Here is a 144179-nt window from a genome sequence, read left to right as displayed (position 1 = left end):
TGTGACTGGCCCTTTAAATGGAAGGTTGCCCTGCTTCCCTGGATTTTGGAGAAGCCTATTTGCCAGCCTCCTTCCTCATGACTATGGCCCCTGGAAGATTGTGCCCCTGAGAGTATATTGACTTTTGTTGGGTGTGTGTGGCCCTTTGGGAAACGTCTGGGGACATATTGTGACTCTGGTGAACAATGCCCCCTTTAAGACTATGTCCCCAGACCTGTGAAATGACTTGTCCCTGGCTTTCTCCCACTTGGTTCAGTTTCATTGTGTGCCATTAAGAGTTAAATTTTGTTCAGCTTCAAGAAACCTATTCTACATACAAGTCTGCTGGGATTAGCTCTAATTAGGTTTAGTGATCAACTTTCCCATTGTCTAATCAGACTTCTAGTAGTGATAAGGTGGACTGCATTGTTTTATTGTGTGTAATGTTATCTGCTGAAGTAAATGTTGTGGCCTGTCAAAGGGAGTGTCTCTCTATCTAATATCAAATGTGTGATGGGGGATTTTGTGCCTCCCCCTGAGAGTGTCCTGTTTGCATGTAACCTCAATAAAAAGGAGGCTGTGTGCTCCAGCACATCAGACCTATTTTTGACCCTCTAACTTGAAGCTTTGACTCATGTTTGTAGGGGACAGCTTCAGCTAATATCACTACAGGGATTGCTGACTATGGTGCTGATGATTCTTTGGTGAGCGCTAGGAGCATCCTTTTCTACGGTCCAACTTCCAGCCAGCTTGGAGGCAACCGTAACACAACCCTCAACTACCTTATTTTTCAAATCTATCAGAGGAGATAAATCCTCAGACCCACAATTGCAACAATCAGATGAGGAGAGAGAGGGGGATGAAGGATCTAGAGGGACAACGGAAGACCTAAGGCCAATTACAAGAGCAGATCTAGATCACTTAGTTTCCAAACAGGACATTAATGCAAACTTTGAAAAAATGCTTGAAAAAATGGAGACTTTACAAAACTCTGTGACCAATAGCATAAAAGACCTTAAACAAGAGATTGTAGATCTGGGCACAAGAGTGAATTCTCTGGAGGAGAGTGGAGATACAATGGTTGAAGATCTAAATGAAGTAAAAGAAAAAGTCACCTCCCAACAATCAGAATTGGAGGATGTCTATGATAAACTAGAAGACTTGGGGAATCGTAGTCGCAGATCCAATCTACGACTGAAAGGAGTCCCAGAGTCAGTGGGCCCAGGCGAGTTAAATTCATATCTGCTTAACCTTTTTCTGGGTATTACTGGCACAAAGGGAGAAGACAGGTTTCAAATGGAAAGGGCACACAGGGCCCTGAGGCCTAAACCTAAAGGGGAAGACCCTCCCAGAGATGTGATCATTAAGATGCTACGCTTTCAAGAGAAGGAGGAGATTCTTGCTGCAGCGAGGAAGAACCCCACATTTAAGTACCAAGGGTCTATTATACAGTTTTATCAGGATCTCTGCCTGAGGACTTTGCAAAGAAGAAGCTCATTACGACCATTCACTTCCATGCTGAGGAAGAATCAAATTCCTTACCGATGGGGCTTCCCTTTCGCTCTCCACATAACGTGGGAAAACAAGACATTTTCTATAAAAGGCCCTCAGGAGATTCCAGAAACTTGCCGTAGGATGAAGATGGATCTCCCACCTATGCTACAACAAGATGATACCACAGCTCAAACCAATATGGAGGGTAGATACTGTCAGAAACAATGGTCCAAGATACCCGAAAAGAAGCGCAAGACATGAACATGATCAAGACATTAGAAGATATCCTTGAATAAGGGAAAAATGTTCCCTTTTTGTGAAAGCACTACGGACAAAATTAAAAGTTTAGTGCTGAACTCTTTTGACCTGTAGCAACTTAAACCAGGGGTCAGATAAGTATATAAATGTTATGCAAATGTTATACCATCTAGTATTGTGCTTTCTCACAAAGTTTTCTTGTTATAAAGCATTTTTAGGCTTAACATATCTTCCTAACTAGAAATGTTGACAACTATGATGCCTTTTGTTTTCTTCTCTCTCTCTTTTTCTTTTTTCTCATTTTTTTTCTTATCTACTATGTCTCACTTGAGTTCAAGATAAAAGATATGCCATAATATTCGAATGACGTGACTAACTGCACTTTGATATTCCATGAGTTGGAACATAGCAGGTTTTTCTAAAGTTTATGTTTTTATGTTACACTTTGCTTGTTATTTAAATTTTGTTTTTTTAAACCAGATGTTTACTACCAGTAATAGAGGTGAGGGGCTGAGAGGGGCACGGAGATCTAGAGAGAGTCAGGTACCATGGATACATGTTGATAGGAGGGTTCTATGGGGAATATTCAGGCTTCCTGAGATGGAATGGGAAAGAACGTGGAGAAGGGGGGATAGTGGAGATCAAAGATGACACATAATATAAAACTAATTTCCCATAACGTTAGGGGATTAAATTCAGACACTAAAAGGAGGACGGCTATGACACAGTATCTGAAATTGAACGCTAACATTATATTTCTCCAAGAAACGCACTTTATATCCCAGACAATCCCAAAGTACTGGACACAACAGTTTCCCCATAACTATCACTCAACGACAGATACAAAAAAAAGAGGGGTGACAATACTAATACACAAATCTCTAGATTTTATATTGGATAATGTACTGAGTGATAAGGAAGGTAGGTTTGTGATAGTTAGAGGTACAATACAAAATACCAAAGTCACCCTCTGTAATGTATACGCACCCAATGAGACGCAGAATTCCTTCTTTGACATCATTTCACAGCACCTTACTCAATGGTCACAAGATAGGGTAATTCTAGCGGGGGATTTTAATGTTACCATGTCCTCATTTTCGGGGGAAGGGACCAGGGGTCAATCAAGCAAACAACATCGCCATAATGCGATAGTTAGGTCAATCAGGGAATCCCTAGGAGCACACAATCTTATAGATTCATGGGAAGCGGTTGGTAACTCCAAACATGACTATACTTACTTTTCACCGGCACACAACTCATACTCAACCCTAGATTATATTTTTGTGAGTCAAATACTGACAACTAATTTAGTTACATCTTACACACAAACATGCGTTTGGTCAGATCACTCATTAGTAGTACTAGAAATAGCGGGCATACTAAATTTCTTAAGACCAAGATCTTGGACATATAACCCAACATTACTTAGGAAACCAGAAATATACGATAGGATAACAAAAGCAATGAAAGAATACTGGCAATTAAACGAGGGGACAACAGATAACCCGTTGATACCTTGGGCAGCACACAAACCAGTTTTGAGAGGTCTGCTTATTAAAGAAAAGGCCATGGTGTTAAAACAAGCTACACAAAGAACGAACACACTTCAGAGGGAGGTTGAGACACTAGAGCAGGAACATAAACGTACTATGTCACAGAGGGTCTATAGGTCCCTCCAATCCAAACGTGTGGAACTATCCACTATTTTGAATGAAAACTCTGTTCGTGCGGCTTTGAGGCTGAAAGCACATTACTATGTATATGCGAATAAGCCGGATAAATATTTGGCATACAAATTGAGAGAGAGAACAAAACTGTTCGCAATCCCCTCCATTCACAGACAGGGGGGGGGGCTTTGACCTCAAACCCACAGGAAATAACTGAGACTTTTGCTCAGTTTTATGAGCATCTTTATGATGGGAAAAAGGTGGCCCCGGGAGACCTTACTAGACAGACGGGGGAACTATTAGGTCAAATCGACTTACCAATAATACAGGACTCAGACCTTACAGCATTAAACGCAGACATTTCACCCAAGGAAATATTAACAGTTATTAAAGACTTAAAGTCGGGGAAGGCACCGGGCCCCGACGGACTGACAGGGGAATATTATAAGTTATTTACGAAAGAATTGATGCCCCACTTATTAATTTTCTGCAACAGTATTCTGGCGGGAAGGGAATTACCTCAGGATATGTTACAAGCTAAAATAGTGGTGATACCTAAAGGAGGGAAAAACCCAAAGCACTGTCAAAATTATAGGCCAATTTCACTGATCAACACGGATCTTAAAATTTTTACAAAAATAATAGCCAACAGACTTAAATTGATACTGCCATCACTGATCCACAAAGATCAGGTAGGATTTATTATGGATAGGGAGGCCCCAGACAATGTAAGGAGAATCTTGACTTTGGTAGATTATTTAACACACACCAAGACACCATCACTACTTCTATCACTCGATGCAGAAAAAGCGTTCGATAGGGTAGACTGGACCTATATGTTTAAAGTATTAGACAAAATGGGCTTTAAGGGAGCTTTTATAAAGGCGCTGACAGCTATATATTCAAGACCGACGGCGGTGGTGGGAGCGGCGGGATACCTGTCGAGGCCCATAGATATTTTAGGTGGAACCCGTCAGGGGTGCCCGCTCTCGCCGCTGCTATTTGCCATTAGCATCGAGCCACTGGCAGCACTACTCAGACAATCGAAGGATGTGTCGGGAGTGCAAATAGCTAATGAAGAATATAAATTGACACTCTTTGCGGACGATGTGCTCTTGACACTGACCAGACCTCTGATCTCTTTACCTAACCTATACGACATTCTAGAGAAATTTTCGGGGATCTCGGGCTTTAAGGTCAATTTGGACAAAAGCGAGGCCCTATCGATCTGTCTCCCACCCTATACTAAAAAGACGATTGAACTAAATTTTGATCTTACGTGGGCTAAATCTCATATCACTTACTTGGGAATTAAGATTACCAACACTTTTTCAGAACTATATAGATTAAATTATTTACCCATCTATAAAGCCATTAGGAAGGACTTAAACAACTGGAAGAGAGGTAGATTCTCATGGTATGGACGCCTATCAGCTATTAAAATGAACGTTCTTCCTAGGATCCTATATCTTTTTAGAGCCCTGCCGATAGGGGTTCCCCTGACAGACTTAAAAACCCTGCAATCCGACCTGCTACGATTTTTGAGGGGGGATAGGAGGGCGAGAATAGCATCGCAGACTTTACAACAACACAGACAGATGGGGGGGATCGGTGTTCCAAATATGGTAGACTACTACCAAGCATCCAGGCTAGCACAAACAGTTATAATGGAGAAAAATTTTCAGGGAGTGATCTGGCCAAAAATAGAGGCAGATATTGCAGGTAGAGAGAATCCGGCGGATATCTTGTGGGATCCCTCAGGAAATACAAAACGGTCCTCATTTATATCACATGTAACACAAGATACTTTACACAACTGGCGTACGGTTACAAAAAAAAAGGGGCTACTCACTCCCTACTCACTATTACTACCTGTGAAGTTCTTGTTGCCTTCGGAACTTAGAAAACTAGTAGGGAAATGGGATAACAAGGGTTTGTATAGAGTGGCAGACTTTCTAGATAAAGCGGCGATACTTACCTTTAATCAGGTTAGAGACAAAATCTATCCATACACATTAAATTGGTTTCTTTACCTACAGATCTCATCAGCTCTCTCTAAATATTTAACCAGCAGAATAAGTCAACCCTTGACCCTACTAGAAAGGTTATGCACCACACAAACCAGAGGGAAACATGGGATCTCTCAGATATACTTAGCATTGCAGGGGAAGACGACCACACATAAGTCTCCTCTCATGGAGCGATGGGAGAAGGATACAGGAGAAGTAAGAGAAAAGGCTATATGGGAACAGACTTTTTCAGAAATAGGGAAGAGCATACTAAGTGCTGATATGAAGGAGAACTGTTTGAAGGTGGCCTTTAGATGGTACCTTACGCCGGAAAGGACAGCTCATGCCTCCTCCTTGAATAACGCAACATGTTATAGAGGATGTGGGGAGAGAGGGACGTATAGGCACATGTGGTGGGACTGCCCAAAAGTACAGCCGGTGTGGCAGGCACTTTCGAGGTTACTTAGTGACACACTGGATGAAGAGATTGATCTAACAATAACTCAGGCACTTCTACATGACAGGGTTAGGCCGTTCAACTCAGCAATCAACACTTTCGTTAGGATACTGTGCACCTGTGTACGTATATGTATAGCCAGACACTGGAAGATAGGAGCACCAGGGTGGGCAGAAGTCCGAGATAAAATAAACAACACTTACATAATGTTAGAATTGGCAGCATGGGCTCAAGGAAATACTGTTCAGTTTCAGAAAATATGGTTTTATTGGATTTTGAAGGGTCACACGAGACCACACGCTAACCAGGGGAGAGACGAGAGACAGAGAGATCAGGACAGTGAGACAGTGGGGAGGAGGGTAGAGACATCCATTAGGACCTGACTTAAATTGCCCAGACACACGTAATATATTCAGTAAGGATACGATATTAGACTCTATTATAAACTGGTAAAACATAGAGAAAGTTTGGAAACATCTGGTGGGGGGGGGGGAAGGGGAGTTAAATCTGTAAGTTTATAATGTATGTAAATGTAATTGCAAGTCGCTATACAGGATGAGACAACTGATATGTGTTCATTCCTCACCTCATTGGCCTACTGTAATAGGCATGTAGGAACGAGATATGTGTATATTGTAAACCTACCTCTACACAATGTTTATGACTTGTATTTTACTTTGTTTTTCTTGAAAATCAATAAAAAATATTTCAATTAAATATTAAAAAAATAAAAAAAAAAAATAGTATTAACCCCTAATCTGCCCTCCCTAACATCGTCGACACCTAACTTCAATTATTAACCCCTAATCTGACGACCGGAGCTCACCGCTACTATAATAAATGGATTAACCCCTAAAGCTAAGTCTAACCCTAACTCTAACACCCCCCTAAGTTAAATATAATTTAAATCTAACGAAATAAATTAACTCTTATTAAATAAATTATTCCTATTTAAAGCTAAATACTTACCTGTAAAATACATCCTAATATAGCTACAATATAAATTATAATTATATTATAGCTATTTTAGGATTTATATTTATTTTACAGGCAACTTGGTAATTATTTTAACCAGGTACAATAGCTATTTAATAGTTACCTAGTTAAAATAATAACAAATTTACCTGTAAAATAAATCCTAACCTAAGATATAATTAAACCTAACACTACCCTATCAATAAATTAATTAAATAAACTACCTACAATTACCTACAATTAACCTAACACTGCACTATCAATAAATTAATTAAACACAATTGCTACAAATAAAAAAATATTTACAAACATAAGAAAAATATTACAACAATTTTAAACTAATTACACCTACTCTAAGCCCCCTAATAAAATAACAAAGCCCCCCAAAATAAAAAATTCCCTACCCTATTCTAAATTAAAAAAGGTAAAAGCTCTTTTACCTTACCAGCCCTGAACAGGGCCCTTTGCGGGGCATGCCCCAAGAATTTCAGCTCTTTTGCCTGTAAAAAAAAACATACAATACCCCCCCAACATTACAACCCACCACCCACATACCCCTAATCTAACCCAAACCCCCCTTAAATAAACCTAACACTAAGCCCCTGAAGATCTTCCTACCTTGTCTTCACCATCCAGGTTCACCGATCCGTCCTGAAGAGCTCCTCCGATGTCCTGATCCAAGCCCAAGCGGGGGGCTGAAGAGGTCCATGATCCGGTCAAAGTCTTCATCCAAGCGGGGCAGAAGAGGATCTTCCATCCGATTGAAGTCTTCATCTAAGCAGCATCCATCCGGAGCGAAGCGGCAGGATCCTGAAGACCTCCAGCGCGGAACATCCATCCGGCCCAACGACTGAACGACGAATGACTGTTCCTTTAAGGGACGTCATCCAAGATGGCGTCCCTCGAATTCTGATTGGCTGATAGGATTCTATCAGCCAATCGGAATTAAGGTAGGAATTTTCTGATTGGCTGATGGAATCAGCCAATCAGAATCAAGTTCAATACGATTGGCTGATCCGATCAGCCAATCGGATTGAGCTCGCATTCTATTGGCTGATCGGAACAGCCAATAGAATGCGAGCTCAATCTGATTGGCTGATTGGATCAGCCAATCGGATTGAACTTGATTCTGATTGGCTGATTCCATCAGCCAATCAGAAAATTCCTACCTTAATTCCGATTGGCTGATAGAATCCTATCAGCCAATCGGAATTCGAGGGACGCCATCTTGGATGACGTCCCTTAAAGGAACAGTCATTCGTCGTTCAGTCGTCGGGCCGGATGGATGTTCCGCGCTGGAGGTCTTCAGGATCCTGCCGCTTCGCTCCGGATGGATGCTGCTTGGATGAAGACTTCAATCGGATGGAAGATCCTCTTCTGCCCCGCTTGGATGAAGACTTTGACCGGATCATGGACCTCTTCAGCCCCCCGCTTGGGCTTGGATCAGGACATCGGAGGAGCTCTTCAGGACGGATCGGTGAACCTGGATGGTGAAGACAAGGTAGGAAGATCTTCAGGGGCTTAGTGTTAGGTTTATTTAAGGGGGGTTTGGGTTAGATTAGGGGTATGTGGGTGGTGGGTTGTAATGTTGGGGGGGGTATTGTATGTTTTTTTTTACAGGCAAAAGAGCTGAAATTCTTGGGGCATGCCCCGCAAAGGGCCCTGTTCAGGGCTGGTAAGGTAAAAGAGCTTTTACCTTTTTTAATTTAGAATAGGGTAGGGAATTTTTTATTTTGGGGGGCTTTGTTATTTTATTAGGGGGCTTAGAGTAGGTGTAATTAGTTTAAAATTGTTGTAATATTTTTCTTTTGTTTGTAAATATTTTTTTATTTTTTGTAACTTAGTTCTTTTTTATTTTTTGTACTTTAGCTAGTTTATGTAATTGTATTTATTTGTAGCAATTGTGTTTAATTAATTTATTGATAGTGTAGTGTTAGGTTAATTGTAGGTAATTGTAGGTAGTTTATTTAATTAATTTATTGATAGGGTAGTGTTAGGTTTAATTATATCTTAGTTAGGATTTATTTTACAGGTAAATTTGTTATTATTTTAACTAGGTAACTATTAAATAGCTATTGTACCTGGTTAAAATAATTACCAAGTTGCCTGTAAAATAAATATAAATCCTAAAATAGCTATAATATAATTATAATTTATATTGTAGCTATATTAGGGTTTATTTTACAGGTAAGTATTTAGCTTTAAATAGGAATAATTTATTTAATAAGAGTTAATTTATTTCGTTAGATTTAAATTATATTTAACTTAGGGGGGTGTTAGTGTTAGGGTTAGACTTAGCTTTAGGGGTTAATCCATTTATTATAGTAGCGGTGAGCTCCGGTCGTCAGATTAGGGGTTAATAATTGAAGTTAGGTGTCAGCGATGTTAGGGAGGGCAGATTAGGGGTTAATACTATTTATGATAGGGTTAGTGAGGCGGATTAGGGGTTAATACATTTATTATAGTGGCGCTCAGGTCCGCTCGGCAGATTAGGGGTTAATAAGTGTAGGCAGGTGTTGGCGACGTTGTGGGGGGCAGATTAGGGGTTAATAAATATAATATAGGGGTCGGCGATGTTAGGGCAGCAGATTAGGGGTACATAGGGATAACGTAGGTTGCGGCGGTTTACGGAGCGGCAGATTAGGGGTTAAAAATAATATGCAGGGGTCAGCGATAGCGGGGGCGGCAGATTAGGGGTTAATAAGTGTAAGGTTAGGGGTGTTTAGACTCGGGGTACATGTTAGAGTGTTAGGTGCAGACGTAGGAAGTGTTTCCCCATAGGAAACAATGGGGCTGCGTTAGGAGCTGAACGCTGCTTTTTTGCAGGTGTTAGGTTTTTTTTCAGCTCAAACTGCCCCATTGTTTCCTATGGGGATATCGTGCACGAGCACGTTTTTGAGGCTGGCCGCGTCCGTAAGCAACTCTGGTATCGAGAGTTGCATTTGCGGTAAAAATGCTCTACGCTCCTTTTTTGGAGCCTAACGCAGCATTTGTTTGAACTCTCGATACCAGAGTTAAATTTATGGTGCGGCCAGAAAAAAGCCCGCAGAGCGTTAACAGCCCTTCTACCGCCGAACTCCAAATCTAGGCCTATAAGATTTAAATAATATGTTTCATAATGCAAAATTAAAAAGAAATGCAATATACAAGTAGAAAAAAGGTTTGGATTTTGGAATATTTACATCTTTTAAATGGGACAGTTTGGAGAGAGGATGGGACCAAATGTAAACAAAAATATCTTATGTCACTAAGGCAATATTTGCATGTCATAATACAACTTATACATTCAATTTAAAGACAGTTGTATTCAATTTTTAATAGCTTTGTATACATAGTACACCCAGAAAGATAGTACAGTACTGTAATCAGAAAGGTAATATTTGTTGTTTTAAATAAATATAGACTATGATTTGCATTGTAAAACACAAAAACCAAACTCAAGACACAGATTGTGACTTACAGGTGGTGAAAATTGTATTGTTTTATAAAAAAAAAACATTTTTAAGTAATTACAAGTGTGGATTTCAGAATAAGTTTGGATTTGGGGATTTGTACCTGTACTTTATTTATTTGTCCCACTTTCCTGTAACTTGCGTCTGAAATTTTTGGCTTTTCCAAGTTCTTAGCATTTGAAGTGCGCACACTACACTCTTCACGGGCCTAAACCTGCTAAATATCTGCCCCTAATTGGACTCAGCAGAGAATATAGAATTAGGAACAGAATGAGAGGGGCTAACTTTGATTACTCTGGTAACAAGTCTGGATTTTTTGTGTGGGTGGGTATAGTTAAGTTAATGAAAAAGCACTACAGCACTCAAGTTATTAAAGGGATAGTAAAGTCCAAATTAAACTTTCATGATTCAGATAGGGCATGCAATTTAAACAACTTTCTAATTTACTTTTACCATCAAATTTGTTTTTTTTTTCTTATGTTATTCTTAATTGAAAGCTAAACCTAGGTAGGCTCATATGCTAATTTCTAAGCCCTTTAAAGCCACCTTTGCATTTAACAGTTTTTCACAGCTAGAGGGCGTTATGTGTTTCATATAGATAACATTGTGCTCATGCACGTCAAGTTATTTTAGAGTCAGCAATAATTGCCTGGAATGCAAGTCTGTCAAAAGATCTGAGATAAGGGGGCAGTTTGCAGAGGCTTAAATACAAGGTAATCACAGAGGTAAAATGTGTATTAATATAACTGTGTTGGTTATGCAAAACTGGTGTATGGTAAATAAAGGGATTATCTATCTTTTTAAACAAAAACATTTTTGGTGTTTATGCATTAAACATGATCACATTAGATACAGAAAAAAAAATGATTTCATGGCGATTTATATCCCTTTATGTCAGGAGTCCTAAAATCACTGGATCTTTAAACAGACCTGCAAAACATTTAGTATTTTTTTTTTATTGAAATAGCACCTATTGGTATGTATGTATGTATAGTTTTATTAGCCTTTGTGTAAAACACACTAGTGTTAACTTGCAATTATTGAATAATTTTGTAGTATAACATCATGTCTCTTTAACAGAGTAATATTTAATTTTAGAAAATGTTTAGGCTATTTTGAAAATATTTTTAAAACAAGTTATTTACTAACAAGTATAAAACTGCCTAGGACCCTCATTGTAGCGGCATGCCTGAGACCCTCATAAAAAATGAAGAAATTGAAGCATCCCTTAATGTAAAGGGACCTGTCGCCAAACAGTAACAGGTATAAAAAAGCTTCAGTACATGTCAAGCAATCTCTGTGCAGCATGTAAGAGGGTCAATAGTTCAATGGAATATATTCAAGCCAGTACCTTACAGAACTCAGCAGGCTGGCTATGCACAGGTTTTAATGATGTACTTTCTAAATTCTGTTTGATATTAATTATAAGTATCATGAGTTATTCACTGTTCTTTTTTGGACTGAGGAACAGTGCCGTCTTAATTTAATATGGTGACAGTTTTTAGAATTTTGACCCTAATAATTTAAACTCACCCCTCTTTACCTCATAACAAGATGCCTTTCAAGGCTACCTACTGTAGCCTTTTCTTTATTATTTTGCTCTAGGCCAGGGGCAGTCAGACTATGGCACTGGATCCAAAGAAGGCCCACAACCTTTGATGTATTTATTTATTTTTAAATAAACATTTTTATTGAATATAAAAGAAAAGGTACAGGGTACAATTCAAACTGGAAGATATTATTATAATTATTATTATCGGTTATTTGTAGAGCACCAACAGATTCTGCAGCGCTATAAACAAATGGGGAGTACAACAAAACAATTATAGGGATCAAATGGGTAGAGGGCCCTGCCAAGAGTTGCACTATTGTAGTCAGCTCTTAAGAAGATGATCTACAAACAGCTGGACTCTTAGGCTTACATGTTAAGGGGGTTCAGGGGATAGCAATGGAGTAGTGGAACTGGTATAAAGTAAGGTTAGTGTAGGTTGTATGCGTCCATGAACAGTAGAGTCTTTTGGGAGCACTTGAAGCTTTCAAAACTAGGGGAGAGTCTTGTTGAGCAAGGCAGAGAGTTCCACAAGATGGGAGCCAGTCTGGAGAAGTCCTGTAAACGGGAGTGCAATGAGGTAACCAGAGAGGTGGAGAGTAGGAGGTCATGAGTAGAGCGAAGGGGATGGGAGGGAGAGTATCTGAAGACAAGGTCTGAGATATAGGGGGAGCAGTGCGGTTGAGGGCTTTTGTATGTCAGAGTGAGAATTTTGTGTTTGATCCTAGAGGCAAGAGGAAGCCAATGAAGGGATTGGCAGAGAGAAGCAGCAGATGAAGAGCAACGTGTAAGGAAGATGAGTCTGGCAGGGGCATTCATTATGGATTGTAAAGGAGCTAGGCGGCAGGTGGGGAGACCAGAGAGGACAGAGTTGCAGTAATCGAGGCGGGAAAGAATGAGAGAGTGGATTAAAATCTTAGTTGTGTCTTGTGTAAGGAAGTGTCTAATTTTAGAGATGTTTTTAAGGTAGAAGCGGCTGGCTTTAGCCAAGGACTGAATGTGAGGAGTGAAAGAAATATCTGAGTCAAATGTGACCCCGAGACATCGGGCATACGGGGTAGGGGTAATGATGGAGTTGTCGACAGTTATAGAGAGATTGGGGGTGGAGATTTTGGAAGAAGGGGGAAAATGAGGAGCTCAGTTTTGGAGAGATTTAGCTTGAGGTAGTGAGAGGACATCCAGAAAGAGATGTGAGAAAGACAGTTAGTGACACGGGTTAGCAAGGAAGGAGATAGGTCTGGTGCAGAGAAGTAGATTTGTGTGTCGTCAGCATACAAATAATATTGGAAGCCATTGGACTTTATTAGGGAACCTAGTGATGACGTGTAGATTGAGAAGAAAAGGGGACTGAGGACAGAGCCTTGCGGTACTCCGACAGAAAGTGGTGACGGGGCAGCGGAGGCCCCAGGGAAGGCTACACTAAAGGTACGGTTTGTCAGATAGGAAGAGAGCCACGAAAGGGCTGTGTCACAGATGCCGAAGGATTGGAGGGTTTGGAGCAAAAGAGGGTGGTCAACAGTGTCAAAGGCTGCAGACAGATCAAGGAGGATAAGCAGAGAGAAGTGGCCTTTTGATTTTGCTGTAAGTAGGTTGTTGGTAACCTTAACAATTGCTGTCTCTGTGGAGTGATGGGGACGAAATCCAGATTGCAGTGGGTCAAGAAGGGAGTTTAACGTAAGGAAATGGGATAGGCGTGTATATACTAGTTTTTCGAGAAGCTTTGAGACAAGAGGGAGGAGGGAAATAGGGCGGTAGTTGGATGGGGAGGTAGGATCAAGGGAAGGTTTTTTGAGGATAGGTGTGACCAGTGCATGTTTCAGCGATGAGGAGAAAATATACCGGTGCTGAGGAAGAGGTTGAAACTGTGTGCTAGTATAGGGTTAAGGGTAGCAGAGAGGGAGGGGAGTAGCTGTAAGGGGATAGGGTCAAGGGGACAGGTAGTGATGTGAGAGCGCAGTATAAGTGCCAAAACTTCTTCCTCAGTAACAGGGGAGAATGAGCTAAGTTTAAGGTTATGTGGGTTGTGGTTGATTGAGAGCATTTGAGGGGGGGAGAGAATGGAATTATGTTGAGAGCTGATTTCATTTCTGATGGAGTCGATTTTGTACTTGAAGTGACAGAGAAGTTGTATTAGGAGGTGGCGGAGGGCGGAGGAGAGTATTGAAAGTGGAGAACAGACGTTTTGGGTTTGAAGAAAGATTAGAGATAAGAGTAGAGAAGTAGTGTTTTAGACAAAAGAGAGGAAAGAACCTCCCAAAAGGCTACACATATAGCACTCTATGCCTGGACTTGTTAGTAGAGAAGTTGGGAAAGTTAAAACATAACTTTTAATACAATATTTTAAAATAAAGGATCAATTAAAATCAAACCAAAGAATTGTGGGTCCCTTTCCCCTAGTGTTAGTGTTAAGCCTTTGATATGTAAATAATAATAATGGGAAAGTGCACAGGAAGGCTATCTAACTCCAAGACCGCTAGCTGGAAATTCCACTGAGACCAGAGTTACTGGTGGAGAGCTATCTGTTATATCTATAAACAATATTGTTTAAAGTTATTGGTATAATACAGTTCAGAGCTCATAGTATTGTCTCAAGTGATCTTATCTTATTGTGTAACATCAATGTAAGATATCAGTAGAGTTTATACACTCTGAATGTTGGTATATTTATATAAACAGAAAGCCTTTCATTTATATTGTCTTGGTAATAAACATCAATTTGAGCCACTTTGAAGTCACTTATATCTGGCAATATGAATTCTAGTTTATGCTTGTGTTGTAAAACCCAACTGCATTGGGCTGTGAATACTTAAGTATAGTTGTCTAAACTTAATTATTTTAAGTTGTAGGTATAACACAGATCAAAGCTCATAGTGTTATGTTAGGTAATACTCTTGTGTTGTATAACACAAGTTTGAGATATCAGGGGTGTTCAAGCAGTCGTAATGTTGGGTTGTTTAAGCAAGCATAAACCTTTTATTTATATTACTTTAGTGCATAACATCAATTCAAGCCACTTGGAAATGTTTGGTTTGTGGCAGTGTTAGTTGTGATTTGTGCTTATACTGTAAAACCCAGCTGTGTTAGATTGCAATGTTAAATATTAGGGTATTAGGTGTCACGACTTTGTAGTGCTGTAATCAGCATAATGTTACAGTTAGAATCCTCATGACTCTGGCAGACTATGATTCTCCAGGTGATGAGAGTGCTAGTTTTCACTCTTTGTAGTTTGAAGGGGGTTATAGAGCTCAGGGGTGCTCTATTAATATTTAAACTTTAACCAGAATTGTTGGCCTGCACAGGCGGGCATATAGTATACATATTTATCTAACAGAGACCTTACTAACTTAACCCATCTAGCTGGTGTAACTATCGCAGCGTTCAAACTGCTGATCTCCACAGCGGTAACGCTCACGAATACAGCTGCAATACTGAGACCGCATTAAGCGGCAACTATAATACTTATGTTCACGCTCTCTACTATCTAGAAACATTATTGAGCTAACCACCAGTAGAGCTTTACTTTAATTATTAACAGCATTGTAGTGATTACACTCTATGACATTAACATTAGAGTTAACAGTTAGCATGATATGTTTGGGGTTCAAACTATTTCTTAATATCTTCCTATGATAATTATACACACCGGACATATACCGGTACTATAACAGACCATCCAAGAAAATCACAAAAGATTAAAAACAAACCGGCAAATATTTGTTGCCAAATTAGCTCATTATATATTGAGCAGCTTGCTGGCTGGAACTTAGTAACCGTTAAAAAGACCGGTAAAATATGATAATTCAACCTAGAAATATTATTGAGCCATCTACTGGTATCTCTTTACTTTAAGTATTGCTAGCATTTAGCGGTTATATATATTTGTGTGAATTCATATTAGAATTAACAACCAGCAACATTTGCTTGGGGTTTCAATTGATCCTCTATATTTTCCTATGTAGACAATATATACCGTACATACACTGGCACTATAACAGACCTTCTTGGAAAACTATTATATTCAAAAGCGAACTAGCAAACATTTGTTGCCAAACTAGTTCATTACTCAACAAGCAGCTTGCTAACTGGAACCTATGAACCGGATAATATACCGGTAAAATAAGTAAAGGAAGATTTTAGCAATCTCAAACCCTAACTATATATTCTCTACTTTGGCATTAAAGAGACGTTAATATCTAGTAATAGCTCTATCATTTAAATAGCACTATTATTGTGCCTATATTAATATAATTCAAACTACAAAAAGTGAAAACTAGCACTCTCGTCACCTGGATAATCATAGTCTGCCAGAGTCATGAGGATTCTAACTGTAACATTATGCTGATTACAGCACTACAAAGTCGTGACACCTAATACCCTAATATAATTCAAACTACAAAAAGTGAAAACTAGCACTCTCGTCACCTGGATAATCATAGTCTGCCAGAGTCATGAGGATTCTAACTGTAACATTATGCTGATTACAGCACTACAAAGTCGTGACACCTAATACCCTAATATTTAACATTGCAATCTAACACAGCTGGGTTTTACAGTATAAGCACAAATCACAACTAACACTGCCACAAACCAAACATTTCCAAGTGGCTTGAATTGATGTTATGCACCAAAGTAATATAAATAAAAGGTTTATGCTTGCTTAAACAACCCAACATTACGACTGCTTGAACACCCCTGATATCTCAAACTTGTGTTATACAACACGAGAGTATTGAGGATGAACACGAGAGTATTACCTAACATAACACTATGAGCTTTGATCTGTGTTATACCTACAACTAAAAATAATTAAGTTTAGACAACTATACTTAAGTATTCACAGCCCAATGCAATTGGGTTTTACAACACAAGCATAAACTAGAATTCATATTGCCAGATATAAGTGACTTCAAAGTGGCTCAAATTGATGTTTATTACCAAGACAATATAAATGAAAGGCTTTCTGTTTATATAAATATACCAACATTCAGAGTGTATAAACTCTACTGATATCTTACATTGATGTTACACAATAAGATAAGATCACTTGAGACAATACTATGAGCTCTGAACTGTATTATACCAATAACTTTAAACAATATTGTTTATAGATATAACAGATAGCTCTCCACCAGTAACTCTGGTCTCAGTGGAATTTCCAGCTAGCGGTCTTGGAGTTAGATAGCCTTCCTGTGCACTTTCCCATTATTATTATTTACATATCAAAGGCTTAACACTAACACTAGGGGAAAGGGGCACACAATTCTTTGGTTTGTTTTTAATTGATCCTTTATTTTAAAATATTGTATTAAAAGTTATGTTTTAACTTTCCCAACTTCTCTACTAACAAGTCCAGGCATAGAGTGCTATATGTGTAGCCTTTTGGGAGGTTCTTTCCTCTCTTTTGTCTAATATATTAAATACTGCACAGCACCACTTTTCTGCCAAAATTATTACTGTAGACACGATTTATATATCGTGCCAGCTAACTCTAATATAGAAAAGACTGCCATTGTGGTGCCACGGTATTCGTAGTGTAGTATATAGAGAAGTAGTGTTGCTTATGGAGATTAAGGGCAGAATAGTAGGAGTTCAAGATGAATTTGTAATGAAGAAAATCAGCTGAACTCCGAGATTTTCTCCAGTGTCACTCAGCAGTACAGGAACACCTGCTTAGGTACCGCGTCAGAGGAGTATGCCAGGGCTGAGGATGAGTGTGTGATTTCTGAGCTATGATAAGAGGGGCGAGAATGTCAAGGATGGATATAAGGGTGGAATTATAGTGGCAGATAGATTGTTCAGGGCAGGAAAAGGAGGAGAAGGATGAGAGGAGAGGTTTGAGGGAATTAGCAAGCTGTTGCTGATCTAATGACATAATGCTTCTGTGTGAGGAGCAGAAGGAGGGAGGAGCAGAAGGAGGGAGGGATGATATGTTGCAAGTAAAGAAATTGTGGTTAGAAAGAGGAAAGTGGGAGTTTGTGAAGTTTGAGAGAGTGCATCGATAGCTAAAGATCAGGTCAAGAGAGTGACCATCTTTGTGAGTGGGAGAATCAGTCCATTGTGACAGACCGAAAGAGGAAGTGAGTTGCAGAAGTTGTTTTGCAGATGAGGCAGTGGGATTGTCAAGAGGGATGTCGAAGTCGCCAAGAATGAAGGCAGGGGTGTCTGAGGAAAGGACATAAGGTAGCCAGGCAGTCAAGTGATCTAGAAATTGAGTTGAGGAGCCAGGGGGAAGGTATATGACTGAAACACGTACAGAGAGAGGGGAGAGAATAAGCGAATCATGTGGGTTTCGAATGAGGGAAATGTGAGGGAAGCAATGGGATGTATTTGTTGAAAGGTGCTACGAGAGGAAAGTAAAATATCTACACCACCTCCTTGTCTATTACCAGACCTAGGAGTGTGGCTGAAGTGGAGACCACCATGTGACAGAGCAGCAGTGGATGCTGTCTAGGGGAGAGAGACAGGTTTCTGTTAGGGCCAGAAGGTTGAGGGAGCGGGAGATAAAGAGGTCATGTATAGAAGTTGATGGGTATGTATGTATGTGTATGTATGTATATGTATATGTATATATATATATATATATATATATATATATATATATGTATATATGTGTATATGTGTGTATGTATATATATTATATATATTATGTTATATGGGTAATTTGAATCTCACATATTAAGCATATTGAGGGTAACTTTAAATCTAGTATCAAATGTTTATAAAGCAGCATTCCACAAGTTTCTTTCTGTATAAGTTGTAACATATGTTTCTAATATAAGTTCCTCTCTAAAAATGGATATGGGCATATTCTGTTATGTGCTATAACAACATTCTTATTTCCTGTGGGCCCCTTATGCAGATGTGAAGTTAACTACGTTTTTTATATATTTCCTGTGACCTCATGTATGACGTATACATCACTATAAATTCTTTGTGTGTTCTTCAAATAAACGGGACTTTTGTGAAAACACTCAGTTGCATGTGTGTGTGATTTCAGTGGTCACCCCAGGGCCCTGAAGAAAACGTGTGCCGCACCCTTATCAGCCAGAGCAGAGCTAAGGAACAAAAGAAGTGACCCTACAAAACTGGCATCAGAAGTGGAATGAAACAGGGAACTCTCGGAAGGTGAGTTGAACAAAGAGTCTTTTTATTCTGACCTTTTTTCTCTTACCACGAGACCCCTTAAGTTTCATTTTACATAGGAATAGTTGGGGAATATATATATGTGAATCTTTGGTAGATTCTAAAAGAGGAATAGTAGATTTTTTTGGTAAAAATCAGGTTAAATATATATATGAATCTTTGGTAGATTCTAATCAAATCTTTGATTAAAAATAAAAAAAATAAAAAGGGAATAAGATTTCTTTGGTAGAAATCAGGTTATATAAAGTCTGGCTGAAGGGTTAAAACACACGTTTTCTTACTGCTTGCTTTTGAAATATTGCTGTATGGCTAACATTGTTTTAAAGTTATAAGATAAATACTGCATTGTTTATATGAATTCTTATGCTGCTTGTTTTTAAATATGCTGTATGGCAAAATACTGTTTATTGTATAAAGTGTTAAGGAAGTAAAATACTGCTTATTGTTTAAAGTATTAAGAAAGTAAACTGTTGTTAATATGTATTGCTGTTTCTGAATGTTAGTTAAAATGCTACATTTTTTTCTGGTGAAGGGTGACCTTTGACCTAGAGATAATTAATGCCAGAAACTACTGAAAGAATCAGCATAGTGATATTTTTTTTTCTTTCTCTTGTTGTAAACTTAAGCATTAAGCACAATAACTGGTAACGGAGTACAACCATTCTAGTTAATGTGGTTTATGCAAAAAGATTCAATAATTAATTGCTCTTAAAGGTAAAGGTATTGTACTTTTTTTTTTTTATTATTTTTTATTATTTTTTTTTTTTTTTTGTATTGTATTATATTTTGTTGTAAATGTTTTAAAAGATAAGTTAGGAGTTGAGAATGGGCAAATCCCAGTCTAAACAATTTCCATCACCTAGACCAGGTGAAAATTGTAAAGATTATGTGGGAAGGGTGTCGCCCGATGGGTTTATGTATATTATTCCTTGGGTTCAGAATATGGCAGATTGGACAGAAGCTATGAGAAGCTCTGATCCATTCCCCAGAGAGGGGGATAATGATACATTTCATATGAAAATGGTAAAAGGGTTGTGTCTAGGTGATGAAGAGGCATTTCCATGGTATAATGGTGATCCAAGATGGAATATGGATTATATGAAAAAGGGTGGGGAAAATTGGCTGACTGTTGCTCCATACTGGCGATATATTGATATAGATGGGAATAAAAAGAAGGGTAAAAGTGAGAAGCAAAGACAGAAAGCATATTCACCCCCCCTGCCCCATATAATGCCCCTCACCTACCTTTGCCATCATATAACAGACTATATCCTAGCCTCCCATCCCCTAGTGACATAGATCTAGAGACTATTGCTGTTGCCTCTGCTCAGGTACCCCAGGAATGGACCTTGCCAGGACCTTCTGTAACTCCCCGATACCAGGTCACTAAACCCCCAATTATGCCCAAACCCCCGATTAAGGTTGAACCAGTAACACCTTCCTACCCCCCTACAATAACCCCACAATATAAAAGAGGGAATGAAGAAGTAGAGGAGGAGGAGGCAGCTGTACCAGAAGCTAGTATGCCATTTCTTACTGTGGGAGACCAATTAATTATTAAACCTTTGTCCCCGGGTGAATTAAGGGGAATTACCAAGGGAGCCCCAAATCCCCGTCAACATCCATCAGCTTGTATTATGTATTTAAAAAGAATGTTACAAGGACAAAACATGACACAGACAGATATAAGAATTATTATTGATGCACTTCTAGACTATGACCCTGAATCAGGTTGGGAGTGGGGTAATGTAAAGAGTATTAGTAAATTGAGTCGAGATCCAACAATTAACTATGCCCTAAACACACGTGAAGGACTTGATGAAATGTGGACAGAATTAAGTATAGAAATGCATAGAATATGGAAGGATAAACAAAGTATGTCAATTGCACTAGCGTGCAAACAGAATACAAAGGAAACAGTAGTAGAATTTGTTAAGCGTTTTTATAAATGCTGGAAGGAAGAGGCTGGAATGGAATCAGGAGATGAAATGGGCTCTCTGAAGGTCCAGACTTGCATTAGTAATATGCAACCTCAGCTTTCTTTGTTGGTGAAACAACTTGTCTCTGATTGGCCAGAGTTGACTCCAGCAGAATTCTTGAAAAGAATTCATGAAAAAGAAGGGGCAGGTTGTTTTGACATCAGGAAATTAGAGGGAAAAAACGCTGCTTTTTATCAAAAGCAGAGTTTACAACATTGTGATCCATTCCAGGCCAGGGAAAGGGATAATACAGGGAGTAATAGAATGTATGTGAGAGGTAGAGGGAGAGCTAGAGGAAGAGCTAGAGGGAATTATACTTCAAACAGAACACATTGTTTTAACTGTGGGGAACAGGGACATTGGAAAAATGAATGCCCAAAACCCCCTAATAATTCTGGCCCCCCTTACAATCCCCGACAGTATAACAGACAGCCTTACATAGCCCCTGCACCCATGGAGGCACCCAAACACAACATACAATGGCCATAGGGGTGCCTAGAAGGTAGCACTCCAATTTTTCCAGTGGTGTCAACAAGTTATCATGAGCAACCGTACTTAGTCCTAGAAGTAGAGGGAGAACCCCTACCATTTCTAGTAGACACAGGAGCTACATGCTCTGCCTTATGCTCAGATATGTATGATGGCATTACTGGAAAATCCGAACCTTCTCTAGGGATTAATGGAGTGCTGACTCAGACTCGCATCACACCGCCGCTTGAAGTTAGGGTACCCTGTACTGGCCAACAACTTTTGCACCCATTTCGTATTATAACTGGGTGTCCCCTTAACCTTTTGGGTCGTGATCTTATGGGTCCCCTTGGTTTGAAAGTAGCTGTCACTAGACAGGGTGGGTTAGACGTGAGTCTAGGGTCCACTAACCTGTGTTTTTTTAATGACATATTGACAGATGTCCCATCCTCTGTATGGGCATCTTCAAAACTTGACGTTGGTTTAGTTCAGTGTACCCCATATAAAGCCAGATTAAAACCTAATACTACTCCAGTGTTTATTAAACAATATCCATTGTCTAGAGAAAAGAAAGAAGGGATAAGACCCATGATAGAGGAATTCCTTAAACAAGGAATCCTCCGTCCAGTAGTTTCTCCCTATAATACCCCCATAAATCCGATCCCAAAGAAAGACAATGAATATAGGTTAGTACAAGACCTAAGGGCAATTAATGAAATAGTAATCCCAATTTCCCCAATTGTCCCAGATGTTACAACCTTACTCACAGCCATTCCACATGATGCCTGTATATTTACAGTCATTGATTTAGCTAACGCATTTTTTTCAGTCCGATTGGACCCTGAGACACAGCTACTTATGGCTTTTTATTATGATGGGCGTCAGCTTACCTGGACACGCCTCCCTCAAGGCTATGTGGCCTCACCTGCGGTCTACTCGCTGGTGCTCCAACGTACCTTGCGGTCATGGACTCCCAGCCACGGTTCCGTCCTCCTTCAGTACGTCAATGACCTACTGTTGTGTAGTCCTAACCAGGAGGCTAATACAGTAGATACAATAAGTCTGTTAAAACACCTTGCTGCTGAAGGTCATAAAATAGCAAAACATAAGCTACAAGTAGGAGTGACAAAAGTGGATTACCTTGGTTTTGTGCTTTCCCAAGGCCACCGGTCCATTAGTCCCAAACGAATCCAAGCGATTCAACAGATCCCAAAGCCAGTTACTAGAAAGGACATGCTAACCTTTCTAGGTATGATTAATTATTGCAGACAATGGATTCCTGAGTGCTCCCATCATGATTCCATTCTAAGGCAAGCCACAAAAGGGGATAGCCCTGAACATATACAATGGACCACAGACATGACTAAATCCTACATAGCTCTGAAGACTAGCATTATTAGTGCCCCTGCTTTAGGACTACTTGATTATTGTAAACCATTTCACTTGTATGCGAGGGACAATTGTAAAACCATGGCTGCTGTCTGTGCCCAAGAGCATGGTGGAGGCAATATGCGTCCTGTAGCTTTCTTTTCCAAAGTAGTTCCAATACCGGTACAAGGGATGCCGGCGTGTCTCCGAGCATTGGCAGCTTGCGCCATGGCTGTAGAGATGGTTGAAACAATCACATTAGGCCATCCAATAGTACTACACACTAGTCACCAAGTTTTACATCTTGTAAAAAATGTCACTACCCAACACATGACTTCTCAAAGACTTTCTGGTTATGAATGTATATTACTGAATAATACAAATCTGACTATTAAATATAGTAGTGTATCCTCAGGGCCAACTCAAATACTTAGTGCCTTACTTACAGGATCACCAGACTTTCCAACAGATCATGATTGTATAGAGGTAATACACCACATTACCACACCAAGACCTGACTTGATGGATAAACCTTTTGACCATGCTGATAATGTGTTTGTTGATGGTTCTTGTTCCCGACCTAGTGATGGTATTTATAAGACAGGCTATGCCGTTGTGCAACTACCAGACATTGTTCTAGATGCAGGCCCCATTCCTTATCCTTCTGCACAAGCTGCAGAATTAATAGCACTTACAAAAGCATGTAAATTGTTTGAAAATAAATCTGTTAACATTTACACTGACTCTCGCTATGCTTTTGGGGTTGTGCACGATTTTGGTATGATATGGAAACAACGTGGTTTTGTTTCAGCAGATGGCAAGACCATATCTCATACAGACCTGATTAATGAACTTTTAGAGGCCATACAACTCCCAAAGGACATAGCGATCATACATTGCCGTGCACATACATACAAGTCTGACCCTATTTCCTTGGGTAATGCACTTGCAGATAAAATTGCTAAAGAGGCTGCTTATGTTTCTCATACACCCAAATCCACCATCCGTATGTATGCTGTTTTAGCCCCACCTTCATGTCCTACAGACCATATGCTTCTTGAACTCCAGGGACATGCCACTCCTAGTGACATATCTTTCTGGACTACTAATGGGTTAGCTTTAGATGAGAATGGTTTGTTTTCTAAAGAGGGGAAGGTGGGCATACCGGAAAGCAGTGCACCACTCTTTATAGCACAAGCCCATGGTGTTGGACACCTAGGTATAAAACCAACAACTAACTTGTTGAAGCAATCTTTCTACATTAGAGGTATAGGTGATCATTGCAAGGCATATATTAATAGATGTGTATATTGCTTACAGACCAATGCAACCATTCCCAATAAAGCCCAGCATGACCACTTACCCCCACCTACAGCCCCATTCACACATCTACAAATTGATTTTACACATATTCCAAAAACTGGCACTAAACAATTATATCTGCTTGTAATAGTTGACCAATTTTCTAAGTGGCCAGAAGCTTTTGTTACCCAGAGGGAAGATGCAAAAACAGTCGCTAAAATTTTAGCCACTGAAATAATTCCCAGATTTGGTTGTCCGCTTCAGATTAATTCTGATAACGGTCCAGCGTTCATTAGTAAAATCACACATGAGTTAGTAGAATGGTTACAGATTAATTGGAACTTTCACATTCCCTACCATCCTCAAAGCTCAGGGATTGTAGAAAGAATGAATCGCAATATCAAGGAAAAACTTTTAAAGGCAACAGCAGGTACATGGGTTAAATGGCAAAACTATTTACCTGCGATTTTAGCAGAAATCAGAATGACCCCAAATAGGACAACCAGGTTGTCTCCATTTGAGGTCCTAATGGGTAGACCATTCCCAACTCCATGGGTAAAAGGCCCACTTATCATTAAAAATGGTGATTTAGATTGTATTAAGGAACAATATGTAAAACAATTGATTGATAAATTGAATGGCATCTATGGTGATGTGTCTTCCCGTTTACCTCTTCCCTCACAGGAACCAACCCATCCTTTCAAGCCTGGAGATCTGGTCTGCATTCGCCAGCTGAATAAAGCAAAGAAAGGAGGTTTCCCGTTCAGCAAGCCAGTCACTGTGATCGCTGTAACCAGGACTGCCGTACTGACTGACGACAAGGACATCTGGATACACGCTTCACGAGTGAAACTCTGTCCAAAGAGAGGAGAAGCGGGTGACAAGCTATCGGTCACCCCTCACAAAGGAGAAGTGGGTGATAAGGTATCGATCACTCCTCACAAAGACCAGGATGACCATCTCAATCATGGATCCAAGACATTTCTGCAAGATCTTCCTTTTCCTAATGGGGATATTGATATTTGTGTATATCCCAATAGTATTAATAACGGCATGTTATTACTCACTTGAAGATGTTGAACACTTTACACCTATTTGTTTACTATTATTAACATTGTTTAACTGTTACATGTCTTGTACTTTAGGAAAGAAAATATCAGGTATGATACAAGATGCAGAAAAAGTTCAACTGCAAAATTTAATTAGAGGTAGACCCAGATAGTTTATATTGTAGGAACATTACAGATTATGTGATCACGATGTGATCAAAGAGGGGAATGATGGGTATGTATGTATGTGTATGTATGTATATGTATATGTATATATATATATATATATGTATATATGTGTATATGTGTGTATGTATATATATTATATATATTATGTTATATGGGTAATTTGAATCTCACATATTAAGCATATTGAGGGTAACTTTAAATCTAGTATCAAATGTTTATAAAGCAGCATTCCACAAGTTTCTTTCTGTATAAGTTGTAACATATGTTTCTAATATAAGTTCCTCTCTAAAAATGGATATGGGCATATTCTGTTATGTGCTATAACAACATTCTTATTTCCTGTGGGCCCCTTATGCAGATGTGAAGTTAACTACGTTTTTTATATATTTCCTGTGACCTCATGTATGACGTATACATCACTATAAATTCTTTGTGTGTTCTTCAAATAAACGGGACTTTTGTGAAAACACTCAGTTGCATGTGTGTGTGATTTCAGTGGTCACCCCAGGGCCCTGAAGAAAACGTGTGCCGCACCCTTATCAGCCAGAGCAGAGCTAAGGAACAAAAGAAGTGACCCTACAGAAGTGAGCTTGTTGCAAACAGAGCAAGAGTTCCAGAGTGAAAGGGGTAGTGGCTTTTGATGCAAGATGAATGTGAGTAAGATTTGCACGGCTAGGCAGTGGTTGGGAACCAGGATTAGGGGAGATGTCACCAGCAGTAAGTAAAAGCAAGAGGGAGAGTGACATGAGATGAGATTTGCAGTAGTGAGACTTCTTTTTAGACGAGGTGCAGGGGGGAGAGAGAGTGTTTAGGAATAGTTAAAGTTCATGAGTACAAAAGTAAGGTGAGTTTAAGAAAGATGGGCTAATGAACCGTGCAGGTGGAGAGGGAGGAGTAATTGAATAATGTAGTTTGTTAAAGAGACAAGAGGTAGCAAAAATGATTATGAATATATTGAGCATTTTTACAAAAGTGGGAACCAGTTAAACACATAAGACACAGAATTACAATATCAATTGCATAAGAAAACAAAAAGGTATATGAAACATAATTTTACAAAAGTACTTGCCTTGTGTCTTGCCCCTTGTCCAATCCTTGCCCAATTCTTGTATAATTCTATTGTTAATGCCTCACTTATAAAATGTTCACTTAATTCTTGTATAATTCTATTGCTAATGCCTCACTCATAAAATGTTCACTTAATTCTTGTATTATTCTATTGTTAATGCCTCACTTAAAAAATGTTCACTTAATTCTTGTATAATTTTATTGCTAATGCCTCACTTATAAAATGTTCACTTAATTCTTGTATAATTGTATTGTTAATGCCTCACTTATAAAATGTTCACTTAATTCTTGTATTATTCTATTGTTAATGCCTCACTTATAAAATGTTCACTTAATTCTTGTATTATTCTATTGTTAATGCCTCACTTATAAAATGTTCACTTAATTCTTGTATAATTTTATTGTTAATGCCTCACTTATAAAATGTTCACTTAATTCTTGTATTATTCTATTGTTAATGCCTCACTTATAAAATGTTCACTTTGAAAATGTGAACATATGTTGTTATAGCAATGCACAACCCAAACTAGTGTGAAACATATGCAGGCAGGGCTCTCAGCTGAGTCCACTAAATTTAGTTGATTGCTAATCAAAGACAATTGGAAAGGCCAATTGGAAAGTTAGATTCTGGTCTGGTCAGGGTGAGATGTTAAGTAAACAGACAATAAAATTTGGAGGGGGTTAAAACTGTGGCATAAGACAGCTATAAATTTTAGAGTAATAGCAAGTATTGATAAGAATTGATACAACAATGTAGCACTTAAAGGTACATCTGAAATGTTATATATTAGGTAAAAGGTCAAACAATAAATCTGCAATTAGTACGTTATATCAGAGTTCAATATGATAAAGTCCCATATCTTTACAAAAATATACATATAAAAAATAAAAACAGTGTTGTATACTCATCAGCCAACTCAAAAGCACCTACCTCTTCTTAGTGGATATATTAAACAGACATATGAAATAAGAAATGTCTGGGGCTATTAGCAAGGGATATTGATAAGAATAGCAAACAATGGATGTCTCCCGAAGTTTTAACGTTTCTCCTAACCTCTATAGAATGACAACTTGATTAAAATGTTTTGCAATTACAAGTAGTCAAACATCCATTCAAATAACCTCCTCTTAATTCACATTAGATAGTTGGAAGTATTGCAAAAAAATATTTTAGGTATTAGCTGAGTTCAATTATTTATTCTCGTTTAAGGGGGTATCAATTAAAATCAGTATTCATCTGATATATCATTATTCCATTGAAATGGTAAAAAAACACAATATGAAACAAAATATTGTGTGAGAGGTGCGCCAAAAAATCACCCCCGATGAGGCAGAATTCACATTAACACAAAACAAATTAAGCAGAAAAAAACACATAACTAACCGGATACTCATATTAGCATTAAAGCAAAGAAAATGAGAAAGTGGAAAGTCCACAGATAGTCCTGTAACAACAAAACGATATGTGACCGGCAGGCAGCTCTCTCAACAACGATGAATCAGATGATATCAAGTCCGATAAGATAAAAAGAAGAGGCGCCCTTTGGTGCAATAACTCAAAAACAATGCAATGTTGTGTAGCATATAACTCAAAAACAATGCAATTGCTACACGACATTGCATTGTTTTTGAGTTATTGCACCAAAGGGCGCCTCTTCTTTTTATCTTATAGGACTTGATATCATTCTATTGAAATGAAATGACACATAAAACTAACATAAAGCTAATCCTTGTGTATGCATACTTTATACATACATTAACATGATTGTATATGCATATTGTATATAGTTTACACTCTCGTTAATATTACAGGAATGTTGAAACCATTCTGCAAATAATCTTAACCCACATAATGACTTAAGAAAAAGCAAGATAAAGGGCTCTAGAGGACAAATCAACCTTTTACTTATCTAATAAATAAACTTTTATTAAACCAAGTTCAACAAAAGTTCCTAAACATATCTATAGGAGTCACCATCAGGTAAATCAGTTGGTGTGCTATACTTGGATTTTGCAAAAGCTTTTGATACAGTGCCACATGAGAAAATATTGTAAAAAATGAAGGGACTGGGAATAGATGAAAATGTTAACTCATGAATAAACAACTGGGAGCAATGAGATAGGGAGCAACAAGTAGTAATAAATGGATCATACTAAGATAAAACAAAAGTAATTAGTGGGGTCCCCCAAGGATCGATATTGGGCCCTGTTCTTTTTAATATGTTTATAAATGACTTGTATGATGGAATAAATAGCAACTTATCTATTTTTGCAGTTGATACAAATTTATGTAAGGTTATTAGGTCAGTGCAGGATGTAGTTGTTTTGCAAGGAGATTTACAAAAACTGGACAAAAAACGGGCTGGTAAATAGCAAATGAGATTTAATACTGTTAAATTTAAGGTTCTACATTTTGGAAGGAGAAATATGCAGGTTACCTATTATTTAAACAGAACTAGAATAAGAAAAACAAATGAGGAAAAGGATTTTAGGTGTACTAATAGACAACAAGCTAAGAAGGGAGTGTGCAATGCAAAGCAGTGGTTTCTAAGGCTACTAATAAACTAGCATATATTAAAAGCTGCATTGAAACAAAGAAGGAAATCAAAATTCTGTTGCTATATTAATCTCGGGTAATGCCTCGCCTTGAGTATGAAGTGCAGTTCTCGGGACCAATTTGTAAAAAAGGACATTGCAGATTTAGAAAAAGTTTAGAGAAATTTTCCCTAGAAAAAGGCACTTGAGAGGTGATATGATTAATTTGAAAAATGTTTATATTGCTTGAGATGAAATTGTGGCCTCTTGTCACAAACAATTTCTTTAGAAAAAACAGAGGTTCCACCAACTCTATATATAGGCCTTGAATATATTTTTACACTGTAAGAGCAATCAAATTGTGGAACTCATTGCCTAACTAAACCCCCCTTTTCATTGTTACACATATGTTCATGTATTCTTTCTCTAAGAGTTATTGTTGTTTCCCCTAGATAGTGGCTTTTTCAAGAACACTCAAACATATAACCCCCTTTATTTTGGCAGCTTATCACATCTTTGATATAAAACGCTTCACCTATTTATTGTGACTTGTATCATTTTAATTAAGTATTATATTTGCAAGCCCTACAGCTGAAGCATGGGAAGAAAATAGATGCAGTTTATTTCTTAATATATCTGCTTCCTTTGCATGACTTTTTGGTTTTCTAAACTCACTAGGTGCTAAAAATAGACTTAGGGGCCTATTTAACAAAGTGTCAACCGAAAATTTGCCGGAATTCCGCATCGTAATTGTTGCGAGATTGATCTGACCTAATTATCAAAGCCTCAAGACCGGCAAATGTTGAAATTTGTGACATAACATACGATCCCGCGATCTCAATCCGACGCAGATCGATGCTTACGTCATTACAGATGTTCTAAATATACATTCGGCTCTATTTGACACTTTTTCCACTTTATCAAATAGTTAACAGGTATGCTCGCAGCTATTGCAACGCATCGTACCTGGTTTTCAATCTGCCACCCTTGAGGCCATAGAAATCAATGGGAGTCTAATAGCACCGAAAGCTTATGTTCGATGCTGCAGGAGAATGAAGCATATCCCAATGATTTATATGGTAGAGAAAAAAGTTATGTTTACACCTAACACCCTAACATAAACCTCAAGTCTAAACCCCCCTAATCTACTGCCCCTGACATCGCCGCAACCTAAATAAAACGTATTAACCCCTATTCCACTGCTCCCCGACACCACGGCCACTAAATAAACATATTAACCCCTAAACCTCTGGCCTTCCACATCACCACTACTAACTTAACCTATTAACCCTTAAACCGTCAGCCCCCCACATCGCCAAAAAATAAATTAGGCTATTAACCCCTAAACCTAACAACCCCTTAACTTTAAATTAAAGAAAAATCTACTTACCTGTACCTGTAGAATTAAAATAAACTAATTTTAAACTATTAGTTAACCTACCCTAACTAATATACTAAAAATGTAATTAAAATACCAATTAAATAAACCAAATTACATATTAAAAAACCTAACCCTACTAAAATTATTTAAATATACAATTAGACCTTATTAAAAGTACTAAATTTCAAAAAACAAACATACACTAAGTTACAAAAAAAAATACGAAAATACGAAAAATAACAAACCAAATTATCAAAAATAATTTTTTTACACCTAATCTAATAGCCCTATAAAAATAAAAAAGCCCCCCAAAATAAAAAAAACCCTAGCCTACAATAAACTACCAATGGCCCTTAAAAGAGCTCTTTTACCTGTAAGAACAGCTCTTTTACCTGTAAAAAAAAATACAAACACCCCCCCAACAGTAAAACCCACCACCCAACCAACCCCCCCAAATAAAACCCTAACTCTAAAAAAACCTAAGCTACCCATTGCCCTGGGCATTTGTATGGGCATTGCCCTTAAAAGGGCATTTAGTGCTTTTACATTGCCCAAACCCTAATCTAAAAATAAAACCCCCCAAAAACCCTTAAAAAACCTAACACTAACCCCCGACAATCCACTTTACAGTTCTTGAAGTCCCGCTTGAAGGAACCATCCAGCCGGCGAAGTCATCATCCATACAGCAAGAAGTCTTCATCCAGACGGCCTCTTCTATCTTCATCCACCCAGCAAAGTCATCATCCATGCGGAAAGAAGTCTTCATCCAGGCGGCCTCTTCTATCTTCATCCAGCTGGCACAGAGCGGGTCCATCCTGAAGTTATCCGACGCAGAGCTCCTCTTCTTATGGTAGCCGCTGTAAACTGAAGCTTCAATGCAAGGGACGCGATTCAAGATGGCGTCCCTTGAAATCCTATTGACTGATTTGAGTGTTAAATTCAAATCAGCCAATAGGAGGCAAGCTTCTGAAATCCTATTGGCTGTTCAAATCAGCCAATAGAATTTCAGTAGCTCTCATCCTGTTGGCTGATTTGAACAAATATTTCTCTGAGTGAACTCTTGAGTGCTATAAGTGTATTCATTAAGAGGGTCTTTAACTCTCTATATCCATTGTCTAAGTTATAATACATAGCACCGTTACTCTAAACATTATAATCCAACCTTTTTAAGATTTATTGAAGAGGTAAAGAGTTAGAAAAAGTAAACAAGTAGTGCCATTAGTTTTCCTAGTACATAATATTTCTTTTTATGCTCTGAGAGAATTTCTGTCTCTCTCTCTAGCTTTTCTAATTCCGTCAGAGGTCTTATTCACATCATATCCTGTCTCATGAAACCTCTGTTACAATATTATGAATTGTTCCTCATTTTAGCAAATTTTTTGTCAAACAACCTAAAAGAATATTGTCTTTCTATTCTTGTAGGTATGCAATTATTGGCATCCACTTCTTTGAAAGTTTTAATGCTGTCAATATATTTTTAATATCTAAATCTAACAATGTTATTTTACTAATACTGTAATTATATGTAGAAAATATCCAGATATTGTTCTTATTCATATTGTTACAGAATTCTTCTAGTAGATTTTTTTATATCACCCCACTCCATAAAGATGTCATCTATGTATCTTTTATAGAGCACAAGATTTGTGCTCAAATTGTGCCCTTGCAGTGAATCTTCCTCCTATTTACCAATAAATATGCAGTTAGCATAGCTTGGCAAAAATATCATCTTTATAGCTGTGCCTTTTGTTTGGTGATAAAATTAGCATTAAAGAAAAGATTATTAAAATGAAAAATGAAACATGCTTTACCGCAGTCAGGAAATGTTTGACTGCTCCAATACAATATTCATGTTTGATGTTTGTATATAGGATTTTGGCATCAACTATAATAATATAATAAATATAAAAACTAATAATAATAATAATAATAATAATAATAATAATACCCCCCCCCCCCTTTATTCCTTCTATATTTTGAATTATATCATTAGTATCATTCAAATACAATGGTATATTTTTTAAATATTTTTGTCAAACTCTTTCTACGTTTTAGGAGAATTTAGATGTCACAGTATTAATACTAGATATAATTAGTCTGCCTCATGGATCAAGTAGATTTTTTTTTTTTTGTTTAGAAAAATAAATCCTTTCTAAGTCAAAATTCCTTTCTGTCCCATATCTTGCCTGTTCCACAGTCCAATCCATATATCTTATTGGATAGGGGATAACACTCACCCCTTCTGCATTAAAACACTCCAGAATTAACAGTCCAGAAGCCACAGGGTGCAAGAGTCTACTAAATACCAGTTCCCTAAAACTGCAACATAGTGTATTACAGTTTAACCCCTTAAGCCTTTATGCCCAACCTTCTACCTCATGTTGCGGTCCTTGCAATCAGCTTTGAAAGCTAAGACTGCAGCCAGAGGCAGTGCTGATCATTCTCCCTTTACCATATGAAGGCAGATTGCCAAGGCAAACAGTGACACCCTCTTGGTGGAGTAGTTGAGGCCTTTAAAATTTTAAGAAATAAATGTAATATCATGAGGCACCACTGTTATTGGACGGAAAATGTAATAACTGGCATCCACTTCTTTGAAAGTGGCATAAAAGAAGTAGCATTCTGGGCTTCCAGGCCTCAACATCCCCCTTCCTCTTCCCCTTAAAAAGAGGGAAGAGGTATAAAAAGGGATGAGACAATGTAGATGCAAGCAAGGAAAACCAGTAATAAGATGGCAATTCAATATAACAAAATCATGTGTTGACCATGATAAGTGAATAGTGTAAAATAGCCAAAAGATAATTAAAGGCAAACATAAAGTTAACTGTGACAAAAAAAAAAAACAATTCAAGCATATAAAACAAAAGAAGATAATTTTTTTTTCTCTAAAACCAAAAGAAAAAATAACTTGTGAAACACAGTAGAAAGAATGGGTTAAGAGGCTTGTCTCTGGGCAGCACCTTGAATGGTAGTAATACTGGTTGCTGCTTGTTAAATGCAGATATTCTGCCATTTATCAGCAGTTTGTGGAGCCAGCTATTTTCTTTCTTAGCTTTTTTGCAATCTACAGATTGTGTTGGGTCTCTGGATACTGGATTAAACTGATTCCTACACTGGTTAACTAATGTGGAGCTATTGAGGCTCTTAACAAAATTCCTGCACTGCAACAGGCAGACAGGGTAAAAGCAGCTTTACTAGAAACATAGAAACTTAGATTTTGAAGGCAGACGGCAGATAAGAGCCATAGGCAAAGCAAATCTTCCCGATATTTACTAAAAGTATAAAATTATCTAGTTCATAGGATAGCCTTATGCTTGTCCCAGACATTCTTAAAGTTCCCCACAGTGTTTGTCTTTACCACCTATTGTGGAAGTTTATTCCATGATTCAATCACCCTTTCTGTAAAGAAGTGTTTCCTCAAATTGCTCCTGAATATACTACCTTTCAGCTTGAGACCATGACATCTTGTTTTTGAAATTTTCTTTACTAAGCCCTTTAATATACTTGAAAAGTTGCTATCATATCACTTATTTCCATTCTCTCCTCTAAGCTATTCATACTTAGGTCATTTAGCCTCTCCTGGGACATTTTATTTTTTAGACCATGTAACATTTTGGTAGCCCTCCTTTGCACAGATTCAAGTTTGTTAATATCCTTCTGGAGATATGGCCTCCAGAGCTGCACGCAATACTCAAGAGGAGGCCTATCTGTAAAGTGGCATAATAACCTTACTATTCCTGCTGCAAATACCTCTACCAATACACCCAAGCATTCTGCTGGCCTTACTCGCTGCAAAACTACATTGTTTAATTATTAAGTCCTGTTCCTCATTTGTAACAATCAGTAAAGTGTCATTGAGTCTTTAACTTAACTTTTGGATTTTTCTTCCCTAAATGCATAATTTTTCACTTTGCAGTGTTAAACTTTAGATGCCAGTCATTTGTCCAATCATCCAATTGTTGTATATCACTTCTCATTTTGCCCCCCCCCCCCCTGGAACATCTACTCTATTACAAATGTTTGTATCATCTGCAAACAGACATACTTTCCCCTCTAGCCCTTTGATGATATTTCTGATATGTTAAACAAAACAGCCCCCAGAACTGACCCCTGAAGAACACTACTAGTAACAGCCCACTCTGCTGAATGTACTCCATTTACTAAGACACTCTGTTTTCTTTTCTGAAGCCAATATTCTACCCAGATCACAATTTCTCAGTCTTGACCAAGGAGATACAGTTTGTGAATTAGTTTATTGTGTGGGACGGTGTCAAATGCTTTGCTGAAATTTAGATGTGCTACATCAACTTCTCCACCCTTTTCTAATACTTTTGTTACATAATCAAAGAGGTAAATTAGATTAGTCTGACATGATTTCGCTGAAGTAAAACCATGCTGATTTTGGACCTCTAAATTGTTTGTTTTTATGTAAGTCATAATTCTTTTTTTTTAAGAGACTTTCCATTAATTTCCTTACTACTGAAGTAAACTGACTGGCCTGTAGTTACCCATTTCTTCCCTACTGCCCTTTTTTATGAAGAGGTGCTACATTCGCGATTCTCCAATAATCTGGAACAACTCCTGTCAATAGTGACTGATTAAAAAGATAAGTTAAGTGGGGCAATTATCACTTCCTTTAAAATCCTTGGATAAATATTATCAGGACCCACTGACTTTTTTACATTTATTTGTGACAATGCCAACAAAACCTCCTCCTCTATAAAAAGATTAGAGCTAAGCTTATTTCCATTTTTTTGTAGCATCCCTTCTCTTCACAATCTTTTATGAAAAAAGAACAGAAGTAATCAATTTGCTTATCCTCTTCTACTATTTTACCGACAACTGTTTTCAATTTTACTATTCCAACCTTAGTTTTCTTCTTTCACTGATACATCTAAAGAAGGTTTTGTCCCCATATTTATGCTATAGTCTCTTCCGCATGAGCTTGGACCTTCCTAATTAACTGCTTAGTCTGATACTAAAATTGATCCTTCAAACTTTTTGAGCACCTGCTTCTACAATTTCTTATGCATTCTTAAGAGGTACTATGTAAGCACTATGCACCTATCTACTTTGAGTCTATGGTGGCAAGATGCCAACCAGAACCTCCAGCTCTTAACCAGCAGCTGAGATGAGTAGCTTTTGAAGATGTGCATCATCCTACTGTTAGATGCACAGAGATAACTATTGCTGTCCGCTCCCTGGACACTCACAGTTTGAGCAGCTGGTTATGACATTGAGTAGCAAGACACTTAAACAGTTATTGGAGGCACTGGAACCCGGAAGGATGAGTGGCAGCTGGTTTGAAGATCAGAGTGAAAAATTTGCAATGGGGTATAGGGTGTATCTCCACACACCCCCTAGCCACCCTTCTATGCCAAGCTTTAAGAAAGAGAGGTATATTATTGAAGTTAAATGCCAGCGCAAGGAGGATGTCATGCTAATAATGGAAATGTCTGTGCTGCTTTCTTCAGCAGTACCTAAAGAGCCCTAGAGATTTCTCCTTGATGGACAGTCCTGAAGACGGTTATGTACTGGCCTTAAAACCCTCCCCAAGTGTCTTTCTCAGAGACCCGATTAGGAAATTCCCCTAACTAAAAAAATGGTGCTCTACCATGAGAACAACAGGTACAGAGTGGGGGACACAGCAATCATTTTGGAAATGGTTGCCATATTAGGAGTATAGAAATGCATAGGAATAGTTTCATTAGAGTGGAGACAGATCTGTTGGCAATTGGTTGTTTGGACTTTCTCTTAATAAACAGCAAGTACAGGCATACATGAGTAGGTTAAACAGGTAAAACCTACAAAACTTATCCAGGACTTTCATTTACTTAATAATAAAGAAGTCCTGGTACCTCTTTTTGATTATAGATTTGTGGGAATAAAGCTTCTTTATGCTTACAATGATGACCAGTTTACTTGATGTTTGCTGTTTGGATCTCTTATTCATGTGACAAATGTTTACAATACTTAATCTTATCTGAGCTATATTAAGGGCAGATGTTTCTTGCTAGTGTCAAACCATGTCATCAAAAACAAGCAAATAGATTGAGATAGACTATAATAGATTGTGTGTCCACCAGTAATCATGGTGGTGATAGAGATTTGCTTGTGGCTAAACAAGAGGTTTACTGGATCTTCAGATTGAGGCCCAGGATTCCACAGGGGCTAAACTCTTATTGTTTTCCATTGTCATTATTTAAGGAGCAATAAATAAGGACAAATCTGGTCCACAAAATCTAACAAGTAAAGAACAAACCCAATACAACTAATTGTATGTAAGTGGCCATCAAGGTACTCTCTCTGTAAAAGGAGTACTATCTCTTTAAGAACTTCTAAAAATTCTAAAAAAAGTAAAGATATAGGATGGCTTATAAGGAACTTCCCTTTATAACCCCACCTCACTAAATCACCAGTGCATAGTTATTCTAATTGCATGTATCTTGCTTGCTACAATAATCTGAGCTTTTGCTGCATCTCCCTGTCCCACCGGTGCTGCAGGACAGGGAACTTATTACAACTCTATAGCTTCCATTCAGCAAACTCCCAGAGACATTCCCTACCTCCACATTTGTATCTGTTTAACCATAGCTGCTGCTGGCGTGTACACAGGAGACATTTCCATTCATTTGAGTCTGGGATTCACCACCTGTGAAAAATCTGTTCAGCGTCTCCACCTCTCACACCTCTCAGCCACAGCCTCTCAGAGTGTCTTGAGGGAATACCTTCAAAACCATCCACTCTGCTCTATTTCTTTTCAGAGGAATTCAGCATCTCTTCTTCTGGCACTGCTGCCAGTCCTTCTTAGACAACAAATACAGGATACAAGGTATGCATCTTTACACTTAACCTTCTGCTTGTCTAACAAGAGACTACATAGTAGTTACTGATTTATTACTTTGTAACCACTAATTATATTCAATGTTCTCTGAAACTTTCTGCTATATAGTAGCTATCAAGATTTAATTGAGGAAATCTCTTTTCTAACTAATCCTTAAAGGGACAGTATTATTTTTCCTATAATAACAAACTCTTAAAGGGACAGTCTTGCTTCCTTCAACTATAATAAAACCTTAAAGTGACAGTGTTGTTTTCTTCACATGTGACAAAACCTCAAATGAACAGTGTTGTTTTCAAACCCTTAAAGGGATAGTGTTGTTTTCTTCAAATGTGGTAAAGGGACAAGTTCTCTTTCTATTAATCCTTAAAGTAATAGCTTTGCTCCTTATATAACTCAACCTATAAAGGGACTGTGTGCTTCTCAACAAAGTCATTTCACCTTTAAAGGGACAGTTTTGCACCCTAACTAATTATTTTAATCTTAAAGGGAAACATTCTACATTTCTGCAGTTGTGATCAAATCCTAAATAAATGCGTTGCTGACACTCTGCATAAGATAATAAAGATCAATCTATCTCCAATATCAAAAAATAAAGAAGATATAGGAGCAGATATTGCCTTACTAGATTAACCAATTGATGTTTAAAGTTTGGTGTAGATAAAATAAAGATAAGGATATGTAGATTGTTGTTGGGAACAATAAAATTAAATTATATAAATTAAATAAGTCAGTAACTCTAAAGAAACAAAACCAATAAAATAGATACCCAAACTATAAGTAATGATCATTTGAATACGACTCTGTATGTTTAGGTTTTACTATTTGCATATCCTCAGTACCACCATTATATAAATATATAGATATATTGATTTTCCAACATACAATGATAATGAGGTATAGATTAATAATAATATGGTGAAACAGTTGGACTGTTGCAGAGAAGCACAAAAAAATAGTATCAAAAAGTTGTTATATAAAGAGTTGTTATGCGAATATTATAAGTTGGGCATGCATTAATGATAGTGGGGTTAAAAGATCCTGACCACTTTAAAAACTGATTGATGCTAGTGATGTCATGTTGTTTTTAGCCAATGGAACCATTGTTAACACGTTAAAGAGACTTGGGTGTCAGCATGTAATCAAGCTAAGGTTACGGCACACTGAGCACCATTTTTTGTACAGCAGGTTTTTACGAGAACATAATGCTCCAATAAAAGTTTTGTATTTTAAATATCATTTCCTGGATTGTCAAACTTTTCTTTGTTGAAAGATTATTACAGCATACCCCATATTTCTAGCAATATTAATGCTGACATACTATTTGCTACCATATGTCTGTGCTCAAATTTAACTGGACCTATATTGCAGGTTAGAGGACATTGTTTGTTGATATCAGACATATTAAGCCCTTAATATACATCTGAGCTTTCCATATGCTTTTATACTTCGGGATATACTTGTGTCATTTCGTCATACTCCATATTGTATGTTGTTTGCAGTTTATCTCATTTTTTTACCTTCATTCCACAGTTTGAGTGACTCATTGCATTTGCTTCTCACATTTTATAAATATGCACTGGTTAGTTCTCTGGGCTACCGATTTATCTCTTACATATACATACACTTATTTGTCAACGAAGCGTATTTTTTAGTATATCTTTACTCTAACAACAGGGACTCTTTTTATTTGCCTAGTGTCATTTGAGCCTAGAGCAGTAACTATATAAATTATAATAGAACTAATGTAAATATTGAAGTATGCTCCACATCAATAATTTCATGGTATTGCTAGATTGTGTCCCTTTTTCTTTACCAATTGCAATGGGTCTCATTACCTGATAGTGACTTATGCTGTGAAGTTCAGCCTAAACACTCATGATATAGTATGAGCTTAATAGGTACACAATGTTATTGAATATAATTATGTTACTGAAACAGTTTTATTCCGTTTTGAGACATTCATTATAGCACTTTCTGTTATACTGTTATATATTCTTTATGCCCCTATGTGGTAGATGATTTTGAGTTTCTGTGTTATAAACATAATATAATCATGGGTCCATAAGTGGCCCTGTTTTTCACTTCCTTTTACTATTTGTGTATTCAGAACTTCCTTTATTGTGAAATTAGCCCAAGAGTGGCTATTTTCTTGCCTCAAAGGGATATCCTTTTCCATTAAAATTGAAGTGTGCAGGGAATTTCTACAATACCTATAAAAGTGTAAAATATAGGTTTAACATCCATATATTTTAGGGAACTACAGGCATAATGTTACTTAGTGTAAAATGTTTGATGTGCATGAAATATTTACAGAAACGGTATGTTTATTACTTAAGCATAAATGTGAAGGGTTATTTGTAGTGTATTCATCTGTGTATCTATGATTGTACGTTTTTGTAGTTTTCTTTTTCTAGTTTGCCTGTGTTAAAATGCAAACCTCTATAAAAATATAATAATAAAAAAAGATTAAGCTGGTAGGAAAGAAGGTAAATACTAAGTACTGGCAAGGCTAGCTGATCTTCACATTTTTTTTAAAAACTAAAGAGCAAAATTCAGAAAGGGAGCAGCTGCCATCTTGAATGTAGTACAAGCGGCTAAGTACAGAAGTATATGGACTTGAGACACATTATTGATAGGGTTTATTTATAAAGGCAAATAGAGATTGGCCTTGGGATATATGATGGTAGGACACAGTAGAACCAGAGGAGGGTGTAAGCTTTTCTTTGGGGATGGAGGTTCACAGTCAACCCTTGCCCAAAACCCACCAGGGAGGTTGGCATTAAACATACAGAGATAAATAAAATAACATTTAGGCAATCTGTTTCAGGTTCATCAGCTCCCATCAGATGTCAATTAATACACAATTATGACCACAACATATTGCCACCCTTGGATGGGTTATAACTAGGGATGGGCGAATGTTTCGCAACATTCGAAAAACGGCACGAATTTTAACACATTCGTTCGTTCGAATCGAATTTCGAATGTTTACATAACATTCTAACATTCGATTTTCGAAAGTTCGGTTTTGAATTTTACGATTACATTCGAAAATATTCGAATTCGAAAAATTCGAATTTAGATTGTAATAGTATTTCTAATGCTTTTTCTTTAAATGTAATATTCGAATTATGCAATATTCGAATTCGAAAAATTCGAATTTAGATTGTAATAGTATTTCTAATGCTTTTTCTTTAAATGTAATATTCGAATTATGCAATATTCGAATTCGAAAAATTCGAATTTAGATTGTAATAGTATTTCTAATGCTTTATCTTTAAATGTAATATTCGAATTATGCAATATTCGAATTCAAAAAATTCGAATTTAGATTGTAATAGTATTTCTAATGCATTTTCTTTAAATGTAATATTCGAATTATGCAATACGTGTATTCGAATTCGAAGAGTTCGAATTTAGATTGTAAAAGTATTTCTAATGCTTTTTCTTTAAATGTAATATTCGAATTATGCAATATTCAAATTCGAAAAATTTGAATTTAGATTGTAATAGTATCTCTAATGCTTTTTCTTTAAATGTAATATTCGAATTATGCAATACGTGTATTCAAATTCGAAAAATTCGAATTTAGATTGTAATAGTATTTCTAATGCTTTTTCTTTAAATGTAATATTCAAATTATGCAATACGTGTATTCGAATTCGAAAAATTCGAATTTAGATTGTAATAGTATTTCTAATGCTTTTAAATGTAATATTCGAATTATGCAATATTCAAATTAGAAAAATTCGAATTTATATTCGAATTCGAAAAATTCAAATTTATATTCGAATTCGAATTTCGAATGTAGACATTCGATATAATTATAAACATTCGAATTCGAAAGTGACATTCGAAAACTGTAAATAACATTCGATTTTCGAATTTTTAAGAATATTCGTTCTTATCGACATTCGAATTTAGAATTCGAATTTCGGTAATAACATTCGTTCTACATTCGAAATTCGAAAATTTGCACATTCGCCCATCCCTAGTTATAACTGTGATATTCCACTGTATAATTATATTTAAAAAGAGGGATTGTTCAGGAAGCTTAGCCTAATCCCCATAGCCTGTTTTTGTAAATGATGACAGAAAGCAGCTATGTGCCTCATTGTTTTTTTTGATATTATCATAAAATTATGCTTTTTTCGGATGAAGTAACTTAATATATGAATATGTATGTGTATGTATTAATCATTTTTGAACCTGAATATATAATATGAGGTCCAGATAGTAAATACAATATCAGACCAATACACTGAAATATGTATTTTTCAAAAGCAGAAAACAAAATAAAATATCTTAAATTACTCAGACTAAGGCTACAGAATGGCATGTACATATAATAGTCTATAGAGATAAATGGTGAAGAAACATTTGGTGAAAAATGTAACTAACAGGGCAAACACCATTTGTAAATGTAATTCCACATCATCAAACAAATCAATACATTTCTATTAACAAACACCCGCTATAGGTAGGCCTTAGGCCTACACATACTTTAATAAATCTTGTTAAAATGTTTTTTGTGTGATTTTACTATGATAAAGTGTTCTGTTTTAATGATTAGTATGATAATGATTAAGTCTATTAGCATTTAATATCTTAACATGTTAGGTAAATTCATGATTTTGTTTGGTTAATTTTCCATGGAATTTCAATGCATTAGAAGTACAACCATTTTAATTAAATAAAACACTAGAATGATGAATATAGAATAACAGCAACATAATTTTGTTATAATCAGATAGGTAAAAGGGTGAAAAATCTCTATGAAACACTATACAAACTAAAATACATAGATTTATTTTTAATGCTTGCACTTCACTGTCCACCAATGATGCAATGGGAGTTCACAAGCAATCCTTAAAGGAAAACCCAAAACTTTTCTTTCATGATTCAGATAGAAAATAACAATTTAAACAACATTCCATTGTACTTCTATTATGTAAAATGGAATGTTGTATAGCTATACTTTGATGAAGAAATAGCAATGCACATGGGTGAGCCAATCCCAAGAGGCATCTATGTACAGCAACCAATCAGCAGCTCCTGAGTCTATCTAGATATGCTTTTCAATCAAGGATATCAAGAGAATGAAGCAAATTGGATAAAAGAAGTACATTGGAAAGTTGTTTAAAATTGCATGCTCTTTCTAAATCATTAAAGAAAATATATGGGTTTCATGTCCCTTTATAGTCCAGTTGTACAATGTTTTACACTTCCTGTTAGTTGTAGAATCAAAATGCAAATGTTTAACATAACATGCTTGTGCAATGGTATGCTGTCGGCATTTAGCGATGTCGGGCAGAAATGATTTGCTACAGCGAATTATGTCTGCCCGACATATGATAAATTGATAACTATAAGTTATCTAGTCAGACAGCGTGTAGAGGACAAGTGTAAAGTAGATAGCTGCAATTCAAAAGCATTTATTGTAGAAATATGGTATCACACAGGGGTATTATTATTAGAGATGAGTCTCTTGTGCTTTTCATAAGATTTTTCTCTTTACCTGTTTTTAATACAGTAACAAGTAAATTTTTAATAAATTAGGCAATAATTGTGTTTAGTAACAGGTGTCAAATTTGCAGAGGCCACTAAGACAATTATGAAGTATGTTGTTTATGGATGGGAAGAGACCACACAGAATATCTGCATGTACCATGCTGTTTTTATTCAAATGAGAGTTTTCAGGGATTTATTACAAAAAATATGACCATACATCAACATGTTTTTTTGCAGTATTGGAGAAATGTAGATAGATAGATAGATAGATAGATAGATAGATAGATAGATAGGATAAGATACTGTAGATAGATAGATAGATAGATCGATAGATATGTTCATTATTTGATTGCATTCTTGTGCCAGAACCAGATTCCTAGCCTTTGGTGATGAATACGTGTGGGATTCTCCATCACATGGTCCATGCCTCTTTAGTTCATTCAGAAGAAAAAATCCAGCCACGCAATATGCAAGGCAGTATGGGTATAGAGGGCTAATACCCTGAGAAAACTGTGGGATGTACACATCGCCCAAGGACCAATTTAATTACAGACAATGTGAGCCCCTGCTGATGATATGGTTAGAATAGGGTCAAAACTATAATACCTTAAGGTATCTAGAGAGCTATTTTACAGGAGAGTAGAGAGATCCTATCAAGACTGACTCCACAAATGTTTTTTACTCAAAGCACAAATATGTAAGCAAACCTAATTAAGCCACTACTGCAAATTGTTAAGCAAATTTCTAATTTACAACTATTATCAATTGTTCTTTGTTTTCTTGGTACCTCTTGTTGAACAGCAGGGATGTAAGCTTAGGAACTGGCTCATTTCTGTTGCACTATATGGCAGCAGTTTTGCGAGTTATCCATTTGCCAGAGCACTAGGTGGCAGCACTATTTCCTACCATGTAGTGCTCCAGATGCCTTCCTAAGTATCTCATCAACAAAGAATATCATGGAAATAAATCAAATTTGATAATAGAAGTAAATTAGAAACTTTTTTAAAAATTGTATGATCTAGAGCTTTTTGCTCTAACCTGACATGAAAATATGAATATTTTACATTCCAATGTCCTTCACAGAGAAGAATATGTTTTGTTTATTCATAAATACATTTCTATATATACCTGATGTTTTTTGGTAAAATATATAACTATACCTACAGTATATATATATATATATATATATATATATATATATATATATATATATATATATGATTAGATATGGGTATAGATATTTACATATATATATATAGGAATATCTATTTAAAAATACATATAGCATATTCCTCTATGTGAAGAACATTGGAATGTAAAATATTTACTGTAAGTAGACAGTTGAACACTTTATTAAATATGAATATTGCATAAATATGCTTTTACGTTTTTTTCATCTACTTGGCTGCATGTATACATATGTATTTATGTGTTTATGTGTATATATGTCTGTAAATACATATATACACATATAAATACATATGTACACACATATAAACATATATATACACACACACACATTTGGAGAACTTTTTTTTCTAATACCTGAGACCTCATATCTTAGAGCCCTTATTACATTTTTATGCATTTTGTTTTAATGATTTTTATTAAATGGTTATTATGATTGTAACTGTACTTTAAAATGCATTTGTGATGTGTTTTGTCCAACTTTTTTGTCTTGTGTCTCAGTTAACCAGAGCCCTGAGGTTGCGTTATAATGACGAGCGTTAAATTCAGTTGCGCTCGGGGGGCGGAGCTAGCCATCTAGCTGAGCAGACGTGCTTTGCTAGAGCTCTCTGCTGAATTAGTATAATATAAAAGTTTATATAGTATTATAATCGCCCTAAACGTTTATAAAGTGACTACTGAGAAGTGACTTGGTCCCACAAATAATATCTACACTGAAGTAGTGGGTAACTATATACGCCGGACTTTTAAAGGCAGAAAACCATCCAGGCCTGAGAATCTACGCTGCCTAAGACGCATGTGGAAATTTATCCTCCGGAGGGTCGGGGCTCCGCTCCGGAGGTAATCTACAAACACCTGCTGCTTAAGATATAGGTAAGAAGCGGCTCCCTTGCATTACCCGGCTTACAGGCTTAGACGGTGAGCACATCCATCCGTGCGACTTCTGTGGAGAGACCGGAGCGCTCTTTCCTGAGCTCCGCATAGCAGCCGGGGATCTGAAACCTGTGGCGGATTTGTCACCGGAGGACCTGAGTGTGAGAGAGAGGGAGGACAGAGAGGCGGAAAAAAACAGGTACACTAAGAAGCAGAAACCGGACCCACTGCAACCACTGGCGGTGATCATCTTTGGAGCGGCTTGCCTGTTGTCAAACAAAAAGGGCGCGAATTTCCGCCATCTTTGCCTCCACAACGGCCCTTCAGCAACGGGACAGGAGATACTCAGCACTGCTGCAGACAGCATATGGGGCAACAGCGGAGCTTGCACAACCTGGTAAGACTTTGTTATCTATGATGTAACCTATCCCTACACCTCCTAATATCGTGACACAGATACCAGTGAGTTCCACCGCTGCAATTCTCCATCTACCCCCTTCTATCATCCCACCTTGTGTCAGGCATAAAACTACAAGTACTGCACGCTAAGACTGCTCCCTATAACCCTTAGGACTGATTCTTGAGCCCTGCACTTGTCGATATTGAGTGAGAACATCTGAGCAATTGTGATTTACAGGGTTACTTGTGAAATACAAAGAACTTTCTCCCTTTGCCAGCATTCATACTGAGTAGCTCAAAAAGGAATTAGCTTGGAGTCTAGTCCCACATCATAACTAATAATCCACAGAGCTCCCTGTTCTAAATTCCAGAAAAGTGTGGTCTATTTGTGATATAGGTTACTGCATCACTGTATACCCCAGTAAAGGGCCTCCAACACCTAAATTAAAGACGGATGTTACTTTAATGTTCTGTTACAGAACCAGCCTTCACTGATACCTCTCACCAGGTTTGGACACCCTCCCCCCTTTCCCGCTGCCCTCAGTGACAGCGGGTCATACCCTACTTCCCTCTCCTGCTTCGCCCAAAAGGGGGCACTCCCCTGGGAGGGTGCCATACATGGACATTGAACTTGCTGTGTTGCCGCTAGCACTCTGGCCACATTAAGGCTACTATACCTTTAAGTCAAAGATATCCTAGTAGAAGCCTGAGAATACATACCCTATACAAAGCAGCATATGTGGCAAAGGGCTGCATCCAAGTTATATATTCCTCCTAATCTCATGAAGTGAGAGGTCAAAGAATACCTTGTAAAGCCCAGAGGCACTCTCCTATTTTACAAATGCTCTGCTAATTGCACTGCTTCAGGGGAGGGGGCGCTCTTAAGGCTCTGGATCTTAACACATATACACATTGCTTTAGTCCATCTTGCAACGCCAATTTTCAACTTCTTTCTCCTCTGACCTTGGGCTGAGTCTCTGTTCACAGGTTGTGCCGCCTTCAGTTCTGAGAATGGCACAAGCCAACAAAAGAAAATCCAAGCCATCAGTTGGCCCTAAAAGGACTGTGGTGGATCATTTCAACCCTATGCTTCTATCTACAAATGAAGACTCACAAGACAGCTCCAACACATCAACGCCAGGATCAGACATGACCTCTACCTCAGAAAGAGTGGACACACTTGAGAGGAAGCAGGAAGACATGGTAGTTGAACAGGCTAATGTACTAGCATATGCTCAGAGTCTGGCGGAACAGCTTATCATGTTAGAAAATAAAGTAGCGGATGCTGAAGACCGATCCCGTCGGAATAATCTACGTCTTAGGGGGATTCCTGAGAGTGTAGCCTCCAGTGACTTAGTTACCCACCTGTCTGAGCTCTTTAACTTTCTGGCGCCGCCGGTGAATCCCAATGAGGGACTTATTGATAGGGCACATAGGGCCCTTCGTCCTCGAAGCCTAGCAACTGATAAACCAAGGGATGTCATTGTGCGACTGCATTTCTATACATATAAGGAGCGGCTTGTTAGAGCCTCCATGTCCAAGCCTACTCTACCAGAACAGTTCAAGGACATCATCATCTTTGCTGACCTTTCTCACCATACCCTTCAGCAGCGAAAGTCTTTTGGAGTCTTCACTAAGTTTCTTAGAGCGCACAGTATAAAATACAGATGGGGTCATCCGACACGACTTTTTGTTCTAAAAGATAATCAGCAATATATTGTCACCACACTTGAACAAAGTCAGAATCTTCTACAGAGATGGAGTTCTGCATCTTCATCTTCACCTGATACTCCACCCCAAAGCTCTTTGAATCCCTTGGTCCCACAATGGGGTCCACTTCCTCAAAGACTTCCTAAAGACTCAGCTACAACCAGTCAGATCCAAGAGGAGGGTGATGACTGAATATGAGACGCAGGAGAGGTGAAATAGCTACATTCTTCCACTTTTCTTTTGTTTTTTTTTTCTCTCTCCACCTCTACATATAAACTGCAAGTGACTTTTCTATTGATAAATATTCTTTTTTCTTCTTGGTGGTTTTGACATACGCAAAGACTTTAATCTTAAGTGTATACGTGTCCATACCTTACCCTACCCACCTATCCCTATCTCCTCTCTTACTCCCCCTTCTCTCTTTTCCCCTCCCCCTCTCTCTGCTCTTTTTCCAGCTTTTCTCTTCTCCCTCTCTTTTTCCCTCATCCCCCCTCAAACGGGGATATCCTCTTTCACCCAAACTAGGAACTAATGATGTACTTGAGCTTTCAGGAATGTATTTGTATCTGTTAGGTACTGCTGTCGGTGTGCTGTATTCTGCCTAGATGGTGGGATGGCCACCTACTGACAGTATACTACTGAATCCACCAATTAATGGTCACGATGCTCTCATGTGCACTATTATTTTAAATCTACCACTTGTTTTCCAGTTAAATTATATCTTAGATGATGTATACTGTAATGCATATGCCACTTGTGTTTCATAGTGCCTTATTCGGTGATATACATCCCCACTTATTCAGAGATGGGCTTATGCGCTGCTTATGACTCACAGCGCAGAGAGGTGTTATGTTCCACAACTGGCATACTTGATCTCTCTGATTTGACTGTTAATGTTTCAATGATGTTCCACAGCCATTGAGTTTTGCGGATTATATGTTACTTTTATTGCATATGTTACTGTTTTTATTGCATATGTTACTGTTATATTTATGTACTGCTAGTGCTTGCCTAACCGGTGGGGTGGACATATTATGGTAACTAACTGACTGATCTACCACTGGTTTTGTTATCTTCTTCCATAATATTATTCCCTATATGTTATTTGTTTATGTCTGAACCCCACCTCGAGTGATATGCATGATAATGCTTATGCCATTCTGTGATGCATCCTTCCTCTATCATTACTATGCTACTAAGCCTACCTCTTTTTGGATGGGCCAATGAGATATCTGTGATTTACAGTGTTATGGGGGTGTGGTGCTACACAGCTGGCTTACTCACTCTATCCGTTTAGATTACTATTATTATGTTGATGTTTTCTAATTACTGTTTTTGCCTTCGTACTCCTGGCCCATAAATGGCTCTACCTTTTCCCCCCTCCTTTGCTCCCTTTTCCACTTTGGCCCTCTCTCCTCTCTCTCCCCTCTACCCTTTTGCTCACTCTTTCCTTGATCCAGAGTCTATGTGCTTCCCCCTCCCCCCTACTCTCACTTCATATTATCTTTTCCCTACTCTCTTTTGTATAATCTAATAACCAAGTTACTGGCTAGTACTGGCTACCTCCCCCCCACTTAAAGTACTCTGGATACGTGTTCCAGAGGCTACACACGCGGTTTACCTTGTTTATATACCGCACCCTTTGTGCTCGAATTTGTTTGTTTTGCTTGTTTTGTATATTTTATCTCAGATTTTGTCCGCACCAGCGGTCCTTTTCTCTCTCACATTTTGAGACTGTGCTAAGTGTATTTATCTACCTTAACTACCCCTCCCTTTTTTTTTTTTTTTTTTGTTTTGTCTCCCCCTCCCTTTTCGCCCTTCACCCTATTTCTCCTCCCCTCAATTACCCTCCTTCCCTAGCGTACCCCACCTCCTTCTTGTTAGCCCGTCTGGCCCCTACCTACGCAAGGAAGAAACGTAACTGCAAGTATTTCATTATGTTGTGTCACTCACAATGTGAGAGGGCTCAACTCCCGACTAAGCGCAGCATCTGCCTTAGGTCTTTAGCCAAGTCTGGTGCCCACCTGGTTTTTCTCCAAGAGACCCATTGGGTTAAAGGTGCAAAGACACCCATTCAGTCTAAATTGTACCCGATAGTCGAGACTGCTAGCTTCTCCCAGAAATCAAGAGGAACGGCTATCCTTATACACAAAGATGTCTCATATGAGAGTGTTTTTGTTGAAGCTGACCCTCAGGGTCGATATTTGATTCTTGTTTGTAAGTTGGATGGCGCTATGTATACATTGGCCTCCTATTATGGACCCAATAAACAACATATCCGGTCATTGCGTAAATTCCTCCAGAGACTGGAGGCTTTGCGCCAGGGCCTCTTGCTTCTCGCTGGTGATTTTAATATTATCTGGGACCCCAATTTGGATAGGCGATCAGATACCATTTGCAAATCCCCTAAGCCACTAGCTGAATTGTCGCACAAATTCCGGAATTTGATCTACCGCTTTAACCTGTTTGACATATGGCGCGCCCTTAACTCGACTGCTCGTGATTACACTTACTTTTCTTCGGTACATCGCTCTTATTCGCGTTTAGATTTTTTCTTTTGTGACCCGAGTCTGCTAGATGGGGTAATTCGTGCTTGGATCCCCCCTTGCTCATGGTCTGACCATGATCCTGTGTATATTACTTTGCGATCTTCTATAGAACTCCAACGATCCTCTACATGGCGCTTACATCCTCATCTGTTCTCAGCTCCTGGAACAGAAGCTTCTATTGCTAGGGACATTGCAGACTTTCTAACTTTAAACGACACCAATGAGGTAGATGACTTTACTTTGTGGGCAACATTGAAGGCGTATATTCGAGGGTCGTTCATAAAAATAGCAGCAGCTGATAAAAAGCGCAAAGGGGAAACCCTAGCGCAACTCACTATGAGCCTCCGTAAGATCTCTGAGGAACATAAAGTGAACCCCACAACCACACTGTCCAAACAATTAATGGACCTTAAGGCACGGATAGTTCATCTGGAGACCGAGAGGTCAGCCGTGAGACTTTTACGGCTTAAAGAAATATACTACCACAAAGGTAATAAAGCAGACAGACTGTTGGCTAATCGGCTACGTCAAAAAACTGCAGCGGCACGCATCCCCCTGTTGAAGGTGGATGGTCGGTGCATTTTGAAACCTACAGATATTGGTAATGCCTTTGCGGACTATTATGCCTCTCTCTATAATTTAAAACAGGACGGCTCAACTCTCCCCCCAACTTTTGAAATTGTTGAGGCATTTCTAACTCCGTTAAATCTCCCTGTGGTTCCTCAAGGTCGTATTGGCTCATTGCAGAGTCCCATCTCGCTAATGGAAATTAAAAAAGCTATTAAATCCCTCAAAGCTTTCAAATCCCCGGGGCCGGACGGTTTTTCTGACTTATTTTATAAATAGTTTCAAGTTCAGCTACTTCCCATTCTAGGGCGTCTTTTTACACTGGCAAGTGAGCAGGGGACCTTCCCGGCCGAATTCTTGCAGGCCACTATCATCACTATCCCGAAACAAGGGAAAGATTTAACGCTTTGTGGAAGCTATAGACCAATTTCGTTGCTGAACCTTGACGTTAAGCTGTATGCTAAAATTCTAGCCTTGCGCATTAACTCCTTATTACCTATGCTGGTCAACTCAGATCAGGTAGGCTTTGTCTTACATCGACAAGGCCCGGATAATACAAGACGACTCCTGAATGTCTACTTTGAAGCTCATGGCTCACGTCTGCCCTGTGTCACCCTGTCGCTGGACGCCGAGAAGGCCTTCGACAGGGTGAACTGGGAATATATGTTCACTGTGCTACGACGATTTGGCCTTCCGGAGTCCTTCATCGTAGCAATCGCGGCGTTATATTCTACCCCGTCAGCAGTGGTCAAGGGCCTGGGGTTCTGCTCCAGGCCTTTTACGATCACGAACGGCACGAGACAGGGGTGTACAATGTCCCCGCTCATCTTTGCCCTTATGATGGAGCCCTTGGCCGAGGCTATCCGGTCTTGCCCTCTGATTAAAGGGGTCTGCATACATCGCACAGAGCAGAAGACTGCTCTATTCGCAGACGACCTAACAGTACTTGTATCGGACCCTCTTACCTCTCTCCCCCATCTATTCTCGCTGCTAGACAAATTTGCCTTAGTTAGCTACTATAAATTAAATGTTCTTAAAACAGAGGCTTACGCAATCAATATCTCGGAAGAGACTCTCGATACGCTAAAACGTACCTATAAATTTTCATGGTCCACGTCCCATATTAAACATCTCGGAGTCTATCTCTCCCATAGTGTTTCGGAGATGATTGACTTGAATTTTACTCCTCTGCTATCAAATATCGAAAAGTCTACCGACACATGGAATGTTCCATCGCTCTCATGGCTGGGTCGGATAGCAGCTTTCAAAATGAGCCTCTTACCGAAGCTTACCTATTTGTTTCGTTCGCTCCCTATTCCGATCCCTAGGTCTAAAATTTATAAATTCCAGCAACTGTGCAATAAATTTATATGGCGCAATAAAGTCCCGAGACTAGCTACCAACATCCTGCAACAGCCCTTACTAGCTGGCGGTGCGGCTGCCCCCAATATCTTGAAATATCACGAAGCAGCCAGACTCTCCCATGTAACTCAATGGAACTCGACACTGGTGAGCCGGTGGTCAGAGGTTGAACAAGCGTCTCTTCCGGCTGGGTATACCTTGAGAGATCTTCTGTGGATCCCCAAGCACTCTAGACCGCCTGCCCTTCTGGCTAACCCTATTATGAAGTCGAATTTGAGATTCTGGGATAAGGTTTGTAGCCTTCCGTCCATAGCGCCTCACCCCTCACCGTCACACTCCTTAAGAGGATTACTATTGTCACTACCAGACTCTCATCCTAACTTATGGCTTGCTTTGGGTTTGACCAAGATAGCAGACCTCTATGCAGGAGACAAATTACTCAGTTATCAAAGTTTCCTTCGGAAATTTAGCCCACCCCCTCTTTTACACTTTGAATTTTGGAGACTACGTAGCCTCATCATATCATGGGGCTTTGATACAAGCTCTTTGAGACCCAAAACTACCTGGGAGGTGAGATGGGACTCTCTGGCCCCTCCTACCAAACTCCTATCCATTTCGTATCTTGTACTCATGAAACCCCCAGTTTTCTACAAATCTCCCCCGATTCGGCACTGGGAATCTTCCCTGGCGGTCTCACACGAACCACAGCACTGGCGGACTGCAGTCCAACTCACTAAGAAAGCTATACACTGCACAACTCTGTATGAGTTGTTTCTCAAGGTCATGCTCCAATGGCATATGACTCCCATTCGCTTGTTTAAGATTTCGCCAGTCAACTCGCCTAAATGCTGGAGGGGTTGCGAGGACATAGGAACCCCTCAACATATCTGGTGGTCTTGCCCACAGATTCAGCCGCTCTGGCAGAGAGCAATCCGGTATTGCTCTTCGGGGGGTATTCCTATACCTCTGTCCTCAAGTTCATGTCTGTTTCACATCTTGCCCGGTAAGTTGACCTTACCTCAAAAACTGTTCTGTATCTATCTGTTCCTGGCCGTTAAACTGGCTGTGGCCCGTATGTGGCTACAACGTGCTGCACCCTCTTGGGAGCAAGTGACCGACATTTTGGACTTTGTTAAGAGAATGGAGTCCTACGTCTCTCACATCCATGGATCAGTGGACCTACAGATCAAAACTTGGGCATATTGCCCAAAGTAATTCTTCCTGCAAATAATATGGGGTGATTGTGGTTCTTTGGTGTTGGACCGTCCTAGCGCTACATGAACACTTCTACCCCCCCTCATCCCCCCCCCCCCTTACTGAACCCTCCCTAAAATTCCACTCCTATACCTCTTCCCGGTCTGTGTGTGTGTTTGTTTTTTTTTTTGTTTGTTTTTTTTTTTTCTCTCCCTTTTTCCCTTCCCCCGCCTATTAGATAGCTTGGCACAGCCTGCATTTGTTTTGACTAATATACCTGATCTGTAATGTTTTATGGTTAAGTTATGATATTGGTATGCACAACTATGATAAAACCTCTACACTCTCTGGAGAATGCTGATTTATCTGGATAGATTGCTATGTGTTTATCCTTTTGCAACAACGGTGTTTCAGCGCTCTTACCTGGAGAGGTGAGGGTACGATTGGAGATCCACAAGCAACTGGCATTGACTCTAACACTCAGCATTCTCTCTTGCGTTCCTTATTATCTGTGATTGCTTTACATATTGTAATTTTCTGTTAATATTGTAATATGTACTATGGATATGTGTGTACATGCTTTTGATGTTCTCATGTTCATTCATCTTTCAAAAACAATAAAAATTATTTAAAAAAAAAAAAAATTCAGTTGCGCTCAAGTAAATGTATTAACTTTCAACTCATAATACTGAGTACTTCCTATGGGTGCAAAGAGCTGCAATAAACCCCTTTTTCGCTTGTACGCAAGTTAGCGCGCCACTCATAATCTAGCCGATTGTATGTAATTGAATGATGTATTTTAGTGTTGGCCAACTTTTTTTACTTATGGCGGATGTGGGTCAATATTTTAGAAGCCATAAGAACTGCACAAATTATAACATACTGACATAAAAATACATTAGCTCTTGCCTGCAGTCAATACTCAATTAGTGTTTGGGTAATAACACTTAATTTACAACTTCGGCAGATTATATTACTTATATATTATATTATATTCAAATCTGTACTTTCCTGCTGCAGTCTTGCATGTCTTACTGAATATATGTGTACTACACTTGAAAATAGAACATATGTGCTAACAGTTCTCTGAAGTAGTTGGCAGGGCCTTCTGGAATGTATTTTCAGTAACGGTTTGGGTAATGTCAGTCAGTAAACAATGCTGAGAAAATGATAATACAGCTTTAAGTGAAAAAAAAATGCATTTTGGTATGAAGAGGAGAGAACAGGGGGGAGAGAGTGAGATAAAGGAGATGGGAAAAACAAGGGAGAAAGAGAGAGAACGCAGGGCAGAGAGAGAAAAGAAGGGGCTAGCAGCGCTGATTTAAACAGCAATATTTGATCCAATTTCATAGTGGGTCACAAAAAATGAGGCCGCAGGCTTAATGTGGCCGACGAGCAGCCAGGGAGGTCTCACTGATGTACAGTATATGATTGGTTATTTGTCTGCCTTCTACAAAATAAACAGTTTATATTGTTGAATATTACTTATATATTCACCCTATATATATATATATATTTTTAAGTGATTATCACGCATCTATAATAGAATAGCTGCAAGATTCTTCAAATGACATTGTTTTACAGTTGTATCACATTAATTACTTTTTACATGTAATATAACAGGTCTCCATTCCCGCATGCAGGAGATGCAACCAAAGTGAGTCTTTTCAGTTAATAATAAGATTAGACCTTTTTTTTTGCTTTCAAATAAGCTATTTTGAATTTTAGAAACAAACAAAAGATAACTTAAAGGGACATAATACTCATATGCTAAATCACTTGAAACTGATGCAGTATAACTGTAATAAGCTGACAGGAAAATATCACCTGAACATCTCTATGTAAAAAAGGAAGATATTTTACCTCACAATCTCCTCAGCTCACCATAGTAAGTTATGTGTAAAAAGTTATACTCAGCTGCTCCCAGCTGCAGGTAAAAAAATTAAAAAAATTAAGAAATGAACAGCAGCCAATCAGCATCAGCAGTGCTGAGGTCATGAACTCTTACTGTGATCTCATGAGATTTGACTTAACTCTCATGAGATTTCATAGTAAGCTTCCTTTACCTGATTGGTGAAAAAATATATGAGAGTGCACGAAGCTCATCCTTTCAGTTGTCCCGGGACAGACACACTAATATGCTGCTTAGAAATCCTTTACAATGGGAGGTGGCTACTGAGGAACTTTTGAGGTAAAATATCTTTCTTTTTTACATAGAGATGTTCAGGTGATATTTTCTAATCAGCTTTTTACAGCTATGCTGCATCACTTTCAAGTGTTTAAACATTTGGGTATTATGGCCCTTTAATAAGCCCATATAAATACAGTATATTAATATTTAATGAAAAAAGAATAAAAGAACATAAATAAATAAACAACCAAACTCAGGACTGTACATAAAGCAGTCAGGCATCTTGATAATCTAGGAGTGCAAGCATGTAAACCCAAATCTAGAGAGAGAAGACTGAATGATGAATTGATCATTAGAGTGGTTGCTTTTGTTTTCTAAAACGAAATATATATATACACACTGGTATAGAAATTATGTATAAATAAGATATTATAGCTAAGGGATTATTTTTCAGACCAATATGTGCGGTTCTACATTTTGTTTGCAATTACTGAAAAAGGGGCAGGTACACCTTTAAGACACAAAATTTGCTTATTTTAGACCATTTTACCATATATGTATGTGTTTTTTTTACATTCAGCACTATACAATCAATTTTAATATATAACAAAATATATTTTATATACAAAAAAAAACATACAAATTTCCAGCATCATTTTGTATTATACATTTGGCAGAACACCTTCATTTATCAAAATTCTATCTTAATATTGAGTGGAGATGGAAGAATTAAATTGATTTGTTAGAACAGAAGATATGTTCAAGAATAAGACAACTGAAAATTTCCCTCAGTGCAAATTCACATATATGTATACTGATAGGGTTGGGAAAATATATAGTTTCCCAAGAATAAATATTTATTTATTTAAAGAGAATTTCTGTCTATTCTCCAATTCTGAAGATGATATTATGGTTGTCCTCAGTAGAATGTATTGTACAGAAGAAAACAGCCAGCTAACACAGTCCAGGACAGAGCTATAGATACAAAGAGAAACATTGTGAGATGTCATTGCAAATATCCATTATTTTTCAATAGCATATAACATTTCAATATTATTACTATTCTGAACAGACTATTAAATAAGATATCAAATAACTGATTATATCATACTGGTGATTATGAATTCAAAGCATTGATGTTTATCAAACCTTACCACTATATGTGTTGTATAAAAACAAAGTATTATAATGTAGGCATCTAAATGTGATATATTTCATTCACTAACTATAACATAAATCTTATGAAGTGCAGTATATATGTTCCTATAATGTAGCATAAGTAATTAATATGTTGTATATCATGCCATATAACATATATAACCAAATGTTCTGATCACTATGGCCACAATCTTTCTGATAGTAGCTCTCGATATTTGTAGCATTCTTTTTGAGTGATTACAATCCTAAATGGATTAGGCCAATAAAAGGCCTAATCCGTAAACGTGTTGCTATTGAATCGAAACTGGGTATTTAAACAAAACAGGTCAATGACCATTTGTCACCCCTAAAGATTACATTAACCAATTAACGACCAGCGCCATACCCTTTACGACGCTGGTCGTTATGCCCTTAAGGACCAGCGACGTACCTTGTATGTCGCTGCAGTCCTGGGCTTCTCTCTGCCGCAATCTTGCTTAAAAATAGAGAGATCACGCCCTCTCTGCATCAGACAGCGGTGGTGCCGATTGTTTGTGGGTGGATAAGGAGGGAGGTTGGTGGGCAGGCCATCGCTGGAGGGGGCAGGAGGAAGGCGGGAGCGGGTGGGACCACTACGCCACGCAACAGGCGAGGAAAAAAAGATCCGGCTGTGAGGAGGAAGAAGGGAGGAGGGGCAATGAGGGGGATCCTATGTGAGATCCATTGAGGGAAAGGGATCTGGGAGGGGGAGAGGGTAGGGTATTCAGGGGGAGCAGCTACACTACAGAAAACATGGGTATTTACATTTTTAAAACATTTTCTGCCTAATTTGCAGCAGACAGCTGGCAGTACCTAATATGGTGGCAAATAGGTAGAGGGGGGAGGGTTAGAGAGCTGTTTGGGGGGGGGATCAGGGAGGTTGGGCGGTAAGGGGGATATCACCCTGCAGAAAATATATTTAAAAAAACAACACCTTTTATTTTTATACTGTCAGACTTTCTGCCAGTACTTAAGAAGGGGATGACCTTTGGGGGTGGGGGAGGGAAGAGAGCTATTTGAGAGGGGTCAGGGGGTGGGATGTGTCAGATGAGAGGCTGATCTCTACACTAAAGCTAAAATTAACCCTACAAGCTACCTAATTAACCCCTTCACTGCTGGGCATAACACAATTGTTGTGCGCAGCGGCATTTAGCGGCCTTCTAATTACCATAAAGCATTGCCAAAGCCATATATGTCTGCTATTTCTGAACAAAGGGGATACCAGAGAAGCATTTACAACCATTTGTGCCATGATTGCACAAGCTGTTTGTAATTTTTTTTAGTGAGAAACCTAAAATTGTAAAAAAAGGGAAAAAAATATTTTATTTGATCACATTTGGTGGGGAAATGGTGGCATGAAATATACTAAAATGGGCCTAGATCAATAATTTGGATTGTCTACTAAAAAAAATATATATAGTTTTGATAGGTAAATATAAAAAAGGCTCTATTTCTGTTTAAATGTAATGATGGCAAAAATGAAAAAAATGCTCTGGTCTTTTGGGGTTGTTTTTGTCTAAAATGCCCGTCCTTAAGGGGTCAAATAACTTTAGATGTATCAATTTGTGCATATTAATTTGCATATGTAAAATTAACCTTTTCTATTCCAAAATAATTCCAATAAGTGTTAAACAATATGAATGCCATTTGTATATGGGCATAATATGAATGCCATTTGTATATGGGCATAATATTCAGTGATTGTTTGACATGTTGACATATTGCCCCTAGATCAGGGGTGCCTAATAGGTAGATCGGGATCTACCAGTAGATCCTGAAGGTGCTGCTGGTAGATGTTGGCCGATGTGATCAAAATAATGTGGTCAAATTACGCGATCTCAATACTGGGGCGTGAGTAGAGTATGGTTGCTAGGGATACTGCTTTATCTATCACAGTGTGTGAAGGGGCAGGTCATTGATGGTCAGACACGAAAAGTGCTACAGGATTGGATCTTGAGGGACATCAATTTCAACCAATCAATGTAGATGATTTTTGAACAACACAATTGGCCTATCAAAAGCATGGTTGAGTGAGTGCTCTCCCAATTGATATGGCGGTGTGTATGTATATGTGTGTATATATATATATATATATATAGTTAGGAGGGTAAGTGTCAATAGATATAAAAAGTAAAAGCAGAGGCTGCTGTGCTATGCTAAAGGAACAAGTCTGAGTGACGTCTGTCAAATGAAAGTGTTGACCTGGTAAAAAATTGTCTGCATGGCGCGCTATTGAAATTTATTTGTGTAAGCCTCACTGGATCAAATCAGGCCAAGCCCACGGCGCAAAGTAAAGGGGGTCAGTGGCAGTAATTTGAATGCAGTGTTTTGCAACATGGCACAAGGGGTTACTCCTTTTAACCAGAATTAAAGTCAGTGCTACTTTTGTTGTTGGGATTAATCTGTTGTATCTTTATACTTTTGCACATCTATGTGTTGCTAAATCATGCAACCTTAAAGGGCTGTGAAACACACATTTTTTTTTTTTATGATTCAGATATAGAGCATGCAATTTTAAACAGCTTTCTAATTTATTCCTATTATATTTTGTTCTTTATTCTCTTGTTATCTTTATTTAAAAAAACAGGAAAGTAAGCTTAGGAGCCAGCCCATTTTTAGTGGGTAGATCTCGTTGAGCTGGTCATTTGAAAAGTAGATCCCAACACAAAAAAGTGTGGGCACCCCTGCCCTAGACCATAGCTTGAGAGTCATAAACATAACTTTGCACTAGATATATGAGTTTAAACATAGAAAAAAATTAATATATTTTAAGGACTTTTTAATATTTATTTTATCAAAACTAGATGGAGAGAAAATGTTCTAGATATTGTAAATCACAATTATTCAAAACATGATTTCTGGGACTTATGATTTTTAAAAAAAAAAAACCCATATAAAAGATCTCAATTGCCAACAAACAAAATTGAACGACAAATGTTCAAATCCTGACTATGACAATGCAATTTGCAATAGAAATCCCATTTGAAATCAGTAAAATTACAGTAATGTACCCTAACAGAAATGTGAGTATACAATAAAAAAAAAAACATTTAATACCATTCTAGGTTTTGCAATCAAGATTTTTGCTTTTCTTATGTCTCCTGAAGCTGTACGAGATATGATGTATTAAATATTATCAATAAGTACATTTTGGTATCACACACTGCCAATAGACTGCAATATTGATGAATATAGCGTCTGTGGCCATTTCAAAATATATTGCATATGCACAACAGAATAGAACTATTCTAAATTGTCTTGAAATACTTTAAAATATGAATAAGCCAGTTTTGCCCTTTATCAAGGAACTTTAGTTGTCACATTTAATAAAGTGAAAAATGGTCCTAAAAACCTGTCAAAAAGTTTGTTCAGTATAAAGCCTTTTATTGGCAAGCTGATAACAGTTTTTTGGGTCCGATAAACACTCAAAAACATCTGATTGTGATGAGCTCAAACTCAAAAAGTGCATATAATTGTCTGAGAGCCCGCAGGTAAATATTGTCTACGTAATTGTGATGAACCCTTATATTAGATACGCTCTATTAGCCTAATGATCTACAATTCTCTGCTCTGGCACAATGATCTAAGACATCTTGTCAGTACTGTGAGATTCCATAAAATATTTTTAGAAAGGCAAATTTCAACCTGAGAGCTGTTTATCTCTCTATGAAGAATTCTGCATGTGAAGGAGACACCTACAGTGCAATTTGATGTTAAAAAAAAGATTTTGCGAGATTTCTTTCCATGCTAGCAAACTTTTGATTATCAGGCCCTAAATGAGTAACTATACTTTATGTTAGTAGCTGTGGGTTATTTCAGTTACTGTATGGTATATTTGCAAATAAGGAGTAAATAACAGATAACATAAATACCTGATAAATTAATTTCTTTCATATTGACAAGAGTCCATGAGCTGGTGACATATGGGATATACATTCCTACCAGGAGGGGGAACATTTCCCAAACCTCAAAATGCCTATAAATACACTTACCACCACACCCAAAACTCAGTTTTAACGAATAGCCAAGTAGTGAGGTGATAACAAAAAAGGAGCATACAAAAAGATTAACTGGAATATAATTGTGCTTTTATACAAAAAATCAAAACCACCATAAAAAAGAGTGGGCCTCATGGACTCTTGCCAATATGAAAGAAATTGATTTATCAGATAAGTTCTTACATAAATTATGTTTTCTTTCATGTAATTGGCAAGAGTCCATGAGCTAGTGACGTATGGGATAGAAATACCTAAGATGTGGAAGACCACAGAAGAGTCACTAGAGAGGGAGGGATAAAATAAAAACAGCTATTTCCGCTGAGAAATTAAATCCAAACAAAAATAAGTTTTTCTTATGAATCTCAAGAAAAAAACTTAAATCATATGCAGAAGAATCAAACTGAGACAGCTGCCTGAAGAACTTTCCTACCAAAGACTGCATCAGAAGAAGCAAATACATCAAAATGGTAAAACTTAGTAAATGTATGCAAAGAAGACCAAGTTGCTGCTTTGCAAATCTGGTCCACCGAAGCTTCATTCTTAAAAGCCCAAGAAGTGGCAACTGATCTAGTAGAAGGAGCTATGATCCTCTGAGGCGGTGATTGCCCCGCCTCCAAATAAGCTTTGTGAATCAAAAGCTTTAACCAAGATGCCAGAGAAATGGCAGAGGCTTTCTGACCTTTCCTGGAACCAGAAAAAACAACAAATAGACTAGAAGTCTTTCTGAAATCCTTAGTAGCTTTGACATAGTATTTCAAAGCTCTTACAAAATCCAAAGAATGTAAAGATCTTTCAAGAGCATTCTTAGGATTAGGACACAAAGAAGGAATAACAATTTCCCTACTAATGTTGTTGAAATTCACAACTTTAGGCAAAAATTTAAGTGAAGTCCGCAAAACAGCTTTATCCTGATGGAAAATCAGAAAGGGAGACTCACAAGAGAGAGCAGACAATTCGGAAACTCTTCTAGCTGAAGGGATAGCCAAAAGGAACAACACTTTCCAAGAAAGTAGTTTAATATCCAAAGAATGCATAGGCTCAAAAGGAGGAGCCTGCAAAGCCTTCAAAACCAAATTAAGACTCCAAGGAGAAGAGATTGATTTAATAACAGGATTGACACAAACCAAAGCCTGAACAAAACAGGAAGCTTAGCAATCTTTATTTGAAATAAAACAGAAAGAGCAGAGATTTGTCCCTTCAAAGTACTTGCAGACAAACGTTTAACTGTAACATCCTAGGAATTGAAACTGTAACATCCTAGGAATTCTAAAATAATGCCAAGAGAATTTAATAAATCTTCCTTGAAACAGACTTAAAAGCCTGTAGCATAGTATTAATTAGTGATGTCGCAAACCTAAAAATTTCGGTTTGCGAACAGCGGACTCGAACTTCCGCAACTGTTCGCGAACCGGCGAACCGGGCGAACCGCCATTGACTTCAATAGGCAGGTGAATTTTAAAACCAACAGGGACTCTTTCTGGCCACAATAGTGATGGAAAAGTTGTTTCAAGGGGACTAACACCTGGTCTGTGGCATGCCGGAGGGGGATCCATGGCAAAACTCCCATGGAAAATTACATAGTTGATGCAGAGTCTGGTTTTAAGCCATAAAGGGCATAAATCACCTAACATTCCTAAATTGTTTGGAATAACGTGCTTTAAAACATCAGGTATGATGTTGTATCGATCATGTAGTGTAAGGGTTACGCCCGCTTCACAGTGACAGACCAAACTCCCCGTTTAAAGGGACAGTCTACACCAGAATTTTTATTGTTTTAAAAGATAGATAATCCCTTTATTACCCATTTCCCAGGTTTGCATAACTAACACATTTATAATAATATACTTTTAACCTCTGTGATTATCTTGTATCTAAGCCTCTACAAACTGCCCCTTTTTTTAGTTCTTTTGATAGACTTGCAACCTAGCCAATCAGTGCCTGCTCCCAGATAACCCATGGTAAGTTTCCCAGAGGCAGTTGCGGCGCCAGGGGATGTGTATATGGCATGGATTTTTGGAACCGGGCGGGAGATGGAAAAAGATGCTTGGTCGGTCCTCCTACTTCAAATTTGGGGCACTGCGCATGCAATCTACTGTGCCACCAGATATGAGTGGTGTGTTAAGTAGTACTATTCCTATCACTTTAATTAATCCCTGTTACGTGCCTTTTTTTTATTTGTTTCCTGAAGCCACAGTGCAGCACCAGAGGCCAGAAAAATTTGGCATGTACACATGCCTGAAAATTAGGTATTGTTGCAGCCGCTGCTGTAGCAGCGGCCAGAAAAATTGATGTTTGTTTCCCTGGCAGAAAGTGCCCTAAAACATTGCGGCTTGAACACTAGTTGGTGGCGGATAAGTCACGCAAGTCATCCGGCATTCGAAGATAAAATACAGCAGCTTGTGGACCATTTATAGCCCAAGGCAGATTATCTCATTAGGCCTTTTTTACTCGAATGTATCGCCCAATGTCAGTCCCTTCAGGATCCATCCCTCATTCATCTTAATAAAGGTGAGGTAATCTAGACTTTTTTGACCTAGCCGACTTCTCTTCTCAGTGACAATACCTCCTGCAGCACTAAAGGTCCTTTCTGACAGGACACTTGAAGCGGGGCAGGCCAGAAGTTCTATAGCAAATTGTGATAGCTCAGGCCACAGGTCAAGCCTGCACACCCAGTAGTCAAGGGGTTCATCGCTCCTCAGAGTGTCGAGATCTGCAGTTAAGGCGAGATAGTCTGCTACCTGTCGGTCGAGTCGTTCTCTGAGGGTGGACCCCGAAGGGCTGTGGCGATGCATAGGAGTTAAAAAGCTTTGCATATCCTCCATCAACAACACGTCTGTTAAGCGTCCTGTTCTTGCCAGCGTGGTCGTGGGAGTCGGAGGATTACTTTCACCTCTTCCCCTGTTAGATGATTCCCATTGTGCTGTGACATCACCCTTATACGCTGTGTAAAGCATACTTTTTAATTTATTTTGGAACTGCTGCATCCTTTCCGACATCCGGGAATTTGGTAACATTTCAGGCACTTTCTGCTTATACCGTGGGTCTAGTAGCGTGGACACCCAGTACAGGTCATTTTCCTTCAGTTTTTTTATACAAGGGTCACTCAACAGGCACGACAGCATGAAAGACCCCATTTGCACAAGTTTGGATGCCGAGCTACTCATGTCCCATTCCTCGTCCTCAGTGATCTCACTGAAGATATGTTCTTCCCCCCAGCCACGTACAACACCACGGGTACCAGATAGGTGACAACGAGCACCCTGGGATGCCTGTTGTGGTTGGTCTTCCTCCTCCTCCTCCTCAAAGCCACATTCCTCCTCTGACTCCTCTTCTTCACAATCCTCTTCCAGCGTTGCCGCTGGTCCAACAAGCGATGCTGATAAGGCTGTTTCTGGTGGTGATGGTGACCACAACTCTTCCTCTTCACACTCATCTATGGCCTGATCCAGCACTCTTCGCAGGGCACGCTCCAGGAAGAAAACAAATGGTATGATGTCACTGATGGTGCCTTCGGTGCGACTGACTAGGTTTGTCACCTCCTCAAAGGACGCATGAGCCTACAGGCATTGCGCATGAGTGTCCAGTAACTTGGCAAAAAAATCCCCAGCTCTGCAGAGGCTGTCCTAGCACCCCGGTCATACAAATACTCATTAACGGCTTTTTCTTGTTGGAGCAGGCGGTCGAACATTAGGAGTGTTGAATTCCAACATGTCGGGCTGTCGCAAATCAAGCGCCTCATTGGCATGTTGTTTCACCGCTGGATATCTGCAAAATTCGCCATGGCCATGAAGGAACGCCTGAAATGGCCACACACCTTCCTGGACTGCTTCACGACATCCTGTAAGCCTGGGTTCTTATGCACAAAGCGTTGTACGATCAGATTACACACATGTGCCATGCACGGCACAAGTGTCAACTTGCCCAATTTCAATGCCGCCACCAAATTACTTCCGTTGTCAGAAACCACTTTGCCGATCTCCAGTTGGTGCGGAGTCAGCCACTGATCCATCTGTGCATTCAGGGCGGACAGGAGTGCTTTTCCGGTGTGACTCTCTGCTTTAAGGCAAGTCAACTCCAAGACGGCGTGACACTGCCGTATCCCGGATGTGGAATAGTACCTGCGGAGCTGGGGGAGTGCCGTTGATGTGGAGCAAGACGCAGCAGCAGAAGAGAACTCAGCCGAGGAAGAAGTTATGGAAGAGGATGGAGAAGGAGGAGTAGAGGAGGTAGCAGCAGGCCTGCCTGCAAGTCGTGGCAGTGTCACCAACTCCTCTGCAGAGACACGCATTCCATGCTTGTCAGCCATCAGCAGGTTTACCCAATGCGCAGTGTAGGTGATATACCTCCCCTGACCATGCTTTGCAGACCAGCTATCAGTGGTCAGATGGACCCTTGCCCCAACACTGCGTGCCAGACATGCCATTACTTCCTTTCGCACAATCGAGTACAGGTTGGGGATTGCATTTTGTGCAAAGAAATTTTGGCCGGGTACCTTCCACTGCGGTGTCCCAATAGCTACAAATTTTTTGAACGCCTCAGACTCCACCAGCTTGTATGGTAAAAGCTGGCGGGCTAAGAGTTCAGACAAGCCAGCTGTCAGATGCCGGGCAAGGGGGTGACTTTGTGACATTGGCTTCTTACGCTCAAACATGTCCTTGACAGACACCTGACTGTGGGCAGATGAGCAGGAACTGCTCAAGGCGAGACACGGATTGGCGGATGGTTGAGAGGGGGCATGGAGGACAGCAGTGGTTGACGTGGCTGAAGATGCTGGACCAGGAGGAGGATGGCGTCTTTGAGTTTGTGTGCTGCTTCTACTCATGTGTTCATCCCATCAGCGTTTGTGATGTGAGATCATGTGCCTTCGCAAAGTTGTTGTACCTAGGTGGGTGTTGGACTTCCCACAACTCAGTTTCTTTTGGTACAGGTTGCAAATGGCATCGCTGTTGTCAGAGACAGACACACAAAAAAATGCCACACTGCTGAGCTCTGCGATGACGGCATTCTGGTGGTGGCAACAGCATGCGTTGATTGGCGTGCTGTCTGACTGACCCCGGGTGCCGATGCATGCTGTCTGACTGTGCCACTAGCTCTTTGCGATGACCTCCCCCTGCTTCCAACTCGTCTCCTCCTTCTCCTCTCTGTCTCCCCATCTGAACTTTCCCCCTCTTATTCTTCTCCTCTAGCGGGCACCCACGTGACATCCACGGACGCATCATCATCAACCGCTTCACTTGTAGCAGCGGGTACGACATCATCATCATCATCATCATCACACCGTATGTCCATGTCTGTAATGCTGCCTGACTGAGACATATCACTGTTATCTACATCCTCTGTCAATGATGGTTGTGCATCACTCATTTCTTCCAACTGATGTGTCAATAACTCCTCGGAAAGATCAAGTGAAGCGGCTGTGGTGCTAGTGTTGGTGGTGGCGGCAGGCGGGCGAGTGGCACTGGTCACTTGAGAGGTGCCCGAAACTAAGCTGGAGGTGGATGGTGCGTCAAGGTTCCGAGCAGAAGCTGTAGAAGATTGGGTGACCTGTGTTAGCCAGTCAACTAGGTCCTCCTCAGAACTTTTTGCGTTCATGGTATGTGGCCTCTGAACACTGGGCATTATTGTAGGGTCAAAGGGAATCACAGCACCACGACCACGACGGCACCTTTGGGGTGGCCTGCCTCTGCCTGCCATTTTTTTTTTAAAATGTACACTTACACTACTATTGAACAATATATTAGTGGTGCCACTGAGCAAGTGGGCACAGTATACGCTGTGAGCCTGACACAAAAAAGCAGACTGATGTTTCACAATCCAAAAAGTTTATTTTTTTTAAATGTACATTTACACTACTATTAAACAAGATATGAGTGGTGGCACTGGGCAAGTGGGCACAGTATACGCTCTGAGCCTGACACAAAAAAGCAGACTGATGTTTCACAGTAAAAAAAGTTTATTTTTTAAATATTTACACTACTGTTACAACAAATATGAGTGGTAGCACTAGTTGGCAAGTGGGCCTGGCACACACGCTGGCAGGCAGGCAACTGCAATTAGATTACACTAGCAGACTGATGTTTCACAGTCAAAAAAGTTTTTGTTTTAAATATTTACAATACTGTTATAACAAATATGAATGGTGGCACTAGTTGGCAAGTGGGCCTGGCACACACGCTGGCAGGCAGGCAACTGCAATTAGATTACACTAGCAGACTGATGTTTCACAGTCAAAAAGTTTTTGTTTTAAATATTTACAATACTGTTATAACAAATATGAATGGTGGCACTAGTTGGCAAGTGGGCCTGGCACACACGCTGGCAGGCAGGCAACTGCAATTAGATTACACTAGCAGACTGATGTTTCACAGTCAAAAAAGTTTTTTTTTAAAATATTTACACTACTGTTACAACAAATATGAGTGGTGCCACTAACTTGGCAAGTGGGCCTGGCACACACGCTGGCAGGCAGGCAACTGCAATTAGATTACACTAGCAGACTGATGTTTCACAGTCAAAAAATGTTTTTTTTAAATATTTACACTACTGTTATAACAAATATGATTGGTGGCACTAGTTGGCAAGTGAGCCTGGCACACACGCTGGCAGGCAGGCAACTGCAGTTAGATTACACTAGCAGACTGATGTTTCACAGTCAAAAAAGTTTTTGTTCTAAATATTTACAATACTGTTATAACAAATATGATTGGTGGCACTAGTTGGCAAGTGGGCCTGGCACACAAGCTGGCAGGCAGGCAACTGCAATTAGATTACACTAGCAGACTGATATTTCACAGTCAAAAAAGTTTTTGTCTTAAATATTTACATTACTGTTATAACAAATATGATTGGTGGCACTAGTTGGCAAGTGGGCCTGGCACACACGCTGGCAGGCAGGCAGGCAGGCAACTGCAATTAGATTACACTAGCAGACTGATGTTTCACAGTCAAAAAACTTTTTTTTTTAAATATTTACACTACTGTTACAACAAATATGAATGGTGCCACTAACTTGGCAAGTGGGCCTGGCACACACGCTGGCAGGCAGGCAACTGCAATTAGATTACACTAGCAGACTGATGTTTCACAGTCAAAAAAGTTTTTGTTTTAAATATTTACAATACTGTTATAACAAATATGATTGATGGCACTAGTTGGCAAGTGGGCCTGGCACACACGCTGGCAGGCAGGCAACTGCAATTAGATTACACTAGCAGACTGATGTTTCACAGTAAAAAAAGTTTTTGTTTTAAATATTTACACTACTGTTACAACAAACATGAGTGATGCCACTAACTTGGCAAGTGGGCCTGGCACACACGCTGGCAGGCAGGCAACTGCAATTAGATTACACTAGCAGACTGATGTTTCACAGTCAAAAAAGTTTTTGTTTTAAATATTTACAATACTGTTATAACAAATATGATTGGTGGCACTAGTTGGTAAGTGGGCCTGGCACACATGCTGGCAGGCAACTGCAATTAGATTACACTAGCAGACTGATGTTTTACAGTCAAAAAAGATTTTAAAAAAAAAATATTAACACTACTGTTACAACAAATATGAGTGGTGCCACTAACTTGGCAAGTGGGCCTGGCACACATGCTGGCAGGCAGGCAACTGCAATTAGATTACACCAGCAGACTGATGTTTCACAGTCAAAAAAGTTTTTGTTTTAAATATTTACAATACTGTTATAACAAATATGATTGGTGGCACTAGTTGGCAAGTGGGCCTGGCACACACGCTGTCAGGCAGGCAACTGCAATTAGATTACACTAGGAGACTGATGTTTCACAGTCAAAAAAGTTTTTGTTTTAAATATTTACACTACTGTTACAACAAATATGAGTGGTGCCACTAACTTGGCAAGGTGGCCTGGCACACATGCTGGCAGGCAGGCAACTTCAATTAGATTACACTAGCAGACTGATGTTTTACAGTCAAAAAAGTTTTTTTTTTAAATATTTACACTACTGTTACAACAAATATGAGTGGTGCCACTAACTTGGCAAGTGGGCCTGGCACACACGCTGGCAGGCAGGCAACTGCAATTAGATTACACTAGCAGACTGATGTTTTACAGTCAAAAAAGTTTTTTTTTTAAATATTTACACTACTGTTATAACAAATATGATTGGTGGCACTAGTTGGCAAGTGGGCCTGGCACACACGCTGGCAGGCAACTGCAATTAGATTACACTAGCAGACTGATGTTTCACAGTCAAAAAAGTTTTTTTTTTAAATATTTACACTAGTGTTACAACAAATGACTTTGAGTGGTGGCATTAGTTGGCAAATGGGCCTGGCACACACGCTGGCAGGCAGGCAACTGCAATTAGATTACAATAGCAGACTGATGTTTCACAGTTAAAATTACACAGGCAAAAAAAAAAGATGTTCTAGCCCTAAAAAGGGCTTTTTGAGGTGCTGTCCTTACAGCAGAGATCAGATGAGACCTTCAGGACTGTAGTGGACACTGAATACACTAGCCTAGCTATGAATTTCCCTATAAAATCAGCAGCAGCTACACTATCCCACCTCTCACTAAGAATGCAGGATCAGAATGAATCTAAAATGGCTGCTGTCCAGGAGCTGGGAGGGTCTGGGAGGGAGTGTCTGCTGCTGATTGGCTGAAATGTGTCTGCAGACTGTGAGATACAGGGTCAAAGTTTACTCAATGATGACGAATAGGAGGCGGACCGAACATCGCATATGTTCGCCGCCGTGGCAAACGCAAACAAGCTATATTCGCTGGGAACTATTCGCTGGCGAACTATTCGCGACATCACTAGTATTAATCACTAAGTCAGAGAAACCTCTATGACTAAGCACTAAGCGTTCAATTTCCATACCTTCAAATTTAGCGATTTGAGATCCTGATGAAAAACAGCCCTTGAGACAGAAGGTCTGTTCTTAAAGGAAGTGGCCAAGGTTGGCAACTTGACATCCGGACAAGATCCGCAAACCAAAATCTGTGAGGCCATGCTGGTGCTATCAGAAAAACGTGCGATTGTTCCATTATGATCTTAGCGATCACCCATGGAAGAAGAACTAGAGACGGAAAAATATAAGCAGGTTGGTAAAACCAGGGAACTGTTAACACATCCACCATCTCTGCCTGAGGATCCCTGGACCTGGAAAGGTACCTGGGAAGTTTCTTGTTTAGATGGGAAGCCATCAGATCTATTTCTGGAAGACCCCACATCTGTACAAGCTGACAAAATACATCTGGATGGAGAGACCACTTCCCTGGATGTAAAGTCTGACGGCTGAGATAATCCACTTTCCAATTGTCTACACCTGGGATATGCATTGCAGAAATTAGGCAGGCATTGGATTCCATCCACGAAAGTATCTGAGATACTTCTTTTATAGCTAAAGAACTGCGAGTCCCACCCTGATTGACATATGCCACAGTTGTGATATTTTCTGTCTCAAAGCGAATAAATTGGTTCTCTCTTTAACAGAGGCCAAGCCTGAAGAACCCTGAAAATAGCATGGAGTTCTAAAATATTGATTGGTAACCTCGACTCTTGAGGATTCCAAACCCCTTGTGCTGTCAAAGACCCCCAGACAGCTCCCCAACCTGAAAGACTTGCATCTGTAGAGACTACAGTCCAGGAAGGATGAACAAATCCTCATTCATCTCTTGTCTGTTAAATACAGAGTCATGGACACTGAATATATCTGGAAACCTAAAAAGGTGACCCTTGTTTGAGGAATCAAAAAACTCTTTGGTAAATTGATCATCCAACCATGTTTTGAAGAAACAACACTAGATGATTCGTGTGAGATTCTGCCAAATGTAAAGACTGAGCTAGTACCAAGATATCGTCCAAATAAGGAAACACCGCAATACCCTGCTCTCTGATTACAGATAGAAGGGCACCGAGAACCTTCAAAAAGATTATTGGAGCTAGGCCAAATGGAACAGCGACAAATTGGTAATGCTTGTCTAGAAAAGAGAATTTCAGAAACCGATAGTGGTCTGGATGAATCTGAAGACATGCATCCTGCAAGTCTATTGTGGACATATAATGACCATGCTGAACAAAAGGCAGAATAGTCCTTATAGTCACCATCTTGAAAGTTGGGACCCTTACAAAACTATTCAAAAACTTCAGATCCAGAACTGGTCTGAATGTATTTTTTTTCTTTGGGACAAGGAATAGAATTGAATAAAACCCCAGACCCTGTTCCTGAAGCGGAACTGGTATAATTACCCCTGAAAGTTCCAGATCTGAAACACACTTCAGAAAAGCCTGAGCTTTCACAAGTGTTGTTGGAACATGAGAGAGAAAGACTCTTCTCACAGGAGGTCTTATTCTGAAACTTATTCGATACCCTTGAGAGACAATGCACTGAATCCACTGATTTTTAAAAGAATTTGCCCAAATGTCTTGAAATAATTTCAATCTGCCCCCCACTAGCTGAACTGGATTGAGGGCTGCACCTTCATGCAGACTTGGGGGCTGGCTTTAATTTCTTAAAAGGCTTGGATTTATTCCAACTTGAAGATGGCTTCCAATTGGAACCAGAGTCTTTAGGGGAATGAGTGGTTTTCTGTTATCTATTCTGACGAAAGCAACAAAAATGATTAGAAGCTTTAGATTTACCCTTATATTTTTTATCTTGAGGCAAAAAAACTCCCTTCCCCCCAGTGATAGTGGAAATAATAGAATCCAACTGGGAACCATATAAATTATTACCCTGGAAAGATAGAGATAGTAATATAGATTTACATATCATGTCAGCATTCCATGATTTGAGCCATAAAGCTCTTCTAGCTAAAATAGCTAAAGACATAGATTTAACAACAATTTTGCCGATATCAAAAATAGCATCACAGATACAATGATTAGCATGTTGAAGCAAATGAACACTGCTAGACAAATCAGGATCTGTTTCCTGTTGTGCTAAGCTATCCAACCAAAAAGTCGCAGCATCAGCCATAGAAATGACAGGCCTGAGAATATAGTCAGAATATAAATAAGCTTTCCTTAGATAAGATTCAATTTTCCTATCTAAAGGATCCTTAAAAGAAGTACTATCTTCCATAGGAATAGTAGTATGCTTGGCAAGAGTAGAAACAGCCCCATCAACCTTAGGGACTTTTCCCCAAAACTCTAATTTAGCCACTGGCAATAAAAGAAGCACAAGGCTTATTCCATTCCTTAGCAGTCACATCTGAAAAAGCATCAGAAACAGGGAAATCTTCAGGTGTAATCACAGGAGGTTTATAAAAAGAATTTAAACGTTTACTGGTTTTGTTATCAAGAGGACCAGACTCCTCAATATCCAAAGTAACCAATACTTCTTTCAACAAAAAACGAATATACTCAATCTTAAAAAGATAAGTAGATTTGTCAATGTCTGAGGTAGGATCTTCTGAACCAGAGAGATCCTCATCAGAGGAGGATATTTCAGTATGTTGTTGGTCATTACAAAATTCATCAGTTTTATGAGAAGTTTTAAAAGACCTTTTACGTTTATTAGAAGGCGGAATAGCAGACATAGCCTTCTTTATTGCATCAGCAATATAATTTTTCAGATACTGTACTAGTACTGAAAATTTTTCGGCATGCAAAAGCTTATCATGACAACTGTTACATACTACAGCCGGAGATATAATTTCAGCTAACTTACAACAGATACACTTAGCTTTGGTAGAACTGTGTTTAGGCAGCATGGTTCCTACAGTAGCTTCTGAGACAGGATCAGATTGAAACATCTTGCAAAATGTAAAATAACATTTAGAAAAAAAAAAAAATTTCCTCATAATAGCAGTTTCAGGAATGGGAAAAAATGCAAACAGCATAGCCCTCTGAGCATAAAGAAGGCAAGAAACATATAGGAAGTGGGGTAAAATAAAACCAAATTTTTTGGCGCCAAGTATGATGCACAACGCAAAATGAAGTCTAATTTTTTTTTGCCACCAACAAACATCCGGAAATGACGCAACCTGCGTCATGACAGATGCAACTTCATGCCAAACAACCTGGCGTTACAGGAAATGATAAACTTGCGTCATCATAGATGCACATTTGCGCCAAAAAATTCTCACACCAAGAATGGCGCAATAAATTACAGCATTTTGTGACCTCGCGAGCCTAATTTTGCCTGCAAAATTAAAGAAAAACAAGCCAATTTGAAAAAGAGATTATACCCTAGGTAAGAAATAAAACTTCCTGAAACATGATTCCCATACTGAAACTAATAGACTGCAAAGGGAACTATACATAGACCTGACTCATGGCAAATATAAGTAAAATACATATATTTAAAACTTTATATTAATACATAAAGCGCCAAACCATAGCTGAGAGTGTCTTAAATAATGATACATACTTACCGAAAGACACCCATCCACATATAGCAGATAGTCAAACCAGTACTGAAAACTATTAGCAGAGGTAATGGTATATAAGAGTATATCGTCGATCTGAAAAGGGAGGTAGGAGATGAATCCCTACGACCGATAACAGAGAACCCTTGAAAAGATTTCCCGTGAGAGAAATCATAAAATCAATAGACAATACTCTCTTCACATACTTCTGACAAAACACTGTACACTGAGAAGAAAAATCAAGCACAAACTTACTTCACCATCTCCATAGGAGGCAAAGTTTGTAAAAACTGAGTTGTGGGTGTGGTGGGAGGTGTATTCATAGGCATTTTGAGGTTTGGGAAACTTTGCCCCTCCTGGTAGGAATGTATATCCCATATCTCACTAGCTCATGGACTCTTGTGAATTACATGAAAGAAATGCAGTATTATTATTATTATCATTTATTTGTATAGCGCCGCCAAATTCCGTAGCGCTGGGTACAGTGATAGGGGTATACAATGAGAAAGATTTGTTTTAAAATACAAAACATAACAAAACAAATCTAGTACAGGAGGAAAAGGGCCCTGCTTCGGAGAGCTCACAGTCTATAGGTTTAGGGTGCAGAGACATAAGGTTGGGGTAGCTTGTTACATCGGTTGTATTTGCAGCAGTGAGTCAGGCAGTTCATGTACATGTATTAGTTTGGTTCGGATGCGGGATGGAGGAGAGATGGTAAGCCTCTCTGAATAGGTGAGTTTTCAAGGATTGTCTGAAGCTATACAAGGTTGGAGACAGTCTAATGAAGCGGGGTAGAGAGTTCCAGAGGACAGGAGCAGCACGTGCAAAGTCTTGGAGGCGGGAGTGGGACGTAGAGATAACAGGAGTGTAAAGACGTAGGTCAGAGGTTGATCGAAGAGGGCGGGATGGGGAATATTTCACGATGAGAGAGGAAATATAGTTGGGAGTTAGACTGTTGAGTGCTTTGTAGGTTAGGGCTAATACTTTAAATTGTATTCTGGAGTGTATGGGGAGCCAGTGTAGAGACTGGCAGAGCGGAGCAGCTGATGTAGATCTTCGACTTAGGTGGATGAGTCTAGCAGAAGCATTCATAATAGATTTGAGGGAGGAGAGGCAGTGTTTTGGAAGGCCATTTAGGAGTAGATTGCAATAATCAATATGTGACAAAATGAGGGAATGATATAAGCCCTTATGTGTAACATACTCATTACTATATTGAATGTCATTAGATGAGCTTTATAATAGTCAGTAAACTGAATGTGACTTATTATAGTCACTATACCTTATACTACTAGATGTCCTGGATATCACTCACTATACAGTAACTATATGGTTTGTTTATAGGTAAGTATACCACATGCCATTACTCCCTGTCACTAAATGAGCAAGATATCATCCTCTTTACTCTATGTCAGCAGATGTGCAGTATATCAGTTACCATATGGTATGTGACAAAGAAAAAAAATAAAATGCCAATATGGGGAATTTATTGTTTTTCTTTATTTTCTACGCCAATCCAATCCATTCCATTAGAAGTGCCGCCATTTGTATTAGTAAAATTGCTGGATATATAACAAATTAGTTAAATATACTAAAACATTAAGACATGTACGCTGCATTTGTTTTCAGGGATATTGACAGTCATTGATAGAAGTAATTGACAAAGCATACTAAGAGAAAGAGGTTGATTTATCATGAGAACTGAATGGGAAATCTTTTTAAAACGTATGCTCTATCTGAATTATGTAAGTTTAATTTTAACTTTTGATTGATTTAAATTTTGCTTCTAGTAAAAGAACATGTATAGATGTATATGCTTCCAGGATGTATATGCTTCCAACATGTATATATGTATATGCTTCCAGGATGTATATGCTTCCAACATGTATAGATGTATATGCTTCCAGGATGTGAAAGGTTAAGATCCTGCGGTCATTGGCCCATATGTATTTTTTGGGTGGGTTATATATGGAGGGGCAGGGTTATGGAAGTCAATGATCACCTTTGTTTTCTTAACCTGTGGGACTGCGTTATTGCATCTTTTAAGTGGAATTGATTTATCCAGCCTGGTACTCTGTTCTTTTTTTGTTTAAGGAGTGTTGCTATGACGTATCCTATGAGGGTGGAAATCTAGAGTTGTTGCCCTGGACGGCATCAACAGATTTCAGCTGTAATGTGTCTTAGAAAGGCGGAGCTTCCTGATGTCGGTGGAAGCTTTTCGTCTGTTGACAGCTGAGTGGTGTCTAGCTGGAGGACATTCAAATTGCCTCGCACCCCTGCAACCACCTTGTAGGTGCCAATTATGTTACCCTATGAGGCACATGATTTGGTTCCATGAAAGTCTGTAAAAACCTGTGAAATTCATCATTTTTCATCTATCTAACCAATTTTTCCTGTGACATTTTATGTGGTCTGGGCTGCTTAAAGGGATATAAAAGTGCAAGAAGCAAATGCTCTGATGTGTAAGCTCACTGTATTAATGCACATAACTATGTGTTTAGCCCCTGCAAATAGATTAAACACATAGGACTCCATTTATGATAGCTTGGGCCTCACTGGGAGTGGACTGCATACCCCATCTGCATTTAACATTGCACAAGCAATGCTTGTGCAATTCCGCCCCCTGATTGCTGGTAGCCAATCATCCACTAGCAGGGCCTTTTAGGTGGCAGATAGGTTAAGCAACAGCAGGCTTAAGTCTGCTGCTACTTAACTGTTGTTTTAGGTAAGCCTGAAATGCCTGGGCTCAGAAGAAGCTATTGCTGCTTAGTAAATGGAGCCCACAGTTAAAGACTGTTTTAGAGCAGTAATGCACAACTGGGAGGAAGCTGAACACATCTGGTGAGCTAATGACAAGAGGCATAGGTTTGCAGTCACCAATCACCAAAGAACTCCGAGTAGTGCATTGCTGCTCCTTAGCCTACCTATGTATGATTTTTTATAAAGGATACCAAAAGTCAATTTGATAACAGAAGAAAATTGTAAAGTTTCTTAAAATGACATTAAATACCGCCGGGCAGACAAGGTTCTTTACCTAAAACCAGTGTGCTTCCACGCAACCAATTGAGCGAGAGCAGGGCTTGTCAATCATCCAATCAGATCTGATTGAGATGATTTAATTCTGCCACCTCAAGAGTCTAAGTAGCATAATTTTTTGGACTACTCATGCAAGCCTGAAATTCAAACAATGACTATGCAAGCGCATACCGCCCTATACATCACCATTATTTGTGTTGAGGGGCGTAATCATGGGTGGTTAGTGAGTGGGATAACGGGTGTGTCTGGTTGGTCAGTGGGTGTGTCTAGGTGCTCCATGGATGGGGCTAAGGGAAATTCTGAAAATACCAACATACAGCTGTAGATGGACAGAGTGAAAGAGCTCAGAATCAGGAATTGTCTGTCTTAAATAGGGACAGTTGAGAGGTCTGCAAATGGATTGGAATGACTTACACAACGAAGAGAAAAATCTCCTGAGACATTTTTGCATGGAGAATTCTTATGGATTTGCAAAGACAAACAAATTTTTCATAAGTGATATCCTGTAAATTCTTAGAATATTATGTTTTTGCTCTTTTAGTTTAATAGAGATTTCTGGAGAACTGCCTTTATGTAGGGTAAATCTTACCTGCATTGGAACCAGAGTTGCTGAAATTTATACTATCTGCAAAAAAATATAAAAATAAAAAATTGTTGATTTTCATAAATGAGATAAGTTAAGAAAATAAAAAGATTAACAACAATTTAATCATTTATAAATTTTAATTAAAAAAATCTATGTAAATGTCATAGTGGCTTGTGTTATACTAGACTCAGCACTTGTGTATAAATACCAAAGGAAACATATAGTTTAGATATGTGCGATTCATTTCGGATCGATTTGGAAATTCGGCAAATTCGGCGATTCGGATTGAACCGAATTTCCGAATGAAAATACTGCAGAATTTACCAAATAAATCCGAATTACTTCGGATTTATTCGGTAAATTCGGATGGCCATGGATTACACTACTATTGTACAGTATAAATCTAATCCCACCTAACACTTACTGAAATTCCGAACCAAATCAAACCGAATCCAGCCGAATTTAGTACATAATACTAGTCTAATCCCACCTAACACTTACCGAAATTCCGAATTTCCGAACCGAATCCAGCCGAATTTATTCGAATCCGAATGAATCCGAAACAAATCCGAACCGAATTTATTTGAATCCGAATGAATCCGAAACAAATCCGAACCGAATTGATTCAAATTTTTCCGAATTTGAATCGCTCCGAACCGAAATTAAAAAAAATCCGAATCGATCCGAACCAAATTTTTTCACCATGCACATGTCTAATATAGTTTATCAGGTAGGAACTCACCTTCTAAAGAAAGTGGTATCATAACTTGTCCAGAACCAGGCTCTGCTGCTCGACCCTCTTTACACTGGAAGAAAAGAACAGAGAGACAGGCACTGTATAAGATAGAATTGTTTGGTCTATTACAGCTAATTGGGATGGAAAAATAATTGATAAGTTGCTTGTTAAAAACAAATTTAATTATCAAAACAAATGGATTTCCCTTACCAGAATTTAAAGCTAAAAAAGTTTTTTAGGAAAGTATACTGTACCATAACACCATTGTATAAATATCTATTGAGCTTCTGCACGTGTTTAATTAAAGGGAAAGCAAGGTCAAAATTAATTTTCGGTTGTGCAACTAGTGCTGCTGATTGAGGCAGCAGCAGTTTCCATTTGGGAAATTAAGTGATCTGCAGCTCAGCTCACAAGTGGTACTTTAACTATTTGTTTAACCCATTTGTAGGGGTAAAACGCATAGGGCTCAATTTACCAAGCAGTGATAGCTCCTTTGGAGTTTCTGAAAAACTAGTTAAGTAGCAGTGGTCGTAAGACCGCTAATTCTTTACCTGTCCGCAACACTTTAGGTGGAGAAAAGCAGTCATCTCGTTCCAATCAGATTGGGATGATTGACAGCTCTCTCTTGCATGCGATTGGCCGCACGCAAATAAGTGGCAGCATTGAACAATCAGCAAATAGTACAATATTAACTGCAGGCAGCATACTGCTGCCGTTTGTCTCAAGGGTTGGTGGACGAGGTTCAAGAAAATAGGTGCATGGTTGCTAGTTGCTCTACCAAAATAGAGATTGTAATTTTTCAACTGTAACAGCCCTTTAATGTCCTGCAGTACAGGGTAGAATTTAAAATATGAAAACGGGCTGAGCTTCTAGGGAGAGCAGAATTCATTAACGTTTTTTTCTAACATCCTACATCTCCTCATTTTAACCCCTTAAAATTGCTTAAAAATAAAGATACTACAATTTTTTTATTTTTAAAAAGGAACCTTACACTTTATTTTGGGTGCTATAGGGGGACATTTTTTTCATTAACCAGAGATCTGATCTCTGGTTAATGAACCTGAGCGCAAAGTGCTACCGCAAGCTCACGGTAGCATTTACCAGCCATTTGTAATGGCTGGTTATTTAACGTCTGCCCGTAAATGGGTAGATTAGCCCATGTATGGGCGCACATTAAATTAGTGCTCCACTTGTAATCTAGCCATAAATAAATACTAGATAGAATGAAACATTCAAAGGAACACTGCTGATTTGCATTCTCAATTCCTTGGATATCTTTTTATATCCCTTTCCTATTTTATACAGTTCCACTACCTTTTTCCCACAGATCCTTTGTCAATTATTTTTCTTTCCCCATGACTCAGAATCCAGAAATGTCAGTGCAGCACTGGATGAAAGATGCAAGGGTCTGTCAGGAGTCCAGAAACTCATTGACCTTTTATACACACACACACACTAATTACAAGCAAACAGATCACAGGTGAGGATGGTTACCTTTAATAGCCACTCAAACCCCTTTGTGTCAACTTGTGTGCATGTTATCAGGCCAAACTCACCAGGGTATGTAAACTTTTGATCAGGGTCATTTGGGTAGTTTCTGTTGTCATTATGATTTAAAAAGAGTAAACACAGTCGATTTATAATAAATGGCTTCAGCCAAACACTAACCATGAGTGAAAGAAAGGTTTTTGTGTTATCATTCATATTCTCTGAAAAATGGCCAAGAAATCATAAATTCTGCCAGGGTATGTAAACTTATGAGCACAACTGTATATATATATATATATATATATATATATATATATATATATATATATATATATATATATATATATATATATATATATATATAATGATGTATCATTTTATAATACCATCTCAAAGGGTTTAATGTCCCTTTAAGTATTGAAATATTTATTATAGGTAGAAATACAACAGGCAAAAATAGCTATTTTAAATGACAAAAAAGGTAAACAAGCTATTTGTAAACAATTAGATTACAAGTGGAGCACTAAATTATTGCCCGTTTGTGTGCGCACGATAATTAATCAGTCATTACAAGTGGTTAGTTATTGCTACCGTGAGCTTGCAGTGGCAATCAGATCTCTGGTTAAATTTAAAAATGTGCCCCAAATGGCCACAAATACAGCATCTTTATTTTTAATAAAATAACTGAACTAGGCAATATTTTGGGGCTAAAGTTGGCGGGAGTGGGGTGCCTTTACATTGTGGTCTATGGGAACTGTGTGTTCCCAGTATATATATATATATATATATATATATATATATATATATATATATATATATATATATATATATATATATATATATATATATGTATATATACGCGTATTAACACAAATAAATATGTATATAATCATATACATATATATTTAAATTTGCTGCCATCTCTGCGCTACTTACCCTCTTTGTTGCGCTTAGGTTCTGATGCCGTGTCTGATGCTATCAGAACAAGGCCTCCATTGGAGACTATGGAAGCACGCTCTCGTGAGAGCAATGTTTCCAAGAAATGTTAACGCGAGCTTGCATTCGCATTGCTGATAACTTGTAATACCAGAGCAAGTTAGCGTGCGCTGGTATTACACAGTGGAGCGCAAATATCACTTTCATGAAAGGGATATTTAGTACTCCACTTGTAATCTGGCCCTTAATATATTCCAGCAGGTAAAATAGGTAATTGAGAAAACATTAAAGTGGAGGGGGAATCACAGTTTGCTGTCCCTTTAAAGTAACTATTGCAGTTATTTTACCATATATTGCTATATTCTACACATACAATAGATAAGATAAAGGAAACATAGGATTCCATATGGCAACACCCATTACTTTATGGCAAATAAGCAATTATATAGAAAAAAAAGGGACAAAATAAATCAAAGCATATATTCTTTTTTTTACTACACATAATTAAACATTGTATATAAAAGTGTTTAATGTCCCTTTAACTTAGAACTTACTCCAGTGCAGTCTGCTGGATTCTCACACAGTCGTGCTTCACAGAAAATGAACACTTCAAGATAACCGTCAAATTGAAATGAACTAATTCTGATCCGCGACTCAACACTTTTTCCATTTTCTAATATTTCTGTCTCAACTCCATCATCAGCGGAACAGCTTTGAATAAAAAGAAGCATGCTCTAATGTGTGAAACATATTAATGTTTAGCCATATGTCCTTTTTGTTTTAAAGAGTCCCCATACAATCTAGTAAAATATAAGTACCAAGTATGCATGCTCACTTAAGTCCATAAAAAATGAATGTACACTGAAACAAGCTTTAAATGTGCACTATCAAGTGGAACATATCTAGTTATGCTCCTTACACCAGCATTTTAAACAGCGAGCAGACAGTGGCTTGTATCGTGTAAACAAGACACAAGGTAGTTCTATGAGTGAAAATCCTTCTTTTAAAATTTATAAATCACTCACAAGCATTACAGTTTTGCCTGGTATTTCCCTTTAATAGTTTTCAGATACTGGGCCTTCATATCAAAAGACTTTGTAAAATAATGGGCAACATTTACCAAGAAGCCTATCTCCAACTTTACCAGCATCACCATTTTCTTCGAGATTCTGTCCAGCTGAGGGCAGGTGACCTGGACATAAAACATGTTTTGTGTAAAAACTTTGCATGTCCCATACTCCCTAGAGAGTTTAAAAGTTCAAATTATGTAACCTAGGTTTTCTAATTCTGTAACCAAAGTTTTCAAATATTCTCTAACCTAGGTTTTCAAATTCTGTAAATCAAATAGCAAGTTTAGACAATTTGCAGCATTTCTAAAACCTAGGTTACATAATGTGTTTCTGGGCTTTTTAAGGAGCATGGGACATGCAAATCTTTTACACAAAAGCAACAGGTGTTTAATTATATTCTTCTTTAACTGAGTTGTCACTTGTTCCTCACAAGGCCATTGTGATAATGGAAGTTTTGTAAAGTTGTTGTAAAAATGGCACCTGTTGCTACATAACAGGCGTATTATGTTTTTCAATGTCGAAGGAATCTGTTTATCTGCCTCTGTCAGTAAATAAATAAATCCATACACCCATGAGATAATTTTCATAAAAAAGGAGAATCCTTTGTTTCACATAAATTCAAAAATCTAAATTTATGAACCTGTGATTTGAATAATCAAAGAGTACGAGACACAAAAACTATGTCCATTTAACGGACTTATAAATGTGAAAATGTACTATTAGAATATTATTAGTTAGGATTCAGGCAGTTATATATATATATACACGACAGTGTGTGTATGCACTCCCACTAACTTCAGGCGACTGCCAGGGTGCTCTTGTAGAATAATACACAAAGATTGGAAATAAGCACTCACTGGTCTTCAGACAACAAAGTCACAAAATTTCATTTTATTGCGTGCTGTGACGTTTCGGGACCAAGCACAGTCCCTTCCTCTGACAATATTACAGTGAAAAAAATCAGCCTTAAGTAGGCCCCAAACACACTCCCAGAAAACAAAGAACCAATCAAAGATCCTGTATCTAACACCCCCCCCCAAATAACAACATATCATAGGTCAATAGCCACCAGTGAATTAAAAACTACATAGTAAAGTATACAATATAAATTCGCCACATCTTCAGGGTCCATAGTCCCAGTTATAGATAACAACATATTCGAAATGTAACAAAGAAATAAATAAGGAAATACTGCAATCACAAAGTAAATCCATACAATGCCAACAGGTCAGATGATCCAATCACAAAGCTTCTATAATGGTCCAATAGTCGTCAAGTATAATGTCAACAAACTCCTAGCAATCACTAGTTGTCACACATCACCCCCTAACTCGCAGCATCGAGGCGATCAGCCGTTCAACAGGATCTCCACTATTCTAGTTAGTAACCACAACCGTAATGTATAAGCCTGCAGCAATACAATGTCACATTTACACCTAATCGTAATGATCAGTGTTTACTGTACCTAGTCACGCCCATTCATGGGTGGAATCTTCGTTCGTCCTAGCCAATCCTCCTGTCATGTCGATTGCACATGTAAATATCAAAACACTAAAAAAGCATGTTACCCAAGTGAACCCAGGGAAGAGATCCGTGCACTGTTTAATAACAGGGGAAAGACAGACCCATTGTATAGTATTCCTTGGCGCTACGGCAAAGTATTGCACCCATCGGTTAACAGCAACTAAGTAATAGACATGTTGAGACAAAAGCCTAGGTATAGTAAACACTGATCATTACGTTTAGGTGTAAATGTGACATCGTGTTGCTGCAGGCTTATACATTACGGTTGTGGTTACTCACTAGAATAGTGGAAATCCTGTTGAACGGCTGATCACCTCGATGCTGCGAGTTAGGGGGTGATGTGTGACAACTAGTGATCGCTAGGAGTTTGTTGACGTTATACTTGACGACTATTGGACCATTATAGAAGCTTTGTGATTGGATCATCTGACCTGTTGGCACTGTACGGATTTTCTTTGCGATTGCAGTATTTCCTTATTTATTTCTTTGTTACATTTTTAATATGTTGTTATCTTTAACTGGGACTATGGACCCTGATGATGTGGCAAATTTATATTGTATACTTTACTATGTAGTTTTTAATTCACTGGTGGCTATTGACCTATGATATGTTGTTATTTGGGCGGGTGTTAGATACAGGACCTTTGATTGGTTCTTTGTTTTCTGGGAGTGTTTTTGGGGCCTACTTAAGGCTGATTTTTTTCACTGTAATATTGTCAGAGGAAGGGACTGTGCTTGGTCCCGAAACGTCACAGCCCGCAATAAAAAGAAATTTTGTGACTTTGTTGTCTGAAGACCAGTGAGTGCTTATTTCCAATCTTTGTATATATATATATGTGCTATTGGTTGCACTCCACTTGTAATCTAGCTCTAATTGTTTTTTGTCTTTCAAGTAGAATGTTTAAGTACTGCAAGATCCACAGACAAAGAAAATACTTACCCTCCTGTAACTAACAGCACGCCGTTGGGATCTATAATGCTATTTGTGGGAGTAGCGATACATTTAACAGTCCTCAGTGCAAACTGAGCTCCATCTGCATTGCCAACAATCAAGCTAAGAAAGACATCATCTCCTACTATCACATTATCATTTGGTTGGAATGGTATTGCCATCTTTGCATCCTTGAAAGCTTTCATGGTAAGGGGATATAAGCCTTGTCCATTGACTGGTGTGAGATAGGTGATGCTGTGAAATTAAATAATGTGCGTTTGTGAAAAAGTTTAAGCAGTAACTCGTCAGCATGAAGAGAAATCAGAAGCTTATTTTACTGAGCTAATAAATAAAAAAAATGGTAAGCAATTGAAAAAGTAAACTATATATTTTTATACACATCCTTAAAATAATATATTTATTCTATGCCTAAAAGATAGATTCCTGAGAGCACCATCAACTCTCAACAGAGATTTCAGCAGACAAAAATCTTTTATTAATGTTGCATAAAGCCAAATTTCATTAAACTCTGTTAATTATTGCACACAGTGTCAAAACCATAAATTACCTAATAATATTACCTCTAAAATTTGAGTATTGTTAATATTATACTTTATTTATAAAGCGCCAACATATTTTGCAGCACTGTCCATGGGTACAATTAATTTAAGTATAACAATGATACAAAACTTGAGACAAGACAAAATTTGACAAAAAAATATAGGAGGAATTTAGGGCCCTATTCCCATGGGAACTTACAAAATTGAAGGGGAGGAGTGTGAGAAACAGGAGGTGAGGACTGCAAGGGTGAGCATTATGTTAATACAGAGTTAGATGAGGGCAATTATTAGGTAAGTGGGATTAATTTGTTACTGAGCTGGATAGTAGGCTTCCTTGAACAGAAATGTCTTTGGGGAAGGTTTAAAAGAAGGAAGATAAGGGGAAAGTCTGACAGCATGAGGGAGAGGGTTCCAGAGGGTAGGTGCTGCACGAGGGAAGTCCTGCAGTCTAGCATGGGAAGAGGTGATAATCGAAGATGTAAGCTAGAGGGAGTATATTTATTGATTAGTGAGGATAGCAAGTGGGGAACAGCATTGGTAAGTGCTTTGTAGGTCAGGGTGAGAATTTTGAATTTTATTCTGCTGTGAATGGGGAGCCAGTGAAGGGACTCGCAGAGCGGTGCAGCAGATGCAGAGCGAGGTTAAAGGTGAATTTTCCTGGCAGAGGCATTTAGGATGGATTGAAGTGGGGAGAGTAGAGTAATGCAGTAGTCAAATTAGGAAATTACAAGGGAGTGGATTATTTGCTTTGTGGTGTCAGCGCTCAGAAATTTGCACCTTTTGGAAATATTGCATAGGTGTTTCTGGCAGGATGAAGAGAGCGATTGGATGTGTGAGTTGAAGGACAGATTGGAGTCAAGTGTAACTCTGAGGCAGCGGACGTTGGGTGATGGGGAGATAGTGATGCCATCAACAGTGATAGAAAAGTCAGAAATTGGAGTAGAGTTAGTTGGGGAATTATAAGGAGCTCAGTCTTGAAGATGTTAATCTTTAGGTGGTGATAGGCCATTCAGGAAGAAATGCAGATAAGCAGTCGCTTATGTCAGAAAGGACAGAGGGAGAGAGAGCAGGGGTGTAAAAGTAGATCTGCGTGTCATCAGCATAGAGGTGATATTTAAAGCCATAGCTGTTGATAAGTTTACCCAGTGAAGAAGTATAAATGGAGAAGAGTAGAGACCCCAGGACAGAGCCTCGAGGTACTCCAACAGACAAAGGCATTGAAGAGGAGGAGTCACCAGCAAATGACAAATAAAGGGACCTGTAAGATAACAGTGGATCCCAGAGAGAGCAGTGTCACAAAGATCAAGAGAGATTAGGGTCTTTAGGAGGAGGGGGTGGTCAACGGTGTCAGAAGCAGCTGAGAGGTCAAGTAAGATAAGTATACAGTAGTGGCTGTTACGTTTAGCAGAAAGAATATTGTTAGTAACCATGGCAAGTGCAGTTACAGTTTAGTGTTGACAGGAATTGGGTTAGGGGGTTGTATACTAGTTTCTCCATGAATTTTGATGTTAGTGGAAGCAGTGATATGGGGCGGTTGTTTGCTGGAGTATTAATATTAGTATGGAGTATTGGAGGTTTTTGCATATAGGAGTAACCTTTGCATGTTTGAAACAAGATGGGAATCAACTGGTAAAATTGAGCTACACTTAAAAGAGCATGACCAGCTCACCAGAGCATGCAAATGTTAATCAAAAAAGTTTCCATACAAGAATATATCTCAAAGAACCTTGCAACACCTCTACCAGAAGATGGCTCTGCATCTCTGCAGAAATCTGTAACCATGGTAACCCATTTGAGGATCTATGCAGGTTTGACAAGTTTCCTGAAGAAATAATCACAATACAATTTATTTACAACTGCCATTTATTTTGGAACTTGCTATGGTAGTGCAATCATTTACTTTGGTGGTGAACATGGATCATCACGTGCACATTACAATGGTGACATATAACCACATAGACTTCTAGCGTCACTCAATGGTGGAGGTGTTGTTTGGACACTTTTTCTAAATGTATAATTTGTATACTGCTATTAGTATGTGCAATAACTTACATTGCATCTCTGCAGAAATCTGCCACCAAGGTAACCCATTTGAGGATCTGAGTCATCCTCTGGTAGAGGTTTTGCAAGTTTCTATGAGTTATAATATTGTATAAAACCTTTTTTGAATAACGTTTGCATGCTCTAGTGAGCTGACCATACTCTTTTTAGTATACTTTTATTGGATTTGAATTTTAGAGGGGCTTTTATAAGGTAATTTATTATTTTGACTTTGACACACCGTGTACAATAATTCACAGAGTTTAATGAAATTTGGCTTTATTCAACTCTAATTAAAAATATTTTTGTATGCTGAAATCCCTGTCTTTATGTATGAGAGTTGAATGTACTCTCGTGAATCTATATTTTAGGCATGGAATGAACTTATTTTACTAAGCCCTATGTTGTAAGTAAGTGCCTCTCTGTTGCATAAAAACATAGTATTGAACTCCCCTTAAAAGGATATGAAACCCAAATTTTGTTGCGTGTGATTTCTTACAAACCATACATTTATATAAAAAAAAAATCTAATTTACTTCTAGTATCAAATCTGTTTATTCCTATGGTATTCTTTCTTTCAGAGATACTTAAGTAGGTGTCTGGAGCACTATATGAAAGGAAATAGTACTGCCATCTAGTGCTCTTGCAAATGCATAATATTCTTGCAACACTGCTACCATATAGTGCTTCAGATGTGCATGCTCCTGATAAACATTTAACAGTAAAAAACAACAATTACATATACCTTCCCCTAATATCCCTACCAAGAAATAGTATCTCCCTCTTTAGATATAATTTTATTCTATTCCTAAATTCTTTTACATTATTCCATTTCATTTATCAATTTAAGTCATCCTTATTAGCAAGACCACTAATAACCACTAATAACAGATTTTCCTAGGGAATTCATATTTAACTAAGCTACCAAGTAGACGTAACAGGGCAAAAATAGCAAGGTCTCAGCAGTAACTGTCACCCTAGTATAGAGCTATATAGCTAGTATATGAGAACAGAAACCAGCTTTTATTACCACATATAATCAATAGAGGTATCTAGTACAAAGACCAATAAGACTAAGGTCCAGTGTACTGTTCCTTTCCCCCCCATCTCTTCCTTCCAATAAAATTAGTTAAAGGGACATAATACTCATATGCTAAATCACTTGAAACTGAACTAGTATAACTGTAAAAAGCTGTCAGGAAAATATCACCTGAGCATCTCTATGTAAAAAAGGAAGATATTTTACCTCACAATCTCCTCAGCTCAGCAGAGTAAGTTCTGTGTAAAAAGTTATACTCAGCTGCTGCTTAGCTGCAGGTAAAACAAAAAAGAAATGAAGAAATGAACAGCAGCCAATCAGCATCAGCAGTACTGAGGTCATGAACTCTTTTACTGTGATCTCATGAGATTTCACTTAACTCTCATGAGATTTCATTGTAAACTTCCTTACACTGAATAGGGAAATAAGATGAGTGTGCACGAAAGCTCGCTTCTTCCGCTGTCCCGGGACAGACATACTGATATGCTGCTTAGAAGTCCTTTACAATGGGATGTGGCTACTTGAGGTAAAATATCTTTCTTTTTTACATAGAGATGTTCAGGTGATATTTTCTAGTCAACTTTTTACAGATATGCTGCATCACTTTCAAGTGTTTCAACATTTGGGTATTATGGCCCTTTAACATTTAACAAGTATAAGATAGTAATATAAACCAAGACTATAACGTGCTTTCTTCTTCCACAGAATGAACTATACGTCCATGTGGATTAATAATCACTTAACAAAAGGATTATAAAGATAGCTAGTTAAATTTACTAATAGCAATAATCAGTAATATTACACCCAATAATTGGAACTAATTATGGGAGTTAGAGAAAGAAATGTCCCCCCTTTTTTTAGCCACAAACAGGGTGTGTGCTAAGAACAGCTGTTCTATGCTCAATTATTGCTGATTTTTAGTTTTAATTATATTCATTTTTATAATTTTTCTTTTGTCTCATATTTTTTATTTTTAAAGTTTTCATTTTTTTTTTAAATCTAGATTAAATATCGATATATATATCAATATACAAGTATGTAAGAGTACACATATATATATATATATATATATATATACTAACAATGGAAACTGTATGTTAGATAAATGTTAAAGGAATACATTTGTTCTATGGTCTCTTTAACTGTTCTGGATCGGTGCAGTGAGGGGATTCAAATGACTTACACATCCAATTTTACCCTAGCTTACTTGACTTATTAACACTATATATCTTTATGGAAAATAATTGTTTAGCCACACAAGTCAAACAATGGTTAAACATCAATATAAAGTATACACCCCCTCATGTAATTGGTTCCACTCACCTACAAAAAGATCCAGAACAGCAGAGGCAATTATCTCTGATGAAGCACATGTACGCATGCGCGAAACGCGTCAGATAGGAGCTTACCTTGTGTGTTTATTGAAGCCTGCATCCCAATAAACCAGTGGATATACTAAGAGACCCAGTGTTTTTCTTTCCTCACCCCTTTATGTATGAGAGTTGAATGTACTCTCGTTAATCTATATTTTAGGCATAGAATTAACTTATTTTACTGAGCCCTATGTTGTAAGTAAGTGCCTCTCTGTTGCATAAAAACATAGTATTGAACTCCCCTTAAAAGGATATGAAACCCAAATTTTGTTGTGTGTGATTTCTTACAAACCATACAATTATATAAATAAAAAAAAATCTAATTTACTTCTAGTATCAAATTTGCTTTATCCCTATGGTATTCTTTCTTTCAGAGATACTTAGGTAGGTGTCTGGAGCACTATATGGAAGGAAATAGTACTGCCATCTAGTGCTCTTGCAAATGCATAATATTCTTGCAAAACTGCTACCATATAGTGCTTCAGACGTGCATGCTCCTGAGATAACTTCCCTGATTGTCAACAAAAGATACCAATATAACAATGAAAATTTGATAATAGAAGTAAATTAGAAACTTGCAACATTGTAAGTGCAACGGTACATCTCTATGATTTATGTTGTAAATAGTTCCAAGTGGTGAAGGTGGCTGGTCTAGCTTTCAAAAATATACCATTGCTTATAATACTTTTCTCTTGGTCAGTAGACATTATTAATCCTACCTTTGCAATACACCAAAGCTGATGTTGGCCTGCATATTCAGGGCATAAGAGCAAGTGAAGTTCATTTCAATAGGAGTTACAGAGATAATTGGTTTTTGCAGAATATCAATATAAATTGTGTTTGAGTAGTATATTTTGGAGGAATCCATCTGTAGAAAGAGTGAGAATTGGGAATGATATTAGTTGAAAATAAAAAAGTGCAGTTCTGGTCATTTAAAAAAAAAAAAAAAAACATACAATAGTTTTATGTATAAATATGTAGATAAAATAATTATCTATGCTAAAGGGGCAGTATACTGTGATTTTTTTTCTTCCAACCCTTTAATTTGTTTCCATTTAGACATTTTACCTGCTGGAGAATATTACATTATTTACAAATAGCTACTTTTATTTTGTGATTTGAAGTACTGTACTTGTTTCCCACCCTACACTGAACATTGGAATACTGAAGTGCTGGTTATAGAAAAACTATGTAAACAAGAAGATTTAGAATAAATTACATTAACAGAGATAATAAACTATGAATTTTCCATTCTCCTCTATTTATATTGGTCTCACTATTTACAGAGAAATAAGGAATATTTTGAGAAAAAATAGAGAGCGTTTTAATGAGGTGTGCTCTCCCTAAAAGTCAATCAATTGAAAATAAGGGGGGATTTAAATTAGCCTAAAAATATACCTAAAGGAGCAATTTTCCATACTTTTTAAACCATGCTGCTGGTATAACAAGTCATTGTGAACACATTAAGGGGGAACTAGTTTTACAGTAAACCTTTACTTTAAAGGGACAGTCTAGGCCAAAATAAACTTTCGTGATTCAGATAGAGCATGTCATTTTAAACAAATTTTCCAATTTACTTTTATCACCAATTTTGCTTTGTTCTCTTGGTATTCTTAGTTGAAAGCTTAACCTAGGAGGTTCATATGCTAATTTCTTAGACCTTGAAGGCCACCTCTTTTCAGAATGCATTTTAACAGTTTTTCACAACTAGAGGGTGTTAGTTCATGTATTTCATATAGATAACACTGTGCTCGTGCACTTGAAGTTATCTGGGAGCAGGCACTGATTGGCTAAACTGCAAGTCTGTCAAAGAACCGAAATAAAGGGGCAGTTTGCAGAGGCTTAGATACAAGATAATCACAGAGGTTAAAAGTATATTAATATAACTGTGTTGGTTATGCAAAACTGGGGAATGGGTAATAAAGGGATTATCTATCTTTTGAAACAATACAAATTCTGGTGTAGACTGTCCCTTTAAGTGGGACATCACTGACAAAGTTTGAATTTTGTCTTCTACAAAAAATAAAATACCCTTAGATATGATTCCAAAATATAATAATGCAGGAATGAATGCAATGTGTAAAGTTATAAGTATCATACCGTCATTTTGTTCCCACAAAACTGAGACTGGGCTCTTAACTGAAGACTCTGTACACGATGACCATTGATAACTTGAGAATAAGTGGAATTGCACTGTTCGGATTTGTTCTGCACTTGTACGGTTTTATAATTATATCCAAGGAAATTCAGGAGACAGCGACCAATAGAGAATGTCATAACTCCACCAGAACAATCAATTAAGGGCTTTATGTCGGCTTTAGTTGCTGGTAAAAAGAACACTGAGTAAGAATGTGAAGAAAAAAAATCTAATAGCTTTCTAAGCTAATATGTTTATCCATTAACATTATTTTAAATTATATTTCATATTATAGCTATATATTGTCTGTGTTGCTAAAGGAACTTTAAAGCCATATATATGACAGTATTGCTACTGTTTAAAGGGATATGAAACCCAATTCTAAACAACCTTCCAACTTCTAATCTATTTTGCTTCCTTCTCTTTCTATCTTTTGTTGAATAAACAGCAATTCACATGGATGAGTCATAAATATGAGGCATACATGTGCAGCAACCAATCAGCAGCTCCTGAGCCTATCTAGATATGCTTTTCAACAAAGGATACCAAGAGTACAAAATAAATTAGATAATAAAAATACATTGGAAAGTTGTTTAAAATTACTTGCTTTCTTTGAATCACAAAAGAAAAAAAATGTGGGTTGCATGTCCCTTTTAGTTCTTGGGATGTACAATGTTAAATACTGTTTTTTTTACATTCTTAAAACTTTGTATTGTGTAAACTAATTTATTTAAAAATATTATGGTTTTGTGGGCAGGCTCAGTGGCTCTAAATGCAGAAGAAGTTTTTTGTTTATTTTCGGAGTGAAGTGTTACCAGATGGTACTTTTCCCTTTATTTTAAAGCTGAAAGCAATTAGCTAAACTCACACCAAAACCACTAAAATAATATTTATAAAAAATTGACATTTAAATGAAGGTTATGGTCTAGTAGGTATTTCTACTACACACTATACAGACACTACAGAAAACCTTACTTTTATTCTAGAGATCACATTACCTGTTAAAGGGACAGTCTACACTAAAATTGTTATTGTTTAAAAAGATAGATAATGCCTTTACTACCCATTCCCCAGCTTTCTGCCTGTGTCTAGCCTCTTATCACATGCTTTTTTATTAGCTTTTCACAGCAGGAGACTGCTAGTTCATGTGAGCCACATAGAAAACATTGTGTTCACGCCGATGAGTTATTTAAGATTTAACACAACACAGTGCTAAATGCAAGTCAATAGATAATAAATAAATAAAAAGTCATGTGACCAGGGGGCAGTCTGCAGAGGCTTAGATACAAGGTAATCAAAGAGGTAAAAGGTATATTAATATAACTGTTACTGTGTTGGTTATGCAAAACTGGGGAATGGGTAATAAAAGGATTATCTATCTTTTAAAACAATAAAAATTATATTGTAGACTGTCTCTTTAAATGTAAAAAACATAGAAATTATGCCTTTATATGCCCCCACCCCAAATAAATAAATGATACATTGGACCCCATTTCTCAATGGACCCACTATATTGGACCAGATATTGTGGTGAGTGGGCAGTGGTTATCATTGCACAATCAAATACCTGTGCAACCACTCCCCCTGACCTAAACGGGATGGTTTAACTCCAAACCCTTAATGTGATGGAGAAGTTATGAAGCAGTCGTCTTAAGACCGTTCCTTCTTTGCTAGCTGCGCACGGTGGCTTGTGTGATCCTGCATTTCTGGGGCTCTGAAGCTGAAATTACAGTTTGATATATGTAGCCCAATTTATTATTTTATTGAGTAATGCCTATGTTTTTGATTGGAAAACTTATTGATGTCAGCTATTGTTCACTGAACATATAGCTGTGTAGCTATTTAGTAGCTATTTAGTCCTATTGTATTTATTAGTGTATGACTTTAATATAGTAGGGTACATAAGTCACTACGACAATCTGCTTTTATTTCAGTATTTCAGAAAAACAAATGTGTATGAGAAAATATAAAGTATTTTTCCAACAAAAACATACATCATTTCTACTTATGAAACAAAATTCCCCTTTTCATGCCACCCACAATGACACAATGATCTATCTGTGCTGTCGCCACCCTGGACAAATAAACTGGAGTCCTACGTTTCCCCAACCAAACTCCAAAGACATTTAAAAAAAAAAAAAAAAAAAAAACTCTATACTGTTTTGTTCTGAGCTTCTGAATCTAAAACCTAATATCAGGGATTAATTGCTATATTCAGGCTTAAATTACACTCTAATGTGCCTACAATCTCAAATATTCCCTTGATTAGCGATAATTCATGACAGTGCTTTTGGGATTACATTTACAGCCTATGTTCTTCAGTGACTCAGCATGGTGAGTGTCCACGCCACTTCAGAGACCAACCTCATCATATCTCAACTGAAAGGTCGCCTAAGCCTAAACCAGATTCCTGTATGTCACGGCAACAGACGAGTTTACCCTAAGGAGCTGACAGGAAAGCTTTGTTTGTTATGAGAGGCGGGAGTCGCCATTTTATAAGGTTAGGCCTCCTCAATGCAATCTGACCTGCTTGGTCTTTGGCATTGTCTCCGAGCTGTGGAGAGGAAGCTGCTGCATACACCCCCCCCCCCCCCCCCCCCGGGAAACCGGGTTACTAAGCAGTAAAATAACGCTGCCACTAAATAGAGAAACTTCACTGTTTAATTACCCATTTACATATAAAAGGTTAGCTACAACACACATCTCAAAATGGAGCCCAATGAACTTTATCTACTGGAGGGGATCAGTGAATTGCTTATGGAGCACTTTTCAATACTCGAGAGAGACCTGGTGGCAGCTTGGGGAAATGGTTGTAGTGTGGCACAAAAGAGAGATGTGACTGTAGCTGACAAGATCATAACTAGATTCAGCCTGGGCATCATGGGAACTTAGTTACTACAGACCCTCTCACATTCCTTCAACCTTTTGATGGCCCACAGCCAGCTTACTTGGAACAATTTAGCCTACCTGACCAGCAAATCTACAGAATCCTGCACCCTACCTCAATGCCTGCCACTCCAATCATGAAGAGCTTTAGTTTTCAGTTGAAGCTGAAGGGCAACAAGAAGAAACCTGTAACTGGTAAAAATCAAGCTTTGGTCTCTACCTACCCTTGGAGTAACTTGCAGACAGTCCCTAACTATTGGAGAAATATCTCTAAACACGGATTATCCGCTAATAGTCTGTGTGTTTGCCCGCTATGCCTTAAATCTCATATCTATTTTCTGAGATGTGGTGTGAGTTAAAACTTGATCAGTATATGGTGGTGAGTAGTGGACTCTCAAAACTACTTTACTGCCCACAAAACATTGATCTGGATACGGAGGATACTTTACTTCATAGAACCCTTGATCTAATATTGTGTTGTCTGTACTTGTTCCGGATGGTATATTCACTTTAAGTTGTTAATGTTTACTGTTAAATTGACTCAGGTTTCTACTTATATAAGGAGCGATAACAAGAGTTATTTTCTCATAAAGTACGCAGATCAGTCTTTCTCTTTTCGTTTTAAGTTTTAACCGTTTGTAACACCCTTTTAAAGTTGTCTAGCTTTCGATTGCAGTCAGATGCTGCTATGTTAGGGTAACATATTGACAATTTTAAGATTTGAACACCACATAAATCCCTGTTCACATATATTTAATGTTTTATATTTACAGGCCCCTTGCTGTTTATTTGCACCCACCGGGATATAAATATAATACACTATCTATTTACTACTTCCATGCCTGTAAAAGTAAAGCTAGACACCACAATGAAAATTATCCTGTATAAGCAATGCTTTTATTTTATGTTAAAGTCTCTGGCATGTTGTCAATACTATATTTCTAGCTGTTATGCAGACATGGCAAATACATAAGATTTTCACACCAACCCATTCAATGTCTAATAAACTGACAACAACTAAGTTTTTATAATCCTATAATCTTATAAACTCAAGCCTGGTTTGTTTCCTCACAAACTAGCTACAACCCTCCACCATAGGTAGTTCTCTTTATCTTATATTGATATACAGACCATTTATCTTTGAAATGTAGATGTTTTGAGGTTTATACTGGTTCTGTGTTGCAGGCTAATTTTATTACACTGCTCTCCATAGCTAAAGAGATGCTAATACTTATATGCTCATATCTATTATTAAGTGGTTTAAAAGTTTTGTTGGCGTAGTATCCTGCATGTTATACTTCTTTTTGGAACTAGTTATTTTCTAGTTTAATGTTAAATTCATAGCTTGATCACTATTATAACCGGAGACCAAGTGTGTTTTCCCTCGCATTCCCACCCCCCCCCCCCACACACACACACTTTTATATAGTACTCTGGGTATGCACTTAAATCCCAAAGTCTAACACGCGGTTTCCCTAGATAAATACGGCTTTTGATATGATTCCCTACTATTTAGGGACCTGTTGCAGTATACCCCGGGAACAGGATCTATATTGCAGTTTTTACAAAGAGATTCTAGATATTTGAAAATGGGATTCCATTATTCGTCCTTTTTTTTTTGCTTTCATGGGTGTCTGGCGTTAACCCACGGGCCCTGGGTGGAGCTGGACCCTGAACAGTATTTAATAGAATATGGCCCCTAGTCTCCTGTAAGCCTACCTCTTGCTAATCTATTGATGGTCTTATTATCTTGTAAACAGGCATGTATTTTCTTTCCTGATCCCTCTACTCTAATTTTAAGTATCCCAATAATTGAAGGCATTGTTGCAGGTCTTTATTTCCTTATTCCCTTTATACTTCATATATATATAAAGATTACACATACTTTCATGAGTTTACGCTGATGATTTTCATATTGGCATATATGTTTTTAGATTTGAAGTTATTATGTATTCTTAAGCTCTTTAAACCTTCCTAAGCATCCCATATATTGATGAATAATGTTGTAATGCATATGCCCATGCTGAACTATTGCTGGTATTATTCAACTAACTTAAATCTATATACAGTATATCTACTTGAATTATGATCCTTATATCATATCTATGAGTTTAAAGTTATACAATTTCTAAGCAAAGGAAAAATGTAAAAACATGAGGTTAATTTTTTTAATATTTAAACCTTTCTGTATGGCTACAGATTTGATTGTAAATATATAGTGAGGCATTCGATATGTCTTTGCACTTAAAGGGACACTGTACCCAAAATTTGTCTTTTGTAATTCAGAAAGAGCATGCAATTTTAAGCAACTTTCTAACTTACTCCTATTATCAATTTTTCTTCGTTCTCTTGATATCTTTATTTGAAAAAGAAGGCATCTAAGCTTGTTTTGGGTTCAGTACTCTGGACAGCAAGTTTTTTTATTGGTGAATGAATTTATCCACCAATCAGCAAGGACAACCCAGGTTGTTCAACAAAAATGGGCCGGCATCTAAACTTACATTCTTGCATTTCAAATAAAGATACCAAGAGAAAGAAGAAAAATTGATAAAAGGAGTAAATTAGAAAGATGCTTAAAATGTCATGCTGAATCTGAATAACGAAATAAAAAAATTGGGTACAGTGTCCCTTTAATGTTTGAGTTACCATAGGAACAGGTGCAGTCCTTGTATGTTTATTTTGGATGTATACTGCAAATTGTTGTTTTGCTTTGTTTTATAACGGGCTGATGATAATTGTCTGTATGCTTACATGAAAACCTCAATAAAAATTATTTTAAAAAACAATAAAAAAACCCCTCTATACGGTTAAATCTTTCTCTTTGATAACATACTGTAGCTCACATTTAAAAAAAAAAAAAAAGCAAAACTTAAAGGGATATGTAGTCCAAACATTTTCTTTTGTGGTTCAGACAGAGCATACTATTTTAAAAATGTTTCTAATGTACTTATATTATCAAATTTGTTTAGTTCCTATAATATTTTTTTGTTGAAGAGATACCTAGGTATGCATCTAGAACACTACATGGCAAGAACTAGTGCTCTTGCAAGTTGATAACATTCTTGTAAAATTGCTATCATATAGTGATCCAGAAAGGGGCTGCCTCCTAAGCATACACACAAACACATATATATTTATATATACCTGTATGTGTGTGTGTGGTCTGATGAAGTGGACGGTTTGATCCCCGAAACATCACAATAAATCATTCACTTTTGAAAGTCCAGCAAGTGCGGATCCGCTACTTGCTTTATGATACCTTTGTTCCTGACACCCTGGCATTTGACTGGTTAAGTGAGAGTGCTAATCCCACGCAACTGTGATTTTATACACTGTATGTATATATATATATATATATATATATATATATACACAGTATATATATAATTTAATACAATTCTCAGTGTTAAATAATATATTCTCAGAATTTTGTACCCTACAGTATTTATAGAAATGTCTTTTTTAATGATAAAGTTTGAGTTGTATTTCAGTCTTCTGTAAATTTCTCTTTAGTATATTATCTTTTATCCCCTATTGTAGTCTGTTAGGGATAGATATAAATACATTTTTACACTAACAGACCAAACAATAGTTGTGTAGCAAGGTCATTCGTTCTGCAGAATGAGCTCCAGGCAGATTCCTTTTTATTTATATCCAATTGGAGATACGGGGGACGGTTTATTATATGGCAGGCGGACATGATTCGCTGTAGCAAATCATGTCTGCCCGACATCGCTCAATACCGACAGCATACACTGTTGGCATTTAACATTGCACAAGCATTTCTGGGGAAATGCTTGTGCAATGTCGCCCCCTGCACATTTGCGGCCAAGCGGCAGCTAGCAAGAAGTATCAATCATCGTATCTGATAGGGATGATTGCAGTCTGCCACCTAAGAGGTGGCAGACAATTTAAAGGGCAGCGGTCTTACAACCGTTGCTTCTTAAATTAAGTTTCCGGTGAGCCAGAAACTAGGGGGGTAAATTGCAGCATCCGCTGCTTGATAAATCTACCCCATGGCCTCCATAGATATAAAATAATCTTCTATGTCTCTGATTACTTTTGTAATTTACCCCCAAACAGTCTCTCTATTCACCATAATTATATTTAATGAATAAACTGAGAGGTACTTACTATTTTTCTTATAATAAGTGGTGTTGCACTCACAAGTTGAAATATTATTGATATTGACACAATTTTCATCATCTAAACAGGGGGGGCTGCAGACCAAAACCTCTAGAAAATAAGCAACATGATTTAACAGAGAAATTTGGGAAAAATAATTTAATTACAGTTTTAAAAGATCAAAGGGTTGGTGTGAACAAATAGTACAGAATAAGTAGAAAATGTTCATACGCTGTAATCATTCTTACCTGAGCAGCAGTAGTTAACATCATCCCAGAACAACCCAGGAGGACAGCAGAGGGTGGGTTTGATTAAACACTCAGTAGGGACACAGAGCGTTGTGTCATCATTACAAAAGCATCCATTGTCATCTATGCAAGACCCTCCACAAGTGATAATGTTGTCGCATGAAGGAAAACTAGTGCTATCTGCAAAAAGAACAGCATGCAATTCAGTATTTACAGTAGGGTGTTTCATAATTTGTCATGGATTCTGCTTTTTGGAAAGTTGGTGGATCTGAACTGAAAAAAATGAATGCTTGTGTAGGTTTGTCCATGCCATCAAATTTGAGTTTTCTTTGACAGCTAATTAGAAATCTTTTTTTTCAACCACTAATAATTAATTTAATAGCCACACCTAGAGAGCATCATTTAACATTAACCATACATATTGTACTAAATCAAAAACTAAAGTACAGTATGCTCATTATTAAGAAGAATGAAAAAGCAAAACATTCATTTAGGTTTTATAACCATACCTATAATATATGAAGATTTTTTTTAAGCAGGATCTATCATGTTCTGGGTATTTAGATTATATACATGGGGAAATCTTACATGCTGAAAATTTGTAAATGTGTTTTATGTTCCTGTTTCTAAAAAGAGCTTTTTAAAGTGTTGCTGCAAACAACATCACACATGGAACATGTGTAAACAAAAAATAAAGGTAAATAGACATTGGGCTCCATGTACGAAGCAGCGAAAGCTGCTCCGGAGCCTTTGCGGGGCAGGTTCGCATATGCAAGCCTGCTTCCCACAATGTAAGAAGCAGCGGTCATTAGACCGCTGCTTCCTACACCCTACGCCACCTCTTATGTGGCGAGGCAAAATCACAGAGAGCACGCTCGCTCTCGGTGATTGACAGCCCCTTCAGTCGCGTGATTGGTTGCACAATTGAAGTGGCGGGCATTACACACTTCGACGAGTGTGTAATGATACATACGGGCAAGCGGATCAACAGATCCGCTGCCCGTGTGTAACGAAGGCGGGCGGACAGCTTTGCTAGTTGAGAAGCTGTCCGCTCGCCCTTTAATACATGGAGCCCATAGTTTTAATTTCCCTTAATTTAATCTAAAAGAGAATATAAAAATGTAATTTATTTATTTAGTTAGTATTCAAAATCAAGTTCTTGTTGTGTAGCTATTGCCCTCATTAACCAATAAGTATTATACAAGCAACAATAATAAGATAATGGAATTTTAATTTTGACTGGGGATGGCCAATAAGCAAAACCAGCTATTTAAAATACAAAAAAATCTCTCTTTTCCATCCACTGCTGTTACTGCTTGTTTGCACAACTTTTCTATATAAGATACTGCAGTATTCATATTTTCATATAAGGGGGAGCAAAAACAGCTACTTAAATTGTAAAAATAATGGTAAAGGAGCAGGTAAAATTAATCATTACAGTACAATGTTCCTTTAAATTATGCTCTTAAATTTGCATGCTATTTTTAATAAAATGTCCGGTTAACATTTTTTTTAGATATAAAATATTTTAACATATTTAATTGCAGTTCTTTCTTATCTATACTATAATCGCATTTGTAACGCGTCCGCCGGTGTCGCTAGTTGCACATGCATCCTCAAAGGAATGTTGGTTGCGCGAGGTAGCCAAAAGAATGTTGGCTGCATGCGCAGCCAAAAGAATCCACCTGGATGCAGCAAAGCCCGGTGGATTCTGCAAATGGCAGAATGGTGAAAGAATCCACCTGCAATGGATTCTTTCACCACCCTGCCACTTTCGGAATCTTCACTGCATCCAGGTGGATTCAGAAAATGGCAAGGTAGTGAAAGAATCTACCGCATCCAGGTGGATTTTTTTGGATGCGCGTGCAGCCAACTTTCTTTTGAAGAAGCTGCATCCCGGTGGATTCCGAAAATGGCAGGGTGGTGAAAGAATCCATTGCAGGTGGATTCTTTCACCATCCTGCCATTTGCAGAATCCACCGGGCTATGCTGCATCCAGGTGGATTCTTTTGGCTGCGCGTGCAGCCAACATTCTTTTGGCTCCACCCTGACATTTTTTTAATCCACCTGGATGCAGCGCAGGCAAACGAAGCCTTAAGAAAAAAAAAATTCAACCTCCCGCAAGACATAAAAAAACCTTACCGGCCGCATGAAGTATAACAAAAAACCTAACCTCCCGCACAAAGTATTAACAAACATCGAAACTGCCAACATCGCAAAATAATAAAGTAATTAACCCCTAATCTGCAAATAACATAATTAACCTATTAACCCCTAAACCGCCAAACCCCCACATCACAATAAACCTAATTAACCTATTAACTCCTAAACCGCCAACCCTCCACAATGCAAATAACTTTTTAATTTACTTATTTACTAAGCCCCCTAACCTAATGCCCCCTAAATTAACCCCAATACTAAGTTACACTTAAAATAATAAAACCTAACATTAAATTACTAAAAAAAAATCTAAAATTACAAAAAATAAAAAAACTCTAAAATTAAAGAAAAAAATAAACAAAATTATCAAAAATTTAAAAAATTAAACCTAATCCCTATGAAAATAAAAAGCCCCTCCAAAAATAAAAACACCCCCTAATCTAAACTAAACTACCAATAGCCCTTAAAAGGGCCTTTTTGAAGAAGACCTTCTCCACCATACTTCAGGAACAGTAAGTACCTATTTGGGGCTTAATTTTAGGATTTTTTTTAATTTATTTTTTAAGATTAAGGATTTATTGGGCTGTAAAAGAGCTGATTGCCCTTTTAAGGTCAGTAAAAGAGCTGAATGCCCTTTTAAGGGCAATGCCCATACAAATGTCCCTTTAGGGGCAATGGGTAGTTTAGGTTTTTTAGTGTTAGGTATTTTTATTTTGGGCGGTTGGTTGGGTGGGGAGTTTAACTGTTAGGGGGTAATTGGTATTTTTTGTAAGTAAAAGAGCTTACCTACAAACGGCCCTTTTAAGGGCTATTGGTAGTTTAGTATTAGATTAGGTGGTGTTTTTACTTTGAGGGGGACTTTTTATTTTTATAGGGGTATTAGTTTAGGTTTACATTTTTTATTTTGGATATCTTTGTTTATTTTTTTTTCTGTAATTTTTTTTTTGTGTAAAATTAGCTTGGGGGTTTGGATTTTTTAAACATAGACTGCCCTCTGGGCAGGCTTATCGCCTAGTGTATGATAAAAAATGTTTACTTTTTTTTTACATTAGACAGATATGTCCATAGCTCTATTTATAAATATATATTGTGTATAAAATAAATGTGTTTTGTCAAAAGTGTAAAGGTTTAGACCATCAGCATGATATGAAAACTTACCATAACATTTAGCTCCTGTTAAAAGAAGAAAAAAAGAAGACATAAATTAATAAAGGTTCTTAATTTCAGAAGTATAAGTTATTATAGCATTTGCTATTAAAATATTAAAACAATGTAACCCAATAACCAATGAGATAAGACAATTGCTTATGAATGTATGCATAACTTTGCTGATCTGCTAAAGAGAACTGAAAAATAATTTACATTAGACTCATTTTGGCTGATATCCTATTGTGCACATAAGTATGGATAATTATACAAATACACTGTAATATATAGAAAATGTTTGAATTGTCTGAATTTCTGACTAGTTCTGACCATGGCATAAGAAAACTAAACAGGTATGAACACACATAAATCATATTCTTAAAGGGACATTCTAGTCAAAATTAAACTTTCATGATTCAGATAGGGCATGCCATTTTAAACAACTTTCCAATTTACTTTTATCATCAAATGTGCTTTGTCTTACTTTTATCATCAAATATGCTTATTTATAAGCTCTTAAAGGCCACCTCTTATCTCAGTGCATTTTGACAGTTTTTTTTAGAGCTAGATAGTGTTAGTACATTGGGAGCCATATAGATTACATTCTGCTCACTCCTGTGAAGTTACCTATGAGTCAGCACTGATTGGCTAAAATGCATGTCTGTCAAAAGAACTGAAATAAAGGGTCAGTCTGCATTGGCTTAGATACAAGTTAATCACAGAGGAAAAAAGTATATTAATATAACTGGGTTGGCTGTGCAAAACTGGGGAATGAGTGATAAAGGGATTATCTATCTTTTTAAACAATAAAAAATATGTAGTAGTCTGTACCTTTAAATGTATCTAATTAAGATTTTGTTTAACTCAAATGGAAATACAAATACAGATTCTAACTTTATTCAAGAAGGAATGCTCACTTTTAAATGTCCTTGTACAGTTTTAAAAACATGAATTATTTTATTAGGCTTAAAGGGACATTAAACACTAAATAAATGCTAGATAGATTGAAGCATTCAAAGAAAAGATTAGTCTGAGAATAATATGTAGATGTATTTTTTGTAGTTTCATTAGCTGTTTAAATATTGACAAAATAAGTGTAAAGTTTTAGTGTATAAAACAATGGGAGGAGAGGAGAGGAGAGAGAGAGAGAGAGAGAGAGAGAGAGAGAGAGAGAGAGAGAGAGAGAGAGAGATTTAACACTTTATTTTATCTTTTTGAATATATAAAGCTAATAGCATAGTTGGGTTAATGAAGGTTATTAAAATTAAATTCTAAAAAGACAAAAAGTTTCCAGTTTACTTTTATTATCAAATTTGCTTTGTTACCATGATAATCTGTGTTGAAGAAACACCTATGTTGGCATCTGGAGCACTGCATAGCAGGAAATGGTGCTGTCATCTAGTGCTTTTGCAAATAAATAGCATTCTTGCAAAACTGCTGCCATATGGGCGGAATCCTAAGCTTACATCCCTGATTTTTAACAAAAGATACCAAGAAAACAACAAAGAAACATTTTAAAGACCCTTAGCAATAGCACACTAATCCAAGTGTCACTACAAAGTTATACTTTGCCACATTTTTGTAAAACAAATGCATCATATTTACAAAGAGTTTCAATATTCAATACACTCACATTCTCAATCTACAAAGCATTTGGTATTTGGTAGTTGTGGTTTCATTTGCTTTAAACATAAAAGTGTTATATTAAATGGTAAATTTATAGATGATATTTATGTTGCAGTTGTGATGGCTGCAGTCAGGGTGGTTCTGAACTATACATTTTAGGCATGTAACAAGTTCTACCTAATCTTAGCTTTATTTTTATTTATTTTTAATCTTCCCTTTTCTTCCTATACTTCTTTTTTTTGTTCTGCATAGAGCATTAGACATGTAAGTTAAGCAATACCTTGTCAATTCAGAGTTCCTGGCACATTTGAGACAGGGGGTGCTTTAGTAATGATTGAGAGTGCATATCACCCCCTATTACCCCTTAGAAATCTATAGTTATATTTCACCATGGCATCTCATTTTAAGAATATTTTTGATGACTCATCTTGCTTATATATGAGTGATGACAAAGATCTAGGGTTAGGTTATGAGCTAATGTTATTGCTATGGATAGGGTTTTAATTAAAATTAACATTTTTTTATGCCAGCGATGGCTGCAACGCATTGATTGACACCCAAAATGTTAATGGGTGTTTACCCTATTACACTAATACAAATTAACACAAACAATAACAAAATAAATACACATTTATACTTAACCCATAATGCCCTTGTTCTAATCCCTCAGAGAGAATTACACAAATATGTCTATGACTTTATATTGCAGCAAGTTAATTGCACACATCTCCCAAGCACATGTTATAAAAGATAATTAATCAACATACACGTGCTTCAGCAGTGATTTCATTAATAAGCATGGTAAACTGACAATATATTTTTGATTCGACAGAATAAAAACAGTTTAACAACAGATTAAAAACTATTTAAGAATAGAATAACAACAATTTCTAAACATTTTCAGGAGTGTTCAACATTCAACATGAGCATTTTTTCCCCAACATTAGTAGTTTATGATTGTGATGACTAAAAAAGTATTCTGACTATTTGTACTGATACATACAAAACAATTTTTGACGAAAATATCAACAAGATTGTGATAGAAATCCAGAAAAGAAAATATGTATTGATTAGATTATCTAGTACACCTGAAGATTTTTATATCTATTTCGACATGGGTTTTGCTTAAATTTGACCTGCTTCTATTAAAGTGAATTGTTCTGAGAGATACAGGGGAAAAGACAAAGAGGCGGACTAGAGATAGACATAGAGAAAAGTAAAGAAAGAGGGGACAGAAATAATGTTTTTTCCAACTCAGTCCTACGTTTTTTATAGCATTCTTTGCTTAGATAGATAGGGGTTAATCACAATACTTGTCAACAGTAGATGGTTGGATGGATAGATTAGATAGAAAGACAGACAGATGACTTTGTTAAAATGTAACCAGCTTTAGAAGCAAGAAAGAGAAAAGTAAAAGTTATTTAGGTGTTTTTGTTATTACTTTAATACTTTTAAAGAAAATTAATTTAAAATATATATTTTATTTGTATTCATTATTGAGTTCCAGTTCGTTTGTATATCTATATACTGTCCAAATATAGTGGTCGATCACAATCCTTTAGAAACATTTATCTATTTGATTTGATTTCTACATAATTTGCCATTCAATTCTATGAGGATTTTTGATAATTGATAAATCATTTGATAACCTTGATTACTACAAGATTGTGATCAATTCCATAATTTTGTTGCTGTTATCCTATTAGAAATGCACAAATATTAGGCCAGTATCCACCTTTCAAGTTTCTTTCCAAAGTGAAATTAGTATTAAAATTATATTTTTACCTGCATGCTTTAGCAGAGAGACAATAACAACTATGCCGACGAGCCTCATATCTTAATGTAGTTTAAATATACTCCTTGTAGTCCAGTGTCAGACTGAAATAAAAGTATCTTCTACAATAACTGCTTTTAAAGATTACACTTTACCTTCCAGAAAAGGGTGTGTATGGGGGGTGTGATGGTAAAATATAAGTAGTGTTACTGATGCACCATTCTTTTTGGCCCTTCATACTTAGCATATTCTATATTTAATATATTTACATCATAAAGAGCCTGGAATGTGCCCTAGCAAACTTAAATATGTGTGAAATGAAAAAGTGGACCTGCCTTATCCCCGGGACACGATACCTTTAGTACATATTCAGGCTGAGAATTTTTGTGTCATTCTTGTCTCTTTAAGAAATATGTTTTATAAAAGTAGATTGTCATTTACTACAGCATAACAAACTTCCAAAAATGTGATCTCTCTTAACCAAGTTACGCTTTTCACAAAAACTGATATATAAAAATGAGAATTGCTCCTGGCTCTTTTGAGTAGGTAGGTCAGTAACTACATAATACCAATTCAGTCACAAAAATAAGTTAATTAATAGCTTAAAAAGTTAACATAGAGCATTAGAGAACCTGCATTATACCACATGGCAGTGGCTAAAGTCTATTCTCATAAAGCAATATAATATATATATTTTTTATACTAATAATAAATAATAATAATTTACATATGCAGCCCAATCACAGCTAGGTCCTAGTAGAGCATTGCTGCTCCCAAGTTCCCGAACTTAAAAGTTGCTCAAAACATTTGTTTTTATTGGTTATATTACTGTTTTCCCAATGCAAGGAATATGTGTGTACACAATGCCAAATTGTGTGCAAAATTGGACCTCTGGATTTTAGACTTGTAAGAAAAATGAAACCTAGATTGATCTCTTAACCAGTCCAGAAATTCCAAATATCCATTGAACAGAAACAACTTAAACACATCACCCAACATTCTTTACAAAAGAAGAAAAAAAAAATGGTACCTTACCAAATAATTAGCTTACCTTCTCCATCTGAAGTTGTAAATATGAAAAGTTGTTGTTTCTGGTATCCAAAAGGGAAAAATATGGAGGATGCATCAACCAATCAACCATAGAAAAGCCTGGTAACTCAAAAGAATAAAAAATAAAAAACAAACAAAACAAAAAAAACTTATTTGAGAAGTATACAAAATTAGCAAAATGCTTAACACTTTAATTCACAAGTATACATATCTAATTATTACTAAACAAAAAAAAAAACAGCAAAAAAATGTCCTACTCCAGAATCAACATATGATGAAGACAACTAAGAGACATACTGTAGATAAAAAAAATAAATATAGAAATCAATCTTTTATAGGCCAGCAACCCGCTACATACCAGATAACAAACTTTTTTGGCAAATTCAAATTATAACATAGGAAAACTCACTCTTTTAATATCATGCAAGAAAGTGAAAAACAGGTAAAAGCCCTTATTCGAAGGGACAATGGACAATAAATGTGTGCAACTAAATCAGATTCAGAAGAAAATGTTATAGGATTAAAAAAAAAAAACAACTAACAAATATCCCTGATGAAGTGACTTATAGGCAGGAAACGCATTGGGTGTTAGCTGTTGTAAAGCTATTGGTGATGTAAAAAACTTTTATACTGCAACATGGAATAAACGTTGAACTTTTTAAAATTTCTTCTACAAAGCTTGGACTGTCTCTGTCATTTTCTATTGTATGATACTAACAAATAAAGAGAGTTTAATATAAAATTTAAAGACATCACTTAGGAAATTTAAAAACATGGTGGTTTCCTTAATCTATCTTCACAAATGACACTTTAAGTACAGATATCACAGATCTATAAAATACATTTTTCAAAGACTCCAGCCTTATGTCTAGTGCTGTGACATCTTGCTGAGAAAAAAAATAAATAAACCCGAGCAAAAAGCTTCATATCATATCAATCATTATAGGCTTCTAAAAAATGTGACTTGTTTATATTTCCTGACGCTTGAAATTTAGTAATAGCATACATATATTTATATTTGCTTTTTTTTACATATGGTGCAAAGTGTGGGCATAGATGTTTTTTTTTAAGGTAATAATTATTTAATTAAACAGTAAAATACAAATATACAATTTGAACCTAATCAGGGCATATAATAGTTAAATCATGATTAGTGACTTCATCCAATGATTAACACAGGCAGACATAACATGGTTAATTTATGAGGTTTGTGCACTATAATAAAATAATCTAAGTTATATCACGTTTCATATACTGCTTCATATGCCTTTTTTTCCAAATATACAGAAAAATGTCATGTCAAGTAATATTGATAGGTAGGTAATATAATAGAGGGAGTTCAGCAGGTGTGGAGACATTTGCAGAATACAAAGTAGTTTTAGCTTGTCAATCTGCATATTGTCAAAATCATTAGATCAGCTTTAAGTTTGCAAACAGTTTTTGTGAAAGTGTTAATATGGTGCTGAACTTGCTTCCCCATCCTTGCTCATTTCATCTAGGTTGATGTATCTGATTATTATATGCAAATTCAGCAGTAGGAAGGACAACCAATCATCTTAAAGATATTTCTATTGAGTTTTAGGATGAAAATAGGGAAGTAGTAGCATTGTTATTATGAAAAATATGTTCTAAAATCTAAGAGGTTAATTATGATCCATTGTAAGAAAAATAATCTGTGAAGCCAAAATATTTTTTTAAAGAAAAAGGTGGAAGAGGTACTTGGCAGAAGGGATCATAAAAGTTGAAATTATGTGGCCACCTAAGTAAATCTTTTGACTATAACAATTATAGTGTTTATGGATGAGGGTGGTTAAACAGAATCCATAGGGCAATCGGAAAATATTTAAGCTGGCTTAATAAGTGGTTGTAGGAGTTGGTTGCTAGGTGGTAAGATTGTACCATGCACAAACATTTTAGGAAGGTATATAAATAGTACATCTTGTTGTTGCAGACTTTTAGTTTTAGATCTCATGCCTAGCAGATATTTTTTTTTTAAATATATTTTTATTCAATTTTCAAATTACATAATATGCAATGATGCAAAGAAAAAGAAAACAGAAATCTTCAACAATGTTATCTTCTTTAGAATCTTATATAGAAAATGAATGAAAAGAACACTTTTACCTGAGTTAATTATCCTAATACACCAGGATATATTATATTTATACCATCTCTCAAATAAGTAATCTTTTATTTATTTACCAAATATGTTGTGATAGTATAAATTAAAGGAGGAAAACATAAAAACAAAAAAAATCATTCTTACATTAATTAATCATCATGGTACATCAAGGTATACGATTTATAATAAATGATATTTATACCAACTCTCAAATAAATCATCTGTCATTTGTTTAACGGGTATGTTATAGCAAAGTTGTGAATCTGGGCTTCACTAATGTCCTGCCCAATCCATTAAAGGAGAGAGAACAACAACAAAAGAGAGGGGGGGAAACCCACAATGCCCCCCCCCCACCTTCCTCTCTCGTCTTCCCCTCCCAATAATAAAGTTATAACCCCACTCCTTTTAACCAATCTGGCAATTGGGGATAACAATCTAGTATTCTCAGGGATTTGCCAAGTTATTTGGGAAGTAGCCTGCATGGATATTTTGTAACATGTAGTCTGAATTACTAAAGGGTCTTACCAATTGGGATTGCAAATTTTCAGGAAGTGTTTGGATTCCTAGTATCCACTTGTTAAAAAAATGTTTTAATTGAAGATTGCTAGGATATTGTAGACAATATTGTTGCATAGTATATTGAGTTATTAGCCCCTGTTTACATTCCTTAAATTTGGGGGCTCTGTCTTCCATCTTTTCAGAATTAAGTTCCTTATTACTAATATAATTGTATTGACTAATTCATTGTTCTTACATTGCTCTGAGTATTTAACTAAAAAAATTACTTGTTGTGGTAAAATTTGAAATTCTGTTAAGGATGTTTTTTTGAACCAATAATTTATTTGCATCGATAATTGCTGGATTTTCGGGCATGACCAATAATAATGGAATATATCTGCAAACTCTGAGCTACATTTGGGACATATTTGATTTGTGTTATACCATTTGTTTAAGTTGTATGGTGTTATATACACTTGATTTATTACTTTTAAATGTGATTCTCGACAAGCAGTTGGGACCCAAGTTTTATAATACGATTTCAGATTATTCTGTATATCTGCTATATTAATCTCATTCAAGTCTTTTTGCCATTTATGCTGTATTCTTTCCATTTGTCCCTAAATTCAAATGCGTATTTATTAAATCATAAAGATGGGAGATAGAATACACACACCCCTTCTTGGTATAAAATCCGTTTATATAGTGTCTAATTTGTAGGAAGGAAAAAACATCCCTTTTGGCTATCCTAAATTGAGTAGAAATCTTTTGAAAAGTATTGACAGATAGGTCTGGCATTAAAAGTTGTTTAATCTGTGTTAGGCCTTTCCTCCTCCATTGTTTAAAAACCATTTAGGAGAAATCAGGGTTGAATTCAGGATTTCCCAGAATCGTTAAAGATTCGGTACAGAAGGGGATGATGTTAATTTCTAGACAATATTTCTGCCAGGCTAATACTATGTTTTTTAAAGGATAAAAAAACTAGAGACTCTATTAGGTAGCTTTGTAAAAGGGCAATGTAAGATGGCTTTTAGGTCATATGAGCGATCATATTGCTTTCACATTTTCGGAACATAACATACTCCCATTCTGTGATCCAGTCTAGTGCGAATTTAAGTAGAGTTACTAGATTATAGTATTTAACTTTGGGAAAAGCAAAACCCGCCGCTTCTTTAGAACACATCAGTTTTTAAGGGTGATCCGGGGTTTCTTTCTATTCCATATACATTTTGTACATATCTGATTAAACTTTGTTAAATCTGACCTGTGTAAAAGAAAAGGAACATTTTGTAATATATATAACAATTTAGGAAACAGTATAGATTTAATTAACATAATGCGAGCTGTGATGGATATTGGGAGGTTCATCCAATCTGTCAGCTTCCTTTCACATTTTAAGAAGAATTTTGCAAAATTTAACTTATACCACTCTTATGGATTCTTAGTTAAAATTATTCCAAATATTTTATTTGGTGAACTTCTCTGAAGGGATGGCTAATAGTCAATTTAATTTGTTTATTTAGCCATAAAAGTTCTGATTTCCCCAGGTTGATTTTATATCCAAATATGGCGCCGAACAGGTGGGTATCCGATAATAACTTCGGAAAAGACTGTTTTAAATTACTTACATATACTGTAAGAATAGGTCATCAGCATAAAGAGAAAGAACAAAATTCTGTCCACCTATTTGGATCCCTGTCAAATGTTGCCTCAATAAAATTGCCAATGGTTCTAATGATATGTTAAAAAGGAGGGGGGAAAGAGGGCAGCCCTGTCTGGTCCTTCTATGAAGATTGAATCTTGCTGTTATTGAGCCAATGAGTATGATTGCATAGGTTGGGTCATTGTATATTAGTTGAATAAAATTAATGAAATTGCCAGAGAGACCAAACGCTTCTAATGTATGAAATAAATTATCCCCATTTATGTAATCAGATGCTTTCTCCTTGTCCACCGTCAGTATTACTGCATCCAATGTTTTTGATGACTTTTTATATTTTAATTCCTTCCAGAAATATTCTAAGACTATCATAGTCTTTCTTATATTTTTAACCAGACTTCGGTCAGGGATACATCCTGCTTGATTTTCATGTATTATTTTGTTAATATGTGGTTGGTTAGCTATTATTGAGGTTAGGAGTTTGTAATCACAATTAAGCAAGGATATAGGTCTATATGAGGATGGATCTTCTGGATCCTTGTCTTTTTTATATATTAATGAAACATTGGATGTTGCAAACTGCAATGAACAGCGGATGTTTATATTATAATATGTGCTAAATAAATTATGGACTATATGGGTAATTTGTTATATCAAGATTATATAAAATTCTGCTGGTAGTGGATCTGGACCAAGGGATTTATTTAATTTAGCATTTTTTATACCATCAATAATTTCCTGTGCTGTTATTGGTTAATTTAGTTGTGGAACTATTTCTTAGGGCAATCTAGGGAGGTTCAAGTTATTCCAAAAGGTGACTTTTAATTCGAGGTCAATACCTTCTGCTGTATAACATTTCTGAAAAAAACTGAAAAAAGTCTTTTTTTATCTCTTCATTAGTTGTATATCTATTTAAGCCAGACTTGATTGACTCAATGAGGCCCATTTATCAAGCTCCGAATGGAGCTTGAGGGCCGTGTTTCTGGCGAGGCTGCAGGCTCGCCAGAAACAGCAGTTATGAAGCAGCGGTCTAAAGACTGCTGCTCCATAAACCTGTCCACCTGCTCTGCGCAGGCGGACAGGAATCACCACAATCGAGTATGATCGGGTTGATTGACACCTCCCTGCTGGCGGCCTGCAGGGGGCAGCGTTGCACCAGCAGCTCTTGTGAGCTGCTGGTGCAATGCTGAATATGGAGAGCGTATTGCTCTCCGCATTCAGTGAGGTCTTGCGGACCTGATCCGCACTGTCGGACCAGGTCTGCAAGACCTTTGATACATAGGCCTCATAGTAGTTGTTAGATTTTTGTCTTGCAATTCTGGCTAAATATTTGGCTGCTCTACCCTTAAAACCCCCATATAGCGCTTTTTGCCTTAATTCTTCTTGAGTCAACTTCTGTTTTAAAAAAAGGTCCCTTTGTGATTTGAGGTTTACATATTTATCCCAGGCACATCTAGTTGGATTGGAAATGTACAGTATCTCACAAAAGTGAGTACATCCCTCACATTTTTGTAAATATTTTATTATATCTTTTCATGTGACAACACTGTTATGCAGGCTTCCACTCACTAAGTTACATTGTAGCAAAGGGTAATTTATTCAGTGTAAATTTGCTGCCCCCTCAAAATAACTCAACACACAGCCATTAATGTCTAAACCATTGGCAACAAAAGTGAGTACACCCCTAAGTGGAAATGTCCAAATTGGGTCCAATTAGCCATTTTCCCTCCCCGGTGTCATGTGACTCGTTAGTGTTACAAGGTCTCAGGTGTGAATGGAGAGCAGGTGTGTTAAATTTGGTATTATCGCTCTCACACTCTCTCATACTGGTCACTGGAAGTTCAACATGCACCTCATGGCAAAAAACTCTCTGAGGATCTGAAAAAAAAGAATTATTGCTCTACATAAAGATGGCCTAGGCTATAAGAAGATTGCCAAGACCCTGAAACTGAGCTGCAGCACCGTGGGCTAGACCATACAGCGGTTTCACAGGACAGGTTCCACTCAGAATGTGCCTCAGCATGGTCGACCAAAGAAATTGAGTGCACGTGCACATATCCAGAGGTTGTCTTTGGGAAATAGATGTATGAGTGCTGCCAGCATTGCTGCAGAGGTTGAAGGGGTGGGGGGTCAGCCTGTCAGTGCTCAGACCATAAGCTGCACACTGCATCAAATTGGTCTGCATGGCTGTCGTCCCATAAGGAAGCCTCTTCTAAAGATGATACACAAGATAGACCCAAACAGTTTGCTTAAGACAAGCAGACTTAGGACATGGATTACTGGAACCATGTCCTGTGGTCAGATGAGACCAAGCTAAACTTATTTGGTTCAGATGGTATCAAGCGTGTGTGGCGGCAACCAGGTGAGGAGTACAAAGACAAGTGTGTCTTGCCTACAGTCAAGCATGGTGATAGGAGTGTCTTGGTCTAGGCCTGCATGAGTGCTACCGGCACTGGGGAGCTGCAGTTCATTGAGGGAACCATGAATGCCAACATGTACTGTGACATACTGAAGCAGATCATGATCCCCTCTCTTCAGAGACTGGGCCGCAGGGCAGTATTCCAACATGATAACAACCCCAAACACACCTCCAAGAGGACCACTGCCTTGCTAAAGAAGCTGAGGGTAAAGGTGATGGACTGGCCAAGCATGTTTCCAGACCTAAACCCTATTGAGCATCTGTGGGGCATCCTCAAACAGGAGGTGGGGAGCGCAAGGTCTCTAACATCCACCAGCTCTGTGATGTCATCATGGAGGAGTGGAAGAGGACTCCAGTGGCAACCTGTGAAGCTCTGGTAAACTCCATGCCCAAGAGGGTTAAGTCAGTGCTGGAAAATAAAGGTGGCCACAAAAAATATTGACACTTTGGGCCCAATTTGGACATTTCCACTTAGGGGTGTACTCACTTTTGTTGCCAACGGTTTAGACATTAATGGCTGTGTGTTGAGTTATTGTGAGGGGGCAGCAAATTTACACCATTATACAGGCTGTACACTCACTACTTTACATTGTAGCAAAGTGTAATTTCTTCAGTGTTGTCACATGAAAAGATATAATAAAATATTTACAAAAATGTGAGGAGTGTACTCACTTTTGTGAGATACTGTATATGTTATAGCTATTTTTGACACTATTAGAAAATTGAAATTCTTGCTGCTTATATTTTTTTTTTAGTCCACATAAATAGACCTACATTTTGCCCTGAAGGACCACATTTCTTGTTTCCCAAAATATTTCTATCTTGTTTCTAATGGTGTAATATTATTTGCTAAATTCTTGCCATCTGGCTTTAAGCCATTTTTGAAATTTAATATTATGCAGTAAGTATTTTGAGAAGTAAAAATTGTTTAAATGTGTCAGTTGTAATGTTTTTATTTTGAGTTCTAATGAAATAATCCCGTGGTCGGATTAAGATATATTTTTAATATCTGGTGTTAGCTCTAGTCCAACCAAAGAGTCAGCCACTAAACAAATATCACTTTGTGATAGAGTTTGATTTGCCTTGGACATACATGTAAACGCTTTCACATCTGGATTCTTAATATGCCAAATGTCTCGGACCTCGGCTATATTGCAGAGTCTTTTAAAAATATGAGTTTTCCTATCTCTTATATTTGTACCTTTTTTATTCATCCTATCCATATTAGGCAATGGAGTTAAATTTAAATCCCCTACTATTATCAAATTATTTCCTCTAAATTCCATTATTCTTAGTGAAAGCACATTCCAGAAGTTATTATCTACTATGTTAGGGCCATATACATTGCACAAGTTTAAAACAAATTTGTCTATTTCTATAGTAATAATCTGAAATCGGCCTTCACGGTCTGTTATTTTTATGTTTATTCAGTAGAATAGCCACCCCCTTTTTCCTATAATTACCAGGTGCTGGGATAACCTCCCCTACCCATTTACTTCTTAATTTAGCAGTTTCTGAGTCATTCAAATGTGTTTCCTGAAGCTTTGCTATATCTGGTCTATATTGATTCAGTTGTTTAATTATTGTTTTTCTCTTAATTGGGGAGGTTATCCCCTCTTCATTCCAGGAAAGAAAATTAAGTACCTCTCTCTGCATTTATTTAAACTAAAGGGGGGTAATTTATATACAGGATCACTAAAATGTTGCCACAATAAAATAGTTAAAAGACATGTTGTGAGGATAAAATATGGGGGACCAGTAGAGAATAGTAGATAAGGGGGGGGGGGGGGCGTGCGAAAAGAAGAGGAGAAGGGAAAGAAGGAGAAAAAAACCCATATATATATATATATATATATATATATATATGTCTCCTTAGTATAATCATATTCGACATACCTTGATATATTATAAAAATCAACATTTCACCATTATAATCCATTTTGTCTTGGTCTAATTAGATGCATGCATGCTTTAAGACCTATTCTACACCATTTTCTTTATAGAAATGTTGTGCTTCTTGTACATTATTTAAAACTTAAGAGTCTCCATTAATAATCAGCACCAATTTTGCCTGGTATACTAATCAAACATTGAAGTTGGCCTTCAGTAACTTGGAGCAGTGTGGTGACATCACTCTCCTTTTTGCTGAGGTCTCAGATAAAAAAAATCCTGGAAAAATAGGATCTTATTTTGTTCTATAATTAACTGGTTATTCTTCCTATAACTCCTAAGATAGTTAACTTTATCTTGGTAGTTTAAAAATCTAGTGACAATGGGTCTGGGTTTAGTTGACCCATCAGGGGTTTTCCTTATCGGACAAAAAGAAGAGTGCTGTATCTCTATATGATATAGTCAATCAAATGCCCACTAATGCGGTGCAAATTGCATCTGGCTTCATGAAACACTTGTCGTCAAAAGATCCCCAAACAATAATTATCAAAGGCTCACCATCCTCTCACCGGTTCAGAACTTACAGGCATATATAAAGCATATTGGGGCAACAAACTCAGCCCAGCCGAACCAAGTATGTCAAACAATAAATAAATGTATGATAAATTACAGTAATTTGTATTGTGCTCAGCCAAACTATTGCATATCTACTTGGGAATGCTAGGCATAACATTATGTCAGAACTGGTTGGCTGTAAAGTATATATACAAGCACAACAAAAATAGAAATTGTAGAATAATTTAATGCACATAAGGGCATATTCAATGAAATGCAATATATAATACACACAGAATCGGGATGAGAGTGATGATATCTTTAAAGGAATACTCATTGCCAAAAATTAATTAAAGGGACAGTCTAGTCCAAAATAAACTTTCATGATTCAGATAGAGAATGTAATTTTAAACAATTTTCCAATTTACTTTTATTACCAATTTTGCTTTGTTCTCTTGGTATTCTTAGTTGAAAGCTAAACCTAGGAGGTTCATATGCTAATTTCTAAGCTTTTGAAGGCCGCCTCTTCTCTCAGGGCATTTTGACAGTTTTTCACCACAAGAGGGTGTTAGTTCACATTTATCATATAGATAACACTGTGCTCAAGCACATGGAGTTCCAGTGAGCAAGCTCTGATTGGCTAAAATGGATGTCTGTCAAAAGAACTGAAATAAGGGGGCAGTTTGCAGAGGCTTAGGTACAAGGTAATCAAAGAGGTAAAAAGTGTATTTATATAACTGTGTTGATAATGTAAAACTAGGGAATGGGTAATAAATGGATTATCTATCTTTTCAAACAATAAAAATTCTGGTGTAGACTGTCCCTTTAAATCATACTCTGAGTTGAGTCCGGATGGCACCCTAGTTTTTTTTTTTTTTTTTCAAATTTTAAAAGCTTTATTGAGTGAACATAAACAAGCTTACAGAAAAAGCAGTTTACAGGAGTCTAAAAACATCCTAATTGCGTACAACGTTGCTGCACTATCACAACAACCGACAGTATATATTATGCAGCCACTCCTTAATTAAACATTTCGTTCATTGTTATCAATCTACAGCTTGATGTTGTACAATACAACCTTGAACAGTAGCAAATTATTCTGTTATAAATTTGCCTGGATATTCATTCATACCCAGGATTATTTAAATGCCTATTAACATATCTCCTCTGAGCAAAACTTTTTACAAGGTAAAGGTCCACATTCACCTTGTCTCTGTAGCAAGGAAAATTGGAGAGGAATGCAATAGGTTGTGAGATAAGAAGTATAGAAAGTGGCCAATATAAAGGAGAAAAGAAAAAAAAAAAAAAGGAGGGAGAGGGGAAAGTGGGATCATCATTTAGGGGGAAGGGGAATTAGGAGGATGGACGGTCAAATGTGCTACCCACACAGCAATACTGGTGCACAAACCCCCACCATCAATCTATGCCAGGGGCCCCAACAGATGCGTGTGTGTATGCTTGTATTCCCAGGAGACAGAAAATAAGGGTAGGGGCATTCTCCCTCTTACCGACAGATATGGCTAAAGGCCTCTACCCTCCCATATTAGAGTCATGTGCTCATGTGTTGCTATTTTCCCTGTTTTAAGATAGTGGTACCTCTCCAGGTTAAGCAGGTCTCCAACTCCATTTCTCCATTCCCCAAGACTCTGAACCCTAATTGACTTCAAGTATCTCGGAATCAAACCCTTAGCGCAGTTCAGCATCAAAAGAAACAATCTCTGTTTTGCTTCCTCAATTAGTTTAGGAAGGGCATGGTATATCAAGTAGTGTGGATTTGGAGGCAGAATGATGCCAAGGAGCATGCTGCTCTCCACAAGTATTCTCCCCCAAATGGGCTGTATGTGCGCGCATGTCCACCAAATGTGCAGAAGTGATCCCTCCTCTCCACAGCCCCTCCAGCACTCTCCGCTTGTATGCGGGTACATTTTTTTCAGTCTCTGAGGTGTCAAGTACCACCTGCTTAGGAACTTATAGTGCATTTCTTGCAGTCTTATTGAGACTGAAGTTTTCTTAGCTTTATTAAAGATTTTTAACCACACTTTTACATCAATGTCAGAGCCTAATTCTTTCTGCTAAGCGTCCACATAGGAAGGCAGGGAGCTATCACCCCCCGGCAAACATCAATTTATACAAAAAAGAGATCAAGTATCTCAGAGGGTTAGTCATCGTGCAGATTGTTTCAAAAGGTGTCTTGTCCCTGGTAAAAGGGGCCCCACCCTCGTGCCCGTTTACGTAGTGGTAAAATTGTGCAACTCTGAACCAGGAGGAGAACAGCCAGTGATCCCAGGTCATCAGGCTCTCCTGTGTCTTGAGCTTCTCCTTGTGGAAAGCGTTTTATATATAGCCGCTTCTGCTAGAGTATACGTAGGTCCCGAGGTTGAGGTTTTATTTGCCAGGCTATTGTCTGGATTCTCGCATACTGGTGTGACTGGGGAGTAAACGGCCGAGATGAGGTCTCCAGTTTTAATTAATTTATCCGATGTACAGAAGACATCCTCCAATAGGGGATATTGTCTAATCAATGATGGTCGGTTCTGTGCTGTTATCCACGCAAGCGAGCCCACATTACCCCTTTGTAGTATTTTGCAATCAAGACCTATCCAAGCTCTATGGTTGTGTTATGACACCATTCAACCAGGCGCTTGAGGCATATTGCTTTATGGTATTCCATCAACAATGGGACCCCTGTGCCCCCTCTATCCCTGGTTAGAGGATAGTGATCAAAAAGGTCTTAGAGAACATACCATTAACACGTACTCTTGCGTTTGGTGCAGAATACTGTCAGGGTTCTTTCCCTGTTGTGTTTGCCATGTGCTGCTGGCAGCCATTTTACTCACCTCTCTTGCTGACTCTGGTGCATACTGTGTGATGCTGCTCATTTCCTGCACTTCCTTTTATGGCCAGACTGGTGTACATCATCCGTGTGAGACAGGATGCAGTCTCAGAATTGTGATGTAATTACTTATTATTTAAAGGGCCTCTATTCAGTATGCTTTGCCCTTGTGTTGTCTCAGACCTGTTTGTGAGAGCTCCTGTGTATTACCTGGCTGTCTGATGTCCCTCCTGGTTCCTGATCCCTGACTTGTTCCTGACTCTGCTGTTCTCCTTGTTCCTGATTCCGGCTCATCTGACTACTCGCTTTGGCTCCTGACTCGGCTCATCTGACTATTCGCTTTGGCTCCTGACTCGGCTCGTCTGACTACAAGCTCCGGTTTTGATTCCTGGCTTATTATTTGACTTGTGGACTTTTTATAATTTTTTGCTATTAATAAAGGTGTGATTATTTTTACACTTCTCGTCTCAGTCTGATTCCTGGCACCCTGACAAATACAAAGAGAATCCTAATTTGGTCAAAGTATCGTGCATAAACAGCCAGCTAACCCGATCAAAAGCCTTTTCCGCATCCATTGAGACCAAGGCCAACTGTGCAGAATTGGTGTGAGCGTAAGAGATCAGTTGGATAACTCTGAGGGTGTTATCCCGTGCCTCTCTGACTGGGACAAATCCCACCTGGTCTGAGGAGATTAGTTGAGGCAAAAACCTAGAGAGGCAATTAGCTATAGCTTTTGCCAGGATCTTTACATCCAAATTAAGGAGAGAAATTGGCCTATTTCTGCTGGGTTTACCAGCCTTGGGAATGACCGAGATGAACGCTTCCAGCATCGAGCGTGGCAGGATTGGGGTCGCCACCAGTTGGTTGAACATCCGGAGCAAATGAGGCGCCAGTCTGTCAGAGAAAGCCTTATAATAACGCATTCCAAACCCATCCGGGCCCGGGCTTTTGCCCCCTGTGAGGTACTTGATAGTGAGTTGTATCTCCTCTAAAGTAAATGGGGCCTTGAGCTGGTCAGCCTCTGCTTGTGTCAACCTCGACATCTCCACCCCAGCGAGATAATCAATCTATTGCCTGTTCTGACATGGATCCAGGTGGCTGTTCCAATTGAATCTCGGTCTTGTGGGTGGATATTATAGAGAGTCTCATTGAAGGTTCCAAAAGTGTTTGCGATAGCATGCCCATCGCTGTGACGGTTCCACCACCTCATACACATATGTTTTTAATCTCTGGCGTGCAATTGCCCGGGCAAGGAGCTTCCCCACCTTGTTGCTTTGTTCAAAGTAGTATTGCCTAAGCCTCAATGCTTTTTTTTTATGCTCCTGTTGGAGATGGTTCAAAAGAGCTGATCTAGCTTGTGCAAGATCAATCTATATCGTTACATTAGCGGGTTGCTCCTTATGAGCTGTCTCCTTCTGGGTCACCTGCATTAGAAGGGTGTTATATCGTTCTCTTTTCCCCTGGCGTAATGCTGATGTATGTCTGATCAAGACACCCCTCAGGACACATTTGTGCGCCTCCCAGACAGTAGTATCAGCCAAGGCGTCTCTCGTATTCAAACGGAAGTATTCCTCAATGTTGTCATTCAGAGTTTGTTTCAGCAATTGATCATCTAACAGGGAGTCATCCAGCCGCCACACACAGGGGGTGACTGGAACATTAGGCCACTCAATGGTACATCTCACTGGCGCATGATCCGACCATGTGATTTGGCCTATGTGACTACTAGTGGTGATAGACTGACCCACCAAATCTGTAAAGATATAGTCAATTCTCGTGTACTTCCCATGTGGATGGGAATAAAAGGTATAGTTTTTTGTCGGGGGATGCAAGGTATGCCATATGTCATGGAGAACCATATCTCTCAGGGACTTAACAAGGTGCTTAACCACCCTGTGAGAGGTGTAGGAGAGGCCATCCGAGGCATCCAGACTGGGGAAGAACGATACATTAAAGTCTCCTCCCTTATAAATAATGCCCTTTTGGGTTTCTTATATTTTCTGTGATATTTTTTTTAAAAAGGTGTCCTGTGCGGTACTCGGGAAGTAAAGATTAACAAAACTCATGGGCCTGCCATGTAAAGTGCCAACTCGAATCAGATACCTACCCTCAGGATCTCCAATGCTCTGCTCTATCTGGAAAGGCACCCCTGCTCCAAACAGTATCCCCACCCCATTTTTTTTGAGGGACCCGATGCAAAATATACTGTTGGATAATGCCGGCTGTACCACCTTGGTTCCCTATATTTTGAGAAATGTGTCTCCTGGATATACACCACATCACCACCCAGTCTATGCAGGTCTCTAGCTACAATTGAGCATTTCCCAGGGCTGTTAAAACCTTTAACGTTGACCGTGTTAAGGTCTATGGCCAAATTGTTAGGGCCCCTTATTGCACCGCCATTGCAGCGGGCCTTTGGTTAGGTTAGCTTGGGAGGGGAGAGAGGGGGTGCAGGAAAAAAAAGGGACGGTATAAGGAAGAGAGAGGTTAGAAGTAGTTATAAAGGTTAGCAAAAATATACCGGTAGAAGAGAAGAGGAAGGGAAAGAATGTGGTAAGCAATTTAGGACCAGAAAAGAATTCAGGAGTTAGAGAAGTGAATTCTTAAGAAAATAAAATGAAAGGTTTTAAGAAACCCTCAGACGTTAGACAATTCTAAGGGTGAAAGTACAGGATCTCACTCTTTAAAGAATGGTTATATATCTATATAAAGGGGGTAGTAACCCAGTTACTCTCAAAAATTGAAACTTGAGTATATAATATAATCTTTGTAGGTAAATGCAACCAAAAAAAGAAAATATTTATACAATCCTTGAAACAAAAATAAAATATAATTATACATTTATACTATTTGTTGATCTGAACATAATAATAACCACCAATGTGCTCGTTAGTTCGTCTTCTAACACTGAAGCGCCCTATCAATTTGAAACTTTGTACCATTGCTTTTGGTCATGGCCCAGCTGTGTGGGACTGCAATGCAGCGCCGTCGCCCCTAAGGGCCTGTTCAACATCTTACGTAATAATAGTGTTATAATTGTGCTGTGCAATGTGACGCCCCCTGTAGGGGTATGTAGATGTGTATAAGTTAAAATCAGTGCGCCAACCCAGGTTTCTGTCTGGTCAGCGTATTTGTGTACCTCGCTCTACAGAAGTCTATATGGAACAGGGTTTAAATTATATGTGCTTAGGGTAACCTACAGGTTAGTATGCTCTAAGCAGCATACACAAGACATCTTTTGTGAAGATTAGGTAACCAGGCTCAACAGACAAATCATGGGTGCCAGTATGTCAGCGAATGTGGCCATGACTGTGCACAGATAAAAAAAAAAAAAAACAACCACCCACATAAAACTAAGCGTTCTTGACAGCTCATGAAGTGAGACATCCAGGCTAAGCAAATATGATTAACCACAGCCCAGACTATGAAAACCTCGATTGTGCTTTTCCTTGTTGATATTTTAGGGGAACCCGGACCTCAATTAATGTCAGCCCACTGCTAGGCATAAAAAAGGCCCTTATAAGTAAAATAAGGGGTCTCTACACTCCGCACAGATGTCCCACAGCCAATTATCACTGCGTCTGCAATCAGGTCTTCCAACAAGCATGAAAAGAAAACATATATATGTTAAACAGTATATACAGAGTTGGTGTTTTAGCAAACAACATAAAGCGCCCTATAACATAAGCGCTATTGGGACTTCCGGTAGGCGGGACTAGTGGATGGAGGTGAAGTAAAGAGCTCCGTAACTTTAAAACAATTTAAGTTGTTAAATTCGACCCCATCTGCTCCCCACATAATGAGCTTGTTGGATGCTGACCTCATTTGGGTGTGAAGGGTACAGACATCGGCCCTTGCCTCTGGAACTCCGCAAACTGTTAGCAGTGCTATTCCGCCGGCGCCATTTTGCCAGAGTGGAAGGGCCTGTCGTATATCGGCAGAAAGGAGTGGGGATAGTGACCGCATCGGAGCCGCATTTGACTGAGCCCCTCTGAGAATGGAACGTTCATCCACGGTCTGTGAGTACAAGCTTGAGACTCAAATTCTTTCCGCATGCAAAGGGCCTAAACGGCTAAAAGAGAGCCTAAATTGTTACATCCAGCTCCTCTCTTACACCACAATTTTATTTCACTATGCAATTGCTCTTTACAGCATATGAGTAAGGACTTCCACTATATATATTGCTGGACTTTATACCTAACCTGTTGGAATCAGTTACTACCTACCATAGAGAGCGATTTTTTGGAGGGGAGTGAAGAGAGGGAAAGGGCCCTGTTACAGGCCTGCTTTTAAGGAGCGAAGAAAAGGAAAAAGTCTAATGGATATTTAATATATCATAGCTAGTATAGCTACATTTTTATTACTGTACTCATAACTCCTGGGTGCACAAGCGGAGACATGTCAGGGACTACTTTTGAGTGATTGGTTGGACATATTTGTCTGTGTTTTATACCAGTTGATAATAAGCACATAAGATCCGCAGACATCTAGGAAAATTGAAACTGCATATTGCCCTTTCACTTTAGTCCCTTTACCTCTGACCATACATCCATAAAAGTGGACAAATACTTTCAAAAGATTGCACACCCTCACACACTCAGCATGAGTTAAAAAAATAAGGCTGGTGACAAGAAATCTAAACATCAGGTGTAAGTTCTTGCAGAGATCTCTCCACATTCAGAGGAAACTACTACTTCAAGCACAGATCAGAATCAGCTTATGAAGGATTTAAAATCTTTTTTTCTGCCTAAAATGGAGACACTGCAAGCTGGCTTAGACACCCTAACAAGCGAGGTGCTGCAATACTCAGCTCGCCTCACCACTGCAGAGAAATGGATTTCAGAGGTGGAGGACAGACAGACAGAAGATGGTAATACAGTGCAACAACTAGTACGCCATAATAAAATCCTGCAGGAACGAGTGGAGGATCTTGAGAACCGCAGCCGCTGCAACAACTTACGTATAGTGGTCCTTCCTGAAAGGGTTAAAGGCAAAGATCTGTTGGCATTCACTGCCCTAATATTCCCAAAAATTTTGGGTATCCTTCAAGATATTCTACCCTTAGATGTGGAACGGGCTCACAGAGTTGGTCCTGAACGCAGTATGGATACCAGTAATGCAAAACCGAGACAAGTCATCTTCAAATGCCTTAACTTTCAAGAGAAGCTGAAAATCCTCAGAGCATATAGATTACAGAAAGAAGTAATTTATGAAGGCAACAAACTCCTGCTCTTCCAGGACTTCTCCTCTGAGGTTTCTAGGCAACGCAAGGATTTCACCCCTATATGCTCTCGTCTTTACCAGCAGGGAAGACAGGTGGCCTTACTGTTCCCTCAAAATTACGTTTACAGACAGCCCATGGCCCTAAGTTTTTTCATTCCCCTCAGGCTGTGGAGAGCTATCTTGCATCTGAAAAACAACAGGGGCCTGGTTGAAGGATGCCTGACATGGACAACACGTAACTATGTCTTTGATAATAAATGTTTATGGCTATGTTCTTTATTGCAAAATGTGTCTTACAATGACTCACAACACCGAAGAAACTTTGGCTTGATCAGATAACACAGTCTGGAAACAAAGAGGGCCAGCCCATAGGGGAGGGTAGACATTTTGGCATTGATTCTAATGGAAATTTAGTCCACTTAATTTCATTTTGTAAGCAAGTGTCCAGCAAAAGTTTGACAAGCTATTCTTTTTATTCTAGTGGTGTTCAGCTACTAATTGTTAACATACTATGGCTTGCTAAAAAAATGCCTTAGTTCTAATTCTACTTTCTTTTCTTTTTATTAATTTTAGTATTGCTTTTAGTTCGGTTATGTTTAAATGTTATATGTTTGTTTTTTGTTTTGAGGGGTATTTCGAATCAATGGTGAACATTTACCTGTTTTTTTATTAATACTTACCTGATTTCAATATGTGAGCAACTATTCAGTAGATGGCTGATAAATTACTTTCCTCACTATAGTGGTTTTAATCTGCTAATGCATCATGGTTTGCTCAAAAAAATGCCTTGGCTCTAACTCTATTTTCATTTTTGCTATTGTTCTCAGTTTGGATATGTTCAAATGTTATATGCCTTATGTGTTAATGTACATTTCAAGAAAATGGTGAACATTTATCTGTTTTCTGATAATATGATGTTTAGCATCACGATACAGGCACGCAGGAACACGCACGCATACTCATATAGGGTTGAGGGAGATATGGCTCTAAGATTGATTCATTATGAACTTACAATAGGTAGAAAGATATTGGTTAGGGAAACTATGTCAATATATAGCTGCATCACATTTTGGGTAATTATCCTCCTTTTTGTGGATGTGGGTTAGGATATCCCACCCAATACTCCTATCTCATCTGACACACAACTCCTAGAACAGTCTCATACACTCACAGATTTAGGAAGACAAGAACTGCTTTATTATAATCCATATGTAGAAAACACGTATGAGATCTCACTCATGACTAGCGATAAGGGAGAACATATTGGTACTAGACCACAAAAACACCTCAGTAAGTATACAAGTAGGAACAGAAACATTGGATCGGTTTTGGCCTATATTAATGTGGAGCCATGTGCTAGCCTTACCCTAAAAGTTCATAGGATGGCTTCTGTGATGTGTGACTAATCTATACTTAATGACTGCTGAGCAATGTTCTATTGGTTCTGGAGGGTTATGCCTCTGTGTGCGAAACAGATCTTTCCCTCTGGATATAGGACTCTGCTGGGATGTGGGGGGGGAGGAGGGGAGTTTAACTCTTTTTTTTTTTTTTTTTCTCTTCTACGGTGTGGCTATATCTTCCCACTGGTATAACAAATGTCACTTAAGCTAACATCCTGGAATGTTGGGGGTATTAACTCCCCAGTGAAAAGAAGTTCTATACTGTCCCATATGAAGGGATTGGATTCGGACATTGCGTTCTTACAGGAAACGCACCTGACAGATACGGAACATGATAAATTAAAAGAACATGGGTGGGATCATTGTCATATTTATCTTTCATGAGCTCTAGTAGGGGCTTGGCCATTTTATTTGGGAAAAGAAATACAGTAGATATTCTCCAAGTCTGTAAGGATGTTGAGGGAAGGTTTCTTATCTTAAAAATTAAACTGCAAAACACGATATACATACTTTGTAATCTTTATGCACCTAACAACAAAGACCTCCCTTTCTGGGATAGGCTCATACAAGCTTTAACCCCATTTGTAGGTTTTCCCTTTATTATAGGTGGAGACTTTAATTTGGCCCCTAATCCTCAGTTGGATAGGTCTGGCTGCAGTCAGAGAATGTTAACCCTCGGCTCTTAAGATATAAAGGCAAATTTGAACACAAAGTATTTCAAAAATTGCAGTCGGCTCTCGAAGTGTGGGACATTTGGGGAAGGAGGAATCCAATGGAAAGGGACTATACTTGTCTGTCTAAGACTGCAGGTTCATTATCCAGGATAGACATGTTTCTGATATCAGACTCCCTGATTCCTTGTGTTATACAGGAGAAAATACATACAATCTTGCTATCCGATCATGCTCCAACAGGGCTAACGATACAACTACATAGACCCAGACCAAATAGAAACACACTCCAATTCCCATCTTTCTTGTTACACTCTGAGGCTTTTCAGAAATATTTAGTTCATTGCTGGAATGACTTTCTTACAGATAATCAACAACATTTAGAGACACCTCACCTGTTCTGGGATACTGCTAAAGCAGTTCTCACGGGACAGATTATCTCATATGTGGCAAACCTGAAATATAAACTGCAAAAAAAATACAACGATCTACAGAAAGATCTGGAGAAATCTTACCAAGCATATAGTCTGAGTAAGTCTAGAGAAGTGTATTATGAGGTTCTCTTTATTAAGGAGGAACTGGAAGCTTTCTTGAAATAGAAAGCTGCGTCGGGACTCTTAAAAACTGCGAGTAAATTTCATAGATTTGGGAACCGGTCAGGCAGGCTGTTGGCATCCTTAGTGAATTAAAGAGAGACAAGGAGGGAGGTGGAAGCATTAAGATACAGGGGGGTTATGTATAGAACTACCTCAGAGGTGGCACAGTGATTTGCATCATATTTTAAAAACTTGTATACCAAACAACCTGAAGCAGAGGAGGATGCGTTAAAACAGTTTTGGAGTACGATAGTGCTCCCTCAGCTGTGTGAGGACCAGTTGGAATCACTTAATGCTCCATATCACTGGAGGAGATTCAGTACACAATAAAATCTTTGGCACTGGGGAAGGCGGCAGGACTGGATGGTCTTTCGACAGAATTTTATCGGATATTACTGCCTCAGGTTACACCCATTTAAAGTAGGCTTTATGATGGCCTTCTACGGGATAACATATTGCCCTCCAGTACCTTCTCCTCTGCACATATAACTTTACTTCCCAAACCAGGGAAAGATCATTCACTTCCAGAGTCTTACCGTCCAATCTCCCTTCTTAATGCGGACTATAAAGCATTCACAAAAATCTTAGCGAACAGATTAAAAACCATTTTACCCTCTCTTCTTCACCCCGACCAAACAGGCTTTGTGCACAAGAGAACTTCTGTAACAAACCTTAGAAGAGTACTTCAGATTATAAATCACTACTGGGAGAAGGGGAACTCTAACTTACTAGATGAGAAGTCGGAAGCCTTTCTCTTATCCCTCGATGCGGAGAAGGCTTTCTATCGAGTGGAATGGCCTACCTGTTCAACGCTCTAGAGCACTTTAATTTTCAAGGCCCCTATTTAGAAGTCTTGCGCAAGTTATACTCAACCCCCATTGCCCGCAAAGTTAGTTTCTCACCAGATTTTGTCCTGGAGAGGGGCACCAGACAGGGGTGTCCTTTATCCCCATTGATTTTTGATTTAGCTATAGAGCCCCTGGTGGTGAAGCTGAAACAGGTTTTTCTGGGAGTGAATATTAATAATAACGTGCATAGGCTGGCCCTGTACGCGGATGACATGCTCTTGTTTTTCGACTCCCCAAAAATTCACATTCCTATAATCATTGACACTTTGGAAGTGTTTGGCAAACTGTCGGGCTACAAGACTAATAATTCCAAGTCAGAAATATTATGGCTACGCAGGGATAGCTCTGATGCTGGAGTGTACCCCTTTGTGGAGGTGACCGACTCACTTTCTTATCTAGGTATAAAATTAAACAAAAACCCCCATACATTGTATAAGCTTAATATCGAGGCACAGTGTACTTCTATTTGCTCCCAACTTTCCAGGTGGAAGGGCCTACCTCTAGGCCTCACTGGGCATATCAATCTTTTTAAAATGTCTCTTTTGCCAAAACTCCTGTATCCTATGTTAATGCTACCTTTCTTACTGACCAAGGGAGATATCAGGAGAATGGAGAGGGCTATAGGACAATTTATTTGGCGCAAGCGTAAACCAAGAATAGCAGCCCAAAAACTCCAACTCTCTTATCTAGAAGGAGGACTAGGTCTTCCAAATATTCGGCTCTACAATTGGGCAGCCCTGCTGCGACTGGTAATTGACTGGCAATTAGATACAGGACATTTTTATGATAAACCCTTGGAGGAGTCCATCACAGCACCATATGCTCTGGCATATCTTCCGTATTGCCCCTTGAAAGACCTTCCTCAACATATAAAACACAACCTTTTATATAGAGATCCATTCACGGCCTGGTCATGGGCCCATATACGGTTAGGGCACTTACAACCTTCCCCTAAATTTATCCCTATATCGTGGAATGCAACTTTCCCAGTGGGGGATGAATATGTACCTTTTATTTTATGGAGGGAGGGAGAGAGGACTGAGTAGGGTGGGGGATGCTCTGGATCCATTGTCACACACTGTAAAAATGTTTCAGGATCTAAGAACAAAATTTGATATTCCTCATACGCACTTTTATGCTTACCTCCAACTCAGACATTATATACTGACTTTAGTTGAATCTAACCCAAACTTTTGGAACCAGGCTCCATTTGCAATTTCACAAACAGCATTTAATATAGGGAGATTCTCAATATCAGAGTTCTATAAAGAACTACTAAGAAGGCAAACAACTGAGATTCAGACTGATATTTTAAACAAGTTGCAGCTGGACACAACCACTGAGATCACCATTACAGATTTTAAAAATAGTCTTCTTAAAACTAAATCTGCCACACTAAACATGACAATGAGAGAGGCACAAGCTAGACTAATGAACAGGGACTATATCACACCTAGCAGGCGGGTAAAATAGAATCCTCAATACCCAAATCATTGTATAAAATGCCATTATCCTAATCCTTCCCTGTCCCATTATTTTTTGGAGTGCCCAATGATCCGTCAATTCTGGGGACTCATTCAATATTGGATTTAAACAGTCTTGACTATTGACGTTAGTTTTGATATAGATAAGATTTATCTGTTCCTCTGGGACAAGGTGGGCCACAAATTTCACCCTCTTTTGACCCTTTGCACATTGGTGGCTAGAAACTGCATATTGACTTTTTGGTGCTCTAGAAATCCTCCCACTGTGACACACTTTAAGAAAGCCCTATACAAACAATTATTCATAGAGAACAGGATGCATTCCTGGATGTCAAACATAGACTTCCACCTTTTCTAAGGAAATGGAAGGCCCTATTGGAAAACCTAACTGTTGGGAAACAAAAACAAATTCTTAAACCTTTCATGCAGCATGAGATAATGATAGAGGCTATGCTAAGGGGAGAGTGGGCGTCGCTGTCTGACGCTTCCCCTCCTCAGGAGGTATTAGACTCAACAGATGGCATACCGATTGAAGCTTTTTTTTCTTGAGGAAAGGTTTTTTGTTTTTTTTTTCTCTCCTCCTCCTCTTTCCCCCCCGGCAATATATAAGTACACTTGGTTGAGCCCCCAGGGGGGGGCACAGTTTAAGCTTTTTTAGGTTTATAGGTACTAATTTCGGTTTGTTATGTTAGTTATTAGAGATGTATTAATAAAAGAAAATGTTGAGTTGTGCATGGTGGAGTGCAGAATGGCAAATTCTAAAAGTTCTACAAATAAAACTATGATGACCTTGTAATTCAACTGTGGGTGTATAGTGTGACCATGTACATAATGTGCGCATTTGCACCTGATTACATACTGATGAATATGTCATGTCTGATTTCACTGTTAAATTGTATACACTGGAATTTCTGTTGTACTGTGAGAAAATATTGCATCTGTACTGTACTATTGTGACCTCATTAATAAAATATATTTAAAAAAAACCATAAGCACTATTAACATTAAAGGCCATTAGTGTTAGCCAAGTCTCTCTTTGTCGCTTTTTCCTTGCCAGAGGCTATACAGTTAGTGTCATGTGAACCCCAGGGGGTGTCCAACAGAAGTCTCAAACAATCTGAGGGCTATATTCCCAGGAGTCCTGTTGTACATTACAACTTAATTCAAGTTGGATCACATAATACAATGCATATAAACTATATACTTAGCTGTAATATATGAAGGATGCAGCCTTAGGAGTAGCGACAGTTCCATAAAAGTTTCAACACTGTCAGAGAGACCCAGCATGTCGCTATATAATGTCCTGGAGCAAATAGACTTTAAAGTGGCCGTATGCTGAGGCGATTTCCCTCCTCATTGCGGTTATCCCCAGGTGGGGCAGGATCTGCTGCAAGGCTCAACGGCCGTATCTGGGTGCCCAAAGCCTGATTGAAGGCCGGCAAGTCTTCTGCTGTTTTAAATGTGGCCGTCACCCCATCTTTAGAGGCAATTAGACAGGTGGGGAACCCCCATCTGTACTGAATTATTTGTTCTTTGAGACTTGAGGTTATGTAGCACATCTCTCTCCTTTTCTGTAATGTCGTTGGACACAGGTCTGTATAAATTTGTATCTCAACGCCTTCATAGGCCAGTGGATGTCTGTTTCTTGAGTGCCTGAGTATATCTTCCCTATCGTTATAAGAAAGGAGCTTGACAATTATGTCCCATGGCGGGGCCCGTGCAGGTGGTTTAGGCCTCAGGGCTCTATGAGCCCTTTCCATATGAACATCCTCGGCATCAGGTGTGTTCTTAATGTATTTGAAAAGCCTCTGAATGTACTGACCTATATCTGGCAGAGACACAGATTCTGGAACCCCTTTCAGCCGGAGGTTATTCCGCCTACTCCTGTTCTCCAAATCTTCTATTCTGTCTGTGAGATTCAGAACAATAATTTCTTGAGACTGCATGCAACTTGAGGTGTGCTGTAAGTCAGAGCGCAGAGACTCCTGTGACTGTTCAACAAGTGTGACTCTATTGTCTATCGTGGCAATGTCCTTCTTAAGTTCGCAAAACATGTGTTTCATCTCCAACATGGCCTCTTTGATGTCATTTTTAGATGACAAATGTTTGATATCTTCCTTTGTAACATAGTCACATTGTCTAGGCTCAGGATTATGCAGTGGAACCACAACAGCTGGTCTGGCAGGATCTGAAGTGTCTTTTAAAGAGCAGGAGGCCGGGATCAAATAGCTCTCCATATTGGCTGATTGCAAGCTCTTAGTTAGCTTAGGGCCTCTTCTATTTGACATATCTAGTAGTCCATTTGGTTTATGTAAGGGCGTAGGGTAAAAAAGCGGTCTGTCTTAATTAGACCTCTGCTATTGTGTCTTCAGAGCTCTATTCTTCACCGGGCTAGCTGTGGCCTGTTCTCTAGCAATCTAGTGTATAACCTCGATCTGTGCTGAGGCCTTGCTCTGCTAAAGCCGCTGCCAGCCTGTTCTGTCACTATCGTGCGGCCCAGCACCTGATATCGCTCCACACCACCAGGTATGCAGCCCCCTTCTTTTTTCCTATCCCCCCCCCCCTTTCTTTCTTAATAGTCCCTTTGCCTGCTATAGGGGATTCATTTGTGGTGTTCCCCAGGTATTAGTTAAGATTATGCGGGGCAATAGTTCAGGGGCCTCCCAACTGACCTAGAACAGCCATGTTGAACCGCTATCACTCACCGCTCCTCTCACTTTCGTTTGTGGCTGCTAGTCCATGTCTGTTGTCCACCTCCTCAGAAGGGACACTCAGGAACCAGTCAGAGGTAAGACAGCGATGGCTGCTCTCCCTGCTCCTTTTCTACCCCTCTGCAACTAGCCGGTAGCTTGATCGTGTAGAAAGGAACTGCACGTGTCTCTGTGTTAGAGACCACCGTCCCTGCAAATAGCTCCAATGCTTCTTTACCCTCCTCAGGTACCGATCCGCAGCAGCTCAGATCAGCAGCTAATTAGGAGGCCTCAATACAGCAGTCTGTTCCGCGGTCCTTCACAACCGCTTCCGTAGGCCCCACTGCGTAGCTCAAATTCCGTCCTGGTTAAGAGTGCATATTGTATGCGATTCAAAACAAAGCCAGCTCCCAATTCAGACATCTGGTTTATCCTCTGGTTATATAGGTTATTTGTGAGGATTTAGGGTGCTGATGGCTACATTTATCCTTATGTGAGAGTATTTGGGTCTTAGAGCACTGTCAATGTGCGGCCATCAGCAATCGTGGCCAGGCTCTGCCCCCCCAGCACCCTAGTTTTTAACTTAAATATCAAAAACATTTCTTGCCTTTCTATGCGTTTAGTTCTATCACCACCCCTGTCTATGGCTGGAAATCTTTCAATGATGTTCCAGGTGAAGGTATCAGTTTTCTTATCATGTAAATTTACAAAGTACTGAACCAATGGTGTTTTAGCTTTATCCACATGTATGGTTGAGAGATGTTCCCTGATACAGGAATTCACATCTCTGGTGGTAAGCCCTACATATTGTAGCGAACAAGGGATACATGTTATCAAATAGATAACAAAATTGCAAGTCCAATTAAGGCAACTTTGTATTTGAAAAGTCTCCTGTGTAACCATAGATCTAAAGGTGTCGCCTATTAATGCATGTTCACATGGTTTGCATCTTGCTCTACCATACCTAAACATGCCTTTGTGTTGCAACCATGCAGAATTAGATCCCTTGGGTTTAATTACTTGAGAAGGTGCTACTAGATTAGCGATAGTTTTAGCCTTCCTTTATGCACATCTGATGCCCTTATCAACAGTTGGGACCAATAGATCATTTGCTACTAGAACACCAAAGTGCTTGGGTACTATGTCACACACCTTATCATAATGAGCACTGTAGTTAGTAATGAATGTTACACCTTCAAAGGATCTGATTCCTAATGTTCTCTTATCCTGAAGTAAGGAGTCTCTGTCTAGCTGTGTCACTTCGTATTTGGCTCTATTAACAACAGCTTTCTTATAACCCCTTTCCAGCAGTCTTTTACTGAGTTCTTGGGCCTCTTTCTCATCTTGTCTTTTATTTGTGCAGTTCCTCTTAACACAAATGAACTACCCCTTTTCAACTGCATAAGGTACATGCTTAGGGTGGCAGCTTTTGGCCCTTAAAAGGGTATTTCCTGAAATGGGCTTGCGATACACCCTTGATTCGATCCTACCATTAGGTAAACCCTTCAAACTAAGGTCAAGGAAATTAATGGTATTCTTGTTGTGTTCAAAAGTGAATCACAAACCCATCTCATTGTCATTGATCCAATCCATAAATGCATGGACAGATTGCACATCATCCAGCCAAACAAACAAAAGGTCATCAAAATAATGCTTGTAAGTAAAATTGTAAGATCTGAATGGGTTAGTATCTGCAAAGATGTGGGACAGCTCCCACCAACCCATCAATATGTTGGCATAGGAGGCAGCAAATTTGGCCCCCATGGCTGTCCCACATCTTTGCAGATAAATCTTACCATCAAAATCAAAACAATTGTGTGTCAATTCAAGGACATAATCTTGAAAGCGGTTCGAGTAATCAGTACAGTGGCACAAAAAATATTTAAGTGCTTTTAGTCCCAAATCATGCTTGATTGACGAGTAGAGTGCAGTCACATCTACCGTCAACCAGCCAGACTGTACGGTTCAAACTGTGTCCTCGACCACTTTCAGAACATGTTTATTATCAAGCAGATGGCTAGGAAGATTTTTAGTAATAGGCTGTAACACCTCATCTAGCCATTGTGATAGTCTCTCAAGCATTGAGCCTATACCACTGACAATCGGTCTGCCCTGGACATTGGTGAGTGACTTGTGGACCTTGGGCAAATGGTGGAGAATTGGCATTCTAGGTTGCTCCACAAAAAGATACTCCATGGTACTTTTATCCAAGATCCCCAAGTCACCACCCTTGTCCAGGAGATGTCTTAATTCTTTCTGGAAGGACAGGGTAGGATCATAAGTAAGCTGAATATAATTGTCCTGATTCTCAAGCTGATGTAGTGATTCTGCTACATAGTCACCTTTATTGAGTATAACTACTGAGCCGCCCTTGTCGGCATTGCGTATTACAAGGTTTTTGTTTCTCTGAAGTTCCTTAAGAGCTAATCTTTCCCTTCCAGATAAATTGGAGGGCTTTGACCCAGATTCCTGTTTTAGTTTGGTCAAGTCCCTTTCCACTCTTTTAAAAAATAATTCTAGGGTGGGACCTCTACTGTGGATGGGGTACAACTTGGAGGGATTCTTAAAGCTTCTGATCCCATTAGTCCCTTACATAGAGAAATCATCAACCCTGCTTTCATACTCTAATTGTTCCAGGGTTAATAAGTCACAAGATTCTTGGAAGGGTAAATCTATACTTCCCTCTGCTTGACTAGATCTAGGTTCCAATGCTTGGTCATTGTTCCTAAAATGTTTACGGAGTGTTACATTCCTAATTAATCTAATGACATCTATTATGGTATTAAAAAGATCAAACTCAGATAACTTAATTACATTGCCAGTTTGTATTTGGATTGGGATTGGTTCCGGCTCCCTCTCAACTGTTAACGATCCTGAATCTGTGAGTGTGCTTTGCCGGTATGTATTTGGATTGGGATTGGTTCCGGCTCCCTCTCAACTAGTAACGATCCTGAATCTGTGAGTGTGCTTCCCCTTTCCCCCCTCCCCTCATGCCCATCATGTCTACCAGAAAAACCTGCTCTAACATGCATTTGTCTCCTAGGGCTCTAGAGTTTGGGGGTATTTGAGGTAACTGTTTTAGTGAAAATGTAGGTTTACTGGGTACATACTTAGATTGGTGTGATGAGGGACCAGCTATTGTGAAGGTTATTTCCTCATTGGTATCCTTAGGTCTGACTACAGGGTCAGCTACAGCTATAATTTCTGGCATATTATTTTTAAGGATACTTGGTGGCTTATATGCAAGCTCTTCCACACTGGAAGATAACCCCTCATCAGACCCTGTACCCTTACTCCCTGTTTGTTATTCTTCCTGTTTCTCTGCCTAAGTCTGTGTGGTTTATTTCTGGAAAATGAAAAATTCCTATTAGCCTTTCTGAGCTTTCTGTTCCAAAAATAAACTGAATTGTTATTATAATCAGTTTTATCACGTAGATATTTAGAATGTTTGATTTCAATCACATTATGTCTAGATTCTGCCACAGTTTTTTGTAATTTAGTGTCAAAATTAAATTAGAAAAATCCTGGTCAGTGCTACATGTATTTAATTCTGTTTGCAACTCATCAATTTCTACTCTTAAAGGGACACTGTACCCATTTTTTTTCTTTTGTGATTCAGATTGAGCATGAAATTTTAAGCAACTTTCTAATTTACTCTTATTATCAAATTTTCTTAATTCTCTTGGTATCTTTATTTGAAATGCACGAATGTAAGTTTAGATGCCGGCCCATTTTTGGTGAACAACCTGGGTTGTCCGTGCTGATTGGTGGATAAATTCATCCACCAATAAAAAAGTGCTGTCCAGAATACTGAAACCAAAAAAAGCTTAGATGCCTTCTTTTTCAAATAAAGATAGCAACAGAATGAAGAAAAAATTATAATAGGAGCAAATTAGAAAGTTGCTTAAAATTGCATGCTCTTTCTGAATTACAAAAGAAAAAATTTGGGTTCAGTGTCCCTTTAAGGATTTTAACTGAGACATCTTATATTGAAAAAGTAACTGCATGAGACGGATTGAACAATCGGTTAATACAGAGTTCCAAGAGTCCATAAAGCTTTTATCCGTAACGTCAAATGTAGGATATTTATTTAATCTAAGACCTCTAGGCACCATCTGAAGCTCAATGTATTTTTCCTTATCAGGCCTACCCTGTGTCTTCTTTCAACATGTATGGGTTGGCTAGTAATCTGTAGGGTTAATTGTTTTGGTAAAGTATCTATAGCAAAGTGCATTCATTCTTGGTCTTCATGACTTTCAGGTAGCCCAATAATTCTTATGTTGTTTCGCCTAGAGCAATCCTCTAGGTCTTCCAATCTAGCTTGTAGGGATATTATGTTATTGCTGTGTGTAATATTAGTGTGTTCTACTTGGTTGATTCTATCCTCCATGTCAGAGACCCTATTTTCAAATTAATGTATTATTGATGCAAATTGTCTCACTTCATTAGTCAAACTGTTAATTTCTTTTTTAATCTCGTCTTTAAGAGAGTCAAGTTGTGGAGAAATTATTTTTGATATGTGCATAGCAATATCAGTTATTCCTAGGGTAGTTGATTTAACTTCTATCTAGTCTTGTGGGGGTTCTATATTAACCTCTATATTGTTATTGGTTTTTTTTCTCTATGTTTTGGTGGCATGGCTGGTGAATTACCTTTACTGTGTGCTATATATCTTTTCATGATTAAAGGTGAAAAAAGACTGTGGTTATCCTTCTATTAATTCAAGTTATCAAAAGAGGAAAATCGTGTTTGATACTAAAACACTTTAAAAAACAGAGAGATCTGTTAGATGATAGTCTGGAATTGGGCTTCATAGATCAGGGGACATATGAATATCTGATGGTTACACATCCCACCACACCAGTGTTTCTCCCTAAGGTCCTCAAATCTCTGACAGATGTGCTAGGGAGACCCATAGTGAGTGGGATAGGGTCACTCTTAGAACATGTGTCAGAGTGGCTAGATCCCCTTCTTCTACCCATGCTCTTAAATTTATGGAGTCACATATCAGACACAAAGCATATACTTAATGTTGTCTCCAATATAATATGGGAAGAGGAATTCTGTTGGGTCACTGTTGATGTGAGTTCCATCTATTCCTCTATTCCACATGAAAGGAGGCTATAGCATACTATTTAGATAGATAATATGGTAATGACAAGGAATTTTGCGAATATGTGTTAAGAATGACTACGTTCCTTCTTATGCATAACTTTTTTGAGTTTGAGAGGAGTTCTTATCTCCAAAGATGTGGTATGGCATTGGGGGCTAAATTTGCCCCCTCCTATGCCAATCTCTTTATGGGATGGTGGGAGGAAAACCACATCTTTGGAGATAACAATTCCTTCAGAACTAATATTACTTTTTTCAAAAGATTCATTGACGATCTTTTGTTTGTCTGGCGTGGTGACACAGCAAAGATACAATCTTTTGTAGACTGGCTTAATGACAATCAGGTAGGGATTAGTTTCACATTCAAATACAATAAAGAAACAATAAATTATTTGGATGTGATACTGATAGGTGAACCCGGCCAGAGGGTTTCTTCAACTTTTTACAGAAAGCCTATTACAGGAAACACCTAGCTGCCACCCCAAAAGTTTATTTAGGGCCGTAGCAAAAGGCCAATTTACTTGTTTAAAGCAGAATTGCTCAGACCAAAAAAGTTATGCTGAACAAGCAAAAGGTCTAAAGGAAAGGCTGAGACAAAGGGGTTACAGTAAATATATGGTTGAGAAGGCAAGGAAAAAGTAAATAGTGTATATAGACAGCATTTATTGACACAATCAACTTCTCCAAGAAATAAAGAGGAAGGAAAGCTCCTGTTTATTACAAATTATTCAGAACATTATACTCAGGTTTGCAACATTGTAAGAAATCATTTTGCAATGTTGATGGCAGATGATGACTTGATAGATCTTGCAAAAAAAGGTTGCAAATTTGCTTATAAAAGAAATGACAATTGGAAATATGATATCCCCAACCAAATTAAAATCAATGGATACCATGACCTCATCATGGTTTGACAATTAATGGCATGTTTAGATGTAATTTAAGACAATGTGTATCCTGTGAAAAGGTTGAAGAGGGAGATTAATTTAGATCTACTGTTACAGGTCAAGTGTTTAAAAAGAAAACATGCCTGAATTGCAGGTCAACATTTGTAATTTACCTAATAACCTGCACACTTTGTGAGAAATAATATGTGGGATTAACCACTAGGGAGGTACGTTCCAGTATTATGGAACACCTTTCCAACATCAGAATAAGCACATCAGGTACTCCCCTGGTACAGCATTTTGTGGAAACACATAACAAGGATATATCATATTTTAAATGAACTGTGATAGAACATATATTATCACTCAAAAGAGGGGGTGATAGAGAGAGAATGCTTGGTAAGCAGGAAGTATACTGGATCTTTAAGTTAAAGACCAGATTGCCAGGAGGTTTGAATTCCAGCTATGATCTGATCAATTTTTGGTAACCGCTTCCTGCTTTCCTCTCCCTATAAAAATAATTGGTGATATTAGTGAATTGGTACAATCTTTCCTATTGTATATATGGGGCTAGATATTGAATGCTAGACGCTTGGCTTAGGTCTTATAGGGATATATCAATTATAGCATTCCTACATGGAAATTGCATTTAAATTGATACTGTCATCCTTTTATTGATTTGATAAGTTATTGTAGCTAGTATTGAAAATCTAGCTAGAATCATTTGAGAATCAAATAAACGATATACTCTAGGGCATTAGGCTAAGGCTAATTAGATAAAACCAATATTAAGTATATATGTATACACCCCTCTTTGCAACAACTGTTTATACAAAGGTTTTTGAATAGTTATTGGATCAATGTATATTGTGATGTATGCCCTTTTTGTTGTGCAACCTTAAATGGACATTAAACACTTTGAGATGGTAATATAAAATGATAAATTGTATATAATAAAACTCTGCAATATACTTTTATTATTTACTTTGTCCTCTTTGCCTGTAATTCCATTATGAAATTGTGAGCTTTTAAGTTCCTGTTATAAATGGAAGTGCAGAACACTGTTAAATCCGGCACAACCAATGGCTGCACACTCTAGTGACCTATTTATAACTGACCCTAATTGGCCACAGCAGAGAAGGTAACACAAGTTACAACATGGCAGCTCCCAGTGTTTTATAGACACTAAAACTTTACACTTATTTTGTCACTTTTTAAACAACTAATGAAACTTTAAAAAATACATCTACATGTTAGTCAGGGACTAATCTTTTCTTTGAATGCATCATTCTATCTAGCATGTATTTAGTGTTTAATGTCCCTTTAAGGCAACTTGAATATGAGAATGCAGAATGTTTTACTGTTGCAGCTATAGCTATGAACGATTAATGTTTTTTGCTGTTTATCCTCTATTTAACTTGATGATTGTAATGTGTTCTAGTTTGCAGCTACTATCATGAATATTGACTCTGTTTTGTTATGTTATCAATCAAATGATGTCTATAAAAAGTAAAGGTTTTAAGTAGTTGTGTGTTGAATATATCTAAAACATGGAAACGCCATCTCATAACGAGTAATACATTAACTAAGTTTGAGCACTGGCGGTTAGGGTGTTAATTTACTTAATTAATGCATGGACCAATAGGAGACATTGTACACCTATAAAGGGGTGTGTTTTAACTTGCAATTTTATCAGCTAGGATTACGGCTACCAGTCGAAACGCGTCAGCTGTCTTTCTTGTTTCCTTATACAGTATATGTTATCTGTTTGATTCCCATGTGTATTTGGATGTCTTTACATATTTTTAATTTGCAATAATAAAGAAAAGTTGCACCGCTTGTTGCTCCTGACACCATGTGTTTTGTAGCTGATACTATAGTATTATAGTGCTTTTGTGCCAAAATCAAACAATTTTTATTTTTTTATTCTGTGTATGAGATTTTTGTTTTGTTTTTATTTTAAAAAAAGAAAAAATATATATATCATAAATATGGCCTAGTGCCTGCCACGTCCACAGAGAGGTAACAAACTATTCTCAGATATTCCCAATTCCTGTATTAATAATTATTCTGAAAACTCAAGTCCTAGGTTATTACCAGTATTTTAGTAATTTACATCAATATGCACAATTGAGTCTCTATCCAATTCTAGTACTAGATAATATATGTAAACCAGTATATTAACACACAAGCTTAATTACAGACTACCGTCTCCCTTCTAAGCTCTGTTTGTTTTGGTCTACCAAAAGTACCTCAACAAAGGAGGAGTTACTAATATACTAAAATTCCTTACAAAAAGAGCTGACCACAATATGCATTTGAACAATTTAACTTAGGCTTTCTATTATTCCAGTTCTAAGTATATATTACTGAGAATATTATCTTTTTTGTTCTTTTATATGATACCCTCTATTGTATATACATTTTCTATCAGAGCAGTAAAATCTTAAGACATTATATCTCATTTAAATGCTTAGTATTAAATTCTAGAATATCCAGTATATGGTATTACCAACTAGACATGTTAATCCCATTTCAACCTAGTACTGGATCTGCATAACACATATTTATACAGCTCCTATCCAATCTGGGTCATGAGAGCAGGGTATAATCCACAGCTGTGTATGCATAATGTTCACGGTACACTTGAGACCAACGGTCCATGTCTTTTACATTTGCAGACTTGGTATATACATAAAAGGTCTCGATTTGAATGTCTTCATGCAGGGGGGGGGGAGTGTGCAAAAAGCCCAAGAAACTTCTGTCAATTAAGTTCAGATGTGTGTGTCATTTGTAGCGTTCTTCAAATGGCAAAGTCCCGTTTGTATACCTTATGTGCCCATCACAGCCACATCAGACCCGTGACTTCCTGGGGGCAGCAGGAGTTGCTCACCTCCCTTCTGATGTTGAATTATCCGTGTGCACTCCGGTACAGCACTCCGGTTCAGTACCTCCTGAAATCTCCGGTCCAGCATCTCTTGAGATATTATGTTACCCCTGTTCGCCACCGCGATGTGGCTTCCAATGCAGGGGACCTCCGTATCAGTCTCTCCGTATACGTGCAGGTAGGTGGATGGTTGATGGACCACCAAAGATGCTACAGCAACAAAGCGAATATCTGCCTGTAGACTTCCAAGCCGCTTTGTGGTCTTGTATTAGGTCCGGGCCAGGTGAACTAGTTGTGGCCAAGGAACGCAGTTTGCTACGGTACCTAGGATCGCCCTTACATCGAAGATCACGACGCTATAGGCAACCTGCTACCTACATGCTCCGCCCCAACTGGAAGTCTTGCAGATAAATTATAATGATAATGTTGCATTTATTCTAACCATAACAGTACTGGAATATACATTATATTTTGAGAAAAATCATTTGAACTAGTTACATCATCTAGATCAGGAGAATACTTAATACTTTGAAACAATATTTAAAGAATGTATGCCACATGGTATGTATCTGATGGGCTTCTATTTATTTTAGCAGGTTTACCTCACACGGACCAGGATATTTATTTGAATGATTCTTTATATAACTATGGACTCCACATCTCTCTGCCCAGGATGCAAACATGTCAACATTTATCAGATACTAGGCAAACATGCCATCTTTGTCTTATGCCTTTATAGCCTGAAAAATGTGTTGCAGATCTCCTGATACTGATTTGTAATTTGGCTTAAATTACAAGTGGAGCACAAATATATTAGGGAAAGACCCAGGCACACTAATATCTGGAGGTAGTATCTAGCACAGCCTTGCAAACACCCTTTCACCATAAACTTCTATTGGGCATGCTACAAAGGTCTCATCTGACTTTTGTTCTTGCCCTAACCTGAAGGTGCAATAGGCCAACTGTATGGCATTCTTTGGAAAGTCCTCTTATATTTGAAAAATATTCAGGTAGATTACAAGTTATGCGCGTTAGATGGTATTTAACGAACGCAACAAAAGTTGCATTATTTTACCCTCCATAGCGCTGCCATTACAAGTTTTCAAACAGCTGGCTTGTGCGTGCGATATGGTTGCGTTGAGCTCCATACCGCACAAAATACAAGCACTGTTTTGACGTGCTTGTGCATGCTTTCCCCATAGACCTCAATGGGGAGAGAGTGTTAGAAAAAAACCTAACACCTGCGTTTGCGGAATGAAAAGCTCCATAACGCAGCCCCATTGATGTCTATGGGGAAAAAAAAATTACGTTTAAACCTAACACCCTAACATAAAAACCATGTCTAAACACCCCTAATCTGCCCCCCCGAGACAAATCAGCCAATAGGAATGCAAGGGACGCCATTTTGAAAAGGCTTCCTTGCATTGAAGATTCAGTATACGGTGGCGGCCATATAAAGAGGATGCTCTGCGCTGAATGTCTTCAGGATGGACCCTCTCCGAGCTGCCAGGATGAAGATAGAAGACACCACCGGGATGAAGATAGAAGATGCCGCCTGGATGAAGATAGGAGATGCCGCCTGGATGGATAAAGACCTCACCGCCTGGATAAAGACCTCGCCGTCTGGAGGAAGACCTCTCGCCACCTGGATGTCTGGACTTGAGGAACTGTAAGTGGATCTTCAGGGATTAGTGTTAGGATTCTTTAAACTCTTTAGGGTGGATTTTATTTAGTTTAGGGTTTGGGCTATTCTTAAAAGAGCTGAATGCCCTTTTCAGGGCAAGCAAAAGAGATAAATGCCCTTTTAAGATCAATGCCCATACAAATGCTCTTTTCAGGGCAATGGGTAGCTTAGATTTTTGTTAGAGTTAGGTTAATTATTTTGGGGGATTGGTTGGGTGGTAGGTTTTACTGTTGGAGGTTCTTTGTGGGGGTTTTTACAGGTAAAAGAGCTGATTTCTTTGGGGCAATGCCACACAAATGGCCCTTTTAAGTAGGCTAGGGTTTTTATTTATTTTGGGTGGGTTTTTATAGGGCTATTAGATTGTGTAATTCTTTTTTATTTTTGATAATTTTGTTTGTTATTTTTTTGTAATTTAGTATTTTTTATTTTTGTAATTAGATACTTTGTAATTTTTATAGTAAAGTTAGGATTGTTTTAATGTGTATTTTAGTTTTCTTTAATGGGTAGTTAGTTTAATTGTTAGTTTAATAGTTATATTAATTTTAATTGTTAGTTTAAACTTAGTTTTTTTTAATTTGACAGGTAAGTTTTAATTTAATTTAAGATAGGGAAATTGTAATTTTAATATAAAGTTAGGGGGGCGTTAGGTTTAGGGGTTACTAGTTTAAATTAGTTTATTGCGATGTGGGGGGCTTTCGGTTTAGGGGTTAATAGTTTAATTTAGTAGATTTCATTGTGGGGGGGGTTGCGGTTTAGGGGTTAATAGGTTCCAGAGAGCTTTAACGCTTTGTGAACACGCAGTAATGCTAAACCACAAGCCTTTGACACTCACCATTGTTTTGTAAGGGAACAGAGGCTGCTTTAGTTTAAAATAGCATTCAACAAAAAAAGGGGACCAGAACGGCTCACTCACCAACACATTTTATTCTTTAAAATCCCTGCGTGGGCTTTGAGCATACAAAATAGATAAAAAAAAAGATCAGATATAAGTACAACAGCACCCCAACCATAGGACACGTTTCGTGATAGCTTAAATACTTACTGTTGTCAAGTCATTGAAAAACTCAAGTCTTAACAGTGAAGATACATCGCTACTTTGAAGGGCCGTACGTGTCTTTGTTTAAAATGTATACACCGCCACTGTAATTTTCTCACCTTGTTTGAGGGTGTTTCTCCTTGAAGGGGCTAGCTGGTGCTGCAATGCTGTTTGCTTTAGTATAAAACACCAAGTTCATTAGACCACTAACAACAGCCATCAGATTGTTAGACTGTACAACAATCTGATGGCTGCAGTGTTACTAGTGTGCATGGCTGTCATTGTCCAAGAATCTGATGAGTGGTGGTGAGTCCCGTACCATGATTGGACTGCTATGAGGAAATGGAACTCATGCACAGTCCTCATTTCTTATCAGACAGCTGATGAAACATCACTAATCTGATGTTTGCTATTCTGGCAAAACACCAGCGAACATCAGCACAAATTCGCAATATACTGAGGGAGTCTGTGTATTTCGCCATTTGCAGGGAATAACCCTTTTTTTACAATCATTCCCTGTGAGAGTCAACAAGAAAAACTAGGTTTGATCTGGTGAGGTTTAGATCATCAAGCCCTAAATTCTCTATAATCCAGAGCTACTCATTTTACTGTCATCTGTATAGCGTGGGGGGGGGGGCAGCCTATTATCTTCATCAGTTTTGAGTTCACAGTTTGCTTTACTGCAATCTTGTGGAATTTCACAGAAATCTTGTGAGATCTTATAGTACTATAGAAGGAAAGATTAAACTGGCATTACAATGTAATATGAGTAAGAAAAAGAGCCTACTTATGGGATCCGGTGCTACCCCTTTAAGATATCAAATTGGGACTAAAGAAAAGAAAAAGATAGGGCTTTAGATAGCACTCATACTTACTAATAGGTAGAGCAAAAATTAAAATATAATACTTTAATATAAACTTTTTAAAACTGGGATCAACATCCCTAATTCCATTACAAATAACCCACAATTAAACTGTACAAATAAGTGTACTGTAAGTCACTCTTCGGTTTCCTGGCCGATAGCAGGAAACATCGGCATCAGGTGTCTGGAGTGACTGTACGGTTCTAAAGTTAAAACAAACGCGTTTTGGCTAGTAACCAGCCTTTCTCAATGTTAACTTGTCAGTATGAAAATGAATAAGCCGAGGCAAAGAAGTATGCAGTCTTTTAAACTTACTCCCTATTCCACATAACCAATCAGCTGTACGTATGAGCATCACTCCTCCTCCTGAACCAATAGGAGGTTATGGATTATTATTCTCATTCTCTGGAGCTCTATGATTGGATTGCTGGGATGTAAGTAAAAGTAACCTCATCTCTAATTGTTGTGACCTGGTCTATCTGTGTGATTAAAATTTATGGTCGCTCTGTATAGCTGACAGCTAATACGTTCACAGCAATACTCAATAGTGTCATGCTGCGAGTTAGAGAGCATCACCATATTCTATGTATGTCACTCCTGCATTGTGTAAACTTCTCCTCGATATACTCAATGCCAGCATAACACGTACTGCAAATTTCTGTCATATGCCTACACGGATCTATTACACTACTGATAGTGGTCACTAAAAATAAAGACTACACTTAGAAAATATTACTGCATTGTAGATATATTTATACTAACTTCATAAAAATAATCTATTACTAGGATACAATAATTGACTGGAATAATTATATAGAAAATATTACTGAATTGTAGATATATTTATACTAACTTCATAAAAATGATCTATTACTAGGATACAATAATTAACTGGAATAATTATATACGGTATACTCAAACATGTAATTAAATGTGATACCGATGTACTAGCTATTGTCAAAATTCCGTAATAAATAAGGAAAGAGAACATATTAAGATGTTACATGTATTCGAGTAAATGTACTGTAACTTTCTACATATTTATTAACTTCTTATAGGATCCTTATGAAACGGTTAATTAGGACATACCTAGCAATATAATTTTAAGACCAGCTAGTGTCTATTTTCCATTATTCCATCAGAGAATAACATGTGATTATATGAAGTGTATAAAGACTCCTATCATATTTGTAACTGTAGAATGATCTAACTTTTGTTTGTTTTCTGGATCATTAAACATGACAGACCTGCAATGCTTGTACTGTCTCAAATAGATAAGATAAAAGAAGGAAAGGAGAATATTTACTAATATTACCTAAATGGTAATATAACAATTTTATAATTTGAGAAATTTTATAAAAACTGTCTCTAAGAGTGTACAGGATAGATCAATTTAAAGGTCTCCAGGGACATTACATTTCTTGGAAATGTTGCAATGTAAATAACATTCCTGATAATAAGACACAAAATCATATAATATAATACTAGGACCACTTTCAATATGTGGTGAAGATCGACCTTATATAGTGAGAAATTACTTTAAATATATACCCAATAATTATTGAACTCATTCATTCATACCATGAGGTATGACACTGTTCAGATTAAATACCCATTTAGTTTCCATTTTCAAAAGTCTTTGTTCAGTGTCACCTCCTCTTATTCCTGGTTTCAATCTTTCCAACCCCCAACATTTCATAGCATTGGTATTCCCGTTATGGGATTGTAGGAAGTGTTAAGCTACACTTGTAATTTGTTTCTTATTTTCGACATCCCTACGGGCTGTCCTTATGTTACTCAGATGTTCTGTCATACGTGTCCCTAGGCTACGTGTAGTCATACCTACGTAAAATAGGTTACAATTGCAAGATATGCAAAGAATAACATTAGTACTTTTACAATTAATATGCTCTTTAATACTCCACGTATTTCCGAATCTGTCACCTACTTTTTGTTTTTTAACCATGTGCTGACATACTTTACCGTTCCCGCAGGCGATAGACCCTTTGTATATAGGAGCTTTCTTAGCGTTCCTGTCAAAATGACTTGTTACAAGTGTATCGCTAATATTATTAGCCCTTCTGTACGTAACTGAGGGTCTCTCTGGTAGTAATGGTTTAAGTAGTACGTCTGTTGTAAGGACATGCCAATGCTTATTTAAAATATTGGTAATCTTATTA

At 38.0% G+C, this 144179-nt stretch overlaps 1 protein-coding gene across 1 annotated transcript; it reads right to left on the bottom strand.

The window, feature by feature from the left end:
• Nucleotides 1-55244: 55244 nt before the first annotated feature.
• LOC128653567 (pancreatic secretory granule membrane major glycoprotein GP2-like) lies at nucleotides 55245-103727 on the bottom strand. Its single transcript, XM_053706948.1, has 11 exons — nucleotides 103603-103727; nucleotides 100204-100218; nucleotides 96886-97065; nucleotides 96647-96748; nucleotides 89590-89813; nucleotides 88209-88357; nucleotides 82487-82732; nucleotides 79507-79663; nucleotides 76535-76598; nucleotides 75796-75831; nucleotides 55245-55625 (listed from the first exon to the last, which is right to left on the bottom strand). The coding sequence occupies exons 1-11, from the start codon at nucleotides 103649-103651 to the stop codon at nucleotides 55570-55572; spliced, it is 1278 nt and encodes a 425-aa protein (XP_053562923.1). The 5' UTR covers nucleotides 103652-103727; the 3' UTR covers nucleotides 55245-55569.
• Nucleotides 103728-144179: the final 40452 nt, after the last annotated feature.

This window comes from Bombina bombina, chromosome 3, assembly GCF_027579735.1.
Source record: "Bombina bombina isolate aBomBom1 chromosome 3, aBomBom1.pri, whole genome shotgun sequence".
Classification (NCBI taxonomy): Eukaryota; Metazoa; Chordata; class Amphibia; order Anura; family Bombinatoridae; genus Bombina; species Bombina bombina.
Note: the sequence above shows the minus strand (reverse complement) of the source record. Positions and strands in the feature narration are given on the sequence as shown.

What these genes read in the sequence shown, in the direction of transcription:
- LOC128653567 (XM_053706948.1), bottom strand. Translation starts at nt 103,651, where the DNA reads ATGAGGCTCGTCGGCATAGTTGTTATTGTCTCTCTGCTAAAGCATGCA. An exon ending in TTTGTGGGAACAAAATGACG is followed by an intron (nt 88,358 to 89,589) that starts GTATGATACTTA and finishes CTCTTTCTACAG; the next exon opens with ATGGATTCCTCCAAAATATA. An exon ending in GTGCTGTTAGTTACAGGAGG is followed by an intron (nt 79,664 to 82,486) that starts GTAAGTATTTTC and finishes TTTTATTCAAAG; the next exon opens with CTGTTCCGCTGATGATGGAG.